At 45.1% G+C, this 114,212-nt stretch overlaps 4 protein-coding genes across 4 annotated transcripts; 2 read left to right on the plus strand and 2 right to left on the minus strand.

The window, feature by feature from the left end:
• Positions 1-28,245: 28,245 nt before the first annotated feature.
• Positions 28,246-62,607, plus strand: gpr184 (G protein-coupled receptor 184). Its single transcript, XM_060906599.1, has 2 exons — positions 28,246-28,475; positions 59,896-62,607. The coding sequence occupies exons 1-2, from the start codon at positions 28,431-28,433 to the stop codon at positions 60,844-60,846; spliced, it is 996 nt and encodes a 331-aa protein (XP_060762582.1). The 5' UTR covers positions 28,246-28,430; the 3' UTR covers positions 60,847-62,607.
• LOC132871390 (probable E3 ubiquitin-protein ligase makorin-1) lies at positions 43,701-44,671 on the plus strand (the record flags this gene model as incomplete). Its single annotated transcript, XM_060905510.1, is given in 1 exon segment — positions 43,701-44,671. A coding segment is annotated over 1 exon segment (825 nt), but the record flags the coding sequence as incomplete, so codon positions are not given.
• A 2,160-nt stretch (positions 62,608-64,767) lies between the features above and the next one.
• eif3k (eukaryotic translation initiation factor 3, subunit K) lies at positions 64,768-94,182 on the minus strand. The gene is made up of 8 exons (XM_060905511.1): positions 93,998-94,182; positions 93,381-93,479; positions 93,059-93,179; positions 92,700-92,774; positions 91,852-91,918; positions 90,840-90,917; positions 65,085-65,210; positions 64,768-64,855 (listed from the first exon to the last, which is right to left on the minus strand). Exons 1-8 carry the CDS (start codon positions 94,057-94,059, stop codon positions 64,824-64,826), a joined length of 660 nt encoding a protein of 219 aa, XP_060761494.1. The 5' UTR covers positions 94,060-94,182; the 3' UTR covers positions 64,768-64,823.
• A 10,930-nt stretch (positions 94,183-105,112) lies between these two features.
• si:ch1073-429i10.3 (uncharacterized protein LOC100331798 homolog) lies at positions 105,113-107,418 on the minus strand. Its single transcript, XM_060906600.1, has 4 exons — positions 107,310-107,418; positions 106,307-106,450; positions 106,075-106,228; positions 105,113-105,835 (listed from the first exon to the last, which is right to left on the minus strand). The coding sequence occupies exons 2-4, from the start codon at positions 106,432-106,434 to the stop codon at positions 105,707-105,709; spliced, it is 411 nt and encodes a 136-aa protein (XP_060762583.1). The 5' UTR covers positions 106,435-106,450; positions 107,310-107,418; the 3' UTR covers positions 105,113-105,706.
• Positions 107,419-114,212: the final 6,794 nt, after the last annotated feature.

Raw genomic sequence — 114,212 nt, forward strand, 5'->3', positions numbered from 1 at the left:
AAAGCTAAAAAAAAAAAATCGTGAGGCGGCCTTGGGCTGAGGTGCCCTTGAGCGAGGTACCGAACCCCTGACTGCTCCCCGGGCGCTCTGGTGTGGCTGCCCACTGCTCTGACTGTGTGTGTGTGTGTGTGTGTGTGTGTTCACTGCTTCAGATGGGTTAAATGCAGAGGATGAATTTCACTGTGCTTGAAGTGTGCATGTGACAAATAAAGGTTTCTTCTTCTTCTTAAACAAAGTACACTAAAGACTTTGGACTACATGGCCCTGGACATTTGGAGATTGCTAATGCAGTAGATAAATAATTCAACAGTGCAAAATGATTGTGCAATGACAGTAAATCACATGACAGTGAGCAGGGCTAATATCACCAGTGAAACAGAGCAGAAACAGAGAGCAGGTCATCAGGCCCAGTCCTCAACTTCCCCTGGACTCACTGACAAGACAAGACAAGACAAGACAAGACAGCCTTTCATTATCCCACAAGGGGAAATTTACATTGTTGCAGCAGCAAAAGGGCAGCAAAATACAGAAAGAAAAAAGATAAGGCAGTGAAGGAGTAGTGCAAAAAGTACTAAGTATACAAAAAAAGGTATATATAAAAAGATATAAGCTACAAATTTAAAGATAAAATTAACACATTTACATAAATTAACAGGTTTGCAGATATACAGTTAACGTAAGTGTATTACACAGGTGGAATTGCACGTGTAAGTATTACACAGGTAGTATTGCACAAGTGAGTCGGTATATTGCACAGGAGCCATTTTATCAGTGTGTAGCGAGCAGTTCGCTGTAAAGTACTGATGCTGATAGTCAGTGCACACAGTATACATTCGGAGGGGTCTCTGTGGATGTAGAAGTGATGTGGACAGTACTGTTGATTATTGTGAGGAGCGTCTGGTGCTGTGCTTGGTGAGGTGCCGGTTGTACAGTCTCACAGCAGTAGGGAGGAAGGAGCTGCTGTATCTCTCCTTAACACACCGCAGATGGAGGAGCCGGTCGCTGAAGGAGCTGCCCAGTGCTGCTACTGTCTCCTGCAGTGGATGGGAGGTGTTCGCCATTAAGGATGACTACTTGGCCAGCGTCCTCCTCTCCCCCACTACATCCACTGAGTCCAGTGCACAGCCCAGGACACATCCTGCCTTCCTAATAACTTGCAATAACTGTTCTAAACAGCACAAAATAGGTTGCACTATTTGTTGTTGTGTGTGAATGTGTTTGTGTGTTTTTAATTTCTGTTGAAGCCGTGTCTAAGACAAATTTCTGTTTTTTTACTGAAGAACAGACAATAAAGTTTCTAATCTAATCTAATCTAATCTAATCTAATCTAATCTAATCTAATCTAATCTAATCTAATCTAATCAGCTTGTTCAGTTTTTTCCTCTCTGCTGGTGTGATGCTGCTTCCCCAACAGACAACTCCATAGAATATGGCTGATGCCACCACAGAGTCATAAAAAGAGTTCAGAAGTGGACCCTGAACTCCAAAGGCCCTGAGTCTCCTCAGCAGGTGGAGTCTGCTCTGGCCTTTCTTGTACAGGGCGTGTGTGTGATCAGTCCAGTGCAGTTTATTGTTCAGATGAACACCCAGGTACTTGTAGCTCCTAATGATCTCAATGTCCTTTCCCTGAATGTTCACTGGGGTAGGTGAAGAGAACCTCGTCCTGCGGAAATCCACCACCAGTTCCTTGGTTTTACTTGTATTGATCTGGAGGGAGTTCCGTTGGCACCAGTCCACAAAGTTCCTTGTCAGTTCTCTGTACTCGCTGTCATCGCCATCTGAGATATATCCCACAATAGCAGAGTCATCAGAGAACTTCTGTAGATGACAGATAGTTGTATCGTACCTAAAGATATCTCTGGGGATTTCCTCAGTCTGTCCTTTGAGCAGCTCTGTGACAGCAGAACCTATCCCTCTGCTTCATTAGGATGGTCTACAGTGGCCGAGTGTCCTGTCATTGTCCACAACACACTGCAGTTTGCACAGAGTCCTGCATGGTGGAGGGTTCATCATCTGAGAATCGTGTGTCAAGAAGAAAATGAGGTAATATTATGATCATGTGTTTTGCTAATTTCAAAGCATTCCTGATGTTCATGCATATTTATTCATTAAAAATCCAATATTCAAAATTCGCAATATACACAAGCCCAGGGGTTAAATTGGGCCGGGGCTGTCCGGGGCTGAGCCCCGGCACATAAGCTCGGAGCGGATGGCATATGATCACGCACACATCAAAAGCAACAAACCCTTTTCACGATTTTCAGTTCTGAATAATTAAATATCGTTTTATTAATCAATAAACCCATGACTTTTATGAGATAGATCATAGTTTTCCTGATAACAAGACGACCTGTCAAAGCTATTTAGAACAGAACTTTTGCGATCAGAGATTCTGGTTTCTGGAACACTGCGTGGGTTGCCAATTCCGCTTTTTATAAGCGACTTTGGGGTTTCTTTTTTTGTGAGCTCGCTTTAAAAAAAAATCAGAAGTCGTGGTTTGCGGGTTTTTGGGCTTGTGTTTCAGCGTTGTGACTTGTTTATAATTTTCTCCGTACACCGTCTCCCCTTTTACCTGCATACGATCCTAATCCATCAGAGGTGCTTGAACGAACTATCTGTGCATTTGGCGAGTTCAGTTTCCATAGTCCTATGTATTCAATTATTTATTTGGCATGTGGTGCTTTTTGTATTGTCTAGAACATACATAAGATGAGCATATTATAGCAGCAAAATAGGAATGCAGCAAAACTTTTGCTGCATTCAAATGATTGTGCTTCTATTTTGCTGCTATAATATGCTCATCTTATGTATGTTCTAGACAATACAAAAAGCACCACATGCCAAATAAATAATTGAATACATAATAATAACAATAATAATAAATGCTTCCAATGTTATAGTGTTGTTTGTATTTGGTTGCATTCACTGCATGAATATATTTGATTGACAATTTGACTGACAGTGTTTTGGCATATTTAACATTTATCCTCCAAAATAAATCAACTGTTTTGGTTTAAGATTGTGCAAGCCTTCAAATTTTCTCACTGAACATTTCTCCTTCACATTTTTCACCTGTAGGCATGTGACAAGATTTAACATGATATTGCTCAACCTACCTCTGTAAAGTCAGCTAACAACTTATTAAAATGCGCCAGAATTCAGCAAATAACATGTATGATAATAAAAAGCTTCTGGGGGAGGACCCCCAGACCCCCCACTAATCATTTCCTTCAAACCAATGTACAACAACCTGTACAATCTGTTACATTGGCCAACCAATCTACATTCAAACTGCCATAATGTGTAGGGGGGCACTACAAGACACACATAGGCCTACAACACACAGATAAGGTGTATATCTCTGTGCAATATGATATGGTTATCAAATTAGAGGGTTATTTTCCAAAAAGTATATTGGGGCAGGGCGGCGGGGGCAGGGGCGGGTACGAGACAGAGCCCCCCCACATAACCAATCCCAATTTAACCCCTGCACAAGCCAATATATCTACAGTACTGTGCAAAAGTCTAGGGACCCTAATATTTTTAATACATGTTTTGTGTGTGGTGTTCATTTTATGACTTCTGAATCTTTGAGCCACTTAATAAAATAGATTTTCAAACATTACTTTTTAAACAAACAAAAAAAATTACAGAAAACATGTCAGTAAAGAAAGTAACATTATGTAATAGGTCACTTTTCAGAAGAAAAAAACCCATAATGCTGGCTCTCTGGTTTTACCTTCAAAAACAGACGTGTTTCCAACAGTCAGAGTCTTCAGAGGAACTTCAGCTTCTCCAACATGCTCAGTGAAACTCAACCGCTACAGCTCGAAGGGTTTCACACCAAATACTGATTGTTTAGTTTATTACTATTTACTGCTAAATTTAATTTTTAAAGGCATCTTTGCTTTACAGTATATCTTTTATACATACATAAGACTGTACATAGAAAACACACACACACACACACACACACACACACACACACACACACACACACACACACACACAGCATGAAGTGATTCTTCATGTATAAAAAATAAAAAAGGGTATAAAATATTCCCTATAATAATAATAATAATGTTAAACAGATGGCCATGAACTGAAGGTGTGCAGCTCCAGATCGTGATGTCTTTATCAGAGTCCTGCTGTGATTATACTTTTATATTTACAGCATTTAGCACACTTTGCACCTTCTCCACTGAAATACATTATAATGCCTCATAAATGTCTCAGGAGATTAACACTTTAAAAAAAAAACAACACATGAGATTAAAGCGAGACGGCCTTTTGATTTCATAAAATTGGTGAAATTTAGTTCCCTCTGAAATGTGCTCATTGTGATATATGTTTATTTCTGTAATATCTCACAAAATGTCAGGCCATTCTGTGGCTGGGAGCTTATTTAATTTGAGGGGATTAAAGGCCGAGAGAAATGTACCCCCTTCCTCCTTGGATAATAATAGTACAAGTCCCGACAATGAAAACTTATAATAGAAACCTACACCATAAATGTCGGGAACATTCAGAATTTGTCGAGTTTAAATTTCCCACCAAGGGAATCCAGGCACCAACGTCGCCGTTATTAGCTGGCTTTCGTGTGACGTCATGAGTGTGAGTGGTTTTACCAGCGGTGTTTCCACTGACGTCCGCACAGTGTAGCTTCTGTCCGACTCTCTGCTAGATTACATTCATTTTGACAGAAACTTGCAACATAACACGTGTTATGAGCGTTGAAAGGCCGGTTGAAGCTGTGGATCAGATCAAATGTTCATCATTGTCAATGTCACTGACCCCGCCATCATTCGACAATTCTGGCTCGAATTGGTACGGTTCAATATCTCTCTGTTCTTCTCTATCGCTGGCCACTTCTTCTTCCTCTGTCAGTAAATTGTCATCAACTTGAACTGATGAAAAACTACTAAAACTTAAAGTTTCTCCCCCACTAAATTCCTGCTCGCTTTGGTCGTTCATGTTGTTGTTCATGGCCGACGCACACCAGTGACGTCACGCAGCTCCCGTCTGCTACTTCCGGGTGGTTCTGAAAGGGCTAAATTTACTCGGCTTTTGTCTGCGAATATATCCGCTACCATGTGGTTTAGAGAATAGTTGCCTCTGTCCAGGGACTCAATAAACCTCACTGAATTTAACTGCTATTCTGTTTTAGTGCAAAAAAATGTATTTTTCTAGGCCTTTAAAGCAAATAATGTGCATGAAATCGCTCGCTTGGTGCAGTCAAGCAGACAGAGGAAGTCCGTGTGCGCATGCGCAGGTTTACCTTCTTCTTCTTCTTTTGGGTTTTACAGCAGCTGGCATCCACAGTGTTGCATTACTGCCATCTACAGGTTTCCCTTTGAGCGTGCACTGACAGTTCCATCATTCTGTCGCTAAACGAACAGCTGATCACACCGAGGTGCTCGCTGAGCGCCCATATTTATTAGTTTGGTCCTGCGTTTCCTTTCCTTCGTATAGAACATAATGTCTTTTCTTCTCGCTTTCCGTTACTGTAGTCGCTCTTTCACATTTCATTCGCACACTCACGTCCTCCATTTTTCTCTCCTGTTTCAGATTTGTATCCCACAATGCCTTGCGTGAACGGGGAAAGCCCACCACGTGATGCATGACATAGTATCTTGAATTGGGTCATGGGGAAGCAGGAAAAAATAGCAGAGAATTTAGGGTCATGTGCCCTGAAATTCATTAATTGTTTTATTTAGAAAAAAAAATGATAAAATTGGAAGTCTGTGATTCGAATTCAGTAGATTTCAGTCACTAAACAAAAATAATTGCGTGTCGGGAAAATTCTTTTTATGACCTACACTTGAAAAATCTGAAAGGCAGTACAGCTTTAATAATAACATTGCCCCTTTCATCTAGTGCTGATGGGAGATCAGTGTACAGTGTGCACTAATTTAATAAAACAAAGGAGCAATTAATGACAAAGCCACTTTAAAATACATCAATAATAATAATAATAATAATAATAATAATAATAATAATAATAACAAATGTTGCCAGTCAAAACAATCCTTGCCTGGTAGCATATTATGATGAATATGACAGAAGATATTATGGAAAAAATGGGTCCCCTCTGGGTCCATGTGGCTTATAAATAAAATAGTTTTCTGATCCCGTGTCCATACAGTAAATACAGCATATATATTTACTCTATGAGGCAGGAGCCACAAAAATGAACAATTTAAAAATCACAGAAGTAAAATATACCAAGTGTCTGTACTTTATATTATTCTACTCTTCCCTCTTACAGTTTTCCAAACTAAACGTCCGAGCCGAGGCTGACACACACACGCTGTCGCCACGACCCAAACTCTTATTTCCCGGAAATGGCCCGGCGCTAGAGCTCAGTGGAACGCACTTTCACTCTGGAATAAGCATAAACATGTCTGAAAGTGATTTCTTTAATCCATTTATTTCGAATGGTGAACCGAATTATATACACTCACTGGCCATTTTAATAGGAACACGTGTATGTGCATGCGCAGTGCGCGACTGTTACACTCTTACAGCACGATGACGTAGTGGTTATCATCTCTGTTACCCCTTTTCCACCAAATCAGTTCCAGGGCTGGGTCAGTGCTGGTGCTGGTTCACAACTCGTTCAACTTGCGAGCCAGCTGAGAACCAGTTTGCTTTTCCATCACTCGCGGTGCTAAGCGGAGCCACGTCATTATGTCGCTGTATACGTCAGTTACGTCGCTACATTTGCATAAACCTTGGCGCGAATATCGAAGCAAAAACAACACGGAAGAAGCAGCAGCAACAACAACAACAATAATAATAATAATGGATGACTTCGCGTTTGTACAGCTGCTGCTTCTCGTCGCTTAAAAATGGTGACCTTTCGCGGTCTTGTTATTGTTGTTGGTCTTAACAACTCCGCCCCTCCACTGATGTAAGCAGTTCTTTCCGCTGGCCCAGCAGAGAGTTGGTGCTAGCCTGGAACCGGTTTTTCTGGCCCCAGAGCCACTTCTTTGTCAGTGGAAACAGAAAACCTGGTTCCAAACTAAGCACTGGCCCCGAACCAGCCCTGGAACTGCTTTGGTGGAAAAGGGGCAAGAGAGGCAGTAGACACAACAAAAATGATTTTGACCTTTTTGGTGACCTTGATCGGATGACCCTCAAAATGTTGGAGGCTCTATTTGAGACCAATAAGCATCTATCCTGAAAGTTTCATGAAGATTGAGCCAGCCGTTTTCCCATAATATCGTTAACAAAAAAACAAAGAAATCCGACCGATAACAATACCTCACCACCTGGTGGACTCTGCCCCGGGTGAGGTAGGAATAATAATAATAATAATAATAATAATAATAATAGTGCTCCCACACTGTACTCCTGATAGAAGCATAGTGGGGGGGGGTCTTTTTTCCTCATCTTTCCTCATGTTACTACTGTGTTTCTTTTTCTTTTATCCCTGTCTTCCTGTCCTGTTCCCCCTCTGTAAGGACAGGTTGATGGTCAAGTTCACTGGTAACAGTGATAATAAAGGGTTCATTCATTCATTCATTCATTCATTATTATTAATGTGTCTAACAATAAATTATCACTCAATAGCCAAACTGTATAATACACTGACAATCTCATCTCATCTCATTATCTCTAGCCGCTTTATCCTGTTCTACAGGGTCGCAGGCGAGCTGGATCCTATCCCAGCTGACTACGGGTGAAAGGCGGGGTACACCCTGGACAAGTCGCCAGGTCATCACAGGGCTGACACATAGACACAGACAACCATTCACACTCACATTCACACCTACGCTCAATTTAGAGTCACCAGTTAACCTAACCTGCATGTCTTTGGACTGTGGGGGAAACCGGAGCACCCGGAGGAAACCCACGCGGACACGGGGAGAACATGCAAACTCCACACAGAAAGGCCCTCGCCGGCCACGGGGCTCGAACCCAGGACCTTCTTGCTGTGAGGCGACGGCACTAACCACTACACCACCGTGCCGCCCCACACTGACAATGTGTTTAAAAATATTTCACAATATGCAAATTATTTCTGTTTTACCTATTTACAGAATAAATTAAAATCATGATGAATTATTCATACAGTTCATGTGTTATTGTGTCTATAGTAGGTGCATCTACTGAGTGTATGATATATAAAATATGTATTATAGCCCCCTGTAATCTCATGAATATGACATTTTTCTTTATGCTGTGCATATACATTTAAGCATGATTAATAACATCTTTTTTAATGCTTTAAAACCTGGCATTTCTCTGAGTGGAATTGTGCTTCTTCGAGTGAACGGAACAGTAACCTGAACTACAGGTAAAATAAATCCAGCCCAAAGGGTGATGTGACGCTGAGTGAACTGAGAACAGATTGGGACATGAAAATCTGCAGCATCTCATCTGTTCTGCAGCACGACAGAAAATTCACTGTCTAAATAATAAGCTATAAATAAATGCAGCCTGCAGTCTGAATTATTCCTTCCATCATGACTACACTCGTCACATTGTACAGACTTTCAGTCATCATTTCAGAGTTTATAACAAATCAATAAGACAATCTGATCTATATCAGTACTGCAGTAGCACAGAGATAAATACGTTTAACAGTATATTTAATATACACGATGTTATAATGTGAATAAATAGAGCTGTATATTCCTCTCTGACAGAATATTTCTGCTCAGGAGTTTCTCAGTATGTCTCTGTGATGGAGCAGAAATGTTGGAAGATTTATTTCAGTGTATTAAACCCCAGTGACGTGACTCGGTTCAGACGTGAGGACTGAAGCACACAGACTCAACACTCCGACTGCAGGTGTGGTGTTGACTGAGATACAGCTCTGTCCTCTCTGAGACACATGCAGTCCCATCAGGACACTGGGTGTGATGGGACCAGGTACCCAGCTGAGTGAGAGGAGTGTGTGGGAGACGAGCTGTGTCGCCTCCTGCTGGTGAAACCAGGAGTATTACAGAGTGCAGTTCAGTGTATTTACACCGGACTGGATTTCACCACCCTGCGACCCTACGCAGGATAAGCGGCTACAGATAATGGATGGATGGATTTCACCACTGAGCTCTCTATAAAATCTGGAGAATTCATAGACTCGTCAGAGTGAAGCCATCTGGTTGCCATCTTACCACTCCCATCCCGGAGCGGGACGGCCATTTAGGCTACTGGAAGCTACACAAAACTGGACGAGAAAATTACAAGAAAAACGGCTGCATGTGCAGCAATGAACTGTACAAACAGTCAAGTCAAAGCTTGTGGACAGACATTTCACCTGCGAGTATTGATAGCGTGTGATCATTTTTACACGTGTGTGGAGCCCCGAGAGTGTTTTATGATGGTTTGCAAGAGCGAAAGAAAAAAAACACAGAAAATGTGTCTCATGGTCTTGTCTGTTTTTGTTGAAAATCTGAGCTTGATATCTGGAATGAACACTGGGACTGTGTCAGATTTTCAATGGAAATGTCCCAGACTGGATCAAAGCCGAAGTCTAGACGTGTTTGATATTGAATGTGAGAGCTCGAGCTCAACGGCTCAAATTCAGAAAGAAAAATGAACGGAGTAAATGAGCCTCAGGAGCCAAAATGAAAGGAGGACCAGAGCCTGAGGCAGAAATGGCAGTGAAGGATGCAATAAAAAGAGAGATGCTATTGTTCTCGTTTGGCCAGGAGTTATTCTCGTTTCCCTCAGGCTAAGCACATCTGATAATGTAGATCATCTATTCTACACGTCACACCCACTTGCACAGACTGACAAAATGGGCGTGACTCTCTGTTTTAACGATGTGATTTTAGTTTAAATTGAGTGCGAGTATATTGATACAGTGGCACGGTGGTGTAGCGGTTAGCACTGTCACCTCACAGCAAGAAGGTTCTGGGTTCAAGCCCAGTGGCTGACGGGGGCCTTTCTGTGTGGAGTTTGCACGTTCTCCCTGTGTGTGCATGGGTTTCCTCTGGGTGCTCCGGTTTCCCCCACAGACATGCAGATTCAGTAAAATACCTCCCACTGGGGTTGTACAGGTCACTGCATACTTGGTGCCCATCCCAAGCCTGGATCAACTGGGGAGGGTTGCGTCAGGAAGGACATCCAGTGTATATAAAAACACACACAAAAAAAAAACTATGCCAAATCAAAGGGGTTGAAAATCAAGTGGGGCTGCACCCTGTATTCCTCTCCTGTCACCAAAAAATGATGTGACAAATCAAATAAACTTAAAGAACGTGTACACCAGCTTTGTATAGTTTCCACACTGCCACAGACAGACAACAGACAGCCTTTGGGATTTCTTTAATCATCTATCAGACAGAACAATTATCAGGATCAAAATAATGGGATCATTCATAAGTCAAGATAAAATATCAATACTGCTAAAGGAAGTCTGTCTGTCTCTCTGTCTGTCTGTTCACCTGTGCAAATCGACATGGTTGGACGCACATGACTCCATACTTTGCACATGGATTGGTGACAACCAGAGGGGCCCAAGACAACATTTTCGATTTTCCAAAACATGGCCTTAGTGCTAATCCAACACACTATTCATTTCCCGTAGGCTACATGCTCACGCTAACACACTGCGTGCAGCCTCGGTGGGGAATCCCCTCCCCCACTCACCTGAGAGTTTCAATTGTACAGGATCTTGCAATCAGCACTCCTTGCCGGAGACTTCCGCTGGGGCCGAGTCTACATCGCTGAGGAGACATGGGGAGCGATTTACGTCATTCTGACAGAACGCAGTGAAAACATATATCTCACGTGTCCACTCAACTCTCCACTGGGCCTTCTAGACCCGTGTTAAACAAAGGTACCATTCAGAGGAAATCAGGTTCATGGGTAATAACTACTACTATTTTTTTCGCAGTCCAGTTTCCATCAAATCCTGCACTCTGATTGGCTGGTGAGCAGGTCCGTATCCTACGATACGGACCCCGGTTACGGACCTCTGGTGACTCGCTCGTTCACAACAACAACAAACATAGTAGCATTTTTTGTCAACATTTATCTTTTTTTTAAATAAGATTTATTTATAAGATTATCAAAAATCTTATACATTTTTGCCAGCATTTCTCAGGAGAATAGCATTAATTGTACAGCATGGATAGCGATAATGACAGTGTTCACAGCGAAAGCGAGTTTTACTCCCCTGAGGAAGAAGAAATAAAAGAAAACATTTCAGGAGAAAGCTAAAAACCTCTAACTGTTGCTAACGCCGAGCAAAAACATGGCTGAATCCTCAATGACTCAATTTTGTATAAATAGGGGACGACATAGGGGGCAAACTGTAGTTTTTTTCCTGCCATGGAAGTGCACTTGTATACTGAGGAGGAAGCCATTTGCATTACAGCCGTGAATGAGGATTCAAAATGGCGGCTCGGCTCGGTTTTCCCTTTCGGGCGCTCTCGTTTTCTATTAGAATTTGGTAAAGAAAAAAAATAAATATATTATTTACCAGCTTAAGGTCGGTCCGTATGGTGAAATACCTCGGTCAGTACTTTCAAGACCTCGGTCACGGTATTTCACGATACGGACCTCCCAGCTGGTAAATAACATATATGTATTCATTGAAAGAACATAAAGGCAAGTCGAAACTATCACATTTTTGAACAATTATGTAAACCATGTTGAAGTAAACATTTCTCCCCCATTATCAACTGCATATAAAGAAAAGTAATATAAAAAGCCAAATGTGTGCATGTGGGGGGTGGGGTGTCTTTAGCATGCTAGGCTCATTAGCTACCTAGCTAGATTGTGTTAATTCACACATGTTTTCTAGCTACATACTTAACTATGTGTCCAAGATAGACCTTCCACATTATCCTGAGTGTTAGCTACAGGCTGAAGCAGCACTCAAACATATTTTACACAGCAGGTGATCACAACTGAACACTGAAGTGGTATCTTCAGTTTAATACAGAGCTTTCACGCTGTTAAACATCATAAGATCTGCTGAGTTGGTCGAGATTACTGAACCTGCTCCCAGCTGACCTGGAGGTGTCTGCAGGTTGGATGTTGAGCTGTGGAATGCTGAGATCTCCACAGGTTCTGGCTCGAATCATCTGCAGATCATTATCACACTGGAACATTTTAAAACTGAAGAAAGCTGATAAATTGGCTCAGGGATGCTCATCTGTGGCTGCAGTCTCACACATAACTGCTGCTGATTAAACATTAAAGACAAGCAAAACCCCAAACTCCTTTACATGGACAGATAATACCCACACAAGACATGTTTGAGTGTTCACTTGTACTTATTTGTGCCTGTATACTGCATCTGAAACTCTCTGAGGTTCAAATAACGCACTCTGAGTATAAATGATGTCAGAGAATCTGAGATTGTGACGTCACTTACATGCTACGTGACTTACCGAGGCTGAGACCTGGTGGATACATCACCTCTAAACTGTTGTAAACAGCCCTGAAGATGCTGAGTGTCAAGCGTTTGGGTGTAAAAATAAACCTGATCACTGAAGCAGTGAACACACACACACACACACACACACACACAGAAAGAGAGAGCAAAGGTGCCTGGGGATTTAAAAAAAATAATAATTTGAAGCCGTTGACGGCTCTGTGTAATGAAGGGAAACGGACTTCTAGTGATCGGTTCTGTCCCAGTTGGAGATCTGGTTTCAGCACAAATGGCTGCAGCCAGGTAAGTCTATTTTTGGCAATATAACTTTTAAAATGGATAAATTGCTGCTATAAAGTTTTATTTTAAATTTAAATGTGCAGGGGGCCTCTTGCCCATAGTCAGCTGGGATAGGCTCCAGCTTGCCTGTGACCCTGTACGACAGGATAAGTGGCTACAGATGATGGATGGATGGATGGATGGATGGATGGATGGATGGATGTGCGGGGGTGGGGGTGGGGTTTGTTGTCAGGGTACAGTCTTTATTTTTGAGTTTTGTTTGACTTTGACACCTGAACTGTAGACTTTCATCAGGCAGCTGCTTTATTCTGATTCATTCTCAAAACTGAATTACTCAAAAGCGACACATTCGGTACTGAAGTTCGACTATTTTTGCACTGTGACTGTTATAAAATCAGTGAAGTTGTATATTTTATTTTCAATAACGCAAGTTATAGTAAATGTACAAAACTTTAATTTCCTTAAAAAAGTACCTTTACAGTGAACCATGAACTCAGGCAGGATAAGGAGAGGCCATGCAGATCAGTACGCTCCTGAGCATGAGGCAGGTACACACTGTGAGCACCAGGAGGAGCTCAGCACCTACACAAACACAAACAGCCGTCTCACTCCCTGTCTGTTTCTCTGATCACCATCAAACTAAAGACTGACTCAGAATCTCCACATGCTTTTGTGTGTGTGTGTGTGGGTGTGTGTATGTGTGTGTGTGTGTGTGTGTGTGGAGAGAGAGAGAGAGAGAGAGAGAGAGAGAGACTGTGGTATTATGGGATGTTAAGAGTCCTTTTGTACTTTATAAATATCTTTTACTCATCATGATTCAGTGGTTTTAATTTACCACGTCTACATGATGAGGTATTTCAGGCTTATATTTAGATTTATGGGTGGTGGCCCAGTGGTTATCACTGTTGTCTCACAGCAAGAAGGGGTTCAAACCTCATGGCTATCTTTCTGTGTGGAGTTTGCATGTTCTCCTCGTATCTGTGTGGGTTTCCTCCTCTACAGCTTTTCTGAAACTTAATGGGCCACAAAAATGTACTTGAAATATCTTATCTCATCTCATCTCATCTCATCTCATCTCATTATCTGTAGCCGCTTTATCCTGTTCTACAGGGTCGCGGGCGAGCTGGATCCTATCCCAGCTGACTACGGGCGAAAGGCGGGGTTCACCCTGGACAAGTCGCCAGGTCATCACAGGGCTGACACATAGACACAGACAACCATTCACACTCACATTCACACCTACGCTCAATTTAGAGTCACCAGTTAACCTAACCTGCATGTCTTTGGACTGTGGGGGAAACCGGAGCACCCGGAGGAAACCCACGCGGACACGGGGAGAACATGCAAACTCCGCACAGAAAGGCCCTCGCCGGCCACGGGGCTCGAACCCAGGACCTTCTTGCTGTGAGGCGACAGCGCTAACCACTACACCACCGTGCCGCCCATAGTTGAAATATATTGAGAAATATTTAACAAAAATGCCACATATGCATACATTTATATATACTGAGAAACAATCCCACAGAGCCCCTGGTTGAGAAACACTGAGCTACAGCATAAGTCGTGTGTGATAGTGAAGTTCCCCATGCGCAAAGTGGCGCTCCATACTGAAGTGAATATAGAAAAGCATCGACCCGATTTTTGATGGCTTTTGTGACTGTATGACGTCTGTATGAAAGATGAACATCCCCCACCACAGGGAAGCTGACTGTAAGTGTCAGGCAACGTCTCTCAGAAACACCTGACCACTGGACAACGAAATCTGTCTCTTTATTTCCATAAGACAGATGGGTTTTTATCCAGCACTTACTTTTAATTTGTTTTTTAAAAAATAATGTGGGATTATTTACTAACACATTTTACAGAAGATATTCATGACAGTTTCATATAAAACTAGTTATAACAGTTTTATTAGTCCACTCACTTGTTGGACAGATGACAGTTTGTGTTGTGTAAGGGGCGATAGACGGATGTAATCGCAGGAAGAGTTTTATTGAAAACACGCGAGCAAACAGATCCAAAACGGAAACGAAGGCCGAGTGGAAAACCAGGCAGTGGTGGAGTGAGACACAGACAGGATATCAGAGGGATACGATACTCACAGTCCAAAAATACAAACAGGGTCAAAACCAGAAAAGTGACACAAAATACAAGGCTTTCACAAAGCCTGTGTGTTACTCAGAGTCCTTATATAAATGTCTGCACTGTGATTGAGCTCTAATCAGGAACAGGTGCATGGGGATTAGTCCTAATGCTGCTGTGTGGATGTGAGAGATGAAACCAGATAGTTGTGTGACGTATGGAGTGTAATATTGGATGTTAACTCTACAGTAGTGATGTAAAGTGAAAGTGCCGGTTTGCTGCTGTCCCCCAGGCACCCAGCAGAGTCTCACCATAATAAATGTGCTGGTGTTGTTGTTTCTGGCGCATGGCATGCAGCGTCAAAGAAAGGAATAAATATGTATCATAACTGTGATGCGTCTCTCATTATTGGTCTCACTGTCACAAGAAATGCAGTGATTTATTGAGGTGAAAAACACAACATGACACAGTTCAATGGTTCATTCATGGTGCTGTACTATTATTATTATTCTATTCAGGGGGATTTTGTGCTCTTGGAGATATTTTGCTCATCAACTCATCGAAAACCAAGCTTGTGCTTATTAGAGAACTTATGTATGCTGATGACAGCCTTTGTGGCACATCACCACAATGAAGCTCAAGAAATTACAACCAGGTTCGCAAGATCGGCCAAAGCTTTTGTTCTCCAAATCAACATCACTAAGACTGAGTTAGTATACCAACCAGCCCCTGGATCACATGTAGAGGGAGGTAACATCCAGATTGACGGTACTAACCTTACCAAGGTGAATGAATTTAAATACCTGGGGTTGATAGTTACCAACAACAACAAGCTTGATGCTGAGTTAGCCTCAAGGATGTCGAAAGCTTCGAAAGTCTTTGGCAGACTAAAGGGGTGTTCACACGGCACATATTTGCATCGATGCTGCACCGATGTATTTTGTTGCGATATATCTTACACCAGTGTAAATTTTGTGGAGCGTTCACACGTCACAAACCTGCTTACTAGAGAGAAGCGTGTTAGCACCGGTGCAGCCCCACTTGCATTCACACGGCAGTTTTTGCGACCGTGCTATACGATAGTAATAATGCGGAAATGAAATATGTGCATGCGTGAAAATGTACTTCCTTTTCCCGGTTGTCATGGCATGACCAAGCGCCGGGAAAACAACGTGGATGAAGACACCAGTGTTGCCAGATACTGCTAACGTTTTCCAGCCCAAAATATGTTCAAATCCACCAAAATGCACTTAAAACCGCCCAATCTGGCAACACTGGAAGACACGCAGTTCTGTTGTTGTTGATATTCGCCATTTTGGAAGCGCAAAATACCAGGATGCAAATTATGCAATGCCCGTATGTAATCAACTCTCGTCACGCGTAGCGAGTCTACCCCTGTAGCGTTCAGACGTCCCATTTTATATTGGTGCTGCCCCGCAAACTAGCATTTACTCTGGAGTAAATTTCTTAAACCACCTCCCGAGCAGGGTTAGATTTGCACCGGTTTAAGCAGCTTTCAGGGGCTACACCAGTATAACTTTGTACCGTGTGAACGCTCTACCGGGGCAGCCCCGGTGCTACACCGGAGTAAAAGTTGCCGTGTGAACACCCCTTAAGAGACAGAGTTTGGCGAAATAGTGAGCTTACACTGCAAACCAAATGTGTCTTATACTCTGCTACTGTTCTCTCTACCTTGCTTTATGGAGCTGAGTCATGGACTGTCTACAAAGCTGCTACTCATAAACTTAGTGCATACGTAATGAATCATCTGCGCCAGATTCTAAACATCAAGTGGTGGCACTTTGTGTCCAATCAGAAGATTTTGCAACAAACCAAATTGCCCAGCCTCTATGATATCCTTATTCTGAGAAATCTTCGTTGGGCCGGCCACATAAACAGGCTCAATGATGGGAGGTTCCCCAAGCAAATTCTTTTCTCTCAGCTGAGCTCTGATTTTAGGCACTGACTAAATATATATATAATCCAGCCACTGGGGGGTGGCATCCGGTGTAAAACTGTGTCAAATCTAACATGCGGAATGAAAAGAGAAATACCATACTGGATCGGTCAGGGCCCGGGTTAACAACGACGACCGCCTCCGGTACTGTTGGTCAACAGGGTGCCGGTGGAAAGTGTGCTACTGTTGCGCCAAAACGGAGAAGGAGAAAGAGAGGGGGGAGGCGTGTTAGGAGAGAGCATGAAAGATGGAAGGGAAGGAGCTTAGAATTGAGGGTAGGAACACTGAATGTGGGAACACTGACTGGCAGAGCGAGAGAGTTAGCAGGTACGATGGAAAGAAGGAAGTTGGACTTTTTGTGTGTGCAGGAGACGAGGTGGAAAGGAAGCAAGGCCAAGAACATTGGAGATGGATGCAAGTTGTTTTATTATGGAGTGGATGGAAAGAGAAATGGTGTTGGTATTGTTTTGAGGGGAGAGTTGGTCAACAGTGTGATTGATGTGAAGAGGGTGTCAGAGTGATAGACATGAAGTTGGAGATTCAAGGAGTGGTAATCAATGTTGTGTGTGCGTACGCCCCACAGGTTGGATGTGAGAATGAAGAGAAAGAGTCTTTCTGGGAAAAGATGGATGAAGTGGTAGAAAGTATACCGAAGGAGGAGCGCGTGCTGATAGGAGCAGATTTCAATGGACATGCTGGCGAGGGAAACAGAGGAGATGAGGACGTGATGGGCAGATATGGTGTAAGAGAGAGAAATGTGGAAGGGAAAATAGTGGTTGATTTTTCAAAGAGGATGAATTTGGCAACAGTCAATACATACTTCGAGAAGAAAGAGCAGCACAGGGTGACGTTTAAGAGTGGAGGAAGATCTACACAGGTGGACTCCATACTCTGCAGAAGGGTAACCTGAAGGAGATTGGAGACTGTAAAGTGATGGCAGGGGAGAGTGTAGCTAGACAACATCGAGTGGTCGTGTGCAGGATGAGCTTGAAAGTGAAAAAGAGGAAGCGTGAAATAGTGGAGCTGAAGAATAAGTGATGGAAACTAAAAGAGGTTGAACATCAGAAGGAGTTTAGAGAAGAAATGAGACGAGCATTGAGTGGTCATGGAAGTCTGCCAGAAGATTGGAATACTACTGCTGTACTAGTAAGAGAGGCAGCAAGGAAGGTGCTAGGGTGGTCATCGGGAAGGAGGAAGGAAGACAAGGAGACGTGGTGGTGGAACAAAGAAGTGCAGGAAATTATAAAAGAGAAGAGGCTAGCAAAGAAGAATTGGGACAGTCAGAGGGACGAGGAAAGCAGGCGGTTATACAGAGAGACGAGACAGAAGGCAAAAAGAGTGGTAGCGAAGGCGAAAGCAGATGCATACCAGGAGTTGTACGAAAGACTGGAGACCAATGAAGGAGAGAAAGACCTGTACAGACTAGCTAGGCAGAGAAACAGGGAAGCGAGGGATGTACAGCAGGTAAGAGTGATGAAAGACGTAAATGGAAATGTGCTGATGAACAAAGAGAGTGTATTAAGAAGGTGGAAAGAGTCCTTTGAGGATTTATTAAATGAGAAGAATCCAAGAGAGAAAAGATCAGATTCGTTGGAGACAGCAAATCAGGAAGCAGAGTTGGTTAGTAAGAATGAGGTGAGGGCAGCCATGAAAAGAATGAAGACTGGGAAAGCAGTTGGACCAGATGGTATCCCAATTGAGGCTTGGAGATGTTTGGGTGAGACGGCTGTGGAGTTCCTAACGAGATTGTTTAATAAGAGCCTAGAGAATGAGAAAATGCCAAATGAATGGAGAAAGAGTGTGCTCGTCCCAATATACAAGAATAAGGGAGATGTACAGAGCTGCAGTAATTACAGAGGGAAAAAACTGATGAGCCACACCATGAAGCTATGGGAAAGGGTATTGGAGGCGAGATTGAGAAGAGAGGTAGCAATCTGTGAACAGCAGTACGGGTTTATGCCAAGGAAGAGCACATCGGATACAAGTTTTGCTTTAAGAATGTTAATGGAGAAGTACAGAGAATGCCAGAGAAAGCTACATTGTGTGTTTGTAGACCTGGAGAAGGCATAAGATAGAGTGCCGAGAGATGAGTTATGGTATTGTATGAGAAAGAGTGGAGTGAATGAGAAGTATATTAGAGTGGTGCAGGACATGTATGAGAACAGTGAAACAGCAGTGAGGTGTGCAGTTGGAACGACTGAATGGTTGAAGGTGAAGGTGGGACTCCATCAAGGATCTGCTTTGAGTCCTTTCTTGTTTGCCATAGTGATGGATAGCTTGACGGACGAAGTGAGGCAAGAGTCACCATGGAACATGATGTTTGTGGATGATATTGTGATATGTGATGAAAGTATAAAGGAGGTTCAGCTGGGTTTGGAGAGATGGAGGGATGCATTGGAGCGAAGAGGAATGAAGGTGAGCAGTAGCAAAACAGAATACATGTGCATCAATGAGAATGGGGATGAGAGTGTAGTGAAGATGCAAGGAGTCGACGTAAAGAAAGTTGGTGAATTCAAGTACCTGGGGTCAACTGTGCAGGAAAATGGGGGCTGCGATAGTGAGGTGACAAAGAGAGTGCAGGCAGGGTGGAGCAGTTGAAGAAGGATTTCGGGAGTCATTTGTGATCGGAAAGTCCCAGCAAAAGTGAAAGGTAAGATGTATAAGACAGCAGTGAGACCAGCTGTGATGTATGGATTGGAGACCGTACCCTTAACAAAGAGACAGGAGGCAAAGTTGGAGGTGGCGGAGTTGAGGATGTTAAGGTTTGTGATGGGAGTGATGAGGTTGAACAGGATAAGGAATGAGCACATCAGAGGGACAGCACATGTGGAGAGCTTGGGAATTAATCTAAGCCAGACCCTCCAGGATTTCACGATGTTGCGATTTGCAACTTCATCGCAAATTCAACCAATCCCTGCGAATTCAGGGCGGTGTTGCAATTATATCCAATCACCGCAACGTTCCCGCAAATTTGACCAGTCGTTGGTGTCGTCTTGAGGTGACGTCGACAAGCTACCTTCCGCCTTACTTCCATGTATACATTCAAGAGAAGCAGCATGTGCGAGTCAGTGTTTCTGTAGGCTTAAATTCTGTTACTGAAAGTGTGTTATGTTTACAGTGAAGGACTGTGCGCACTTTACATTATTTTTTTTTACTTCATACAAGAAATTAATGGATGCCAACATTTTTGCCAAAATGGTATTTTATTTTCCATTGTTTAGGCAGCTTCAGCATCATACTGTGAGATTCTGTTCAAATTGTTTTTTTCTTCTATGAAGCCTGAGACATTTACTTTATTAGTTTATAATTATTGTTTAATTTAGTCTTCAGGAGAGACTGCCTGCACACAGTACTAGTATTAATAGTTTTTTTTTCTTACATGAAAGCTGAGGCATTTATATTATAAGGTAACTTCATGTTGTGCTGTGAGGTTCTCTGCACTTTAACTTTTGAACCAACAGGAGCATTTGGATAAGTAAAGCCTATTTTTCTGCATTTTTGTAGTCCTGGTAATCTTTTATATTGGTAAAGTTGTTTATAGGACCATTTCTCAGTGTCTTTGTTTTTTTTAATCAATAGTTTTTCAGTAATAACTTAATATTTAACATATCACTCAATTTTAATCACAAAAAGAGAAAATTGCAACAATTTCTCAGAGGTGGAAAGAGTACTAAAATATTATACTCAAGTACAAGTACTGTTACTCTGATGAAATTTTACTTAAGTACAAGTAAAGTTACCAGACAAAAAATCTACTCAAGTAAAAGTAAAAAGTAGATCATTTAAAATGTACTTTGAGTAAAAGTAAAATGTTACTTTTAACAATGGGTGTTTTCTGCCTCCATTGTGTTGTGCAAAAATGAAAAAGAAGAGGAAACAAGGATATATGTACATCTCAACCCAGATGTTTTATTTAAAGGAAATGTATCAAATTGAATGCTTAGGATAATGCTGCATTAAAATTGAGACAAACAAAAAAGGTCAATACACACAGTCATGTCGTTTACATCGCCCTGACCACACACAAAGCATTGTACACGAAATATGAAAGTGAAATGTTGCACCGAAATCTCGTAGCTTGCCTGTGTGCACTGTGTGTTATTGAACAATTCAATTCAAACATTATTTGTTTTGCTTAGTATTCCTTTCTGGCCTGTTGGATGTAGAATGGTAGGAGGACTGATCACGTCAGGTTGGCGAGCTAACTTGCTTGCATGATTAGCCAACCGAATAACAGACTAGTTACCGTTATGTTACAGTACCAACAGGTTGCTACTTCAACATTAGCAATGCCATCCACTATTTTTGGAATATAACCAGCCTATTGTCGGTTTTACTATGGAAAGGAAACATTATGCCAATGACAATACTTACCTCAACATGCTTGCGCAGATTAGACGTCGAATTTTTGTATGCCGCAATGGTTGTCTTCTTGGGCACACATAATCTGCATTGCATAATGAAACTGTCACCCCTTTTCTCTACGAAGCTGAAGTGATCACGTATGTAGGGCCAGGGGTGCACTTCATTACTGGAAGAAATTGCGTTTTCTGCAGGGTCGTCCACCACAGGTTCCTCGGTCTCCTCCATGTCCGCAGGGGCGCTTTATCAACACCCGTGGCCCAGGGGCTAGGCCCCTCATAGGCTACCTGTCAACCCTACCCTTACCGTTGGCCAGGAAAACACTCTTATTTTATTTGCAATACGTGTCAAGCATTTACAGTGTAAGCGCGTAATTAGCCTAGAAGCCTACGATAGGTTACGTTTGGCTCAGCGTAGCTGCGCAAGGCCCACGCTCACATCGCTCAACACATCCGACCACAGAGGGAGAGAAGAATGCGCACATTATCATTACAGAGCCGGTTCTGATTATTACCACGGACAGGACAGTGATACTGCGTAACTTTCACGCAGGGGCGTGGCCAGAGATAACCGCACAAGCGTGCGTGCGCGATAATGTAGACCTATGTGTAAACATAAAACACACACACCTACAGACAAGACCTTTTAAAAAATAAATACATAAAAATAGCTCGGCGGCATGAAAACAAACATTCACTGCAAGTCAAGGTACTTGGCTCGGCGGCCACATGAAACGCAAACACCATGGACAGCGGCCAAACTCATAACTCTACAGACCGAAATACACGAAACCGAGTCCTACTAGGGTCTATTTTACCGATCTATGGTCAAGCATCATGCAAGTCTTCCTTCTCCTTGAATAAGACCGTGCATTCAACTGCCTTTTTGACATGACTGCATCGAAATACCACTTGCAACAATATTTCACGCACTCCATCAAGAAAAAAGTTAAACATGATGAACACGGGCATACTGTTTTGAGCATACGATTTTTTAAAAAGAAACTAGCTACAACAAAGTCCTTCAATAAACCCATCCTTTAGCGCAAATGAGCTTAACCTAGTTCAAAGCATGACGCTAGCAGTAGCTGCATAAGGCAAAATCACGTGGGCCTTTCGTCAACAACAAGCCACGGCGGGCAAACATTAATAATCAAATGTCCTTACCTTAAAACGTTGTCTTGACCACAGAACTTCTCAAGTATTTCACTTAAATCCACATGGGTTAACAACACACCCAACACAGCTAACGAGAAATGTGGATCTGCGCTAGCTTTGTATTGCTATTCCCCTCAGTATGCTTACTCTGTCTGCTGCCCGAACTGTGAACATTATAGGCTACAATCTTTTCATCAATTTCTTCAGTAGATGCCGTTTTAGACATTTTATTATCCCCATCGAAATATGCTATTATACTAACAGGATTATAACCCATACGAAAAAAAAACAATAAAGAACTTATAAGAATTTACCACTGTCTTAGTAGTAAATCCTTATAAATATAAGGATAAATCCTTATAAGGATTTATAAATAAATATATATGCCATGTATGATTTACTCCTGAAAGTGGCCCCTTTTGCATTTTCCTCAGACAAATTTTTTATGAAAATCTAGTATGTATGAAGTGAACATTGTGCATGGTTTTTACAGATAATGTGTATGATGAATTACACTGTCTTTGTATGCTTCATGTAATGTTTGTAGTTTTAAATTATATTTTACAGTTTAAAATGTATATGCCTTTTATATGTAAATCCACACAAACATATATGTTTTTGTTTGAATTGTGGATGTATCGTAAAGGTATTCTATGATGGCTCTCTATGTTTTTTATATGTCAACATTACATTGACAGTAATTGGTTGACATTTTAAAAACATAGATAAACCTGAACAATTCATACAAAAAAACTCTTCTATTTTTACATTTATAGTAATTGATCGACATATAAAAACATCTATAAACCTAAAGAAGTTATACAATAAACCTGTCTTTTTCAGTAGGTTGACATATAAAAAACATAGAGAGCCATCATAGAATACCTTTACGATACATCCACAATTCAAACAAAAACATATATGTTTGTGTGGATTTACATATAAAAGGCATATACATTTTAAACTCATCTCATTATCTGTAGCCGCTTTATCCTGTTCTACAGGGTCGCAGGCAAGCTGGATCCTATCCCAGCTGACTACGGGCGAAAGGCGGGGTTCACCCTGGACAAGTCGCCAGGTCATCACAGGGCTGACACATAGACACAGACAACCATTCACACTCACATTCACACCTACGCTCAATTTAGAGTCACCAGTTAACCTAACCTGCATGTCTTTGGACTGTGGGGGAAACCGGAGCACCCGGAGGAAACCCACGCGGACACGGGGAGAACATGCAAACTCCGCACAGAAAGGCCCTCGCCGGCCCCGGGGCTTGAACCCAGGACCTTCTTGCTGTGAGGCGACAGGGCTAACCACTACACCACCGTGCCGCCACATTTTAAACTGTAAAATATAATTTAAAACTACAAACATTACATGAAGCATACAAAGACGGTGTAATTCATCATACACATTATCTGTAAAAACCATGCACAATGTTCACTTCATACATACTAGATTTTCATAAAAAATTTGTCTGAGGAAAATGCAAAAGGGGCCACTTTCAGGAGTAAATCATACATGGCATATATATTTATTTATAAATCCTTATAAGGATTTATCCTTATATTTATAAGAATTTACTACTAAGACAGTGGTAAATTCGTATAAGTTCAAATCACGACACGTATTCAAATCACAACTGATTTATTTTACTGTTGGACAGATCATAGCATATCTAGCCTAGCTGCACATAGCCTAGCTGCTGGTAGGCTGATCACTGATAAGTAGCTGATATTCTGAACAGATTGGTGATCCTTACCTTAAAAAGTCTGTGACTTTAGGCAACGATTCTATCATTACCTGCATCTCTCTCTTTTTTTCCTTTTATGCGCCCCGCTAACATGTGAACGCTTCATCTTTCAAAGCCTCTAAATTTGTGTCTCAGTAGTCTGCAGTCTTTGGCGCGCTTTCGTGCGTGACGTTACATTTTGTTCCATTTTATTCTGGTCCAGTTGTGGGTGTTCGTTTCGCGAACCACATCCACCATGTCTCTTACAGCAGGCTACTGTGTGCTCATTTATTTCTAACCTTATTTCTATCCGTACATTAATGTAGGCCCACGATTCCGACAGTTTATTATTTTATTAATATTACAAGGCCCCTGATTGGCTGTGGCCCAGGGGCTTGAGCCCCCCTTAAAGCGCCGGTGCATGTCCGCCATCGTCTGTGTGAGACTCGCGCGCGCGACAACTGTCCTTCCCGTGATTCATTTCCAGAACGCATTTCCCCTTCTCCGTTTTAGCCTTTTTTAAATTTTTTATTTATTTATTTATTTTTTACTCAGTAACGGTTGTGATGTAAAATGTACCGAAGTACACTACTTAAAAGAAAACATACTTAAGTAAAAGTAAAAGTACACTCTTTAAAAATTACTTGAAAAAGTATAAGTACACAAAAAAGCTACTCAAGTACAGTAACGCGAGTAATGTAATTCGTTACTTTTCACGTCTGCAATTTCTTACAACTTTCACTTCCTCCCGCAATGTAATCGCAACAAAAACCTAAAAACCACCGCAAGTTTCATCGCAATTTTTTGGAACCCCCCCCGCAACATCAGACATTTTAGCCCGCAACAATCACAAAAAAGGCCCGTGGAATCCTGGGGGGACTGACTAAGAGAGATGAGACTGAGATGGTATGGGCACATCCTGAGAAGAGATGCAGAGCATGCTGGAAGGAGAATGTTGAGGATGGAGCTGCCAGGCAAACGAAAACGAGGAAGGCCAAAGAGGAGATACATGGATGTGGTGAGAGAGGACATGTAAGTGGCAGGTGTGGTGGAGAAGGATGCGGAAGACAGGGAGCAATGGAGACGAAAGATCCGCTGTGGCGACCCCTAATCGGGAGCAGCCAGAAGAAGAAGAAGATATATATATATTAGTCTCTCTACTTCATTCAGTCTTTGGCTACATCGTCGTTAATGTCATCCTGCAGCATTAACATCAATGATCCTGAGCCACTGCTGCGTCACAGTCAGTCTGATCTGATTTGAAGTCAGACTGAAGACCGTTACAGGTGAGCATGCTCAGGTAGACATAGACGTGTTGGTGTGTAATGTGTCTGATGTCTGGTCCAAGTCACAAACTAGTGAAACACACAAGTTAATCATTTTAATGGAACTCTAATCCTGGAGGTCATTTCATTATGTCATTCATTAAGCTGTTAAATCATTCAGTATTTTCGCTTTGAAGTATGTGTGTATTTAGATTTTTCTTCTGTATGAGAACATTAGATTCTTATCATCATGTGAATGCAGTGAGAGCAGTCTCAGACATCCATCCATTATCCGTCACCACTTATCCTGTACAGCAGGGGTCTTCAACGTTTTTCAGGCCGAGGACCCCTAAACTGATGGAGAGATGGAGCAGGGACCTCCTACTATATATATATTGTAGAAAATTGTGCTTTATATCAAACTGGGCCTAGTGCCATGTATAAACATAGCTACCCTGTCATTGTGCATTCAATTCTAAGCTCTTCAAATAATACACAGGTTCAGATATTCATGTTTTTATTTTAAACATGTGTAAGGCACAGGGAGGCCGTGCCACTGCGATTTATAAACATACATCTTGCATACAACTCTGAGCTATTAAAATAATTCACAGATTCATTGTAGAAGGGACAGTGAATCCTTAAGCCATCTTTGGATGGCATACATACTCCCACATTAGTGAGATGTCTGACCCTGATGAGTAGCACACAACTTATCCAACCTTGGATGGATGGAGGTTGTCAGGCAGAGGGTCATATCAGCCTCAGGCTGCAGTCTTGACCTGTATTTGTTTTTCAGGTAGGTGAGTGAGGAAAATCCACTTTTGCAAAGATATGTTGTTGCAAAGGGCAAAAGGCTCATCATAGCTTTTGCTGCCAGTTGTGGAAAGTCTTTCCGGCAAGAGATCCAGAACTGGGTGAGTGGTTTAGTTTCATATATGTTTCTGAACGTACTGTCAGTGGATAATTCGATGAGCTGATCCTCCTCTGTCACTGTCAGGCGTATGTCCTCTGCTGCGTTGTCTCCAAATGGAAACTGTATCCATGTCTTGTCCCTCCGCCAGGAGTCAGCCTCAGAAAAGTAGTTCCTAAATTGTCCCTCAAGCGCCTCCAAAAAGATTTCAAAAGGGTTTGCTGGGGAACTAAATGTCATCGTTTTTTATTTGTTATTTGATCTATTTTTTTTTTTTAACAAAAGTATCTTCGGGCGGCACGGTGGTGTAGTGGTTAGCGCTGTCGCCTCACAGCAAGAAGGTCCGGGTTCGAGCCCCGTGGCCAGCGAGGGCCTTTCTGTGTGGAGTTTGCATGTTCTCCCCGTGTCCGCGTGGGTTTCCTCCGGGTGCTCCGGTTTCCCCCACAGTCCAAAGACATGCAGGTTAGGTTAACTGGTGACTCTAAATTGAGCGTAGGTGTGAATGTGAGTGTGAATGGTTGTCTGTGTCTATGTGTCAGCCCTGTGATGACCTGGCGACTTGTCCAGGGTGAACCCCGCCTTTCACCCGTAGTCAGCTGGGATAGGATCCAGCCCGCTCGTGACCCTGTACAGGATAAGTGCTTACGGATAATGAATGGATGGGTTCAGGATGATTTTCACCACTAGATGGCGTTTTGAGCCATTTTCATCAACCCTGACTTCTATAATAATTGTAATTTATTCAATATTAACACCAGCACTGATGTGTTTCATCTCAGTATAGTCATATCATTTAGTTTATAGCTCAAAAACACATTTAAGTATGATTTTTGGCTATCGTTTTCCTTTAAACCGTGTGCAGAAGTGTCAACTTTCCGGCTGCGTTTGCTTCATTCATAGTATCAACACTGAACATCAGCATTGGAGACCATGCACTTGAAGTAGTCCACGAGTTCACTTACCTGGGGTCAACAACAGCTGACAGCCTATCCCTGGTGAGGATAATCAGTGACTCTAAATTGACTGTAGGTGTGAATGTGAGTGTGAATGGTTGTGTGTCTCTGTGTGTCGCCCTGCGATGATCTGGTGACTTGTCCTGGGTGAACCCCGCCTCTCACCCAGAGTCAGCTGGGATAGGCTCCAGCCCGCTCGTGACCCTGCACAGGATAAGTGGCTACAGATAATGGATGGATGGATTTTATCCCATGAGCATTTGAGAGCACTGTCCATTATGGAACTGACAGCAAGAAAAACAAATTATGAAACAATGAAGCTTATGATCTTATCTCAGTTATCTCTTGAGTGATGTGAATGTTGGAGAGTGAGCAGTGCCGGGAATGAGCCAGACACCAACAGCAGAGGAAACTGACATCAACAGCGCCAAGTTTCTGTTCCTTCATTTACTGTACTTCTGAATAAAATGTCTGTTATTTCCAGTGATTATGAGATGAACTATATTTAACTCTGTTCCAGACATGTGTATGCTCGTTATTTGTTTTCTTGTTGTTTTAGGAAGATCTCATTATTGATTATGGATTATATTATTTAGCTCATTTTGGGGGCATCTTGGCTCAGTTGGCTGGGGCGCCGTGCCATAAATCCGGAGACCTGGGTTCGGTTCCGGCCCGAGGTCATTTCCCGATCCCTCCCCGTCTCTCTCTCCCAATCATTTCCTGTCCTGTCTCTACACTGTCCTATCCAATAAAGGTGAAAAAGCCCAAAAAATATATTTATATCATTTTATAAAATCATCACCTCAGGAACAGACTCAACTTTTACACAGCCTTCAGTCACAAACCGAATTAATTACCGACTAACTGTGGAGTGATCATCTGAACCTTCAGCATTTATCAGTTCTCTAATTTCCTAATTTTCATTTCCCCCTTAGTTTTGAAATAACTTCTGAATTATAGAGAAATTTATTGGTGATTTCCCCTCAACACTGAACAAGAGATTCGTGGAATATTCCATCTCAGGTGCTGCTGCTGGTTTGATTTGTCATTTTAACAGATATGAGACAGTACCTCCCCAACACACACAGCAGCAACATTTATGGTTTGTGTGTGTTTCCGTTTTGAGGCTGCATGTGAAATGACATTTCTGTTTCTTTTTGTCTCATTCTCTTGCTTCATCACACCTCAGTCTGAAGAGAGGAGGAGAGAAATTCACTTACTGTTACTCGAGAACCTGAGACTCTGTGTGTGAGACAGAGAGAGAGAGAGAGAGAGAGAGAGAGAGAAGCTGGACTATCAGCAATCCTGTATTTCTCCTTCTGGATTGGAACACGGACCCTGAGCTGTGACTGGACAGGACGAGTGTGAGATGGTCATAGTGAAGGTAACGTCTCATCCTAATGCTCACACACAGGTCAGACGTCTCACTTTACTCACTTTTAATACGGCACTGAAGATGTACACACGTACTGAATGTAATAAAGACATTACTCTGTGTGTGTGTGTGCGTGTGTGTGTGTGTGTATGAGAGAGATGAACATTTTACAGATTTCTTTATACTGTTTTGATTGAACTGAATCAGTGTGTATGATTGAATTTGATGTGTTTAATTCACCACTCAGTGGCGTTTCGCATTCACAGTTTGTTCCTATTTTACAACGTTTATCTCAGTAACAGGATTTCTGTAACTAGTTAGCTTTACGATTGTATGATTTTCAGCTCAACTTTAATCACACATAAAAATCAGACACTGGAAAAGACCTGCTTGGTCTCAGAGGCTTAGAGCACATAGCCTGCTATGATGATAGTGCAATTTCTGTCAGTGTGAGAAATTTGGATAAAGATCTGAGTGTCAGTGCGGCTAAACCGCTCATCTAATGGAGGACAAAAATACAAACTCATTACCCTCAAACTGAGGCACAGAAACTTCCAGAAAACCACAGATCAGGGTTTTTCCAGGGGAGAAGAGACGCTTACAGAAAACAGACTGAGCAGGGGTTTTTTTGTTTGTTTTTTCAGAAAAGAGAAGAAAGAGGGGGAAGAGAGAGAGAGAGAGACAGGAAGGAGAGAGAGAGAGAGAGAGAGCACGTGAGAGAGAGAGAGAGAGAGAGCACGTGAGAGAGAGAGACAGGAAGGAGAGAGAGAGAGCGCACGTGAGAGAGAGAATTTGAATTTTAAAGTGACTTTATTGTACAACAACTGAGATCAAAAACACTCATTCACAAAAAAACAAAAACAACAGAGCAGTTAGCGATTCAAAAAAGAAACAAAAGAAAGTTCATCATCTGTCACAGAGCAAAAAGTACCAACACAACACCATTTCTCTTTGAACTCCTCCATCGCTCTCATTAGTCTAAAAAAAACAAGAATAAAACCATGTTTGGTGAAAACAACTCCAAAAGAAGAAAACGAAAGACTTAAAATAAAAAAGAAAGCCTGCAACAGTCCATAAAACAGTGAAAAAGTGTCTCCCTTTCGGCACAGAAGGGACACGCGTCACTCATCGCAGGATTCAACACAGACAGCATGGCATTTACAGCAATAGCACCATGCAAGATCCTCCACTGAGGATCACCAGTTCTCTTAGTTAGTGGAGGCTTTTATAAAACTCTCCACACAGGCTTAATCTGATCATCAATGCCGAGCTCCTCCCTCCACACAGTGTCCATTCTCCCTTTCACAACATCCTTATTCAACACCTTTACCAGGTTTTTGTACAGAACCTTCCCAGGAACTGAGTATAAACGCATTCGGTCAGATTTCCTGAAAATTAACAGGGGACGAGCATGACCGCATTCTTTCAAAGCAGGTGAGAGACAGATATTTGGCAGAGCACCTTCGTCACTGCGTTGAGTGCTGTTCTCACCACACTCTTCCAGAAGTCTTTTCTCCTGGCAGCTTAAGACCCCACTAAGCTTGTCAAGAAATTTCTCTACATATCTCTCAGACCTGACACCCAAGAAAGAGGCTACTGCCTGGGCATTTTGTAAATCGCAGCCAGCCTTAGCAACAATTTGCCGTAATTGCAAGGCTCTTTTTGCACACAGCAAAGCTGTGAGGCCAGGCATGTCGTTACCGGACACATCAAAACATGAACCAAACACAATAGGCTCTTCAAGCAGCCAGTAGGCAGAGGATAATTCTCCTGCCCGCTGATGATTAAACAGTCCCCAGACCCTAAAAAGTTTATAGTCATATAGACCTAGTTTATAATCATACTGTCTGTTGTTGCCCAAATGAGGATGGGTTCCCTTTTGAGTCTGGTTCCTCTCGAGGTTTCTTCCTCGTGTCGTCTGAGGGAGTTTTTCCTTGCCACCATCGCCACAGGCTTCATCATTGGGGATAGATTAGGGATAAAATTAGCTCATGTTTTAAGTCGTTCAAATTCTGTAAAGCTGCTTTGCGACAATTTTTATTGTTAAAAGCGCTATACAAATAAACTTGACTTGACTAAAAAGGCTTTTGTAAAAGGGTGTCAGTCCATCATAAGCAAGTTTCTTTGTGTCCATGTGAAAAAGAGCAACGTCCAGGCCCAGGTTACAGACTCCATGCAAGATGCAATGAGCCAGCGGTCTCCAGGCCTGCGTGTCCGTAGCTGTAAACAGTCGCTGAATGAACTGTAGACGGTAGGTGTCCTTTCTGCAAACCAGATTGATGAGGCCTTGTCCTCCATCGTCTTTAGATAGGAAAAGCACCGCTTGAGGGACCCAGTGTAGTTTGTCCCAGAAGTTGTTCACAATTTCTTTTTGAATGCTCTCAAGTAGTCCAACCAGAGGTTCAATACAAGCAAGTTTGTGCCACAAAGATGATGCCACAAGATTACTGATTATAAGAGCACACCCCCTATAAGATAATTGAGGGAGCAGCCACCTCCATTTACCCAAATGACCCTTCACCTTTTCCAGAATCCCCTCCCAGTTCTTCTGTGCAAAAATATCCTCACCTAAAAAAGACACCCAGATATTTAAAACCATTCCTCCTCCAAAGCAACCCTCCCGGCAAACCAGTGCATCTGTCTTCCCACTCACCAACCCAAAGAGCTTCACTTTTTCCCCAATTAACTTTGGCAGAGGACAAAAAGTAAAAATCATTCACAGTGTTTTTTAACCTATTCACATCATTCCCATCATGAACAAACACAGTTACATCATCAGCATAAACAGACAAATACAAGCGATCATGACAGAAAGGCAAAGAAATCCCCCTCAAGTCAGACCGAAGTCTATGTAACAGTGGTTCAATAGCAATAGAGTACAACATTCCAGACAGTGGACATCCCTGTCTGACCCCCCTTTTGACCTTGAAAGGGGCACTCAGGCCTTCCAAGGCAAGCAATTAGTCTTTTTAACAAATATGTGAAACAAAAATATAGATCTTAATTTGCGTCCCCCTGTTCAGCTGGTCTGAGCAGGTATGCTATTTTTATAGTTTTACCATTTATTTTTTTACCACCTTTGCAGCTTTGTACAGCTCTTATGCTGTGGGGAATGCTATGGATAAACTGGGATTGTTGACTGATTGTTGATGGCTGACATCTGTCCAATGTCTTGTCATGTATTGGGATAAATGTGGTGTCTTGGATATATGTGTAGCAATAAAATGGGGTTTGTGAGTGTTTGCTTGTTTTGATTGTTTTTTTTTTTCCATGTCTAACGTTTCATTTTCTGAAGGAAATTTCCCCCATGGGGGACAATAAAGTTTTTACTACTACTACTACATTGACTTTTAAAACACTTTCAATGTCACAGTAATAGCTCTGACCATAGCCATGAACCCAGGACTGAGCCCAAAGGGGTTTAGGGTGGCCCATAAATACTCATGTTCAACCCGGTCGAAAGCTTTCTGTTGATCTAAGGAGATCAGCCCCGAATTAAAGCCCATATTTCTTTTTTATTTTATTTTTTTTTACATTTGTTTATTGATTTTTCAGTTCAGGATACAACAAGAGTTATGTAGGCACTGAAATATAAACAAATCCAGCAATTGCATATAGGCCTACATACACCCAACATAGAACAAAAAACACAATCACATACACTTTGACACACCAAAGAAGATGAGATAGAAGAAAAAAAAAATAATTTAATTAATAATAATAATAATAATAATAAAACAACCACAGACACACACAATTGACTGTTTGAGTAACAACACAAAGCCCGCCGCTTCATACTATTAGCTCTTATTAATCCTAGAAACACGTGGAGTCAACATGAAACACGTGAAGTCAAAGCATCGTTCTGTTCTGACTGAAACCCATGTGAAAGAACTGCTTCGAGTGGCAATGACGGAATACAAGCCAGATTTGAAGAGGATTGTTCAAGGCAAGGAATGTCAGAAGTCCCACTAAGCAACATGCATAGTAAGTGCACACAATATTGATTGCTGTAAATGACTGGCCTGTGGTATTAGTACTGACTGAAGGAGTAAATTTCTCTCATGTTGGCGTGTGACATTTACTATTAATCTGGCTGAGCAGAGGTGCGTGAGCGTGTGTGTGTGAGAGAGAGAGAGAGCGAGGGGGGGGGGGGGGCGATGTTCATGTGTGGTCATGTGTATGGTGTGGCTTTTTTTTGGTAATGCCATGAGTCCCACTAAGCAGCATGCATAGTAAGTGCACACAATGTTCATTGTTAAAAATGACTGGCCTCAGCCTGTGGGCTTAGTACTGTAGGAGTAAATATGTTGGTGGGTGACATTTACTATTAATCTGGCTGAGCAGAGGGGTGTGTGTGTGTGTGTGTGTGTGTGTGTGTGTGTGCGCGCGCGCGCGTGCGTGCGTGTGTGTGTAATAGAGAGAGAGGAAGGGATGGGTGATGTTCGTGTGCCCATGTGTATGATGTGGCTCTTTGCAGTAATACAATAAAAAATGTGGCTCTTGGTCTCCAACTGGTTGGCCACCCCTGCCTTAGACTGTAGCTTCGCAGGCAAATAGGCCACAAGTTACATAACGTTAAATCAGCAGAAAACAAACAAACAAAAAAAACCCTGTGGGCCATCAACCAAGATAAATGTAACTAGCCTACTCACTCACATAGCCAGTTTATTGATTTAAGGCAATCTCCGTGCAGTAGAACTCTGTGGCTGCTTCAGGGGTGGAGAATTTGCGCCTGACTCCATTGAAATTCACCGAGAGGACAGCAGGGTACAACAGGCTATAGTCAATCTTCGCCTCACATAGCTTGGCTTTCACTGGGTTGAAAGCCGCTCTAAGCTTGCTTATTTCGGCAGGGAGATCGGGAAAAACGTGAACGGGAGAGCCACGATAAGACAGACGCCCCTTGCCTTTACAAATGCCCAAAATTCTCTCCTTTTCGGCGAAGTAGTGCAGTCTGATAACAATGGGCTGTGGACGCCCACCTTGTTTCGGCTTGGGAGCCAAAGTCCTGTGGGCGCAATCTATGACCATGGGAGATGTGAAGTTCTCAGGGCCCACTACCTCCGATAGAAACTCCGACATGAAGCGTGTAATGTTAGCCCCTTCAGCACCCTCTGGGACACCGATTACCCTGAGGTTATGTCTCCGACTTCTAGCCTCGAGGTCCAAGCACTTCTCTTGTAGTCGTTTCACCTCGTTCGCCAGAGATTCATGTTCACGGTCAAGTCTGGTAGTCTGCTCAAGTGCCTCGTTAAGACGGTGTCCCATCGTAGTCTGTTCAGTCATAACTTCCTCATGGTTTCGTTGAAGTTTTCCAATTTCGTCCTCCAATTCCTGTCACAGCCTTTGAGTGCTGGAAACAGACTCTCTGCGTAGAGCCTCTATGTTCCTACTCAAATCATGATGAAGACTAGCTATTTCAGCTTTAAATTCTTCCAATGAGCCCTGCGATGACCTGGCGACTTGTCCAGGGTGTACCCTGCCTTTCGCCCGTAGTCAGCTGGGATAGGCTCCAGCTTGCCTGCGACCCTGTAGAAGGATAAAGCGGCTAGAGATAATGAGATGAGATGAGATGAGATTCTTCCAATGAAGCTTGGTGAGATACAGTGTCTTGAAAAAGTATTCATACCCCTTGAACTTTTTCACATTTTTCCACCTTACAACCACAAACTTAAAAGTTTTTTATTGAGATTTTATGTGATAGACCAACACAGAGTAGCACATAATTGTGAAGTGAAACGAAAATGATAAATGGTCTTCAAAATTTTAAACAAATAAAAATCTGAAAAATGTGGTGTGCATTAGTATTCAGCCCCCTGTACTCTGATACCTCTAAATACAATCCAGGGCAATCAATTGCCTTCAGAAGTCATCTAATTAGTTAATAGAGTCCTACTGTGTGTAATTTACTCTCAGCATAAATACACTTGTTCTGTGAAGGCCTCAGTGGTTTGTTAGAGAACACTGAAGAACAAACAGCATCATGAAGACCAAAGAACTCACCAGACAGGTCAGGGATAAAGTTCTGGAGAAGTTTAAAGCAGGGTTAGGTTATAAAAAATATCCCAAGCTCTGAACATCTCAAGAAGCACTGTTCAATCCATCATTCAAAAATGGAAAAAGTATGGCACAACTGCAAACCTACCAAGACATGGCCGTCCACCTAAACTGACAGAGCGAGCAAGGAGAGCACTGGTCAGAGAAGCAGCCAAGAGGCCCATGATCACTCTGGAGGAGCTGCAGAAATCCACAGCTCAGGTGGGAGAATCTGTGCACAGGACAACTATAAGTCGTACACTCCACAAATCTGGCCTTTTTGGAAGAGTGGCAAGAAGAAAGACATTGTTGAAAGACAGGCATAAGAAGTCCCGTTTGCAGTTTGCCAGAAGCCATGTAGGGGACACAGCAAACATGTGGAAGAAGGTGCTTTGGTCAGATGAGACCAAAGTTGAACTTTTTGGCCTAAATGCAAAGCGCTATGTGTGGCAGAAAACTAACACTGCTCATCACCCTGCACACACCATCCCCACTGTGAAACATGGTGGTGGCAGCATCATGCTATGGGGATGCTTTTCTTCAGCAGGGACAGGGAAGCTGGTCAGAGTTGATGGGAAGATGGATGGAGCTAAATACAGGGCAATCCTGGAAGAAAACCTGTTGGAGGCTGCAAAAGACTTGAGACTGGGAAGGAGATTCACCTTCCGTCAAGACAATGACCCTAAACATACAGCCAGAGCTACAATGGAATGGTTTAGATCAAAGAATATTCATGTGTTAGAATGGCCCAGTCAAAGTCCAGACCTAAATCCCATTGAGCATCTGTGGCAAGACTTGAAAATTGCTGTTCACAGACGCTCTCCATCCAATCTGGCTGAGCTTGAGCTATTTTGCAAAGAAGAATGGGCAAAAATTTCAGTGTCTAGATGTGCAAAGCTGGTAGAGACATACCACAAAAGACTTGCAGCTGTAATTGCAGCAAAAGGTGGCTCTACAAAGTATTGATGCAGGGGGGCTGAATACTAATGCACATCACATTTTTCAGATTTTTATTTGTTTAAAATTTTGAAGACCATTTATCATTTTCATTTCACTTCACAATTATGTGCTACTCTGTGTTGGTCTATCACATAAAATCTCAATAAAAATCTTTTAAGTTCATGGTTGTAAGGTGGAAAAATGTGAAAAAGTTCAAGGGGTATGAATACTTTTGCAAGGCACTGTAGCTGTAGTTCACATCTCAATGTTTGTAGCATGAGCAGTGTCTCCTCCATCTTAAGATGCTAAGTAGGCTAGCCAAGGTTAGATCAGTAGGCCTAGCCTTTTCGTAGGTTTCAGCGCAGTTTTCAATCAAATGAAGCAAAGTCTAGCTGTCTTTACTAACATTATCTAACTATGTTTTCGAAGCGGAAGCCAAAAATAATGCAAGTATTTCAGCTGTAAAAGATAAGTGAATCGGGAGCTACGTGACTTCGGACTACTCCATTACCACCCGCCTAGTGTGTCAAAGCCCATATTTCTTGACACAGTGAGCAGATCTCTGACAACAGCTATATTATCGAAAATTGACTGGCCAGGTATACAGTTGGACTGATCGGGGTGCACTACTTGACTGATCACATTTTTCAGCCTCAGAGCCAAAGACTTGGCTAAGATCTTCATGTCAGAACATAACAGAGATACAGGGCACCAGTTGCTTATATCTTGTAAGGTACCCTTCTTAGGCAAAAGCGTAATAACTGCCCTGTGACAGCTAAGGGGAAGACATCCTTCCTCCAGGCTTTCATGGAGCACTGCTAGGAGATCCTCTCCAATACATGACCAAAAGACCTTGTAAAAATCAACTGGCAACCCATCAATCCCAGGAGCTTTGCCGTTTTCCGTGCTCATAAGGGCCTGTTTGATCTCATGAAGTGTCAGAACCTTATCAGTTTCAGAGTAGCACTCATCAGGCACTCTGGGCAGGTGATTAAGAAAAGCACTGGACAGTGAGTCGTCAAGCAACAACTCGCTGTCATACAACTTTGCATAAAACAATCGTGCGTAACTGCGTATCTGTGCAGGCTCAGACAGCTCTTGACCTGTTTCAGACCTCAGAGTATGCATTATCCTGCTCTGGCCACTTCTCCTTTCCAAGTGTAATGGAGTGGCCGTTTAACACCCTAAGACTTCCTGATTTCGTCCCTCTGCTTGATTGGCAACTTAGTAATGAGCAGCTGTCAGTCAGGCAGGTATAAAAAAGCACTGGTTGAATGACTGGGATTGACGGCGGTGTTTGTTTGTGTTCCCCTTTTTGTCGATGCAGCTTCTGTTTTTATACGGTAGGTGTACTTTAATCTGTGTTTTGGGTTTGTCTTTTTGCACTGTTTTTGTAGCTTCGTAATTGCAGCGTCTTGTTTTAAGGCCTCTATAGCTGCCCTAGTAGGCTCTCCCTCTTCCTGGTTCAGGTATGTCACCTTCATTTTAATATTGATGCTGCTGCTTAATCTCCTCTGCTCCGGTTTTTATACATTTGTGTCTTTGTAGAGAGGATTCATGATTTGTCTTTCTTCTACTACTCTGTGCGGTAATTTTCCCCCTGCTCGTCGAGGTATGTTCTATTTGTTGCATAAATTCTCATTGCACGTATATACACTGATCCTAATAAACTCATCTTTCCTAGTGGGTATTGCTGACTCCACCGCTACCGTATCCGGAGCGGGTATGTTTGTATAGTCCCGCAGGCCGAGAAGTCCATTCTCATAGGCGTTGCTGTTTTGTCTAGGCTGCGATACGGCCCCAATCCAGCCGAACGGACTAATTGCTGTACCGTCCACCGTAGTTCCGCTGAGCTACGTTGGTGCCTGTTGTGTGTCGCTTGAGTGTTGTGTGTGTGTGTTGCATGTTTATTTTATATATTAGTGTTAAATGTTGCCTGATTGACTGGGTGATAGGGTGTAAATGACCTGGGATTAGTTCTGTTTTTGTTTGTGTTGTATTTTGCTTATGTGCTGACTTGTATTGTCTGCATGTCACTGTTTTAATTTATGCTTTGTGCTCTGAATGGATGTTGACTTGTCTAATTGCGGGTATTGCAGTGTAGTGCTTTGTATGAGTTTTGTTTTGCTTACTGTTCTTTCGTTATCATGTTGTGTGTCCCTTCTTTGGTGTGTTTTATATCAGGCTATCTTTTATTTATTTTTTTCTGGTTCTTTGATTGGCAGGCGTGGGTGGTCCAAAAAAAGAGGTGGCAGTCCCCTGGTGGTGGGTCTGGATTACTGCATGCATGGTGTGCTGTGCTATTGAGTGTTTTACTCCGATGCGTGTGTGCATGTGTCATTTCACAGAAATCACTTTATTGCATGCTTGCACGAGTGGTGTGATTTTGGGGTAGGCCCATGCCGGTGGATAGACTGCCCCCTTCAGGTAAGCCCTGCCTAGCCGCATTTATTAGTTTTGTGGAGCCCATTTCCACTGCACATTTCCACTCATCGAGTCCTGTTGGTGGGGAGGGGGGCAGCGGTGTGGCTGATGTGACTGACGGTGGGGAGGGGGGCAGCAGTGCAACTGATATGACTGACGGTGGGGAGGGGGGCAGCGGTGTGGCTGATGTGGCTGATGGTGGGGAGGGGGGCAGCGGTGTGACTGACAGTGGGGAGGGGGGCAGCGGTGTGGCTGATGTGGCTGACGGTGGGGAGGGGGGCAGCGGTGTGGCTGATGTGACTGACGGTGGGGAGGGGGGCAGCGGTGTCGCTGATGTGGCTGACGGTGGGGAGGGGGGCAGCGGTGTGGCTGATGTGACTGACGGTGGGGAGGGGGGCAGCGGTGTCGCTGATGTGGCTGACGGTGAGGAGGGGGGCAGCGGTGTGGCTGATGTGGCTGACGGTGGGGAGGGGGGCAGCGGTGTGGCTGATGTGACTGACGGTGGGGAGGGGGGCAGCGGTTTGGCTGATGTGACTGACGGTGGGGAGGGGGGCAGCGGTTTGGCTGATGTGACTGACGGTGGGGAGGGGGGCAGCGGTGTGGCTGATGTGACTGACGGTGGGGAGGGGGGCAGCGGTGTGGCTGATGTGACTGACGGTGGGGAGGGGGGCAGCGGTGTGGCTGATGTGGCTGACGGTGGGGAGGGGGGCAGCGGTGTGGCTGATGTGACTGACGGTGGGGAGGGGGGCAGCGGTTTGGCTGATGTGACTGACGGTGGGGAGGGGGGCAGCGGTTTGGCTGATGTGACTGACGGTGGGGAGGGGGGCAGCGGTGTGGCTGATGTGACTGACGGTGGGGAGGGGGGCAGCGGTGTGGCTGATGTGACTGACGGTGGGGAGGGGGGCAGCGGTGCGACTGACGGTGGGGAGGGGGGCAGCGGTGTGGCTGATGTGACTGACGGTGGGGAGGGGGGCAGCGGTGTGGCTGATGTGACTGACGGAGGGGAGGGGGGCAGCGGTGTGGCTGATGTGACTGACGGTGGGGAGGGGGGCAGCGGTGTGGCTGATGTGACTGACGGTGGGGAGGGTGGCAGCGGTGCGACTGACGGTGGGGAGGGGGCAGCGGTGTGGCTGATGGTGGGGAGGGGGGCAGCGGTGTGGCTGATGGTGGGGAGGGGGGCAGCGGTGTGGCTGATGTGACTGACGGTGGGGAGGGGGGCAGCGGTGTGGCTGATGTGACTGACGGTGGGGAGGGTGGCAGCAGTGCGACTGACGGTGGGGAGGGGGCAGCGGTGTGGCTGATGGTGGGGAGGGGGGCAGCGGTGTGGCTGATGTGGCTGACGTTGGGGAGGGGGGCAGCGGTGTGGCTGATGTGACTGATGGTGGGGAGGGGAGCAGCGGTGTGGCTGATGTGACTGACGGTGGGGAGGGGGGCAGCGGTGCGACTGACGGTGGGGAGGGGGCAGCGGTGTGGCTGATGTGACTGACGGTGGGGATGGGGCAGCAGTGTGGCTGATGTGACTGACAGTGGGAAGGTGAACAGTGGTTGGCTAACGTCGTCTGAATCTGCTCCGGCCACTCAAGTTGAGTCCGGAAGCTCCGCGCCTGGAGCAATGGATACCTGAAGTTGTGTTTCAGTGGAGTTAATGGAAGGTGAACAGAGCAGGATGGAGCGGGAGGAGGTTGGTATGGGGAGATCTCAGCAGGATGCAGAGTTACTGAATGTTAGACCAGACAGTGAGGCAGAGGAGCTGATGATGTCAGATAGTTGTCATGGTAACAGTGCGACTGATATGGAGTTTGACTCTGACAGCGCCTCTGGAACAGAAAGTTCTTCTCAAAGCGAAGAAATGTATATGCTGAAGGAAATTAATTGGTTTTTGGATGAGACGTTTGGCAAAAAAATGAATGTTAAAGATTATTTTCCGGATGTTGAAAAGTTTATTAAATCAGTTACTACACTTCAAAGAGCTGTTGGCACGGACTTATTAGATGGGAAGAAGTGTTATCGTCTAAAGAAACGTCACTGGTCTGAGGAAAGGTTTAAAAGAATCTAAAAGTAGAAATGGTAAAGAAAATGAAGCTCACAAAAAAGTTTTAAATGGTTGCACAACACCAGGTGTTTCATCTGTTCTGGTTCTATCTTCTGTCTCTTTACTGCTCTGTCTCTCATTTTCCAACATGCAGGGTTTAAGAGTAGCCTCTTTAAATATAAATGGGGAAGAGATGCACAGAAAAGAGCTTTATTAACTGAAGTAATCAGGCAAAAAAGATTAGATGTTATTTTACTACAGGAAACACAGTGATGATTTAGATGAAGTGGATTGGGGTCTGTGGTGGTGGTGGGGGGGCAGTATGTTCTTAGCCACAGGATGAATTTTAGTGCCGGGGTCGCCATTTTATTTTCTCCTTTTTTTAGATATAAACATCATGTCAAGCACAGAGTTGGTGAAAGGCAGAGTTCTCATGGTGAAGGCTGAAATCCAGGATTTTACCTTTAGTTTTATTAATGCTTCTGCACCAAACCGAGGCTCGGAGCGTGACGGGGTGTTTAACTTATTAAAGGGAAAATTAAACAGTGATCCAGGGGAGTGTGTTTTAATGGGGGGAGACTGGAACTGTTGCACAGATTTTACTTTAGACAGAACTGGAGAAGAGCTGCACATTCAGTCCTCCATTTTATCAAATGTTTTAAAGAAGCCTGATGTGGTCGATGTGTGGAGGATGAAGCACCCTTCAGCATACATGTCAACCTATACGGAATGTCCGTATTTTATACGGATTTGATTCAATAAACGTAGTATACGGGCGTACAAATAAAGTTATACGGATTCTTTAAAAAAAACTTCAATATTTATTTAGAGCTATAATCAATTCCCACGATGATAAAAGAGTGCATATCATTCACAAACGTACTGTACACCACAGAAAGCACACACAGCCAGTAAAGAGTCTTATGAAATCGCGCGTTATCTTGTGGTAGCGAGACTTCGTTCCACTTCTGATCATGCGCACACTGCATTGCGAGAATCTCGCCAACCGGGAAGTAACATTTTGTTTGAAACGCATATTTCCACCTGAGCAACTTTCACTAGCGACTGAAAAGATTCTGAATGGGCGCTCCGGCAAGATCAACACAGACACTTGCTGTGACGTGCAGCCTCGTGAGGTATTGGTGCAGAGCGCTAAAAAAGCTGTCATGGAGTACAATTCAGAACATTAGAATGACACTTTGTGTTTTTGTCAAACATTGGAGCTTTGTATTCATTCTGAAGGTTTATTGTTAATATTGAATAAAAAGTAACTTGGATATATCATTGTTAATTATCATTCAAATTTTAGGTAAATTATTTTAATTTGCATCTTATACGGATTTTATAAGGGAAATACGGATTTTGGAGGTTGGTTATACAGGTTTGATTGACCAAAGGTTGACATGTATGCTTCAGTCCAACAGTACACTTGGGTTAAGATATCTGATGGCAGAGTCGGTGCTGCAAGACTGGACAGATTTTGTATTTCTGCTACTTTTACATCAAGAGTTATTGACTGTCATATCTCTCCTGTTGTTTTTACTGATCATCATTTAATTTTAATGGAGCTTTTTTTAATCTCCCACTGGAAAACCAAAGTCCTTTTGAAAGAAAGAAAGAAAGAAAGAAAGAAAGAAAGAAAGAAAGAAAGAAAGAAAGAAAGAAAGAAAGAAAGAAAGAAAGAAAGAAAGAAAGAAAGAAAGAAAGAAAGAAAGAAAGAAAGAAAGAAGAAAACACAACTTTATTCATCACACACTTGTGAAATTCCTCTCAGCATTTACCCCATCTGAAGCAGTGAACACACACATGCACACACACGTGAACAATGAGCGTGCACACACACACACACACACACACACACACACACACACACCCAGAGCAGTGGGCAGCCATGCTAACAGCGCCCGGGGAGCAGTTGGGAGTTCGGTGCCTCGCTCAAGGGCACCTCAGCCCGAGGCTGTCCCATATTAACCTAACTGCATGTCTTTGGACTGTGGGGGAAACCGGAGCACCCGTTTGGCGTTTTAATGTTAAGTTATTACACGATTTTAATCTTTGTGAAAATTTTAAACTATTTTGAACCTACTAGAGATCTGAGAAAAATACCTTTCCTTCACTTACTGAGTGGTGGGAGGAAGGAAAGGCTCAGATTAGAGTTTTCTGTCAGCAGTACTCATCTCATTCCACAACAAAAATCAAGAGAGCTGTCCAGAAACCGGAAAAAGAAATAAGGGACTTGGGAAATCTCTCCATTTCACAGACTGGTCAGCAAAAAAACAATGAACTGAACTTTAAAAGACAGGAACTCAGCTCTCTCCTGCAGGACAGAGCTGAAGGAGCATTAGTCCGAGCACGTTTTACCAAACTTCAAGACATGGATGCACCAACATCTTTCTTTTTTAACTTGGAGAAATCTGTGGTTCAGAAGAAACAAATGGTCTGTCTTCATCCCCCTGATGGAAACATCACCACGGACCCAGCTGAGATGAGGAAGCTTGCAGTGGACTTTTATACAGAACTGTTCAGAGCAGACAGCTGTGATATGAACTCTGCTGCAGAGCTTCTGCAGGGGCTTCCTCAACTGAGCTCAGAGGACCAAGACCAACTGAACACAGATATCACCTTGGATGAACCGACTGCTGCAGTGTCTCAGATGGCACCAGGCAGGGCTCCAGGACTAGATGATCTAACTTCAGACTTTTTTAAACACTTCTGGACAATACTGGGACGGCACCTTTTAGACATTTTTAAAGAGTGTTTTGAAAAAGGAAGACTTCCAGTTTCCTGCAGGTGAGCGGTTCTCTCACTGCTGCCTAAGAAGGGAGACCTGGCCCTGCTAAAGAACTGGAGACCTGTAGTGCTTTTGTGCTCGGACTATAAAATCCTTTCAAAGGTTTTATCAAACCGATTAAAAAAATGTTATTGAGTTTTTTATTGGTGCAGATCAATCTTATTACATCCCGGACAGATCAATGTTTGATAATTTATTTTTAATGTGAGATGTTTTTGATGTCTGTAAATTATATAATGTTAATGCTGGTATCATGTCCATTGACTAGGAAAAGGATTTTGATCGTGCAGATCATGGGTTTCTCTTCTCCACGCTGCAGGCTTTTGGAATCGGGGGGAGTTTTTTTATCCTGGGTAAAACTGCTCTACAATCAGGCTTGCTGTTTAGTGAAGGTGGGGGGAGGGTTGAGCCCCTGTGCCAGTTCAGAGAGGGATCAGACAGGGCTGCCCCATCTCAGGCCAGCTCTACAGCATTGCTATTAAACTTCTCCTGTGTTGGCTGAGGAGCAGTGTGGCAGCGGGGGCGTGGTCAAGTGCCGGTCTGTGATAGGAGGGCGGAGTCAGGGAAGGTAAGTGGCAGAATCACTACACCTGAGGGCAATTAACCTGTGTTTGTGTGTCTTCCCAGTGACCGCGTCCTACTTAAGGAGGGAGAGCGAGAGCAGAGGGAGCTCATTCCCGAACCAGACTGAGTTTTCGGACGTGTTCTCACCCCTGCCTGGTCGCACCGACTTCATAGAGCACCACATTGAGATGCCCCCAGGGGTGGTAGTGTGTAGCCACCCTTACAGGCTACCTGAACACAAAAAAAAGGTGGTTCAGGAAGAACTCGAGGCCATGCTCGAAATGGGCATTGTCGAGGAGTCCCACAGTGACTGGAGCAGCCTGGTGGTCTTGGTACCCAAGGCTGACGGGTCGGTCCGGTTCTGTGTGGACTATAGAAAAGTCAACGTGGTGTCTAAATTTGACGCGTACCCAATGCCTCGTATTGATGAGTTGCTCGATCGAGTAGGCATGGCTCGCTTTTATTCGACACTGGATTTAACAAAGGGTTATTGGCAGAAGACCACAGAGTGCGTAATGGTATTTGTAGGCAGTTTGTAAACGGCTCATGCAGGTTTGGTCCACACTGCTCTTATCTGCATGAATATCCTGCCGTGCCTTTAGTTCAGGTGTGCAGGTACTTCCAGAAAGGAGGCTGCTGGTTTGGCGAGAACTGCAGGTATCTTCATATTGCTGGACCAGACAGTGGCGCTTCTGGTGCCAGGCATGGTTCGGCACCTGTAGTTAATGCTGCATCTGATGAGGCTACAGTTAATGCTGCATCTGATGTTCAAGAGAAAACTGATTCTAAAACAAACCAGCAGGGAGTCCCACTGTTGGAGAGTGGTGCAACAGTTTCAGTTACTCAGGGACAATCTGAGGCCTACAATCAAAGCAAAGATGTCGTCTGTGGAATCTGCATGGACAAGGTTTATGAAAAGGGCACCGTGCAAGAGAGGCGCTTTGGAATCCTGCCCAACTGCAGTCATGCCTTCTGTCTCGGCTGCATCATGACCTGGTGAAAAACCAAAGACTTTCAGGAAGAGGTTATCAAAGCCTGTCCACAGTGTCGAGTCAAGTCCCCTTTTTACATTCCCAGTAAGTACTGGGTTTGTGAGGGGGAGCCAAAGGAAGCACTAATTGATTCATTTAAAGAAAGGCTGCACTGTGTGGGGGGCCACTTTTACACTCCCCGACTTCTCTCTCCCCTTTATGTTGCAGACGGATGCATCGGACAGAGGGCTGGGGGCTGTTTTGTCCCAGGAGGTCAAGGGGGAGGACCGCCCAGTCTTGTACATCAGCAGGAAGCTGTCGGTGCGTGAGGGGCACTACAGCACCATCGAAAAAGAGTGCTTGGCAATCAAGTGGGCGGTCCTCGCCCTCCGTTACTACCTGCTGGGACGCCCTTTCACCCTCTGTTCGAACCACGCACCCCTCCAGTGGCTCCACTGCATGAAGGATGCCAACGCATGGATCACCCGTTGGTATCTGGCATTCCAACCCTTTAATTTCAAGGTGGTCCACAGGCCGGGGGCGCAGATGGTCGTGGCGGACTTCCTCTCCCGTCAAGGGGGTCGGGGGTCGGCTGCAGGCTGGATGGCTGCCTGGCCTGAGTTGGGCAGTGGGGGTATGTGGCAGCGGGGGCGTGGTCAAGTGCCGGTCTGTGACAGGAGGGCAGAGTCAGGGAAGGTCAGTGGCAGAATCACTACATCTGAGGGCAATTAACCTGTGTTTGTGTGTCTTCCCAGTGACCGTGCCCTACTTAAGGAGGAAGAGCGAGAGCAGAGGGAGCTCATTCCCGAACCAGACGCCGGTCGTGTGTGTGTGTGTGTCTGTTTTGTTTAAAGTTGTTCACTGAAAAGTGTGGCAATAAAAGCGCTATTTCTGAACCTGATCTCTGTCCTGCCATCCTCTGTGCTCCACCCACCCATACAAACCGTTACAAGCAGGTTACAGGGTTTATGTCTCCCAGAGCTGGCTCAGAGCCGCTCTGTAGCCGTATCAGCTTATGCAGATGATGTCAATGTTTTTATCCAAGATCAGAGAGATACCAAGGAACTTAAAGAAAGCCTGGCAGTGTATGAAAAAGCTTCCTCCACCAAAGTAAATTGGGACAAACGTGAAGCCTGCTTGAGAGGTCAGTGGAGCGTAAGAGATATCCCTGATCTTCCTGGGAACCTAAAGTGGGGGAAAAGAAGCATCAAAGTTCTAGAAGTGTACCTAGAGTGTGAGGACTTCCAAAAGCAGAACTGGGAGGGAGTGCTGGAGAAAGTGAATGCCAGATTGTCTAAATGGAAATGGTTGCTTCCCCAGCTATCCTACAGGGGAAGAGTCCTGATAGCTAATAACCTGGTCACCTCTTCTCTTTGGCATAGACTGATCATCTTAGTGCCACCACCAGGCCTCATGAAGGACGTACAGCAGTTCTTGGTGAACTACTTCTGGTCAGGTCAACATTGGCTGAAGGCACTGGTTCTCTACCTCCCTGTAGCAGAGGGAGGACACAGTCTCATGGACATCCTCTCAAGAATTGCTGCCTTCAGACTGCAGATGGCACGGAGGCTACTATACTGCTCTGGCTATTGCTGGCTGACTTCTGCTCAGCTGCTTCTGAGGAAGCCTGGCCAGCCAGCAGGGCCGGATTACGGACCAGGCCAGTGGGGCCGGCGCCCAGGGGCCCAAGGGGTCCAGGGGGGCCCATAGCGATGCCGATGCCAATTGTGACATCAGAGGGCCTCTATTCTCTAGGATCTTATGACTACTTACACTGTTACAGGGCATATCTGAAGAAAACAGAGGGACGGGGTGGGTTGGTGGGCGGTGGGGGACGGCAATCAGAGGGCCCCTGGCCCTGCTGTAGTGCCTCTCATGAAAACTCCTGAGGCTGTAACATCTGCCAACTAGGGGTTCAAGGAAGTAGGGGGAATGCTTTCAGAGGATCCTATGATTATGAAAGCCCCTGCTAAGGGTCGTGACTTCTGGCTATCTGGGGGCCCTAGAGAGAGCCCTAACGGGAAAGCGTACTGTTAAGAGTAGCACCAAATTCTGGGCCCTATGGACCTAGCTCAAATGGACCCCCCCACAAAAAAAAAAAACTGACTCCCTATGGGGCCCCCCGATACGTAGGGCCCTGGTGACTGAGTCCCACTTTCCCCCCTACTTCGACGCCCCTGAAGAGAGCCCTCTGATTACAAACGTCCTTACAAAGGGCCTCTGATTTACCAAGGGTTTTGGTGTTGGGGTTCGTTTTTGTTCCTTACTTCATGTCATGTCATAGGCAGATAACAACATGCCTTGTGTGCCTCATGCTGGGGACACATACACGCGAATTTGGCAAAGCGAAGCGAAATTCGCCATTCATTCCTATGAGGGAAGCGAAGTGGGGCGAAGGCAAGTGAACAGGGCGAAGCAAAGTGAAAATATTTGGCCAAGTTTAATATTATGCAAATGAGGAGCGAATTTCACCTGCAGTGGCCAATCAAATCAACAACATAAATGTTTTAATCGATTTGATTCGCCGCTACGACCTCAAAGCCGTTGTAAGGACTAGTGTATTTTCAGTGAGAAATTTCAGAAGTCTAAGTGAAAATCTAATATCGATTTTCCAATGGACTGACCAGAAGGGGCGGAGACTTGGGCTCTCTCTCTCTCTCTCTCTCTCTCTCTCTCTCTCTCTATATATATATATATATATATATATATATATATATATATATATATATGCTTCCTGCTTCAGTACTCCTCACAACATTCTGACCGTTCAGCTTGACAACTTGCTCTGTGTTCAGCCTGTTCAACCAGACTTGTTCAGCAGTTTAGCATCCAACAGCCTTTTTAAAGGCTTATATCCATTTATATATTATAACACATCACTGCACATTCAAAGGTTCAAAGCCTTTGTAAAAGGCTAGTGCATTTCCAACAGCCTTTGTGAAGGCTCATTGTCTTTAATTATTATATTAATTATATTTCATTATATTATATTACTAGAAACAACACTGCACCTTCAAAGGTTCAAAGCCTTTTTAAAGGCTTATTGCCTTTAATTATTGTATTGTGTGCGCGCGCGCGCATATATATAAAATATATTATTATAATCAGTTGTGAGAAATTTAGGAAATCCCAGTGAAAATCCAATAGATATAACACTCCCACATTACACTTGGCATCAGTAATATGGATTGCAAGCAAAAAAGTGGGGCTTCAAAACAAAAAGCCAAAAAAATTAGGGAGGCAAAGCAGGCAGATCTTTTTAAAAATGTGCCTCTGATTTCTAACTTTTCGACAAGCCTCAAGATTCAAGTATTGATAATGTCATCAGTGGCCCGAGTTGTAGCAATGAAGAGATCACTACTGGCTTGATCATACAGGAGCCCTCACAGACCCAATCAAGCGTAGACCCGACCTGTCAGGCTCAGGCCTCAGGCCCACAATCAGACCAGGCATTGCCTGAGAAAGTGTTTCCAAGTGAGGAGGAGTGCACGGAGCCCAGTTTCACACCAGAAGCTTGGGACTCCAACTCCAGTTGTGAAACACTTAATGATCCTGCTTTACGGCCAAATACCACAACTGACCAAGACTGCACTCTTGTTAGTACAGGAGACTCACTGTCAGACCAGGCATTGCCTGAGAAAGTCTTGTCAAGTCAGAAGGGGTACACCGAGACCAGTATCACACCAGAAGCTGGGGGCTCAAACTCCTGGTGTGAAACAGATAATGACCCTGCTTTATGGCCAAGTTCCATTACTGAACAAGCCAAGTCGATTCTGGTTAGTAGAGGAGCAGTTGCTTTTCAAAATCAAAGTGAAAAGTACCCTGCCTCAAGTAGGGATAGGACAATGGGGGACATGACTAGGAGTTTCACAAATTCCTTACTCAAATGTTCTCTACCTAATGGCCAATCTGTGACTAGGCAGTGGCTACTTTACTCCCCTTCAACTGGTTGCATCTTTTGTTTTGCTTGCAAGCTATTTTCAAGTAAGCACAATGCGTTTGTCCACGGGTTTTCTGATTGGAAACATTCTGAGCATATCGGTGAGCATGAGAGGAGTGAGGAGCATAGGGCTGGCATGCTAGCATTACACAATCGCTCCAAAAACACAGGAAGAGTTGATTCTGATCTTGTCAAACAAATGGATGCAGAGAGGCAATACTGGCGGGTAGTTTTGAAAAGAGTTGTTGCTGTAATCCAGTTTTTGGGGGAGAGGGGCCTTGCTTTCAGGGGAGACGATGAGCAGCTGGGATCACCTCACAATGGTAATTTCTTGGGCATTGTCGAACTGTTGGCCAAATTTGACCCTTTTCTAGCCGACCATCTCCAAAGCTGGGGAAACACAGGTGGGGAAAGGTGTTTCGTGATACAGATGTGAAACTCACATTGAAATCGTTGTCAGGTACTCGCTGGAGTTCAAGAGCTGAATCCACAAAGGCTCTTTGGAAATATTATCCACAATTGAGAGAGGCACTGAACAATATTTCCAAAGATTCACAGGGGAAATGTGAAACTAAAAGCGAGGCCTCTGCACTCTGTGGCAAACTGGACACCCTAGAGATAGCCTTCATGGCACACTTTTGGGATACAATACTGCAGCGGTTCCAAGCCACAAGTCTGAAGTTGCAGAAACATAACATTGACATACACACGGCTACACGGCTTCTCCTTTCACTTCGTGACTTTGTGGCAGAACAGAGAGACAATTTCGCCTTTTTTGAAGGGTCAGCTTTAAATGTTACCCATTCAGTCTCCCAAGGCTACAGGCATGACCTCCAGCGCACAAGGAAGCGCAAACGTATGTCTGATGAAAGTGAAGAGCCAGGTGTTGAATTTAGTGGAAAAGAAAAGTTTCGGATTGAAACATTCAATGTTCTAATTGACAAACTTGTGTCCTGTCTTAACCATCGGTTAACTGCATACACACACTTGACCAATCTTTTTCATGTTCTTTTCATGCCTGACAAGATGTCCAACAGTGAGCTCACTTCAAGGGCCAAATCACTTGCTGCAGCATATCCCACAGATTTGGACATGAGCCTGGCAGATGAACTTGTACAATACAAATCATTCATGTCAGAAAATCAAAAATGCCCAAGTACAATGCTGAAGACCATGGTGGATTTGGATCTACAGTCCACTTTTCCAAATGTCTACATAGCACTCAGACTTTTTTTGACCCTGCCTATTACAAATTGTGAAGGGGAACGTTCATTCTCCAGACTGGCTCGTATTAAGAATGAACTCAGGATGACAATGTGCCAAAACTGCTTGAATTCACTTTCTCTTCTGGCAATTGAATCAGAGGTGGTCCAACAGCTTAACTTTGATGAATTAGTGGATGACTCTGCAAGAAGGAAGAGTAGGAAAAAACTTATATAGCCTAGAATGAATTATTCCTTAGGTACGGCTTAATTATTGACATATCCTAATCAGTTTCCTTGTTAACTTCTTGACACAATACATATATCTTTAATCACTAACATTGTATGCCTTAATGTTCTAAACATACAGTATGTTCACATGTCACTTTATTTACTTCATTAACATGTTGCCCTCTGCTAGTTTGCGACCTCAGTAGCCTTTGTGTGTGTGTGTGTGTGTGGGGGGGGGGGGGGCCTTTGCAAACTCCTGGCCCCGGGGCCCAGACCCCCCATAATCCGGCCCTGCCGGCCAGGACTGGACAAACAGCTGTTTCTCTTAAGATCTTCTGAAGTTGACCTGACAGGAATAACACCTTTCTACAACTCAGTGCTTGAAGCTTGGAGGATGTTCAAGTTCACAAGGACCGCTGACCCCAGACCTGGAACATGGATCTTTGAGGAGCCACTGTTCCACAATGACTTCTTTGCATCCACTACACTTTCCTCCACACCATTAAGAGCCAAGTTTGTCAAGGCTGGTGTTGTTAAACTTGGTCATCTTTATAAAAACATCTCCAGAAAGCCTTGGCAGAGTTGTTAACATCAGGTCCTCCAGGGTGCTGAGGAAGATAGTGGAGGAGCTCTGTGAGACCCTGACTGTACTGCTGAGGGTATACGCACAAAACCATACCCTAATTGACCAATGGCACGAGGCACAGGACTCATCTTTCCTGCACTAAGCGTCAGGCCTGCTGTTGAGGAGTGGCGAGAGGAGAGCAGGCTGCTTCTGTCCCTGAAAACACCAGCGCTGGGCAACTTCAGCTCTTACGGGAAGAAGCAGCTCTACCACAGTTGCATGAAAATACTGAACTTCCGCCCTCTGGCCGCAGTCAGGGAGTCGAGGTGGACTCAGGTTTTTACTTCAGACTGCACCCCAAAGGCTGCTGGCGGATTTTACACAAGCCGCCTGTTGAAAAACGGCCGACTGACCTCCAGTGGAGGATCATCCATGGAGCGATAGCTACAAACAGACACAAGGCTCACCTGGATCCAAGCAGTGGGGAGGGATGTCCCTTTTGTAACCAACTAGAAACATTAGAACATTTATGCCGCTTTTCCACTACCAACGCGGCTGAGTTGGGCTGAGCCGTGCCGTGCTGAGTTGGGCTGAGTGGGGCTGTTGGAGTTGCATTTCGACTACAACCGCGCTGAACCGTGCTGGCTGGAAGTGGGTGGACACATTGGGTGGAGTTAGCGAAAGTGGGTGGATGTCAGGTGATGTCATTATGCGGCGCAAACAGTGACATCAGTGATCTTTTAAGCGGTAGTCTCGTGACCCGGAGAGTAAACAATAAACATGGAGGACATGGAGTCGTTAGTGTTGCTGGTCTTGGTGCTGTGGCTTGTTGTCACCGACAACGCCAACAGATACTGGCAAGAGCGTATAGATGAGGCGAGGCGCATAAGGCTTCAGACATTCTCGTAATTCGTAATTCTTCTTCTTCCGGGTTTACGGTGTTTACAGATCCCAGCGTGCTTGCGGGGCGTGTGTGGGCATGTGAGGACACTCCTCCTCACCAATCAGTGCACAGGGGAGTGTCTGCTCACGCCCCTAGCCTCACTCAGCTCGGTTTGGCTCGCTTCAGCCCCACTCCAAAACCGTGCGAGTTTTGGGGGCTGAGCAGGGCTGAAGCGAGCCGAGTCGTGCTGTTCTTAGATAGTCGAAACGCGAGCCGTGTCGGGCTGAAGTGAGCTGAAGCGAGCTGAAGTGAGCTGAAAAAGGGTAGTGGAAAAGGGCCATTAGTGTCTCTTTGTCCTCGTTTAGTGGGTCTGTTTAGAGTGCTGAAGGGGTGGGTGGAAAATTTGGGGAAGAAATTTCCTGTTCCTTTGTTTATCTTTGGGCCAAAATACACAATTAAAAAAAAGACAGACTCTGGTTTTAATTAACTGTTTACTTGGAAGTGCAAAATTAGTAATATGGAAGACCAGAAAAAAAAACAGATACAGGGCCGAGGTCAGACTGATGTGGTGCAGAGCTTGAAAGGGTTAGTTACAGCTCGTCTCTGAGTAGGACATGCTTTTTACAAACTGACCAACAACCTGGTCTCTTTTATAGATTCATGGGGTATTAGACAGGTTTTATGTTCACTTGAAGGGGACGGTTCACTGGCTCTTAATTTTTAACTTTTTAGTTTTTATTTCATTTTTAAATTTTATTACATTATGGTGTGTGTATGACTTTTTTTTATAAAGAAAGGTCCTGTGTAATGGATTTAATAAGGTGTAGTAATGAATGTTTACAAATGCACTTTTAGACTCAAGTTTTACTTTCAGTAGATAAGAACACAAATTGAACATTGAAGTAATTAAAGATGTTTTTAAAAGTCAAAGTCTCTCTCAGTTTAGTTTAACAGAGTTTGTCATAAATCCATACAGAACTGATTGACAGGCGAAAATTACAGGACGGATAGTCCCAACTGACAATTTTCCCTTGCACAAATACAAAAACATAAATTGTTAATAAACTATAAAAATATAAGCAAATTATGTATAAATTAAAAAAAAGCAAGAGGATGACCATGATGAAGAAAAATAAAACTTGTTCAGAGATTATTTATTGTTGGTATTTTTATGTTCAAGTTTACTGAGCATGATGTATCTGAGATCATCTAGCAGTCGTCTTCTCCCATCCTCATCATCATCATCTTCCTCCTCCTTATCTTCAGCAACAAGGATCAGGTCACTGAAGATCAAACAAATTAATTTAGGCAAAAATTTGTCACAAGTGGACCCCAAATACAGATTCATCACTCACTGTGAACGGATGTGTGTGTGCGCGTGTAAACAAACCAGTTTCACGTCACGGCTTAACACATTACACACAGGAAGTCATGCTGCAGACGCAAATACACTCTGAAACACCACATAAAAATTCCATGTGTTTAATTTACATCAATATCCACAACACAGAGTTTGATACTATATTAAATCATTAAACATTCATCAGCTGTAGAGAGACCTTCACAACTGTGACTGGGAGACACTGAGACACAGTGAGACACTGAGAGACACAGTGAGACACAGACATTGAGACACAGACAGACACAGTGAGACACAGACAGAGACACAGACACACAGAGAGAGACAGACACAGTGAGACACAGACATTGAGACACTGAGAGACAGACACACTGAGACAGAGAGACATTGAGACACAGTGAGACACTGAGAGACACAGAGACACAGACATTGAGACACAGAACACATTGAAACCAAAAGATGCCTGGTTTTTCTGGTGTCTGGTTTCAGTCTGACTTCAGTAAACGTAGTTGTGATTCATCTCAGTTTCACTGACGTGATTCTCGCTCAGACAGAGCTCCCTCTTTAACACTCAAACGTTAATAGATGCGCGTGTGTGAATGTACTTGGAAGGTGTTGCTAGGCAGTTATTATATTACAGATGGTTGCTAGGCAATTCCTGTTATTATGCCAGGTGGTTGCTAGGCTGTTGCAAAATGGTTGCTATGGTAACCCAGGTGAACCCGTCCCATTTATGACCACGCCCCAACCCTGTCCATGTCCTCAGAACATTATGCTGCACTGTCCATTCAGGTTTCATGCAGATCGAAGAAAAAAAAAATCAGACAGTACTTATGTTTCAGTGAAATAGGCTCCGCCTCTTTAGAATTGTTTGGCGTGTGACGGCCTATTGTTTACCAACCTGTGTGTCATTTCTTAAGTGAGATGCTCTTCTGAGTCCTCTGATCCCAACTTTGTGCAGATGGGACAAAAACCCTCGGACTTGTTCACAAACAAGTATTTTAAAACACACACACACACAGAGAGGTGTGTACTGCCACTCAATGTTCTCTCTGTCCACGGGCATCAACCATGATGATCAGAGTCAGAGCCCCATGCAGCAGAAAAAAAAAATGTTCAGATGTTTTTCCTCTCCTGAGCTCTGCAGTCTGTAATGTCATTAGGGTTCTCCAATTCAGCCCTGTCATCCATCCACACACACACAAACACTTAGAGTCAGACTGCAGTGTGATCCTGAGTCCCTCCTCCCTCTGCTGTGAGCTGGTTTATGTTTATGAGCGACTCTGTATTTTATCTCCAGCAGCACGGAATTCCCTGAAGATTCCTATTGATTTTCCATAATGGTCCTGCAGCCACATCCTGGCCTCAGACCTGTATTACAGCAAAACACACTGCAGGGAAGGAAATGGGTTCACGGAGTCGTGTTTCACTCTGGATTCACACTTTCATTTACATCAAGACTTAAACTGGAACATGGGATTAAGGAACATGTGCAATTCACACACACACACCAGGGCTTTACATTAACTTTTTTGCTCACCGGCCACTGTGGCTAGTGGTTTTCCCAAGTCACTAGCCATTCAGCCTTTTCACTAGCCACAATTGCGTTGCCAGGAAATCGCAGTTTTTCCTTCACCATGATACATTAAAGTTTGGAAGATCTAGATTTAATTACGGTATGAATGGCAGCGTATAATGTATCTCTACAGCAGCACTCAAGTATTCAGTGCTGTTAAGGTCGCTCCCTATATGAAAACATGCAACCAATTCAGACAAAAATATAAACAGAGTATTCTGTTTATTGAACTCAAATTCAAGCCCCTTACAATATGAAATATCGTATAATATGAAAAATAACATTCAGTACAACTGAACTGATTCTAATATTAAAAGTCCAATTCAAAGCATTTATCACTGAAAAACATTTGTTTTGATATGCAAGTATTATGTTTATTATGTATTATCTATTAATTGTGTGTGTGTGTGTGTGTGTGTGTGTGTGTGTGTGTGTGTGTGAGAGAACATGTGTAGAGAGAGACATTAAATGTCCTCATTACATTCATCATCAGATGAGTCTCCAGCCAGAGCAGGGCATGCCTGGCGGCGTGTTTTCTTTCTCTCTCTCTTCCCCCCCAATCTGTCCCTCTGAGTTACATGTTGATCCTGGGATTGAGATGCTGGCCTCTTCTGCCCCTCGGACCTGCTTGATCCATCCTGGTGCCCTGTGTCTGGTCGGAGTTTTATCGCACCGCTCCTGTGAAGGACGGCCCCATGAGGACAGTTGAGGGTTATACCTGTTAAAACTGTTAATATTATAGTCAGGCTGTCTGTTGTTGCCCAAATGAGGATGGGTTCCCTTTTGAGTCTGGTTCCTCTCGAGGTTTCTTCCTCATGTCATCGGAGGGAGTTTTTCCTTGCCACTATCGCCACAGGCTTCATCATTGGGGATAGATTAGGGATAAAATTAGCTCATGTTTTAAGTCGTTCAAATTCTGTAAAGCTGCTTTGCGACAATGTTTATTGTTAAAAGCGCTATACAAATAAACTTGATTTGATGAGTCCGAATGGTCCATGAAAAATGGTCTTCGTGACCTGAGGCTTCCAGCAGGCCGCAAGTTGATAGCTGGGGCGGATCAACTTCTTTCCAATCGCGTGAACGTTTCTAACCAGCAGCTCCATCCTCTCCAGCTCAGCCGACGTCATGACAGCCAGGGACTGAAAGCAATGCTGTCCTGTAGTGACCAGCCGTCTTCGCCTGTTTTGATGTTATAGTACCGATGTGTGCATTTGACTTTTCGTGGTCCTTTATAGTTTCGAGTTTAAAATTACTGGTGCCTGTCTTTGCCAGACTTTCTACAGTCTTCACAGTACATGGTATTTTCGGTTTTGCTATGAACTAGCCAATCTCGCCCGAACTTCCATTTGTCATTGAACTGTCTTATCTTCCTATTAGCGTCTTGTTCATCTCCATGGCCGTAGCCAGCTATGAGGCCCCTGCGCTCCAGACCTCTGTCATTAAGAGCTGAAAATACATTTGTATACTAAATATTCAACTGGATAAAAAAACAACAACAACATTAAAACGTCTCCGTAAAAAGCGCATTGTTAATTATGTTAAATGCTGATTCTGTCTTGTGCGTGTTTGGTGCAGCTCTGAGACCAAGAACACAAAAGCGAATGAGCGCGTGACTTGGCGGAGGAACGCAGTGCAGCAGACACGGGGTTTCCATGGTAACCATCAGTGCAGTTGTAGCCTGCCTTGTGATTTTAAAAATAAATAATTTGATAAGCCAAAGCAATAGAGTGGAAAGCTTCAACTTGTGTTTGCCTTGGATAACTTTGCCTAAAACATGGTGGTGTATACTGATTTTTTTTTTCCCAAGAATTGTGTGTGTGTGCGTGTGTCGGTGTAACGGATGCCAGATTGTTAATGTATCTCAGTTCCATAGGCTACATGGTTAGGGTCTCTTTTGTCCTCATTGCTTGAGCCAGATCAAACCATTAAACACGCTTAAATTATTCTTACTCTTGCCACAAACGTTTTTTTTTTTTCAAAACTGATGATATTCAGTTCAAACACCATTAAAAGTAATTTCAGGAATAGATCTCTTGTGCAGGGGCGTCGTAGTGGGGGGAAAAGGGGGACCGAGTTACCAGGGCCCCAAGTGGGGGGAGGGGCCTTGAGGAGTCTGTAATTTTATTTTCCTTTAAATGTCAATACCATTTAAAGATCACAATATATGTTGCTAACTAATGTAAATGTAATGTTTTGGGTAAATAAATCGTTTGATTAATGGATTGAATTGTGTGTCCTAGCCTACATATAGTGTCCGGGGACAGGCCCCCCCACCCTTTGCACGAAATGGTTTAGTCCGCTTTCACCGGGCTTTTTAACTCGGCGCATTTAACGTAGCGTTCATTCTGCTGAAGCAGCCTACAATGCGCATGCGCTATCTGTGCTATGGAAGATGATGCACAAGAAAACAAAATCCAGTTTTCAGAAACAAAAAGAGAGGCAGGAAAGAGACAAAAGAAATGAGGGAAAGCAACTGCTCACAAACTTCTTTCCCAAGAAAGGTGAGCCCAAGTGTGAAAGCAAATAGCCTACATTAAATAAACACCCGCGGTTATAAACGCTTCAATACCACCGCGATTGTCAGTGCTCAAAACTGCACACACTGTAAACCCGAATAAGTTGAGTTTGCTTAAAAAAATTGAGGAAAGTGGTTGCCTTAAAAAAAATAAGTAATTATTAATGATTGAATTGAGTACCTTAAACTTACAATCTTCTGGTAAGTTTAAGGTACTCAATTCAATCATTAATAATTACTTTTTTTTTTTAAGGCAACCACTTTCCTCAATTTTTTTAAGCAAACTCAACTTATTCGGGTTTACAGTGCAGCACAAAATTAGAAATAACATGATGCCTTTTTTGTTTACATTCCAATAGTATACTAATCGAAAATTAATCTTTATTATTGTGCCATAACAATTAGGCTAATAGCCTAATTTAGTCTCAATGTCATAGGTGTTTGGTGACCTTTGGTGGCATTTACTGTTACAACTTTTAATCATTCTGCAAATGAATGCAAGATTCAGTGATGTATTGTGTGATTAGGGTTTTTTATTCATTTAAGAGTTGTTAGATTAATGTGTGGCTACATAACTGACTGGACTGGTAGTGCGCCCTTGTTGTTAGATACTTTCAGCATTGTTACCTGCTGAGCTTTTTTTTGGGGGGGGGGGCTCATGGCCACTGCTTGTGCATAGGGCCCAGAATTTGGTGTAACGCTGCTCGTGTGTGGTGTGTAATTCATCCTCATTTAAATATGGCGAACGGTTTTCGGCGCGCGCTTTGCGCATCACAGACCTCGGTGATTTTAAACTGCTGCTCCGGCCCTGATCGGCTCCGCCCCTTTCCCCGAGCAGCAGGGTTTGAAACTCCAGCTATGCGCCGCCATATTGTGCGCTTGTCAGTCGTCAGCAACTTTGTTGCTTCGTTCATGAACCGCAGGTTACCGCATCACTGACTTTAGCTGAGCCGTTAACGAGCGTTCTAAACAATTCTAACATGTCAGAATGTTTATGCAGGGGCTCATGGGAGTTGTAGGCGCGTAATATTACATTGCAATGCGTGATCAGATGCCTTCAGAGAAAACTACAATTAAAATATATTGTCATACCACAGAATAAACCACCCGCCAAAGTGGCTCGTGGGACTAAAGTCATTCCCCGCCAAAGCCCAATTGTACCCGCATTTGGCGGGTGCTAATGTACAGCCCTGACACACACACACGATTCACCAGGGAGAAACACACACACACACAGACAGAACAGCTGTTTTAAAAAACACAGTACATTATCAATACATGCTTGTTTATTTGAATGGGGCCAAAGCTGAAATAGAATTCTTCAGCTGTAAATGCCTACATCCTCTCCAACATCACCTATAAGATCTGCTTTTACATCAGCTCTCCTTCACATCATCTCACACACTCGTGTCTGCACAGGATCCTTTTAAAACTTAACCTCAAGCAGGAGATTTGTAAAATCAGATCATAACACTGATAACATCCTGTGTTGTTTTATTAATTATCACTGATTATAAAATCGTACAGAGACCCCGCCCTTACAGTGGAAACGTGCTTTTCTTTCCTTCACAGCCAAGATTTCACTGTTCTGAGACGACTGATGAACAATTTAAAACATTTCCGATCTTCATAATGAGAGAGACACACACACACACACACACACAAAACAACATCCTGTTTGTGATCAGCCTCGAACATTACGCTGGTAATCTGATCCCAGATCAGCTCTAATTAGAGATGAAACTGGATCAAAGGAAAAAAACCCTGAAATGGGGGGGGGGGCAACATCCCCCGAAAATATTTTAATAACATAACACGCAAACCCTGCTGCATTCTAGTGCATTTTAGCACTTATCTTCACTAAAACAAGTTATAACTTTTAAGCCTTTTTCTTTCATGTATGTTAATGATTAACATGTCAAAAATATCAAATTTAATTCCCCGAGTTAATGAGTGATTTTCAGGAGTGCATTTAGAAAACGCGGTGATTTTCCTGCTGCACAGTTCATTACTTTGAAAAAAAAATCAGACAGTTGAAGGTAAACTCAGCAAAATCCCAAAACAGTGCTGTTAAACAGTAAAGGTCTGTTAGAGTTTCTAAAGCTTTCAGGTTTCAATGTTGGGGACGTTGAGCCTCGTTTATCAATCTTTTAGTAGAGCTGTGCGTTTGCAGAAGCTAAAGTGAACTAAACATTTCCTATTCAGATTTATGCGAGTTGAAGCCGATTGTTTACATTAGTTCGTATTGTCTGTAAATTTAAACACCAATGAATACCAAATTTCTCATGTAAATCAGGGGCGTGGCTAGGATTTTTCGGGGGCGGGGAGTCACACACTGACTGGCAGCCTGAGTGCATTCTGTAACAAAAAATAATTCCCATTGCTAGTTTTAGGCGGTTTAGAAACCGGCTCTTCCATTATTGCTGTTTCTTCCACGTTTTCTTGATGTTGTGTTCTAGAAACGGCACTAAAACTTTGCTTCAAAACCACAAAATGCAACTTTGATGGAAAAACACATGTAATAAATTGCTTACCTCTCTTCACGCCGAAAGGAGGAGGAAAGTTTTGCTTGTTTTGTTATGGCGAATTATTAACACGAGGAAATACTCATAATTCACAGCTAAAAAGACCGCAGCTACACCGGCAGCTTGAACGCGCTTTCTAGTGTGACTGTGTTGCGCAGAACGGAGTCAGTCCTGAAGGCGCGCCTAACGAGCTCCTGTCTCCTGCCAAAGAGCACCGGTCTTTAATGAGTGCGCTGTTCGGGCTGTTTAAGGACGGCGCCCATGCGAGGACGATGCGAAGTATTACACCGCGTCTAGGAACGCGAAAAATCCGAAAAATACATTTCTCCATTCGGGAAACCGGAGATTTTCAAGAGTTTTGTCAAATATCCAGATTTCCGGGTCATTAGCAGAAAAAATCCGGCGGAAAATCTAAAAACCCGGAATTCCGGGAAATTCCAGAACCCTTTCATGACTATCTAATGACATCAGACTGCATGCGCGCACACTGTGATGTGGGAATATACAGTGAACTGAGAGCAGGAGTCGCTCCGACACATTCACACCTAGCGGCAATTTAACTTGATGATCAGGACGAGTTTGTTGGCAGGAAACCAGAGACTCCACAGACACAAGAGAAATTCCACACAAACAGAAGCCCGAGCTCCAGCAGCCTGGAGCTGGGAGACAGGAACGCTGCCCACTCCACACTTTACTGTTACTGTGATATTAATACAAGTTAAATCAATTCATGAGTTTATAATTTTTAAATCTAAGTTCATGGAACGACACAAAAACCAAATAAGTAAGAGAATAAACACTGATGGAATTTTCAGCTCTGTGTTTATCTGTAAAGACTGAAACAGTTTTGGAAGATAAATGATGTATTTCTGAAATTCAGCTAACTTGCGATTTTTTTCCAGCAGATGAATGACTCCAACAGTGAGAAGAACGAGACGTGTGTGAACATTCAGGCCAGTCCAATCAGTGACTTGCTAATCGGCATTTACATCACGGCCTTCGTGCTGGGCTTGGTGTTTAACCTGTTCACGGCATGGCCCATCATCCAGCAGATCCGCAAAAGGAACGTGTTGGGCGTCTACCTGCTCAGTCTGTCCATTTCAGACGTTCTCTACATCCTCACCATGCCACTGTGGATCATTTACTTCTACAATGACCACAAATGGGTTCTCGGCCTCGAGCTTTGCAAACTGGCTGGCTTTGTTTATTACTCCAACATGTACATCAGCATCTACCTGCTGTGCTGCATCTCTATCGACCGCTGCCTGGTCGTCACCTTTCCTCTGAAGACCAAGACTTTCCGCCGCTACAAGTACGCCTGGTTCATCTCAGGGTTCATCTTCATCTTCACTGCCAGCCTACACATCCTGGTCCTTTTAATGGACAACGTGACAGACCCGCTGGACAAAAATTCCCGCTGTTACGAGACGTTTCCCATGACGGAGCGCGTGGCTCTGTTTAACCTCCTGCGTGTGGTCTTCGGCTTCCTGATGCCACTGGTGATGTTGGCCATCTGCTACTTTCAGATCTTCAGGAAGGTGAAGAAGAGTGTGGGATTGGATGATCAGGGAAAGCGCAAGGTCAGGCTGCTGTCTGTGGGAGTCATCACCATCTTCTCCGTCTGCTATGCCCCCTACCACATCCAGCTACTCATACGCTCCATCGCTTTTAACTCCTTTCCATTGACGCGTTACTGTAACTTCGAAGAGGCGCAGCACTTTTACTTCTCTGTGACGCTGGCCATGTCGAGCCTGAACAGCGTGGTGGACCCTCTGCTCTACGTCTTAGTGAGTAACGGCATGAGGGAAAGCGTCTGGTTCGGCTGCAGGACAAAATCCTCCAACTGCTCATAAACCATCACAGAACACAGACTGCAGTTTCAGCATTGAGGACTAAAGTCAGGAGCTGCAGCAGAGTCAAACAAAACCCGAGGAAAACTCACCTGATGGACCGTGAAAGGACATGAAAAAAGAAATCACTCCTTTTTCCAGTTCAACTCTCTCAAGGACAGAGATCACTGAGGCAACAGTTTTATTTGAAACGCTGACAGATAAACATGAAACCTGCAGCGTCAGCCCCATGGTCTCTTCCTGGGAAATGGGGTGGGACTTCACATTGTCTATGATACCAAGCGATTTTGTAGAGAAAGTCAAAATCACAGAATCCAGAAGAACAGTTCATCTTCCTGCAGAGCAGCAGCTGTGTGCGCGCGCGTGCGTGTGTGTGTTTTGTTGGTAATTTGCCAGCGCCCCATAACGATCCCACAATTCCTTGCGCGCTCCACCCGGATGTGACGTAAAGTGGAACTGCTTTAACTGTATCGAGAGCGCCTCGATTCACTCTCTCATGTTCTGACTACTGGAGTGGTCGGACGGACTGTAGGCACGCTCGCTACAGTGTTGAGACTAACCGCTATTGTCTGAGAACAGCCTGTTCAAATTAGTTTCGGCCGAACTTTTGAACGACCCGCTAGGTTTCAGCGATATAGTGGTTTTGATTCTAAACCTTTGCAAAGTTTAACTACAGTTAAGTAGTTTTCCACGCTAAGAGGCATTTGCGGACAGCTTCGCTCCTCTCAGCCTTTTTCTCATCGACGCATCACCGGAGGTTTCTCCCGAAGCACCGTGGACCAGCTAGGCCTCCATCTCCCTGCTTCGTTTAACCGCGGTTGGACGCAACTCGCCGCTAACCTCCTCTCCTCGGACCGCGACCCTCAGCGCGGACATCGGAGAACGAACTTCCATCGCATTGAGTAGGCACTTGGGCAAATTTTAGTAATTTGTAGCTTATTCAGATGGTTGTTAGGGTCATGTTTAAGCTTTGAGCTGTTTAGCATACCCGCTCAAACACGGAAGGTGTCTTTTATTGTTTGTTTTGGTTCTGTTTTTCTTTGAACTTGTTAAACAGGTTATCTTGCATGTTTATATCTTTCCTTAACTCCATTGCTAGCTTCCCTATCTGATTAGCAGCGCAGCGACAAGTTTGTTATTTTAAGCCCCGAGGCTGGACCGCTACAAGGCCTAGTCCTCTCCATCCAACACCTATTACTCTTCCCCTCTCTCTCGCGTTGAGTTCTTTGCCTAGATAGTCTGTTGGAAATTGTTGTTAAGCACAGTGTTTGGATCCAGCTGCAACGTGGCCAGATTCTCATTAGCAACTCATTGCTAGCTACCTCAGGGTGATACGCTAGCTGGTAGGCTTGTGTCTCAACTAGGCCTGCGGGCGCCATATTCCCTGACGCCATTTTGGTACCTCCCTCATTGAGCTACCTGTGATACGTCACCTAGTTTACGACATCTAGGCATTGACCGCCATTTTGCTTAAGCATTGCTAGAGTGGCTAGTCGTTAGCATCTGCCCACAGATACACACACACACGCACGTACGCATCGGCTTTCCCTAGTCTCTCACACACACACACACACACACACACACACACACACAAGGGATTCTCTTTTCCTATCTCTCTCTCTCTCTCCTGCCCCAAACCTATGGCCCAGGTGTAATTGTTCCATTGTTGTGCCTTGTTATTACCTTTACCCGACATTGAATGTATTTTGTGAGATTCTTATTAGTGAGTAGTAGACAAATAAAAGCTAATCAAATTGAATTACATTTTACTTGTTCCTGTTGTTTATTCACAAGGTCAACTATTTAGAACTCCTTTTTCCTTCAAATTTAGCTTTTGTATACAACTGGGTTTCCCATCTAATGCAGAGCTACCATTAATCTTAAATGTAACCATTCACGGTGAATATTAAGATTAATAATTTAAGATTTTATGAGACTGATCTTTAATTATCAATTAATTCAATTATCAATTATTACATAATTTATAATTTAATTAATCCCAATTCCACCTACTGTGTGTGTGTGGGGTCATTAGTCAGGACTGAAGAAGTGTGTATTCAGCCACAATCAGCAGCTGTTTAAAATGATCTACACTCAAATCCGAGGATAAAAATGCAGAGATGCCTACCTCAAATTTTGAATTTCAGTATTCTTGAATGACTTTCAGTAACATTAATTTATGCGCATTTCCATTATAAAGGTGTATATACCAATATGTTTAACATTTAAATTATTAAAAATAACTGTTTTGTGTGAATTGAATAAACAAAACGCGAGCAGCCATCTCAACTGAATTTCCACTCAACAAATTTCTAGAGCATACAATATATCATATTTTTATAAATACAATAGTGTTCCCTGTTTGCAGACATTACGGTTGACTACCAATCATTGGTATTGAATGTAACTCCTCAAAAGTATTATATTATATTGCCTGGCAAAATGTTCTACCTGTTAACGGATTCTAATAAAATAAAAAAAAAAATTCTTATTTCATGCCAAAGAGAGTCCGACATTGTTATCTTAATGTCCCAATATATAAATACTTCAGCATAATGCTTCAGAAGAGACATTGAATAAAATGGCATTTATAATTGTATTTAAAACAGTGGAATGATCCATTTTTTGCCACAATCCCAACAGCACTAATCATAAAATTCTGTTTTTGATCAGACTACATGTACATTTGCACTTGCAACACTGAAAAGACTTTGAATTAAAGAAGTCCAGCCAGTGTTTGATATTTCAGTGAATAAAAATCCTACATGTAAAAAGAAACTGAATAAGTTTAACTCACATTTCATGGCACTAATCGGCAAGTTCAACTCCAAGCACAGGTCAACCATCACCGCTTCAGCACGGGTCACGTTCCGTGTCTTTTCATCCACAGATTTCGTAAAAAACTGCTGGATCCCCCCAGATTTACTTTCCGCCTGACTCGCCATTTCAGTATACTCCATATGGGTTTGTAGCTGACATGCCGCGTGCAGTCATCGCGACCGCCATGAGTGATGTTGATGTCAGTTCTACACAGTTTGCAGTGCGCGCATCCATTGCCCTTTTGACTGGGTGTAACGCACAGCCATTCTACCGCATCGAAAACAGCGCGAACAAATGTGCGGAATCTGCGCATGTCACGCACAGCATGTGTGGTTGGTCGTAAAAATAAATAGCCGTGAATTGCGCATGGATTGAAAAAGTCGCTTGGACATTTAAAAACAACTCACTGGCATTTTTTAAGACTTTATAATAATTCCGTACAGAATAACACTGTTTGCCGTAACATCGTATTTACGTAACTTTTCCGTACAAAATACGGCCAATCCGCACTAGTAGGCATCTCTGAAAATGGAAATAAACTCAACTTTTTCAACGGAAATATGCACGTTCAGAAAAACCCACCATGATTTATAAGATGAACAAAGAACGTTAGAGAGGAAGCTTCTGTTTCCAAAAAAAACCCGCATTTCACCATCATGTGACTGCAGGAGAGGAATAAAACTCCTGTTCATATCAGTGAAAGAAGACGAATGCATTTAATTTTTCTGTATTATTCCAAATGTCATCTCTCTGATCCCTCCAGCTTTTGTTTCTTTTCTTCAGTTTCACATTTTTCAATATTTTAAAAATGGGACCATTTTAAAAAACAAAACAAAAACAGTTAAAATCTCACATTTTCAGCATCACGTGTCTGTTTTATTTATTAAAAATATTTTGTGTGACATTTATATGTTCATTATTCAAACAGAATTTAAATAAGGAGAATGAAGATGCCCCTCCCCCCGCCCCCCCGCTTCAGTTTCTCACTCACGTGAAGGTTTAGTAATTGTGTGCGCGCGCAATTCCTGCTGTTGTATTGGAGCAGTGTTTAAAGAGCGCCCTCTGCTGCTCGAGAGTGAAATTACAATAAAACAAGCACCACCATTAACACTCCGGGATCAGTTTATTGTCCGGCCTTGCTGAGTGTGTGTGTGGTGTTTTCACTGCGATGTTGCCATGATACTGGACACGCCTGCAGAGTAAACAGGAGAGAAAACACATCACCTGCTGCTCCAATCTGATTCCAGGCAGGAACTGTATTGAAGTGTGCAATTAAAATCTCATGCACTCAGTAATGAACTGAATGTGAATAAGTTTAAAGAATTCTCAAAGAATGAACTGATTACTGGAGCAGTAAAAACAGAGCAAGTTATGAAAAGAGAGAAGGATGAAGGGAGTGAGGGATGAGTGAAGTCTCTCACTGTCAAAGTCGATCTTCTCCACGATGTTTTTGGGTTTAACGCTCTCTTCCTGATTATAGATGAAGATCCGACCATCATCATCCTCCATCCATCCGTATTTATTCATCCACACCTTCACCTGAGTGTCTGTGTGGGGGAACAGGTGAGAGAGACGTAAGAGAGAGAGAGATGTGTGTGAGAGAGAGACGCGTATCTGAGAGAGACGTGCGTGAGAGAGGGAGAGAGACGCGTGTGAGAGAGAGAGATGCGTGAGTGAGAGAGATGCGTGTGAAAGAGAGACACGCATGAGAGAGAGAGAGACACGTGTGACAGAGGCATGTGAGAGAGGCGAGAGAGAGAGAGAGACGCGTGTGTGACAGAGGCGTGTAATAGAGAGACGCGTGCTAGAGAGAGATGCGCGTGAGAGAGACGCGCACGTGAGAAAGAGGCGTGAGAGACACGTGTGTGACAGGCGTGTGAGAGAGAGAGAGACGCGTGTAAGAGAGAGAGACAGAGACACAGACAGGTGAGAGAGAGAGACAGACACAGACAGGTGAGAGAGAGAGACAGAGACACAGACAGGTGAGAGAGAGACAGAGACACAGACAGGTGAGAGAGAGAGACACAGACAGGTGAGAGAGAGAGACACAGACAGGTGAGAGAGAGAGACACACAGACAGGTGAGAGAGAGAGAGACACACAGACAGGTGAGAGAGAGAGAGACACAGACAGGTGAGAGAGAGAGAGACACAGACAGGTGAGAGAGAGAGAGACACAGACAGGTGAGAGAGAGAGAGACACAGACAGGTGAGAGAGAGACACAGACAGGTGAGAGAGAGAGACACACAGACAGGTGAGAGAGAGAGACACACAGACAGGTGAGAGAGAGAGACACACAGACAGGTGAGAGAGAGAGAGAGACACAGACAGGTGAGAGAGAGAGAGACACAGACAGGTGAGAGAGAGAGAGACACAGACAGGTGAGAGAGAGAGAGACACAGACAGGTGAGAGAGAGACACACACAGACAGGTGAGAGAGAGACACACACAGACAGGTGAGAGAGAGAGACACACAGACAGGTGAGAGAGAGAGAGACACAGACAGGTGAGAGAGAGAGAGACACAGACAGGTGAGAGAGAGAGAGACACAGACAGGTGAGAGAGAGAGAGACACAGACAGGTGAGAGAGAGACACAGACAGGTGAGAGAGAGACAGAGACAGGTGAGAGAGAGAGACACAGACAGGTGAGAGAGAGAGACACACAGACAGGTGAGAGAGAGAGAGACACAGACAGGTGAGAGAGAGAGAGACACAGACAGGTGAGAGAGAGAGAGACACAGACAGGTGAGAGAGAGAGAGACACAGACAGGTGAGAGAGAGAGAGACACAGACAGGTGAGAGAGAGACACAGACAGGTGAGAGAGAGACACACACAGACAGGTGAGAGAGAGACACACACAGACAGGTGAGAGAGAGAGACACACAGACAGGTGAGAGAGAGAGACACACAGACAGGTGAGAGAGACAGAGAGAGAGACAGGTGAGAGAGAGAGAGACACAGACAGGTGAGAGAGAGACACAGACAGGTGAGAGAGAGACAGAGACAGGTGAGAGAGAGAGACACAGACAGGTGAGAGAGAGAGACACACAGACAGGTGAGAGAGAGAGAGACACAGACAGGTGAGAGAGAGAGAGACACAGACAGGTGAGAGAGAGAGAGACACAGACAGGTGAGAGAGAGAGAGACACAGACAGGTGAGAGAGAGAGAGACACAGACAGGTGAGAGAGAGACACAGACAGGTGAGAGAGAGACACACACAGACAGGTGAGAGAGAGACACACACAGACAGGTGAGAGAGAGAGACACACAGACAGGTGAGAGAGAGAGACACACAGACAGGTGAGAGAGACAGAGAGAGAGACAGGTGAGAGAGAGAGACAGAGACAGGTGAGAGAGAGAGACAGGTGAGAGAGAGAGACAGGTGAGAGAGAGAGACAGGTGAGAGAGAGACAGAGACACAGACAGGTGAGAGACACAGACAGGTGAGAGAGAGACACAGAGACACAGACAGGTGAGAGAGAGACACAGAGACACAGACAGGTGAGAGAGAGACACAGACACAGACAGGTGAGAGAGAGACACAGAGACACAGACAGGTGAGAGAGAGACACAGACAGGTGAGAGAGAGACACAGAGACACAGACAGGTGAGAGAGAGACAGAGACACAGACAGGTGAGAGAGAGAGAGACACACAGACAGGTGAGAGAGAGACACACACAGACAGGTGAGAGAGAGAGAGACACACAGACAGGTGAGAGAGAGAGACACAGACAGGTGAGAGAGACACAGACAGGTGAGAGAGAGAGACACACAGACAGGTGAGAGAGAGAGACACACAGACAGGTGAGAGAGACAGAGACAGACAGGTGAGAGAGACAGAGACAGACAGGTGAGAGAGACACACACAGGTGAGAGAGAGAGACAGAGACACAGACAGGTGAGAGAGAGACAGGTGAGAGAGAGAGAGACACAGACAGGTGAGAGACACAGACAGGTGAGAGAGAGACACAGACACAGACAGGTGAGAGAGACAGAGACAGACAGGTGAGAGAGAGAGACACACAGACAGGTGAGAGAGAGACACACAGACAGGTGAGAGAGAGAGACACACAGACAGGTGAGAGAGAGAGACACACAGACAGGTGAGAGAGAGACACACAGACAGGTGAGAGAGAGACACACAGACAGGTGAGAGAGAGAGACACACAGACAGGTGAGAGAGAGAGACACAGACAGGTGAGAGAGAGACAGACAGGTGAGAGAGACAGAGACAGACAGACAGGTGAGAGAGAGAGACACACAGACAGGTGAGAGAGACAGAGACAGACAGGTGAGAGAGAGAGACAGAGACACAGACAGGTGAGAGAGACAGAGACACAGACAGGTGAGAGAGAGAGACAGGTGAGAGAGAGAGACAGGTGAGAGAGAGAGAGACACAGACAGGTGAGAGACACAGACAGGTGAGAGAGAGACACAGAGACACAGACAGGTGAGAGAGACAGACACAGACAGGTGAGAGAGAGAGACAGGTGAGAGAGAGAGAGACAGGTGAGAGAGAGAGACACAGACAGGTGAGAGACACAGACAGGTGAGAGAGAGACACAGAGACACAGACAGGTGAGAGAGAGACACAGAGACAAAGACAGGTGAGAGAGAGACACAGAGACACAGACGGGTGAGAGAGAGACACAGAGACACAGACAGGTGAGAGAGAGACAGAGACACAGGTGAGAGAGACAGAGACACAGACAGGTGAGAGAGAGAGACGTGAGAGAGACACAGACAGGTGAGAGAGAGACAGGTGAGAGAGAGAGACAGGTGAGAGAGACACAGACAGGTGAGAGAGAGACAGAGACAGGTGAGAGAGACAGAGACAGACAGGTGAGAGAGACAGAGACAGACAGGTGAGACAGAGACAAAGACAGGTGAGAGAGAGAGACAGACAGGTGAGACAGAGACAGGTGAGACAGAGACACAGACAGGTGAGAGAGAGACACAGACAGGTGAGAGAGAGACACAGACAGGTGAGAGAGACAGAGACACAGACAGGTGAGAGAGAGACACAGAGACACAGACAGGTGAGAGAGAGACAGAGACACAGACAGGTGAGAGAGAGAGAGACAGACACAGACAGGTGAGAGAGAGAGACAGACACAGACAGGTGAGAGAGAGAGAGACACAGACAGGTGAGAGAGAGAGACAGAGACAGGTGAGAGAGAGAGAGACACAGACAGGTGAGAGAGAGAGAGACACAGACAGGTGAGAGAGAGAGACAGGTGAGAGAGAGAGACACACAGACAGGTGAGAGAGAGACACACAGACAGGTGAGAGAGAGACACACAGACAGGTGAGAGAGAGACACACAGACAGGTGAGAGAGAGAGACACACAGACAGGTGAGAGAGAGAGACACAGACAGGTGAGAGAGAGACAGACAGGTGAGAGAGAGACACACACAGACAGGTGAGAGAGAGAGACACACAGACAGGTGAGAGAGACAGAGACAGACAGGTGAGAGAGAGAGACAGAGACACAGACAGGTGAGAGAGACAGAGACACAGACAGGTGAGAGAGAGAGACAGGTGAGAGAGAGAGAGACACAGACAGGTGAGAGACACAGACAGGTGAGAGAGAGACACAGAGACACAGACAGGTGAGAGAGACAGACACAGACAGGTGAGAGAGAGAGACAGGTGAGAGAGAGAGACAGGTGAGAGAGAGAGAGACAGGTGAGAGAGAGAGACACAGACAGGTGAGAGACACAGACAGGTGAGAGAGAGACACAGAGACACAGACAGGTGAGAGAGAGACACAGAGACAAAGACAGGTGAGAGAGAGACACAGAGACACAGACGGGTGAGAGAGAGACACAGAGACACAGACAGGTGAGAGAGAGACAGAGACACAGGTGAGAGAGACAGAGACACAGACAGGTGAGAGAGAGAGACGTGAGAGAGACACAGACAGGTGAGAGAGAGACAGGTGAGAGAGAGAGACAGGTGAGAGAGACACAGACAGGTGAGAGAGAGACAGAGACAGGTGAGAGAGACAGAGACAGACAGGTGAGAGAGACAGAGACAGACAGGTGAGACAGAGACAAAGACAGGTGAGAGAGAGAGACAGACAGGTGAGACAGAGACAGGTGAGACAGAGACACAGACAGGTGAGAGAGAGACACAGACAGGTGAGAGAGAGACACAGACAGGTGAGAGAGACAGAGACACAGACAGGTGAGAGAGAGACACAGAGACACAGACAGGTGAGAGAGAGACAGAGACACAGACAGGTGAGAGAGAGAGAGACAGACACAGACAGGTGAGAGAGAGAGACAGACACAGACAGGTGAGAGAGAGAGAGACACAGACAGGTGAGAGAGAGAGACAGAGACAGGTGAGAGAGAGAGAGACACAGACAGGTGAGAGAGAGAGACAGAGACAGGTGAGAGAGAGAGACACACAGACAGGTGAGAGAGAGACACACAGACAGGTGAGAGAGAGAGACACACAGACAGGTGAGAGAGAGAGACACACAGACAGGTGAGAGAGAGAGAGAGAGAGACACACAGACAGGTGAGAGAGAGAGACACACAGACAGGTGAGAGAGAGAGACACACAGACAGGTGAGAGAGAGAGACACACAGACAGGTGAGAGAGAGAGAGACACAGACAGGTGAGAGAGAGAGACACACAGACAGGTGAGAGAGAGAGACACACAGACAGGTGAGAGAGAGAGACACACAGACAGGTGAGAGAGAGAGACACACAGACAGGTGAGAGAGAGACACACAGACAGGTGAGAGAGACAGAGAGAGAGACAGGTGAGAGAGACACACACAGACAGGTGAGATAGAGAGACAGGTGAGATAGAGAGACAGGTGAGAGAGAGAGACAGGTGAGAGAGAGAGACAGGTGAGAGAGAGAGACAGACAGGTGAGAGACACACAGGTGAGAGAGACAGAAACACACAGGTGAGAGAGAGACACAGAGACAGACAGGGGAGAGAGAGACACAGAGACACAGACAGGTGAGAGAGAGACAGAGACACACAGACAGGTGAGAGAGACAGACAGGTGAGAGAGAGACACACACAGACAGGTGAGAGAGAGAGACACACAGACAGGTGAGAGAGAGAGACACACAGACAGGTGAGAGAGAGACACAGACAGGTGAGAGAGAGAGACACAGACAGGTGAGAGAGACACACAGACAGGTGAGAGAGACAGAGAGACAGACAGGTGAGAGAGACACACACAGGTGAGAGAGAGACACACACAGACAGGTGAGAGAGAGACACACACAGACAGGTGAGAGAGACACACAGACAGGTGAGAGAGACAGAGAGACAGACAGGTGAGAGAGACACACACAGGTGAGAGAGAGAGACAGAGACAGACAGGTGAGAGAGAGAGAGAGACAGGTGAGAGAGAGAGACACAGACAGGTGAGAGACACAGACAGGTGAGAGAGAGAGACAGAGACACAGACAGGTGAGAGAGAGACACAGAGACACAGACAGGTGAGAGAGAGACAGAGACACAGACAGGTGAGAGAGAGACAGACACAGACAGGTGAGAGAGAAAGAGACAGGTGAGAGAGAGAGAGAGAGAGACAGGTGAGAGAGAGACAGACAGGTGAGAGAGAGACAGAGACAGGTGAGAGAGACAGAGACAGACAGGTGAGAGAGAGAGACAGACAGGAGAGACAGAGACAAAGACAGGTGAGAGAAAGACAGAGACACAGACAGGTGAGAGAGACAGAGACACAGACAGGTGAGAGAGAGACACAGAGACACAGACAGGTGAGAGAGAGACAGAGACACAGACAGGTGAGAGAGAGACAGACACAGACAGGTGAGAGAGAAAGAGACAGGTGAGAGAGAGAGACAGGTGAGAGAGACACAGACAGGTGAGAGAGAGACAGAGACAGGTGAGAGAGACAGAGACAGACAGGTGAGAGAGAGAGACAGACAGGAGAGACAGAGACAAAGACAGGTGAGACAGAGACAAAGACAGGTGAGACAGAGACAAAGACAGGTGAGAGAGAGACAGAGACAGACAGGTGAGAGAGACAGAGACACAGACAGGTGAGAGAGAAAGAGACAGGTGAGAGAGAGAGACAGGTGAGAGAGACACAGACAGGTGAGAGAGAGACAGAGACAGGTGAGAGAGACAGAGACAGACAGGTGAGAGAGAGAGACAGACAGGAGAGACAGAGACAAAGACAGGTGAGACAGAGACAAAGACAGGTGAGACAGAGACAAAGACAGGTGAGAGAGAGACAGAGACACAGACAGGTGAGAGAGACAGAGACACAGACAGGTGAGAGAGAGACACAGACAGGTGAGAGAGAGACACAGACAGGTGAGAGAGAGACACAGACAGGTGAGAGAGAGACACACAGACAGGTGAGAGAGACACAGACAGGTGAGAGAGACACAGACAGGTGAGAGAGACACAGACAGGTGAGAGAGACACAGACAGGTGAGAGAGAGAGACACACAGACAGGTGAGAGAGAGAGACACACACACGTGACAGAGAGACACACAGACAGGTGAGAGAGACACACAGACAGGTGAGAGAGAGAGACACACACACAGGTGAGAGAGAGAGACACACACACAGGTGAGAGAGAGAGACAGAGACACAGACAGGTGAGAGAGACAGAGACACAGACAGGTGAGAGAGAGACAGAGACAGGTGAGAGAGAGAGAGACAGAGACAGGTGAGAGAGAGAGAGACAGAGACAGGTGAGAGAGAGAGACAGGTGAGAGAGAGAGACACAGACAGGTGAGAGACAGACAGGTGAGAGAGAGACACAGAGACACAGACAGGTGAGAGAGAGAGACAGAGACACAGACAGGTGAGAGAGAGACAGAGACACAGACAGGTGAGAGAGAGACAGAGACACAGACAGGTGAGAGAGAGAGAGACAGGTGAGAGAGACACAGACAGGTGAGAGAGACACAGACAGGTGAGAGAGAGAGACAGGTGAGAGAGACACAGACAGGTGAGAGAGACAGAGACAGACAGGTGAGAGAGACAGAGACAGACAGGTGAGAGAGAGAGACAGACAGGTGAGACAGAGACAAAGACAGGTGAGAGAGAGAGACAGACAGGTGAGACAGAGACAAAGACAGGTGAGAGAGAGACAGAGACACAGACAGGTGAGAGAGACAGAGACACAGACAGGTGAGAGAGAGACACAGACAGGTGAGAGACACAGACAGGTGAGAGAGAGACACAGAGACACAGACAGGTGAGAGAGAGAGACAGAGACACAGACAGGTGAGAGAGAGACACAGAGACACAGACAGGTGAGAGAGAGACAGAGACACAGACAGGTGAGAGAGAGACAGACACAGACAGGTGAGAGAGAAAGAGACAGGTGAGAGAGAGAGACAGGTGAGAGAGACACAGACAGGTGAGAGAGAGACAGAGACAGGTGAGAGAGACAGAGACAGACAGGTGAGAGAGAGACAGACAGGAGAGACAGAGACAAAGACAGGTGAGACAGAGACAAAGACAGGTGAGACAGAGACAAAGACAGGTGAGAGAGACAGAGACACAGACAGGTGAGAGAGAAAGAGACAGGTGAGAGAGAGAGACAGGTGAGAGAGACACAGACAGGTGAGAGAGAGACAGAGACAGGTGAGAGAGACAGAGACAGACAGGTGAGAGAGAGAGACAGACAGGAGAGACAGAGACAAAGACAGGTGAGACAGAGACAAAGACAGGTGAGACAGAGACAAAGACAGGTGAGAGAGAGACAGAGACACAGACAGGTGAGAGAGACAGAGACACAGACAGGTGAGAGAGAGACAGAGACAGGTGAGAGAGAGAGACAGGTGAGAGAGAGACAGAGACAGGTGAGAGAGAGAGACAGGTGAGAGAGAGAGACACAGACAGGTGAGAGACACAGACAGGTGAGAGAGAGACACAGAGACACAGACAGGTGAGAGAGAGAGACAGAGACACAGACAGGTGAGAGAGAGACAGAGACACAGACAGGTGAGAGAGAGACAGAGACACAGACAGGTGAGAGAGAGAGAGACAGGTGAGAGAGAGAGAGACAGGTGAGAGAGACACAGACAGGTGAGAGAGACACAGACAGGTGAGAGAGACAGAGACAGACAGGTGAGAGAGAGAGACAGACAGGTGAGACAGAGACAAAGACAGGTGAGAGAGAGAGACAGACAGGTGAGACAGAGACAAAGACAGGTGAGAGAGAGACAGAGACACAGACAGGTGAGAGAGAGAGACACAGACAGGTGAGAGAGAGACACACAGACAGGTGAGAGAGAGAGACACACAGACAGGTGAGAGAGAGAGACACACAGACAGGTGAGAGAGAGAGACACACAGACAGGTGAGAGAGAGAGACACACAGACAGGTGAGAGAGAGACACACAGACAGGTGAGAGAGAGAGACACACAGACAGGTGAGAGAGAGAGACACACAGACAGGTGAGAGAGAGAGACACACACACGTGACAGAGAGACACACAGACAGGTGAGAGAGACACACAGACAGGTGAGAGAGAGAGACACACACACAGGTGAGAGAGAGAGACAGAGACACAGACAGGTGAGAGACACAGACAGGTGAGAGAGAGACACAGAGACACAGACAGGTGAGAGAGAGACAGAGACACAGACAGGTGAGAGAGAGACAGAGACACAGACAGGTGAGAGAGAGAGACAGAGACAGGTGAGAGAGAGAGAGACAGGTGAGAGAGACACAGACAGGTGAGAGAGAGAGACAGGTGAGAGAGACAGACAGGTGAGAGAGAGAGAGACAGGTGAGAGAGACAGAGACAGACAGGTGAGAGAGAGAGAGAGACAGACAGGTGAGACAGAGACAAAGACAGGTGAGAGAGAGACAGACAGGTGAGACAGAGACAAAAACAGGTGAGAGAGAGACAGAGACACAGACAGGTGAGAGAGACAGAGACACAGACAGGTGAGAGAGACAGAGAGAGAGACACAGACAGGTGAGAGAGAGAGAGACACAGACAGGTGAGAGAGAGAGAGACACAGACAGGTGAGAGAGAGAGAGAGACACAGACAGGTGAGAGAGAGACACACAGACAGGTGAGAGAGAGACACAGACAGGTGAGAGAGAGAGACACACAGACAGGTGAGAGAGAGAGACACACAGACAGGTGAGAGAGAGAGACACACAGACAGGTGAGAGAGAGAGACACACAGACAGGTGAGAGAGAGAGACACACAGACAGGTGAGAGAGAGAGACACACAGACAGGTGAGAGAGAGACACACAGACAGGTGAGAGAGAGAGACAGACAGGTGAGAGAGAGAGACACAGACAGGTGAGAGAGAGACACAGACAGGTGAGAGAGAGACAGACAGGTGAGAGAGAGAGAGAGACAGGTGAGAGAGAGAGAGACAGACAGGTGAGAGAGAGACACACACAGACAGGTGAGAGAGAGACACACACACAGACAGGTGAGAGAGAGACACACAGACAGACAGGTGAGAGAGAGACACAGACAGGTGAGAGAGAGACACAGACAGGTGAGAGAGAGAGAGAGAGAGACAGGTGAGAGAGAGACAGGTGAGAGAGAGAGACACAGACAGGTGAGAGAGAGAGAGACACAGACAGGTGAGAGAGAGACACAGACAGGTGAGAGAGAGAGAGACAGGTGAGAGAGAGACAGGTGAGAGAGAGAGACAGAGACAGGTGAGAGAGAGACAGACAGAGACAGGTGAGAGAGAGACAGACAGAGACAGGTGAGAGAGAGAGAGAGACAGACAGAGACAGGTGAGAGAGAGAGAGACAGGTGAGAGAGAGAGACAGACAGAGACAGGTGAGAGAGAGACAGAGACACAGACAGGTGAGAGAGAGACACAGACAGGTGAGAGAGAGACACAGAGACACAGACAGGTGAGAGAGAGACACAGACAGGTGAGAGAGAGACACAGACACAGACAGGTGAGAGAGAGACAGAGACACAGGTGAGAGACACACAGACAGGTGAGAGAGAGACAGAGACAGGTGAGAGAGACAGACAGAGACAGGTGAGAGAGAGAGACAGACAGGTGAGACAGAGACAAAGACAGGTGAGAGAGAGAGACAGACAGGTGAGAGACAGAGACAAAGACAGGTGAGAGAGACAGAGACACAGACAGGTGAGAGAGACAGAGAGAGAGACACAGACAGGTGAGAGAGAGACACACAGACAGGTGAGAGAGAGACACAGACAGGTGAGAGAGAGACACACAGACAGGTGAGAGAGAGAGAGAGACACAGACAGGTGAGAGAGAGACACACAGACAGGTGAGAGAGAGACACACACAGACAGGTGAGAGAGAGAGACACACACAGACAGGTGAGAGAGAGAGACACACAGACAGGTGAGAGAGAGACACACAGACAGGTGAGAGAGAGACACACAGACAGGTGAGAGAGAGAGACACACAGACAGGTGAGAGAGAGAGACACACAGACAGGTGAGAGAGAGAGACACACAGACAGGTGAGAGAGAGAGACACACAGACAGGTGAGAGAGAGAGACACAGACAGGTGAGAGAGAGAGAGAGACACAGACAGGTGAGAGAGAGACACACAGACAGGTGAGAGAGAGACACACACAGACAGGTGAGAGAGAGAGACACACACAGACAGGTGAGAGAGAGAGACACACAGACAGGTGAGAGAGAGACACACAGACAGGTGAGAGAGAGAGACACACAGACAGGTGAGAGAGAGAGACACACAGACAGGTGAGAGAGAGAGACACACAGACAGGTGAGAGAGAGAGACACACAGACAGGTGAGAGAGACACAGACAGGTGAGAGAGAGACACAGACAGGTGAGAGAGAGACACAGACAGGTGAGAGAGAGACACAGACAGGTGAGAGAGAGACACAGACAGGTGAGAGAGAGACACAGACAGGTGAGAGAGAGAGAGACAGGTGAGAGAGAGACACACACAGACAGGTGAGAGACACACACACAGACAGGTGAGAGAGAGACACACAGACAGACAGGTGAGAGAGACACAGAGACACAGACAGGTGAGAGAGAGAGAGACAGGTGAGAGAGAGACAGGTGAGAGAGAGAGAGACACAGACAGGTGAGAGAGAGAGACACAGACAGGTGAGAGAGAGACACAGACAGGTGAGAGAGAGAGAGACAGGTGAGAGAGAGACAGGTGAGAGAGAGAGACACAGACAGGTGAGAGAGAGACAGAGACAGGTGAGAGAGAGAGAGACAGACAGAGACAGGTGAGAGAGAGACAGACAGAGACAGGTGAGAGAGAGAGAGACAGACAGAGACAGGTGAGAGAGAGAGAGACAGGTGAGAGAGAGAGAGACAGACAGAGACAGGTGAGAGAGAGACAGACAGGTGAGAGAGAGACACAGACAGGTGAGAGAGAGACACAGACAGGTGAGAGAGAGACACAGACAGGTGAGAGAGAGACACAGACAGGTGAGAGAGAGAGAGACAGGTGAGAGAGAGACACACAGACAGGTGAGAGAGAGACACACAGACAGGTGAGAGAGAGACACAGACAGGTGAGAGAGAGAGACACAGACAGGTGAGAGAGAGACACAGACAGGTGAGAGAGAGACACAGACAGGTGAGAGAGAGAGAGACAGGTGAGAGAGAGACACACACAGACAGGTGAGAGAGAGACACACACACAGACAGGTGAGAGAGAGACACAGACAGGTGAGAGAGAGACACACAGACAGGTGAGAGAGAGACACACAGACAGGTGAGAGAGAGACACACAGACAGGTGAGAGACACACACACAGACAGGTGAGAGAGAGACACACAGACAGGTGAGAGAGAGACACACAGACAGGTGAGAGAGAGACACAGACAGGTGAGAGAGAGAGAGAGACAGGTGAGAGAGAGACAGGTGAGAGAGAGAGAGACACAGACAGGTGAGAGAGAGACACAGACAGGTGAGAGAGAGAGACACAGACAGGTGAGAGAGAGAGACAGGTGAGAGAGAGAGACACAGACAGGTGAGAGAGAGAGACAGGTGAGAGAGAGAGACAGGTGAGAGAGAGAGACAGGTGAGAGAGAGACACAGACAGGTGAGAGAGAGACAGAGACAGGTGAGAGAGAGACAGAGACAGGTGAGAGAGAGACAGGGACAGGTGAGAGAGAGACAGGTGAGAGAGAGAGACAGACAGAGACAGGTGAGAGAGAGAGACAGAGACAGGTGAGAGAGAGAGAGACAGAGACAGGTGAGAGAGAGAGAGACAGAGACAGGTGAGAGAGAGAGAGACAGAGACAGGTGAGAGAGAGAGAGACAGACAGAGACAGGTGAGAGAGAGACACAGAGACACAGATAGGTGAGAGAGAGACACAGACCCAGACAGGTGAGAGAGAGACACAGACACAGACAGGTGAGACAGAGACACAGACAGGTGAGAGAGAGACACAGAGACACAGACAGGTGAGAGAGAGACAGAGACAGGTGAGAGAGAGAGAGACAGGTGAGAGAGAGAGAGACAGACAGAGACAGGTGAGAGAGAGACACAGACAGAGACAGGTGAGAGAGAGACAGACAGAGACAGGTGAGAGAGAGAGAGACAGACAGACAGGTGAGAGAGAGAGACAGAGACAGGTGAGAGAGACAGACAGGTGAGAGAGAGAGACAGAGACAGGTGAGAGAGACAGAGAGAGACAGGTGAGAGAGAGAGAGAGAGAGAGAGACAGACAGAGACAGGTGAGAGAGAGAGACAGACAGACAGGTGAGAGAGAGAGAGACAGACAGAGACAGGTGAGAGAGACAGAGAGACAGACAGAGACAGGTGAGAGAGAGAGAGAGACAGACAGAGACAGGTGAGAGAGAGAGAGACAGACAGAGACAGGTGAGAGAGAGAGAGACAGGTGAGAGAGACAGAGACAGAGACAGGTGAGAGAGAGAGACAGAGACAGGTGAGAGAGACAGAGAGAGACAGGTGAGAGAGAGAGACACACAGACAGGTGAGAGAGAGAGAGAGACACAGACAGGTGAGAGAGAGAGACACAGACAGGTGAGAGAGAGACACACAGACAGGTGAGAGAGAGACACACAGACAGGTGAGAGAGAGACACACAGACAGGTGAGAGAGAGAGACACACAGACAGGTGAGAGAGAGAGACACACAGACAGGTGAGAGAGAGAGACACACAGACAGGTGAGAGAGAGACACACACAGACAGGTGAGAGAGAGACACACACACAGACAGGTGAGAGAGAGACACACAGACAGGTGAGAGAGAGACACACAGACAGGTGAGAGAGAGACACACAGACAGGTGAGAGAGAGACACAGACAGGTGAGAGAGAGACACAGACAGGTGAGAGAGAGACACAGAGACACAGACAGGTGAGAGAGAGACACAGACAGGTGAGACAGAGACAAAGACAGGTGAGAGAGAGAGACAGACAGGTGAGACAGAGACAAAGACAGGTGAGAGAGAGACACAGACAGGTGAGAGAGACAGAGACACAGACAGGTGAGAGAGAGAGACACAGACAGGTGAGAGAGAGAGAGAGACACAGACAGGTGAGAGAGAGACACACAGACAGGTGAGAGAGAGAGACACACAGACAGGTGAGAGAGAGAGACACACAGACAGGTGAGAGAGAGAGACACACAGACAGGTGAGAGAGAGAGACACACAGACAGGTGAGAGAGAGAGACACACAGACAGGTGAGAGAGAGACACACAGACAGGTGAGAGAGAGAGACACACAGACAGGTGAGAGAGAGAGACACACAGACAGGTGAGAGAGAGAGACACACACGTGAGAGAGAGACACACAGACAGGTGAGAGAGACACACAGACAGGTGAGAGAGAGAGACACACACACAGGTGAGAGAGAGAGACAGAGACACAGACAGGTGAGAGACACAGACAGGTGAGAGAGAGAGACAGAGACACAGACAGGTGAGAGAGAGACAGAGACACAGACAGGTGAGAGAGAGACAGAGACACAGACAGGTGAGAGAGAGAGACAGAGACAGGTGAGAGAGAGAGAGACAGGTGAGAGAGACACAGACAGGTGAGAGAGAGAGACAGGTGAGAGAGACAGACAGGTGAGAGAGAGAGAGACAGGTGAGAGAGACAGAGACAGACAGGTGAGAGAGAGAGAGAGAGACAGACAGGTGAGACAGAGACAAAGACAGGTGAGAGAGAGACAGACAGGTGAGACAGAGACAAAGACAGGTGAGAGAGAGACAGAGACACAGACAGGTGAGAGAGACAGAGACACAGACAGGTGAGAGAGACAGAGAGAGAGACACAGACAGGTGAGAGACAGAGAGACACAGACAGGTGAGAGAGAGAGAGAGACACAGACAGGTGAGAGAGAGAGAGAGACACAGACAGGTGAGAGAGAGAGAGACACAGACAGGTGAGAGAGAGACACACAGACAGGTGAGAGAGAGAGACACACAGACAGGTGAGAGAGAGAGACACACAGACAGGTGAGAGAGAGAGACACACAGACAGGTGAGAGAGAGAGACACACAGACAGGTGAGAGAGAGACACACAGACAGGTGAGAGAGAGAGACACAGACAGGTGAGAGAGACACAGACAGGTGAGAGAGAGACACAGACAGGTGAGAGAGAGACACAGACAGGTGAGAGAGAGAGAGACAGGTGAGAGAGAGAGAGACAGACAGGTGAGAGAGAGACACACACAGACAGGTGAGAGAGAGACACACACACAGACAGGTGAGAGAGAGACACACAGACAGACAGGTGAGAGAGAGACACAGACAGGTGAGAGAGAGACACAGAGACACAGACAGGTGAGAGAGAGAGAGAGACAGGTGAGAGAGAGACAGGTGAGAGAGAGAGACACAGACAGGTGAGAGAGAGAGAGACACAGACAGGTGAGAGAGAGACACAGACAGGTGAGAGAGAGAGAGACAGGTGAGAGAGAGACAGGTGAGAGAGAGAGACACAGACAGGTGAGAGAGAGACAGAGACAGGTGAGAGAGAGACAGACAGAGACAGGTGAGAGAGAGAGAGACAGACAGAGACAGGTGAGAGAGAGAGAGACAGACAGACAGGTGAGAGAGAGACAGAGACACAGACAGGTGAGAGAGAGACACAGACAGGTGAGAGAGAGACACAGAGACACAGACAGGTGAGAGAGAGACACAGACAGGTGAGAGAGAGACACAGACACAGACAGGTGAGAGAGAGACAGAGACACAGGTGAGAGACACACAGACAGGTGAGAGAGAGAGACACACAGACAGGTGAGAGAGACACACAGACAGGTGAGAGAGAGAGACACACAGACAGGTGAGAGAGAGACACACAGACAGGTGAGAGAGAGAGACACACAGACAGGTGAGAGAGACACAGACAGGTGAGAGAGAGACACAGACAGGTGAGAGAGAGACACACAGACAGGTGAGAGAGAGACACACAGACAGGTGAGAGAGAGAGAGACAGGTGAGAGAGAGAGACACAGACAGGTGAGAGAGAGACACACACAGACAGGTGAGAGACACACACACAGACAGGTGAGAGAGAGACACACAGACAGACAGGTGAGAGAGAGACACAGAGACACAGACAGGTGAGAGAGAGAGACAGGTGAGAGAGAGAGACACAGACAGGTGAGAGAGAGAGACACAGACAGGTGAGAGAGAGAGACACAGACAGGTGAGAGAGAGAGACACAGACAGGTGAGAGAGAGAGACAGGTGAGAGAGAGAGACACAGACAGGTGAGAGAGAGACAGAGACAGGTGAGAGAGAGAGAGACAGACAGAGACAGGTGAGAGAGAGACAGAGACAGGTGAGAGAGAGACACAGACAGGTGAGAGAGAGACAGAGACAGGTGAGAGAGAGAGAGACAGGTGAGAGAGAGAGAGACAGACAGAGACAGGTGAGAGAGAGACACAGACAGAGACAGGTGAGAGAGAGACAGACAGAGACAGGTGAAAGAGAGAGAGAGACAGACAGGTGAGAGAGAGAGACAGAGACAGGTGAGAGAGACAGACAGGTGAGAGAGAGAGACAGAGACAGGTGAGAGAGACAGAGACAGGTGAGAGAGAGAGACAGAGACAGGTGAGAGAGAGACAGGTGAGAGAGAGAGAGACACAGACAGGTGAGAGAGAGACACAGACAGGTGAGAGAGAGAGACACAGACAGGTGAGAGAGAGAGACAGGTGAGAGAGAGAGACAGGTGAGAGAGAGACACAGACAGGTGAGAGAGAGACAGAGACAGGTGAGAGAGAGACAGGTGAGAGAGAGAGAGACAGACAGAGACAGGTGAGAGAGAGAGAGACAGACAGAGACAGGTGAGAGAGAGAGAGAGAGAGACAGAGACAGGTGAGAGAGATAGAGACAGACAGAGACAGGTGAGAGAGAGACACAGAGACACAGATAGGTGAGAGAGAGACACAGACACAGACAGGTGAGAGAGAGACACAGACACAGACAGGTGAGACAGAGACACAGACAGGTGAGAGAGAGACACAGACAGGTGAGAGAGAGACAGAGACAGGTGAGAGAGAGAGAGACAGGTGAGAGAGAGAGAGACAGACAGAGACAGGTGAGAGAGAGACACAGACAGAGACAGGTGAGAGAGAGACAGACAGAGACAGGTGAGAGAGAGAGAGAGACAGACAGGTGAGAGAGAGAGACAGAGACAGGTGAGAGAGACAGACAGGTGAGAGAGAGAGACAGAGACAGGTGAGAGAGACAGACAGGTGAGAGAGAGAGACAGAGACAGGTGAGAGAGACAGAGAGAGACAGGTGAGAGAGAGAGAGAGAGAGACAGACAGAGACAGGTGAGAGAGAGAGAGACAGACAGACAGGTGAGAGAGAGAGAGAGACAGACAGAGACAGGTGAGAAAGACAGAGAGACAGACAGAGACAGGTGAGAGAGAGAGAGACAGACAGAGACAGGTGAGAGAGAGAGACAGACAGAGACAGGTGAGAGAGAGAGAGACAGAGACAGGTGAGAGAGACAGAGAGAGAGACAGACAGACAGGTGAGAGAGAGAGACAGAGACAGGTGAGAGAGACAGAGAGAGACAGGTGAGAGAGAGAGACACACAGACAGGTGAGAGAGAGAGAGAGACACAGACAGGTGAGAGAGAGAGACACAGACAGGTGAGAGAGAGACACAGACAGGTGAGAGAGAGACACACAGACAGGTGAGAGAGAGACACACAGACAGGTGAGAGAGAGACACACAGACAGGTGAGAGAGAGACACACAGACAGGTGAGAGAGAGAGACACACAGACAGGTGAGAGAGAGAGACACACAGACAGGTGAGAGAGAGACACACAGACAGGTGAGAGAGAGACACACACAGACAGGTGAGAGAGAGACACACACACAGACAGGTGAGAGAGAGACACACACACAGACAGGTGAGAGAGAGACACACAGACAGGTGAGAGAGAGACACACAGACAGGTGAGAGAGAGACACAGACAGGTGAGAGAGAGACACAGACAGGTGAGAGAGAGACACAGAGACACAGACAGGTGAGAGAGAGACACAGACAGGTGAGAGAGAGAGACACACAGACAGGTGAGAGAGAGACACAGACAGGTGAGAGAGAGACACACACAGACAGGTGAGAGAGAGACACACACACAGACAGGTGAGAGAGAGACACACAGACAGGTGAGAGAGAGACACACAGACAGGTGAGAGAGAGACACACAGACAGGTGAGAGAGAGACACACACAGACAGGTGAGAGAGAGAGACACACACAGACAGGTGAGAGAGAGACACACACACAGACAGGTGAGAGAGAGACACACAGACAGGTGAGAGAGAGACACACAGACAGGTGAGAGAGAGACACACAGACAGGTGAGAGAGAGACACAGACAGGTGAGAGAGAGACACAGAGACACAGACAGGTGAGAGAGAGACACAGAGACACAGACAGGTGAGAGAGAGACAGACAGGTGAGAGAGAGACAGGTGAGAGAGAGAGACACAGACAGGTGAGAGAGAGACACACAGACAGGTGAGAGAGAGACACACAGACAGGTGAGAGAGAGAGACACACAGACAGGTGAGAGAGAGAGACACACAGACAGGTGAGAGAGAGACACACAGACAGGTGAGAGAGAGACACACACAGACAGGTGAGAGAGAGACACACACACAGACAGGTGAGAGAGAGACACACACACAGACAGGTGAGAGAGAGACACACAGACAGGTGAGAGAGAGACACACAGACAGGTGAGAGAGAGACACAGACAGGTGAGAGAGAGACACAGACAGGTGAGAGAGAGACACAGAGACACAGACAGGTGAGAGAGAGACACAGACAGGTGAGAGAGAGAGACACACAGACAGGTGAGAGAGAGACACAGACAGGTGAGAGAGAGACACACACAGACAGGTGAGAGAGAGACACACACACAGACAGGTGAGAGAGAGACACACAGACAGGTGAGAGAGAGACACACAGACAGGTGAGAGAGAGACACAGACAGGTGAGAGAGAGACACACACAGACAGGTGAGAGAGAGAGACACACACAGACAGGTGAGAGAGAGACACACACACAGACAGGTGAGAGAGAGACACACAGACAGGTGAGAGAGAGACACACAGACAGGTGAGAGAGAGACACACAGACAGGTGAGAGAGAGACACAGACAGGTGAGAGAGAGACACAGAGACACAGACAGGTGAGAGAGAGACACAGAGACACAGACAGGTGAGAGAGAGACACAGACAGGTGAGAGAGAGAGAGACAGGTGAGAGAGAGACAGGTGAGAGAGAGAGACACAGACAGGTGAGAGAGAGACACAGACAGGTGAGAGAGAGAGAGACAGGTGAGAGAGAGAGACAGGTGAGAGAGAGAGACAGGTGAGAGAGAGAGACAGACAGGTGAGAGAGAGACAGAGACAGGTGAGAGAGAGACAGAGACAGGTGAGAGAGAGACAGAGACAGGTGAGAGAGAGAGAGACAGACAGAGACAGGTGAGAGAGAGAGAGACAGACAGAGACAGGTGAGAGAGAGACACAGAGACAGACAGGTGAGAGAGAGACACAGACACAGACAGGTGAGACAGAGACAGAGACACAGACAGGTGAGAGAGAGACACAGAGACACAGACAGGTGAGAGAGAGACAGAGACAGGTGAGAGAGAGAGAGAGAGAGAGAGAGAGAGAGAGAGAGAGACAGAGACAGGTGAGAGAGAGAGAGAGACAGACAGGTGAGAGAGAGAGACAGAGACAGGTGAGAGAGACAGAGACAGACAGGTGAGAGAGAGAGACAGAGACAGGTGAGAGAGACAGAGAGACAGGTGAGAGAGAGAGAGAGACAGACAGAGACAGGTGAGAGAGAGAGACAGACAGACAGGTGAGAGAGAGAGAGAGACAGACAGAGACAGGTGAGAGAGACAGAGAGACAGACAGAGACAGGTGAGAGAGAGAGAGACAGACAGAGACAGGTGAGAGAGAGAGAGAGAGAGAGACAGAGACAGGTGAGAGAGACAGAGAGAGAGACAGACAGACAGGTGAGAGAGACAGAGAGAGAGACAGACAGACAGGTGAGAGAGACAGAGAGAGACAGGTGAGAGAGAGAGACACACAGACAGGTGAGAGAGACACAGACAGGTGAGAGAGACACAGACAGGTGAGAGAGACACAGACAGGTGAGAGAGACACAGACAGGTGAGAGAGAGAGAGACACAGACAGGTGAGAGAGAGAGACACACAGGCAGGTGAGAGAGAGAGACACACACAGGCAGGTGAGAGAGAGACACACACAGGCAGGTGAGAGAGAGAGACACACAGGCAGGTGAGAGAGAGAGACACACAGACAGGTGAGAGAGACAGAGAGACAGACAGGTGAGAGAGACACACACACAGGTGAGAGAGAGAGACAGAGACACAGACAGGTGAGAGAGAGAGAGACAGGTGAGAGAGAGAGACAGGTGAGAGAGACACAGACAGGTGAGAGAGACACAGACACAGGTGAGAGAGAGAGAGACAGAGACACAGACAGGTGAGAGAGACAGAGACAGGTGAGAGAGAGAGAGACAGAGACAGGTGAGAGAGAGAGAGACAGGGACAGGTGAGAGAGAGAGAGACAGGTGAGAGAGAGAGAGACAGGTGAGAGAGAGAGAGACAGGTGAGAGAGAGAGAGAGAGAGAGAGAGAGAGACAGGTGAGAGAGACACAGACAGGTGAGAGACACAGACAGGTGAGAGACACAGACAGGTGAGAGAGAGACACAGACAGGTGAGAGAGAGAGAGACAGGTGAGAGAGAGACAGGTGAGAGAGAGACAGGTGAGAGAGAGAGACACAGACAGGTGAGAGAGAGAGACACACAGACAGGTGAGAGAGAGAGACACACAGACAGGTGAGAGAGAGACACACAGACAGGTGAGAGAGAGACAGGTGAGAGAGAGACAGGTGAGAGAGAGAGAGACACAGACAGGTGAGAGAGACACAGACAGGTGAGAGAGAGAGAGACAGACAGAGACAGGTGAGAGAGAGAGACAGACAGAGACAGGTGAGAGAGAGAGAGACACAGACAGGTGAGAGAGACACAGACAGGTGAGAGAGAGAGAGACAGACAGAGACAGGTGAGAGAGAGACAGACAGAGACAGGTGAGAGAGAGACAGACAGAGACAGGTGAGAGAGAGACAGACAGAGACAGGTGAGAGAGAGAGACAGACAGAGACAGGTGAGAGAGAGAGACAGACAGAGACAGGTGAGAGAGAGAGACAGAGACAGGTGAGAGAGACAGACAGAGACAGGTGAGAGAGACAGACAGACAGGTGAGAGAGAGAGAGACAGACAGGTGAGAGAGAGAGAGACAGACAGAGACAGGTGAGAGAGAGAGACAGACAGAGACAGGTGAGAGAGACAGACAGAGACAGGTGAGAGAGAGAGACAGAGACAGGTGAGAGAGAGAGACAGAGACAGGTGAGAGAGAGAGAGACAGACAGGTGAGAGAGAGAGAGAGACAGACAGAGACAGGTGAGAGAGAGACAGACAGGGACAGGTGAGAGAGAGACAGACAGGGACAGGTGAGAGAGAGACAGACAGGGACAGGTGAGAGAGAGACAGACAGGGACAGGTGAGAGAGAGACAGACAGAGGCAGGTGAGAGAGAGACAGACAGAGACAGGTGAGAGAGAGACAGACAGAGACAGGTGAGAGAGAGACAGACAGACAGGTGAGAGAGAGACAGACAGAGACAGGTGAGAGAGAGACAGAGAGAGAGACAGGTGAGAGAGAGACAGACAAAGACAGGTGAGAGAGAGACAGACAGAGACAGGTGAGAGAGAGAGAGAGACAGACAGAGACAGGTGAGAGAGAGAGAGAGACAGACAGAGACAGGTGAGAGAGAGAGAGAGACAGACAGACAGGTGAGAGAGACAGAGAGAGACAGGTGAGAGAGACAGAGAGAGACAGGTGAGAGAGAGACAGACAGAGACAGGTGAGAGAGAGACAGACAGAGACAGGTGAGAGAGAGACAGACAGAGACAGGTGAGAGAGAGAGAGAGACAGACAGACAGGTGAGAGAGACAGAGAGAGACAGGTGAGAGAGACAGAGAGAGACAGGTGAGAGAGAGACAGACAGAGACAGGTGAGAGAGAGACAGACAGAGACAGGTGAGAGAGAGACAGACAGAGACAGGTGAGAGAGAGACAGACAAAGACAGGTGAGAGAGACAGAGAGAGGGACAGAGAGAGAGACAGGTGAGAGACAGAGACAGGTGAGAGACAGGTGAGAGACAGAGACAGGTGAGAGACATACAGACAGGTGTGTGAGAGTGATAGAGACATACAGACAGGTGTGCGAGAGTGAGAGAGACAGACAGACAGATAGACAGGTGTGTGAGAGTGAGAGAGACAGACAGACAGACAGGTGTGTGAGAGTGAGAGAGACAGACAGACAGACAGGTGTGTGAGAGTGAGAGAGACAGACAGACAGACAGGTGTGTGAGAGTGATAGAGACAGACAGACAGGTGTGTGAGAGTGAGAGAGACAGACAGACAGACAGACAGACAGGTGTGTGAGAGTGAGAGAGACAGACAGACAGACAGGTGTGTGAGAGTGAGAGAGACAGACAGACAGACAGACAGACAGGTGTGTGAGAGTGAGAGAGACAGACAGACAGACAGACAGGTGTGTGAGAGTGAGAGAGACAGACAGACAGACAGGCGTGTGAGAGTGAGAGAGACAGGCGTGTGAGAGTGAGACAGACAGGCGTGTGAGAGTGAGAGAGACAGGCGTGTGAGAGTGAGAGAGACAGGCGTGTGAGAGTGAGAGAGACAGGTGTGTGAGAGTGAGAGAGACAGGTGTGTGAGAGTGAGAGAGACAGGTGTGTGAGAGTGAGAGAGACAGGTGTGTGAGAGTGAGAGAGACAGGTGTGTGAGAGTGAGAGAGACAGGTGTGTGAGAGTGAGAGAGACAGGTGTGTGAGAGTGAGAGAGACAGGTGTGTGAGAGTGAGAGAGACGGGTGTGTGAGAGTGAGAGAGACGGGTGTGTGAGAGTGAGAGAGACGGGTGTGTGAGAGTGAGAGAGACAGGTGTGTGAGAGTGAGAGAGACAGGTGTGTGAGAGTGAGAGACAGACAGGTGTGTGAGAGTGAGAGACAGACAGACAGGTGTGTGAGAGTGAGAGAGAGACAGACAGGCGTGTGAGAGTGAGAGAGACAGGCGTGTGAGAGTGAGAGAGACAGACAGACAGACAGGTGTGTGAGAGTGAGAGAGACAGACAGACAGACAGACAGGTGTGTGAGAGTGATAGAGACATACAGACAGGTGTGTGAGAGTGAGAGAGACAGACAGACAGACAGACAGACAGACAGACAGGTGTGTGAGAGTGAGAGAGACAGACAGACAGACAGACAGGTGTGTGAGAGTGAGAGAGACAGACAGACAGACAGGCGTGTGAGAGTGAGAGAGAGACAGACAGGCGTGTGAGAGTGAGAGAGAGACAGACAGGCGTGTGAGAGTGAGAGAGACAGGCGTGTGAGAGTGAGACAGACAGGCGTGTGAGAGTGAGAGAGACAGGCGTGTGAGAGTGAGAGAGACAGGCGTGTGAGAGTGAGAGAGACAGGCGTGTGAGAGTGAGAGAGACAGGTGTGTGAGAGTGAGAGAGACAGGTGTGTGAGAGTGAGAGAGACAGGTGTGTGAGAGTGAGAGAGACAGGTGTGTGAGAGTGAGAGAGACAGGTGTGTGAGAGTGAGAGAGACAGGTGTGTGAGAGTGAGAGAGACAGGTGTGTGAGAGTGAGAGAGACAGGTGTGTGAGAGTGAGAGAGACAGGTGTGTGAGAGTGAGAGAGACAGGTGTGTGAGAGTGAGAGAGACAGGTGTGTGAGAGTGAGAGAGACAGGTGTGTGAGAGTGAGAGAGACGGGTGTGTGAGAGTGAGAGAGACGGGTGTGTGAGAGTGAGAGAGACGGGTGTGTGAGAGTGAGAGAGACAGGTGTGTGAGAGTGAGAGAGACAGGTGTGTGAGAGTGAGAGACAGACAGACAGGTGTGTGAGAGTGACAGACAGACAGACAGGTGTGTGAGAGTGACAGACAGACAGACAGGTGTGTGAGAGTGACAGACAGACAGACAGACAGGTGTGTGAGAGTGACAGACAGACAGGCGTGTGAGAGTGAGAGAGACAGGTGTGTGAGAGTGAGAGAGACAGGTGTGTGAGAGTGAGAGAGACAGACAGACAGACAGGTGTGTGAGAGTGAGAGAGACAGACAGACAGACAGGCGTGTGAGAGTGAGAGAGACAGACAGGCGTGTGAGAGTGAGAGAGACAGACAGGCGTGTGAGAGTGAGAGAGACAGACAGGTGTGTGAGAGTGAGAGAGACAGACAGGTGTGTGAGAGTGAGAGAGACAGACAGGTGTGTGAGAGTGAGAGAGACAGACAGGTGTGTGAGAGTGAGAGAGACAGACAGGTGTGTGAGAGTGAGAGAGACAGACAGGTGTGTGAGAGTGAGAGAGACAGACAGGTGTGTGAGAGTGAGAGAGACAGACAGGTGTGTGAGAGTGAGAGAGACAGACAGGTGTGTGAGAGTGAGAGAGACAGACAGGTGTGTGAGAGTGAGAGAGACAGACAGGCGTGTGAGAGTGAGAGAGACAGACAGGCGTGTGAGAGTGAGAGAGAGACAGACAGGCGTGTGAGAGTGAGAGAGAGACAGACAGGCGTGTGAGAGTGAGAGAGAGACAGACAGGCGTGTGAGAGTGAGAGAGAGACAGACAGGCGTGTGAGAGTGAGAGAGAGACAGATAGGCGTGTGAGAGTGAGAGAGAGACAGACAGGCGTGTGAGAGTGAGAGACAGACAGACAGGTGTGTGAGAGTGACAGACAGACAGACAGGTGTGTGAGAGTGACAGACAGACAGACAGACAGGTGTGTGAGAGTGACAGACAGACAGGCGTGTGAGAGTGAGAGAGACAGACAGACAGACAGGCGTGTGAGAGTGAGAGAGACAGGTGTGTGAGAGTGAGAGAGACAGGTGTGTGAGAGTGAGAGAGACAGACAGACAGACAGGTGTGTGAGAGTGAGAGAGACAGACAGACAGACAGGCGTGTGAGAGTGAGAGAGACAGACAGGTGTGTGAGAGTGAGAGAGACAGACAGGTGTGTGAGAGTGAGAGAGACAGACAGGTGTGTGAGAGTGAGAGAGACAGACAGGTGTGTGAGAGTGAGAGAGACAGGTGTGTGAGAGTGAGAGAGACAGGTGTGTGAGAGTGAGAGAGACAGACAGGTGTGTGAGAGTGAGAGAGACAGACAGGTGTGTGAGAGTGAGAGAGACAGACAGGTGTGTGAGAGTGAGAGAGACAGACAGGTGTGTGAGAGTGAGAGAGACAGACAGGTGTGTGAGAGTGAGAGAGACAGACAGGCGTGTGAGAGTGAGAGAGACAGACAGGCGTGTGAGAGTGAGAGAGAGACAGACAGGCGTGTGAGAGTGAGAGAGAGACAGACAGGCGTGTGAGAGAGACAGACAGGCGTGTGAGAGTGAGAGAGAGACAGACAGGCGTGTGAGAGTGAGAGAGAGACAGATAGGCGTGTGAGAGTGAGAGAGAGACAGACAGGTGTGTGAGAGTGAGAGAGAGACAGACAGGTGTGTGAGAGTGAGAGAGAGACAGACAGGTGTGTGAGAGTGAGAGAGACAGACAGACAGGTGTGTGAGAGTTGAATGAATGTGAAATATTAAAGCGTGTACTCGAGAGTAGAATCTCTGAGTTATGACTGTGAGGGTGAACGTTACCCAGCGGGTCTCCCAACATCTCCGCTAACAGTCGGTGCTCAATGGTCTGATATGTGATTCCTACAACATGGCAGATAACTAACACACACACACACACACACACACACACACACACACAGAATTCACTCTGTGCTTCAGTAATATTCTCTGCTCATTAATATTCAGATATGAGTGATTCCACGCTTATGGGTACTGAAATGGGGACATGAACTTATTCACCTAAAACCATTTCTTTTTTTACCATCAGGTCACAAAACATGTAATCTTTAATGAATGATATGTTAAAAGATAACTTTAATTTTCTGAGATGTAATAAAAACATATTTATATGCCAAAGTCAGAACGTAACAGAAGTGTTGTGGACATATATATTCTCAATTTTAACAATGTAGAATTACTTTTTGAAACATTGGAAGGTGATGTTTTAGCAAATATAATTAATAAACATGTGTAGTAGAATAAACATACACATTCTTTCAATAAGATTAACATGGTATAGAGCTAGATTGTAATTAATTTGTAACAGACGCGAGATGGACAATCGTAACAGAAGTAATGTAACAGACATCATTTTGGAACTCTGGCATATAAATATGTTTTTATTACATCTCAGAAAATTAAAGTTATCTTTTAACATATCATTCATTAAAGATTACATGTTTTGTGACCTGATGGTAAAAAAAGAAATGGTTTTAGGTGAATTTTTAAAAATAAGTTCATGTCCCCATTTCAGTACCCATAAGCGTGGAATCACTCATATACGAAAAGTAAATAATTTCATTTTAACACAGTGTCAGGAACTGACGGCTCTGTGACTCGTACAACACCATCATCATCATCATCCCCCCCCCCCCCCAATCAGCGGAGGAGGTCAGTCATCCTACTGATGTACAGATTTCTGTAAAGCTGCTCTGTATCACTGTTAAAAGCTCAATACAAATAAAACTGAACTGATACCACATTTTGTTTAACTCTGTGTGTGTGTGTGTGTGTGTGTAAATACTGAACACACATTTACGAACAGAGTCCTCAAAGCCTGTGATCCCATCAATCAGCTCCCTGTTCTCCTCCAGACTCGTCTGCAATACACACACACACACCTTAAAGTGCATATCACGGGTAAATTCAGGAACAAGATCAATGTAATTCTATTTTATATTAAACTTTGGTCAAATATCTGTCACATTTTGCATTTTGTGCAATTTTTTGACCTTGCGCATTACCAGAAAAATTCAGTTGTAATCAAGCCATTTGAGGCAAATTGGTCCGCCTCTGAAAAAACTTGGCATTTGGATTTCCCGGCAAACATTGATTTTCGTGACGTCGCGTGCGGGACGCCTCCCTCTGAATCCTACGTCAGCGCTGGTTTGTTTATGAGAAAACGACCTGGTGGTTTTCTGCAAATTTCTTCAACGTTATCACGTAATTATTAAAATGGTTAACAGATGTATCGTAGGAGGCTGTAGCAACACCAATCTTGATGGGATTAGTACTCATCGTTTCCCACATTGCGCTCAGGTGACAATTCCATATTTCAATGCAAAATCGCTAGCTGCTAAACTTGGTCTACACAGGCTGTGCACTGAAACCGTACAAGCTCTCACAGCCTGCTGGCGTTTCCGCAGGTAACGTCATGAATCTGGTTCCAGACTCCCTTGGGATTTTTCCAGATGCATTTTATTTAATTTTTTTCTGCTGTAGACAGACGGCCTTGTGCAAAATTACCATTCTGGATGAGTGTGTAAAGGGACATACTTTCATATTAAAAAAAACGAATTTGGTCCAGGATATGCACTTTAAAATGTAAAGGCTGTGACAAACATGTATACAAGTGTGTTTGTTAGTTAGTGTGTGTGTTACCCAGAAGCTCTGAAAGTGACAGGTCTCCAACAGGTTGCCGAGGTAGAGGATCTGTCTGATTGGTCGCTCCTCCTGCTGTGGGTGTGGTTAAAGAAACTGATCCAGGAACAGAGTTTAAATCAATTTGACTGCATGTGATTTCAGCGGTTTCAGATTTATTCCTCATCACCAGAGAAATTAACGCACTAAAAATATCTACTTTTCGTATTTATTTTTCTGAATTATCCATTATTTTTATTTTGCATCATTACATGCTTTCACATCAAGACTGATCTCAATCTAAATGGATGAGACAACACACACCACAACTGTATCAGCAAAGGAACATCTGAATGGGTGTGTGTGTGTAAAAAGGATACATGTGGTTGGTCAATCATACATTTGCACAGAGTGAAGTCGGTGTGTGGGAGGTTTGTTAATGCCTTCAGCAGGATCTGGGACGTCACACTGGTCTGGAAGTAGGCAGGGTTAAACTGGTACCTACACACAGACAAATAAACGTCAATTTTGATCCACTGCATTTCATCTAATCTCAGCCTCATGCTCAGCATTAGATTAGAGCTGATCATTAATAAAATACATAAAGCACTAGAGATCTGTGTGCTTGTGTGAGTGAGTGAGAGAGAGAGAGACTCAGTGATAGCGCTGAGGTGTGATGGAGTAAATTTAAACCCGTCTCACAGTTTGAGAACAGCCAGATTGGCCTCCAGGTCGTAGGCATTTTCTCGTGCCTGAGTCTCAACATAACGCTCCAGTGTGGACAAATTCTCTGGATTATACCTGAGAAATTAAATGGAATTAAAAAAAAAAAAATAGTACTTTAGTAACATCATTACTGACATATTTAGAATAATGTATATTTTTCCTCTAAAAGTCACATCTGAATATTTTCATTAAAAAGTGAATAAATGCTGAACTCTGGTACAGCTGGAGTGTTTATAGGTCACATCAATAATAATAATAATAATAATAATAATATTCTCTGTAGTGCTGATTTTTTTTTAAATAAATTACCGCTGAAAATGTGAAAAATTTATTTTATATAAAACATCAAGTTTAATTTCTCTCTCCTCTGTGAATCTGATTAAAATCACAGATTTATGTCTGAATTTAATTTCAATAAACAGTTTCTTTACTCAAACATTTATCAATCTGATGCACAAAATTCGCAAAACAGTCATTTTTCCCCACAATACAGTAAATATTCACATTTTAATGAGACACTGCTGAGTGACTAAACCCCCCACACACTCACCCAGTTAGCATTAGCATGTTAGCTCTTTATTCAGTAAACTTACCTGTCGATGCCTCTTAAAAGTTTAGCGACATTCGCTCGCATTTGTTCAAAAGACGTGGCCATGTTCACTAAAAACTCCAACTGCTGAAATTTTGTACAAGAAATTAATAATAGAAATAAAACAAATTCTACACGTGGAGACAGGAACAGGGGAGTCGGAAACAGTAACCGGAAGTCACAATGAAGAACCGGAAACAGTTCGACAGCATAAAAAGTCCGGGAGAAACAAAGCGCGGCCCTTTCACTGAGCTGTGTGTAAAATGTGGAGAGCTGAGCGCCTGTTCCCCGCCGGAGAGAAGAGGGAAGCCATCTGGCCCCATCGGTGGTTAATGTGTTAAAGCGGCGTCTCCGATCAAATTTGCCCCAAGAAAATTAACTCCTGATTTTTTTCCCTTACATTACCTCCTCTTATTTTCTCAACTTTACCCCATTCCTTACAGATCTTTATAGCGCTCTGCTTCATTGTTATTGTTTTTTTCCTTTTCCAGTTCAGTCCCTTCTTCTTCTGGCTGCTCCCGATTAGGGGTCACCACAGCGGATCTTTCGTCTCCATTGCTCCCTGTCTTCCGCATCCTTCTCCACCACACCTGCCACTTTTGTGTCCTCTCTCACCACATCCATGTATCTCCTCTTTGGCCTTCCTCGTTTTCGTTTGCCTGGCAGCTCCATCCTCAACATTCTCCTTCCCACATGCTCTGCATCTCTTCTCAGGATGTGCCCAGATCATCTCAGTCTCTCTCTTAGCTTCATTCCCAAGCTCTCCACATGTGCTGTCCCTCTGATGTGCTCGTTCCTTATCCTGTCCAACCTTGTCACTCCCATCGCAAACCTTAACATCCTCAACTCCGCCACCTCCAACTTTGCCTCCTGTCTCTTGGTTAAGGGTACGGTCTCCAATCCATACATCACAGCTGGTCTCACTGCTGTCTTATACATCTTACCTTTCAAGTCAACTTTATTGTCAAATATGCTATACATGCTCGACATACAGCACAGATGAAATATCAGTCCTCTCTGACCCACGGTGCAAACAGGCAATGCAATAAATAAAAATAGAATAATTGAAAAAAAACCCAAACAATATAAACAGTATAAAACACTCTAGATAGGAACTAGACAGACTAAACACTCAAACAATATAAACAGAATAAATAAACAGTATAAACACTAGATAAGAACAAGACAGACTAAACACTCAGACAATATAAACAGTATAAAACACTCTAGATATGAACTAGACTAAACACTTACACACACACACACACACACACACACAAATTGGTACAAATAACCAAACAGTCAAGGGCACTTGAGGTATAGCAGGTAAACATGAAATAAGCAGAATAAACAAACTAGCAGCTGTTAAGGTGAGGTAGTGCGGAATAGTGCAAATGAGCGAGGTAAAGTGAGATATGCGGTCCCTGAGTTCAGTGTGTTAATGAACGATGAGGTGTGTGTGTGTGTGTGTGTGTGTGTGTGTGTGTGTGTGTGGGGGGAAACTGTGAGAATGACATGTCAGATGCTGAAGGGGGGGCAGGGGGGTGTGCGAGCAGAATCTGTGGCAGGGGGCAGAGGGGGGAGGAGGGGCAGAACAGGGAGGGAGTTGAGCCTCCTGACCGCCTGGTGAAAGAAACTGTTCTTGAGCCTGCTGGTTTTGGCCCGGAGACTCCGCAGTCTCCTCCCCGACGGCAGCAGGCTGAAGAGGCTGTGAGATGGGTGGGTGGGGTCACCTGCAATCCTGATGGCTTTGCGGGTGAGGCGGGAGTTATAGATATCCATAAGAGAAGGGAGAGAGACACCAATGATCTTCTCAGCTGCTCTCACGATGCGCTGCAGAGTCTTGCAGCAGGACACGGTGCAGGCACCGTACCACACGGTGATACAGCTGGTCAGGATGTTCTCGATGGTGCCTCTGTAGAATGTGTGCATGATGGGGGCCGGGACTCTTGCTCTCCTCAGTTTGCGGACGAAGTACAGATGCTGTTGGGCTTTTTTGGCCAGTGATGCGGTGTTGTTGTTCCAGGACAGGTCTTCAGAGATGTGCACACCCAGAAACTTTTGCTGGGACTTTCCGATCACAAATGACTCCCGAAATCCTTCTCCAACTGCTCCACCCTGCCTGCACTCTCTTTCTCACCTCACTATCGCAGCCCCCATTTTCCTGCACAGTTGACCCCAGGTACTTGAATTCACCAACTTTCTTTACGTCTACTCCTTGCATCTTCACTACACTCTCATCCCCATTCTCATTGATGCACATGTATTCTGTTTTGCTCCTGCTCACCTTCATTCCTCTTCGCTCCAATGCATACCTCCATCTCTCCAAACCCAGCTCAACCTCCTTTATACTTTCACCACATATCACAATATCATCCGCAAACATCATGTTCCATGGTGACTCTTGCCTCACTTCATCCATCAAGCTATCCATCACTATGGCAAACAAGAAAGGACTCAAAGCAGATCCTTGATGGAGTCCCACCTTCACCTTCAACCATTCAGTCATTCCAACTGCACACCTCACTGCTGTTTCACTGTTCTCAGACATGTCCTGCACCACTCTAATATACTTCTCATTCACTCCACACTTTCTCATACAATACCATAACTCATCTCTCGGCACTCTATCTTATGCCTTCTCCAGGTCTACAAACACACAATGTAGCTTTCTCTGGCCTTCTCTGTACTTCTCCATTAACATTCTTAAAGCAAAACTTGTATCCGACGTGCTCTTCCTTGGCATAAACCCGTACTGCTGTTCACAGATTGCTACCTCTCTTCTCAATCTCGCCTCCAATACCCTTTCCCATAGCTTCATGGTGTGGCTCATCAATTTTTTCCCTCTGTAATTACTGCAGCTCTGTACATCTCCCTTATTCTTGTATATTGGGACTAGCACACTCTTTCTCCATTCATTTAGCATTTTCTCATTCTCTAGGCTCTTATTAAACAACCTCATTAGGAACTCCACAGCCGTCTCACCCAAACATCTCCAAGCCTCAATCGGGATACCATCTGGTCCGACTGCTTTCCCAGTCTTCATTCTTTTCATGGCTGCCCTCACCTCATCCTTACTAACCAACTCTGCTTCCTGATTTGCTGTCTCCAACGAATCTGATCTTTTCTCTCTTGGATTCTCCTCATTTAATAAATCCTCAAAGTACTCTTTCCACCTTCTTAATACACTCTCTTTGTTCATCAGCACATTTCCATTTAAATTTTTCATCACTCTTACCTGCTGCACATCCCTCGCTTCCCTGTTTCTCTGCCTAGCTAGTCTGTACAGGTCTTTCTCTCCTTCTTTGGTCTCCAGTCTTTCATACAACTCCTGGTATGCATCTGCTTTCGCCTTCGCTACCGCTCTTTTTGCCTTCTGTCTCGTCTCTCTGTATAACCGCCTGGTTTCCTCGTCTCTCTGCTTGTCCCAATTCTTCTTTGCTAGCCTCTTCTCTTTTATAATTTCCTGCACTTCTTTGTTCCACCACGTCTCCTTGTCTTCCTTCCTCCTTCCCGATGACCACCCTAGCACCTTCCTTGCTGCCTCTCTTACTAGTACAGCAGTAGTATTCCAATCTTCTGGCAGACTTCCATGACCACTCAATGCTCGTCTCATTTCTTCCCTAAACTCCTTCTGATGTTCAACCTCTTTTAGTTTTCACCACTTAATCTTCAGCTCCACTATTTCACGCTTCCTTTTTTTCACTTTCAAGCTCATCCTGCACACGACCACTCGATGTTGTCTAGCTACACTCTCCCCTGCCATCACTTTACAGTCTCCAATCTCCTTCAGGTTACCCTTCTGCAGAGTATGGAGTCCACCTGTGTAGATCTTCCTCCACTCTTAAACGTCACCCTGTGCTCAGTCTCTGATCATTTTTTTTGAGCAGCTCCTTTACTACTATAATTATTTTTACGAAGATTGTTTCTTTTTTTTTTCTCTTATACAGTGTATCTTTCTCTTTCATATATTTATTCTTCCTTTATATTTTTTATTTACTTTTTTATTTTATTATTATAATTATTATACCAACACAAATGCTGTACAATATTTCTTTTCTCTTTAGGACAGTTGTTGAAACAGGATTATTTTCTCACTTTATTTGCCATTTTCACTTCATTCTCACAGTCATGTCTAAACAGTATTTATTGGTCACATAATTCAGTCATTTTAGACACAAACTATTAAATTTTTATGCTTTTTCTTTTTAAGACCATGCAGTGTTTAGCAAAATAGAAAATGTTTAGCAAATTAATTAATTAATAAAAGAAAGGAAGAAGAAATATACGCAAAAGATACACTATATAAGAGAAAAACTGAAATAAAATCCGTAAAAATAATTATAGTAGTAAAAGAGACGTTAAAAAAAATTATCAAAGACTGAACTGAAAAAGGAAAAAAATAATAATCGTTAAGGGGCGCACGATAAAGATATGTAAGGAATGGGGTTAAGTTGAGAAAATAAGAGGAGGTACTGAAAAGGGGAAAAAAGTCAGGAGATACTTTTCTTGGGGCAAATTTGATTGGACAAGATGGTTTAACACGTAAGCCAAATACACGTGATGGGAGTGGTAAGATGGTGGCCAGCTGGCTTCCCTCTGACGAGCCTGTGAGCTCTCCAGATTTATAGCTCAGTGGGCCCTTTTCGTGGTGTGGTGCTTATGCATAGGGTGTGTGTGTGCTGTAGTGCTGCAGTTGTGTGAGTGTGGTGTGCTGGTCATTCCCGCTTCCAGCTGCAGCCACCATCTAGCTCCTTGAGCAAAAAGAGGGGCCGAGTGCGTAAGACCTCTCCTGATGGTTCTACGGCTGCCACATCAAGACTCTCACAGTGCCTCCTTGTTGGCACACCATGGGTGACGCTGAACTGTGAAGGATCTGGGAGAGGGAAACTCTGACCACAAACCTCCGCTGTCTTGCAGCTACACCCTAGAGAGGAAAGGCTTCAGGAGTCAACCCTGAGGAAAACTCTGGAACTGGAGTCCCTAAGGCAGTCCAACATCAATGACAATGTTCTTCCGACAACTCCTGCAGTCAAGCTGGCTCCAAATGTAATGCCTGGCATTCCCTCGGACGCAGTTGGTTCGACCAAAAGGGGGGCCCTGTTGACTGGGCAGCACTATGCCTCCATACAACTTGCCCAGGCCTGTGCCCTGGAGAGGTCACTCCAGTCTTGCCTCTAGGTGAGAGCACAACACGGAAGACAGCAGTTACGGGTTATAAGTCCCCGCTCAATTGGTGAAGAATTGGACGCCACTGGCTGGCTTTCATCGGTGGGAAGAATCATCATGTTCCACTGGTCAGCTACTGCCCGCCTTAAGCCGGGCAGCCCCCGGTCAGTAAGGTGCTGACCCACCATGGTCTGTCTGCTCTAGTGGGTGCCTGGGGCTCAGAACATCTTGTTCAACAGGCAGATCGTCAAACCCGTACCATGAAACTACCACAGAAACACAGCGAAGACTCCAGCTCTTCAAATTGCAAGCTGGAACGTGCGCACCATGAGCACTGGTCTGTCAGAGGACCTCCAAGAAATCAACAACATTCGCAAGACAGCAGTAACTGACAATGAGTTGCACAGGTTGGACATCGACATAACAGCTCTGCAAGAAACACATCTTCCAGAGAGTGGATCACTGAAAGAAGAACACTACATGTTTTTCTGGCAGGGAAAAGGCACAGAAGACCCTAGAGAACATTGAGTTGGCTTTGCCATCAAGAACACCCTGCTTCACATGATTGAACCCCCCTCAGGTGGTTGCGAGTGCAATGTTATAATTGTGGATTGAATTTTCAGTTAGCCAATTCTCTGTGAGAGCAATTACTGAGAACCTATGTTTTATAGAGTATAGGTATTCATTGAGCTCCTCGAAGTGGCGTGGAAGGCTCCTTACATTTAAATGAAACTGAGAGAGAGAATTGCTTTTTCTCGATTTGCATGTATTGATGAACGAGTCAGTGTTGTAATACTGTGAGGTGCTCTTAGAAGAACTATAGTAGTTATTAAAGAAATTTAAATCAGGGCCGAGAGATGAAAAGTATGATTCACAAACATTTTCATTTAAGTCAAAGGGGTTAAAAACTAAAGTACTTAAGTCACTGTTACTTGATTTTGAAGGTAGAGATGGCTGTTGTTCGGTAGTGGAGTTCATGAGGTTTGATTACCGGTGATGACTTAGTCGAGTCTGGTTTCTACATGTGTTGGCCCTCCTTGGTGTGTCTCTCGGTGGGTGCACGACCAGCCGATCGTACCGAAAGTATGCCACGTTTCCTCTCTCTCTTGCTGCCCGCATTTCCGGTAGGAGTTCTTTCCTCTTTTGGCGTACTGCTTCCGAAAAGTCTTCATTGATGTAGATGTTCGATCCTTTGAGGTACTTTGCTCTCTGCATGATGGTTTCTTTGTCTTTGTATCAGAGAAGTTTCGCAACAATGGGTCGTGGCCGGACGTCTTCCTGGAATTCTCCATTACGATGAGAACGTTCGATTTCAATCTTAAGTGGGTCGAGCTTGAGTTTGTCCTTGAGGATTTCTCTGATTTTCTCTTCACATTGGTACCAGTTCTCTTGTTTGTTGTCAGGGACGCCGTCGATCAGAATGTTATTACGACGAGACTGGTTCTCCAAGTAATCGGATTTATGAAGGATCGTGTTGATGTCAGCTCCTAGACGATCTATTTTCGTCTCAACTTCCTTGATATTGTGGCTCTGGTCATGTTGTTTTGCTTTACCGTCTTGGATTTCCGCCTGGGAGAATTGTAAACTGCCCTTTATTTCCTGCACCTCGCAGATGAGACTGTCCATTCTTTTGTTGTTAGAATCCAATACTGTTGCGATGAAAGACTGAATGGTGGATTGTTGTCTCATCAACAGGTCCTCATATTTTGCCCTTTGTTGATCTAGCATTTCTCTCAGAGTACCAAGAGTGACTACGTCCTCATCATTTAGTTGTTTTTGTCCTCGAGTAGGCATGGTGTCGACGGCATGTGGGAATTTAGAGATCACACAATTCCTACCTGGGTAGATCTAATTAGCGGGATCCGATGTAAATTTGGCGTATATTAGGGTTAGTCCATATATTAGGTCTCGGTGATTCCTGGTTGATCCTGTTTTAATGCTGGACAGTGCTGACACTGAAACACTACACAGGCTTGTAGTACTCGAGTCTGACTCATGCTCTAATTTTAAGGACTCATGACTTGACTTGGACTTGAGTAGGCCTACTGATGATTCAAACTTGGACTCGGACATTAACTGCATTCGGACTTGTAAATTGGAAATGAGGACTCGGATTTTTTCTTTATTTTTTGTAACATGGCATAATAATTTGCCATAAGATATTTATACTTACATTAATTTTTGTACAAATTTCATGTAAGAGTGTCACACCTGCACACCTTGGCGTGTGCATCAGATAGACTCTTGGGCGCAGTCTGGACATCACGCGTGCCATGCGGACTCTCACACATGCTGTAAATGGTTTCACATAAAGGCAGCAACATCCACTGTCAGATGGTGCAGTTAGAGTCTTGTTCTTGGACTCAACTCGGACTTGAACACTGGGGACTCGAGACTGGACTCGTAACTTGACTACAACACTGGCACTACAGATGGGAATTTTACTTGCTCACACACACACACACACACACACACACACACACACACACACACACACACACACACACAAATACCAACAGAACTGCAAATAACTCAGCAGCACAAACACTGAAATGACCTGACATTCTCTGGAGATCGGGAATCTCCTCTGCTGCTCCTGTCAGTGGATCCTTTGATCCGTCAGTGAAAAGCTGTATGTCATCACTGTAGTTTTATTTCTGTGATTAATATTCAGTAATTCTGCATCCACACAAACATTCTGCAGCAGACCTTCTGGTCTCAGCACAGTCAGACAAAATTACACTTCTTGAACGTTCATTTGTTCTGCTCTGTCCTTGCCTTCTCATCCAAAACATGTTTTTGTGCTTTGCCCCTCTCCCAACAAGCCTCCAAGGTCCTTTTAGTTGGATGACTTTCTTTGTGTCCCTGAGATTTATTCAGTAATTAATCATCAGCTGCTTTGTACAGAGCCACAGTGGCATTTCTCCTTCAACGCTGGCACTGTGTTCATTGATTCTCAGAACCACTTCCATGAGTGTGTGTTCAGTGTTTATATATTCAGTCAGATTCAACCAAATTATTATCATTATTATCGTAGCATTGCCTGTGGATGAGAAAAATATTTTTAAAAAGTTCTTAAAATCCACAAAACTAATAAAAATTATGAAAAAGGGTACAGAATATAATTGAGTTTTTATTTCATGTTATTTGATCAGCTCACAGCGGAGACAGACAGGTTTGCAGTGACATGTTTATAATGCACTTTTCCCTTTATATCACAAATAAATATCCAGTAACTGTGATGCCTGAACAGTAAAACTCCAAATATAATTTATCTGCCAAAATAAATGAACATTTCACTATCAGTAAACTGTATAACATTTACAGGACAATAACGTGCTGGTGGACAGGAGTGAATATTCTGATGTTACACTGAATTTCAGAGACACTGATGATGATGATGATGATGATGATGATGATGGTGGTGGTGGTATTGGTGTTTGTGTGTCAGGTTGAAACATGGCTTTGTGCAAATACTTTAAATACTAATAAAGTGTTAATTTATTTGTTTTTATTTCTATAGCACTTTTAACAATGGACCATGGACGTCACTAGGATTGAGAGATGGGCGGGGCTTAGCCCCAGGAGTGTGTTCAGTAGGTAATGGGCGCGCACACCGAAAATGTTTTATTGCTCCTACATTGGCTTCGTCAGTTATTCATTATTTGAAGAACATTTATCAGAATCTGTTATCTGGATCACTTTCTTTTTCTACCCTGCTATTTCTCTTCTAAGTCTTCAGGATATCTTCTTTATATTCACAAAATAAGTGTAAATCAGTTCATTAGAGGCTGGGGCTATGTTTATGAAGAAAGATGTTTGCAAATATCTCCATCAGTGCATTTGGTAAAAATTAATTAGGTTATATTCCAAATAAAGCTATTTATTTCAGTCTGATGCACTGAACAGGAGACAACACAATGGTGTGGTGCTTTATTTAATTAGTTTAGTTACAACGAGCTTCATTCAAAATCCTAGTGAAATCTGACAATACAGACAAATATGAATGTTTCTCAAACATTTATTCTGCCAAATGAGAATATAGTATACCTTAACCCTTTGGGGGACACTTAGTTCTCAGACCAGATATCAAACAAATACATAAGCTTAAACTGATAGTGAAGTTTAGAAAGAAAATTTGCTCACCATTTCTGTCCTATCTCAAAAACAGCTTTCATTATTTAAGTGCTAGCTAGAGCTACTTTACGAGATGGGCTAAAACACAAAGAAAAAAAAATAAGGTCTTACTTGGTCTTACTTAGTTTAGCCCAAAATATAAGTTAAGTTGTACAACATCATCACAGGAAAGATGAACATGAGACTATTTCACAGTACGCAGCTACATTCTTATAAACTCAATGTGTAGTAGATCAAACCGCAGCTAAACCGTCTCAAAATGGTGCATTGGTTGAACTCGGCCCTGTTTTCTCTGTTGACATTTACTGACCTCGATCACGCAGACCTCTTCAGCATCAGCTCCCTTATCACTCTCCTGTTCCTCACTCACTCTCTTAAAAAATCGTCATATATCCATCTAGCCAATGAATTGAAAGGACACATTAAATCTTCTCTCGCCATAACTACTGCTACTAATGGCATTTAGTTTTCACTCGCAATAGTTGAAGAACATACCAATACACAGATGGGACAGAATATAGAAAGTTGTCGAGTTTAACTGTTCACGCTAGTATTGGCTAACGTTTTCCATAAAGTTCAATTTAGCTGCCATAATGTTACTGTAAAAGGGACAAGTAGCCTACAACATCACATTTTCTTCCCCTGAGATAAACGTAGGTAACATTAAGCAATTAACAATGACTGACATCAACTTACAATCTCTTGTTCACTGTATCATTCACTGCGAATTAAGTCCTCTTCTTCTCTTAACTCTGCCGGCCTCAGGAACGTAACGTTACAGCAAGTAGGCCTAATAACATACAGCTCCCGCCTGAACCGCGCATGCCCGCCTACCTGGCTATGCTGGGAAACATAATTTTATTCGTGTCGTAGCTAGAACTTGTAGACACATCATTGACTCGTTTTCTTGCTGGTTTGTGTTATGTGCAAGTCTGCACTATTTTCAATATACATACATACATATACAGGTAGTCGTCGACTTACGACTGCGTTTGGTTACGACTGACCGGTCGTAAACTGATCTGGTCGTAAGTCGGCCTAAAATGAACGCAAGTATATTATGATGTGTAATGATATTGTAATCATCTTAAAGTCTTATTTTATCAACATTTTCTTATTTCATTACCTTGGCTCATTATTTGGTTGAAGTCAAACACTGCATACTACACTGCGTACAGTACAATTCGTTTAATATGTGCAAAACAAAAAATACAGGTGTGAAAAATAGAAAACATTTTAGTTTGAAACATACCAAAATACAAATGTAAAACATAAAATACAAAATTTAGTGACCGCTGGCATCACTGGTGCTTGGCTGTGGGTCGTTTACGTCATCATCAGCTGTTGCAGCGCCCGGGCTGGCGGGAGCATTTGCTCGTTTCATAAACCAGGAGCTGGGGCGGAAACTGTATGACTGAGTGCGCGAGGGAGCGCGAGATTGACTGTGCATGTGCCTGGAGCGGAAACTGTTGTACGCGGTGAGAGGCGCTTCCGGGAGCTGGGGCGGAAACTGTCGTACACTCAGCTGGGAAACACTTGCCAGTCATAACCAGACAGTCGTAAAGTCGACGACTACCTGTGTGTGTGTCTATACATAATTTTTTTTTAAAAACACTGAAAATTATAGGGGGGCTTGGGAACATTTGAGGGGGTCTTAAGCCCCCCTAAAATGGACGTTTTCACAAAGCAGCTTTACAGAAAATTTTCAGTAGGCGTGTGTTCACTGAACCATGTAATAATTCTGTTCATCCCGACTCGTAGCCTGTTTTTCACCATCATATAAAAAGACAGAAATGAGATGGACACAGAGAGATCAGGACAAACAACTCCTTTATTTATCTCGCAAATAAAATCTAATACCCCAAGATACACTTCATACAAAAAAAATGTAGAAAAACCTGAGCAGTCACCTGCTAATAACACACTGATTAATAAACATGAGCTCAAAGAAGTCAAATGTAAAATTAAAACACGTGTGTGTGTGTGTTCATGAAATCAGTCACACTTTGAGCGAAAAATAAAGTGGAGCAAAAAAAAAAAATTCATGAAAATTCTATTTTTGGCTTTAAACTGGTAAAAATGTGAAAAACACTTCTGCACTGGGATAAAAACAAAAATATAAAAAAAAAAAACCCACTCAGTAACTAACACACACACAATCCAGTGATGAAGCTTTCTAAAGACACCCAATAACCCAAACACCAATGGTGCAGATTTTACCCACAATCCCACACCAAAAACCTACAGCCAATCAGGAGCCTCCATGTGTTTCAGAGGTTTTCACGAATCACACACACGACAGGAGGAAAGAGACACATACATGGTGAAAGAGCAACAGAGACCTTGTGTGACATATGAAAGTGTGTGTGTATATATGAGTGTGTTTACATTTTTGTAATAGCGTGTGTTAAGCACGTTCTCCACGGATGCGGCGTGCCAGCTGGATGTCTTTGGGCATGATGGTGACACGCTTGGCATGGATAGCACACAGATTAGTGTCCTCAAAGAGACCTACCAGATACGCTTCACTTGCCTCCTGTATATACACACACACACACACACACACACACACACACATTAATAACAGAGCCATTTTTGAAATTTTTTTTTACTGCTTCAGCTTCATTCAAGATCAATAAAGTCTTAAATGTGAGAGCTGTGTTCTGATTATATAGACAATAATACAAAAACACTCAGTAACACACACACTAAGTCTGTATCCATTAAATACTGAGAGATCGAGAGCGAGTGTGAGTGTGTGTGTGTGTGGGTAACCTGCAGGGCTCCAATGGCAGCGCTCTGGAACCGCAGATCAGTTTTGAAGTCCTGAGCGATTTCTCGGACGAGTCGCTGGAACGGCAGCTTCCTGATCAGCAGCTCTGTGGATTTCTGATAACGTCGAATCTCACGGAGAGCCACGGTGCCAGGCCTGAACACACACACACACATTAATATGAAACACACAGTATTAGCACTACAGGGGAAGAACCATGGCCATGTGCGTCACCTGTAACGGTGTGGTTTCTTCACCCCTCCTGTAGAGGGCGCACTCTTACGGGCCGCTTTAGTGGCGAGCTGTTTGCGGGGAGCTTTCCCCCCTGTAGATTTACGGGCTGTCTGCTTTGTACGGGCCATAACTGTTCAAATTCACCTGAAACACAAACACACACAAAAACTTCTCTCTCAACATGTTGTGTTTCTTCCACTCTGGAGACCCGGAGTCTGGATCACTGCTGGCCTGCGGCATTATTATACTTTTCCGAGCCACTAAACGTGTAGCTGTCTTTCAATCGAGTTAAAAGCAAGTTTGTTTATAGAGTTGAGACCTTGTATAGCCACCAATCCGATCCCGCCATGTTATCCAAGCAGTCAGTCTAGTTCCTAAACATCGCCGGAACTGTAAGCAAATAAATAAATAAAATAAATAAATAAATACCGTATAAGAATTTATTTTCAGCCGCAAACCGACGCGCCCAATCTCCGCACCCAATCAAACAGCTTGCTATAACATTTTAACCAATCAGACAAAAAGGCGGGACAAACCCATCTCTTAACAAATGAACACGCAATCTACAGTTACCCAGACTTTGCGCATTTGCATATCCCCGCCCCTTCACGCCTGATGTAATGGCTACTGAAGAGACGCTGAAGAGCTAAAATAGCAGTTCGCAGCGCGGGCGGATAAATGTGGCATCTGTCGGCAAAATACACTTTTTACGAAGTAAACAGTTACCCGACACTTTCACTGATGCTTAGAGCCGCTGTTGGGCTGGAGTGTGCGCTCAGCGATGTTTAAAGTGGAAGAGAGCAGATTAGTGAAGTGTAAAAGGAGCAGCGCGAAGCTGCGCTTCAACACGACGCCGTTTTAAAACTAACGTTACACTTTAACTGATTTATTTTACTCTTACACAGCCTGTAATAACGGTCAACACTCAAAATAACTAATTACACATTCGGTGTTTGATTGTTTTTTTTTTTTTTGTGCTAACAACGACGAAACCCACACTCACCTTGCGTGTTTCGGAGGAAAGAGAAGAGACGTTATTATCCCTGAATGTCGTTTTTAGTGGTTCGGTGTAACGCTCCAAGTGTTGCTTTTTTATATACCACCCGTATTCCGACAAGCCCCGTCCCCTCACGGTAGGGTAATGTCGGCTTTCGCGTTCACAAGCAGGCCTCTGATTGGGCAGCATTAGTGTCAATTAAAACACAAACCAATCCTCTCCGAGGATGAAGCGTTTACCGGAAATACGGGTGTAAAAAGCAGCGCGCCAGAGAGGGAAGGTTTGAATCTAAAATGGCGGGACTTTCCCATGATGCACTACGGTCAGGGACGCGCAACAGTGCAGTTTTTATTTTAGTGTGAAATTAAAGAGATTAATCTGCTATAATTTAATCACTAAAGAGTGAAGAGGCACAGAGACACATTTAATTTGTGAAACAAGCTAAAATAAATTAACACAAAGTTCAGTGTAAAAAATTATTTCAGGTTTTTTTTAAATAATGCAAATGAGGAATAATTATAAAAGAGATAAAACAAACAGATTCACAGTTTACCCAATGAACCGATTAATACGTGGCGAAAATACTGAAAATAATAAACCAGATTTTTTTCTGTAATGAGTGATGAAAGAACCAGAACCAGAATCGACTTCATTGCTGAATCCGTTCTCACATACAAGGAATTTGCTTTGATGGTGCTTGAGCAGTTAAAGATAGAAAGTAAAAAAAAAAAAAGGCAAAAATAGTTATATAAATAGAATTAAAATTAAGAAGAATCTAAAATATACAAATGTGAAAACTTGACATATTTAAGGAGTCTGTGCATGGGTTGTTTTGAAGTCAGAACTGTACAGTGCCTCCTGGAATGTACTAAAAACAGGTCACAGGATGAAGATGAAGACTCCTGACCTGAATGTGTGAGAAGAAGAGAATATGTGCAGTGGGTTAAATAAATAGCGAAGCTGTACAGTATGAGATAAAATGCAGTAAAAGTTCACAGAATGGAGATGCATGACATGACCATGAAATGTTTAAAATCGCAGTTCAGAGACAAAGTGCATTAATGTCACAGATTGAGAGTGTGAGTTTAGAGTCAGTGGGGTCTCAGGCCTTATTGATGAGGCAACTGCAGTGGGGAACAAGCTGGCCTTATGGCATGAGGTTTTGGTTCTAATGGACCGCAACCTCCTACCAGAGGGGAGTGATTCAAAAAGTTTGTGCCTGGGGTGAGAGGGGTCGGCCACGATCCTTTCTACTCTCCTCAGGCTCCTGGACTCGTACAGGTCCTGAAGATGGCTCTCAGCAGAGCGAATGATGCACTGAAGTCTGCCCTCATCCCTGGCAGGGGCAGCAATGTACCAGACAGTGATTATAATATAAAAACTAGAATGCATTTCCGCAGAGAAAATGCAAAGTGTGCTTGCTCAAATGTTGCCAGCAGCAGTAAAGGGTTAAGATATGAGATTAGCTTTGATCATGTTTGTTGTGTTCAAAGGTAAATATATCACCAGTTGCACTTACCAGATGAAGGCAACAATGGTATCTTTCCGTTTAGACATGTTAAAACAATGGCAGACCAACAACATATCACAGACATTAAGCACAGAAAGCAAGACCTGTTTAGTTGAAAGCCCACTCACTGCATCAAGGTACAGGCCATGAGTGGGGACAAGACAGACAAGACAAACCAGGAGACAATGTTCGCAGGGAAAAGAACATTCCCTGTTAGTTAGCAAGCTTTTGTTAGACACATTGTGGACAAATACAGTTCTCGAGGACAAGCAAAGCACATTTATTATATTATAAACAGGACAAGTGAACATACATGAAGGTTTTTTGTTTTTTTTTTGCTAGCTGGTGTTAGTTTGAACAACATTTAGCAAAGACCACTACCAAAACCACTTCAGCATCTGAAAACAATTTATTTATTCATTCAAATACTTACCTGCTTTTGTTAGACGTATTGCAGACAAAGACATAGCAAAGCACAAATATTATAAACGGGACTATTGAACATACAGGAATTTTTTTTTCTTTCAAACAACATTTAGCAAAGATCACTACCAAACCCACTTCAGCATATCTGAAAACAATTTACTTATTTATGCAAACACCTATCTGCCATAAACATTCAATACATGTAATGAGGTTGTTCACAGTACATTTGAACAGAATCCAAACGATAATTTCCGATATGAAATGAGGCAAATATCCACAACGCAATATTCTCAGCTAATGCTCATGCCCCGTTGATGCGGGCTCTAAGCATAGCATTTGTGTGAATTGAGGCAAACATCCACAACGCAATATTCTCAGCTAATGCTCATGCCCCGTTGATGCGGGCTCTAAGCATAGCATTTGTGTGAATTGAGGCAAATATCCACAACGCAATATTCTCAGCTAATGCTCATGCCCCGTTGATGCGGGCTCTAAGCATAGCATTTGTGTGAATTGAGGCAAACATCCACAATGCAATATTCTCAGCTAATGCTCATGCCCCATTGATGCGGGCTCTAAGCATAGCATTTGTGTGAATTGAGGCAAACATCCACAACGCAATATTCTCAGCTAATGCTCATGCCCCATTGATGCGGGCTCTAAGCATAGCATTTGTGTGAATTGAGGCAAACATCCACAATGCAATATTCTCAGCTAATGCTCATGCCCCATTGATGCGGGCTCTAAGCATAGCATTTGTGTGAATTGAGGCAAACATCCACAACGCAATATTCTCAGCTAATGCTCATGCCCCATTGATGCGGGCTCTAAGCATAGCATTTGTGTGAATTGAGGCAAACATCCACAATGCAATATTCTCAGCTAATGCTCATGCCCCGTTGATGCGGGCTCTAAGCATAGCATTTGTGTGAAGTGAGGCAAACATCCGTGAGAAGTGAGGCAAACATCCACAACGCAATATTCTCAGCTAATGCTCATGCCCCGTTGATGCGGGCTCTAAGCATAGCATTTGTGTGAAGTGAGGCAAACATCCTTGTGAATTGAGGCAAACATCTGTGAGAAGTGAGGCAAACATCCGTGAGAAGTGAGGCAAACATCCACAACGCAATATTCTCAGCTAATGCTCATGCCCCATTGATGCGGGCTCTAAGCATAGCATTTGTGTGAATTGAGGCAAACATCCACAACGCAATATTCTCAGCTAATGCTCATGCCCCGTTGATGCGGGCTCTAAGCATAGCATTTGTGTGAATTGAGGCAAACATCCACAATGCAATATTCTCAGCTAATGCTCATGCCCCGTTGATGCGGGCTCTAAGCATAGCATTTGTGTGAAGTGAGGCAAACATCCGTGAGAAGTGAGGCAAACATCCACAACGCAATATTCTCAGCTAATGCTCATGCCCCGTTGATGCGGGCTCTAAGCATAGCATTTGTGTGAAGTGAGGCAAACATCCTTGTGAATTGAGGCAAACATCTGTGAGAAGTGAGGCAAACATCCGTGAGAAGTGAGGCAAACATCCACAACGCAATATTCTCAGCTAATGCTCATGCCCTGTTGATGCGGGCTCTAAGCATAGCATTTGTGTGAATTGAGGCAAACATCCGTGAGAAGTGAGACCACTATTCATTACGCAATATTCTCTGCTAGTGGGGGTGTGGCAAAAATCTGTGGTATTGGCTTGTGGCAGCTGCATGCTGTACCCGGGATCCGTAAAGGCACTCCTTCACGGTGCAACATGTACTGTCACAGAGGCCAATTGTATGTCTATAACTTAGAAAAATACCTACCACAAACTGGAAACAGTGAAATGAACCCTTAGATAAATCTTTACTAGTAGTCTTACCTTTTAACCAAGGATTCTGAATGAATGTATAGATGTATTTAAGTATGTATGTATGTATGTGTGTGTGTGTTACTGTATGTATGCAATTCACAAAATGGAATCAGTGAAATTATCTCTTATAGGTCTAATTTAGTATTCTTACCTTCAGTATTCTTACTTTTTAACCAGGAACTCTTCAAACAATTCAAATGAATTGCTACCACTCACCAATGTGACTTCACCAACACCTGTGAAAAGACCATATCTATCTAGATCGATCTATCTGTCTACAAATGCCTGTCTGTGTGTTCCACACATAGTTCACAAAGCGTCAGATAAATCTCAGATTTAGTAGTTGTCTTGTTAATGGCATGAGGAACTGCTAGGCCTACTGGGGGAAGCTTACCTGTTGACATTGGTTAACATCAAATCTACCTCAAACTTTAACTTGTTGCAATATTTCAAGTGGTTTGTGTTCCACTGAAAACCCCAGTCGCAGGCTACTATTTAAAATTGTGCATATTTATAACAAACACGTGATGTGTATTCTGGTTTTACTTTAATAGTTCAAGTAGAACAGGGGTGGCCAACCAGTTGGAGACCAAGAGCCACATTTTTTACTGTATTACCGCAAAGAGCCACATCATACACATGGGCACACGAACATCACCCATCTCTTCCTCTCTCTCTCACACACACACACACCCCTCTGCTCAGCCAGATTAATAGTAAATGTCACACACCAACATATTTACTCCTACAGTACTAAGACCACAGGCTGAGGCCAGTCATTTTTAACAATGAACATTGTGTGCACTTACTATGCATGCTGCTTAGTGGGACTCATGGCATTACCAAAAAAAAGCCACACCATGCACATGAACATCGCCCCCCTCGCTCTCTCTCTCTCTCTCTCTCTCTCACACAGACGCACACGCTCACGCACCTCTGCTCAGCCAGATTAATAGTAAATGTCACACGCCAACATGAGAGAAATTTACTCCTTCAGTCAGTACTAATACCACAGGCCAGTCATTTACAGCAATCAATATTGTGTGCACTTACTATGCATGTTGCTTAGTGGGACTTCTGACATTCCTTGCCTTGAACAATCCTCTTCAAATCTGGCTTGTATTCCGTCGTTGCCACTCGAAGCAGTTCTTTCACATGGGTTTCAGTCAGAACAGAACGATGCTTTGACTTCACGTTTCATGGTAGAGAACACAGACTCGCAGACGTATGTTGACCCAAACATTGACAGTATCTTAAGCGCAGCCCGTTTCACATTCGGGTATTTTTCCAATGGCACACTTTTCCAAAACTCAATGGTGCCTTCCCTCAAAACAGGTTTCAGTTGGTCTTCCTCACGAAGATCGATCATCTCCAACTCAGCCGCAGCCTCATCTGTGACAAGCAGGGCTTTCAAACAGTCCGTCTCCGCATCGAATGGGTCGACGAGGAACGTAATCTGTGGCCTTTTCAGTTGTATATCACGGAACCGGGTTACAAAGCTTTCGTGCAGGTTTTCAATTAGTGTTGCATATCTGGCTCCTTGCTTATTCAGGGAGGCGGGAAGCTTTGAAATGAGCTAATGACGACTGACATATAAGGCAGAATGGCTTGCCATTACGTTCAACAAAAAAGTATAAACTCTCCTACTCTGTTAAAAATGTCCTATGTTCGTCTTCATATTTTAGTTTTGCTGTGCATTTTTTCATTGCCATTTTGAGAGGCTACTTGACACAAGATACACCTTGCCCAAAAACTTAGCGATAAAGGCTACGTTCACACTGCAGGCTGAAGTGACTCAAATCCGATCTTTTCGCCCATATGTGACCTGTATCCGATCTTTTATTGACAATATGAACGACACAGATCCGATTTTTTCAAATCCGACCCAGGCCGTTTGGATATGTGGTCCTAATTCCGATTCCTATCCGCTCTTTTCATATGCGACTTCAGTCTGAACCGCCAGGTCGCATTCATCCGACTTACACGTCATCAGCAAGTCACAAACGTCACTATTCTGCGCTGAAGTAGGCGGTGGGTCTCTCAAAAAAGTTACAACAACATGGCGCATAATCACGGGCGCAGATAGAGGGTGGGACGAGTCATATTTAAATTCACCTCGTTCGGTCCCCCCCACTTATAGGGAGGAAAAAACGTCTATGCTGTCTTTCTTTGCATAAGGCAAACCTCACGGAAAAATCAAAAGACTAATTACCATTCGGTTTATTGAGGTGCACAGCAGTGTATACATAGTTGCAACAACTCACATAAAACAAAACAAAGACTGATATTCGGTTGGTTGAGCTGCGCAGACTGCACAGGTTGCGAGCTCGAGCTTGGTTGCTATGGTTACTAACAACAAGTTTGACAGGCATATCGGGGTTGGGGTTGGTTTGCTGGCAGCTTTGTCCCCCTCAGTTTTTTGTCCCCCCCAGTTCAAAAAACGTATCTGCGCCCCTGCGCATGACATCAATGCGAGGGACGCTTCGGGCTGTGAAGGTTCTGAATCTTCTCAATGGAAGGACGCAGAGGTTAGGGAGCTGATTTCCATTTGGGGGGATGCAGCTATTCAAGCTAGATTGGATGGGTCATACCGCAACCGGGCGGTTTTACTTCCGTAAACACTGGCCATGCTCACTGCGTGTGACGTCGTCGTATCCTGCAGTGCGCATGCGGAACACTTTTAGGTCGCTTTTCGTTCATACTGAGGATCACATACAAGTCGCATATATTTGTTAATGTGAACGACCTCACAAAAAAATCGGAATTGAGCATTAAGCCTTGCAGTGTGAACGTAGCGTATCTCACGCACATGCGCATTTGACATGACCTGAAAATACCGTAACATACCCAAGCAAAGCGAAGATGCATTTGACGAAAATACCATACTGAAACCAAGCAAAGCGCACACGCACATAAAAAAAAAAAACACAAACTTTGATATGAACGTAAGAGCCGCATGACACCGGGCAAAGAGCCACATGCGGCTCGCGAGCCGCGGGTTGGCCACCCCCGAAGTAGAACATCAAACATATCATGCAGGGGTGGCCAAACTATGGCACAGGGGCCAATCGTGGCCCTCTGCTCACTCTCAAATGGCCCGCCATGAAGTAAAAA

The sequence above is a fragment of the Neoarius graeffei genome, chromosome 23 (assembly GCF_027579695.1).
Source record: "Neoarius graeffei isolate fNeoGra1 chromosome 23, fNeoGra1.pri, whole genome shotgun sequence".
Lineage (NCBI taxonomy): Eukaryota > Metazoa > Chordata > Actinopteri > Siluriformes > Ariidae > Neoarius > Neoarius graeffei.

Bases quoted from the DNA above. Each gene is read 5' to 3' on its own strand.
- gpr184 (XM_060906599.1), top strand. From the start codon at position 28,431: ATGGTCATAGTGAAGGTAACGTCTCATCCTAATGCTCACACACAG. The intron at 28,476-59,895 runs GTCAGACGTCTC...ATTTTTTTCCAG, and splicing joins ATCCTAATGCTCACACACAG to CAGATGAATGACTCCAACAG.
- eif3k (XM_060905511.1), bottom strand. From the start codon at position 94,059: ATGGCCACGTCTTTTGAACAAATGCGAGCGAATGTCGCTAAACTTTTA. The intron at 92,775-93,058 runs GTATCCTTTTTA...CCACACCCACAG, and splicing joins GTATGATTGACCAACCACAT to CAGGAGGAGCGACCAATCAG. The intron at 65,211-90,839 runs GTAACGTTCACC...TCCCCCACACAG, and splicing joins GATGTTGGGAGACCCGCTGG to ACACTCAGGTGAAGGTGTGG.
- si:ch1073-429i10.3 (XM_060906600.1), bottom strand. From the start codon at position 106,434: ATGGCCCGTACAAAGCAGACAGCCCGTAAATCTACAGGGGGGAAAGCT. The intron at 106,229-106,306 runs GTGACGCACATG...GTGTGTGTTCAG, and splicing joins AAGAAACCACACCGTTACAG to GCCTGGCACCGTGGCTCTCC. The intron at 105,836-106,074 runs GTTACCCACACA...GTGTATATACAG, and splicing joins CTGCCATTGGAGCCCTGCAG to GAGGCAAGTGAAGCGTATCT.